Source organism: Cryptomeria japonica, chromosome 5, assembly GCF_030272615.1.
Source record: "Cryptomeria japonica chromosome 5, Sugi_1.0, whole genome shotgun sequence".
NCBI lineage: Eukaryota > Viridiplantae > Streptophyta > Pinopsida > Cupressales > Cupressaceae > Cryptomeria > Cryptomeria japonica.
This window is the reverse complement of record NC_081409.1, coordinates 78396743-78540921: the sequence shown is the minus strand read 5'-3', so window position 1 is coordinate 78540921 and position 144179 is coordinate 78396743. Positions and strand designations below refer to the sequence as shown.

Sequence of the window (144179 nt, the reverse complement as noted above, 5' to 3'; positions counted from 1 at the left end):
TGATGATTCAGATTTTGAGGAGAACTTTGGACACTTGAATTTGGGGATTCTCACATGTAACCCCGTTCTTGAGTCTTGTATTCCATCTTCTCATATTGATATCACATCACCTATTGTACCTGATAATACAGATAGTGTGACAGTTTTGCCTTCATGTAATTTAGTGCAGCACGATATACATTGTCTTCCAGCTTCAGATTCATGGGATGATTACATGACAGATATTGCAGGTTTGTTTGTGGAATCCTACATTGCAGATTTGGGAGACATCATTGATGACATACATCTTCTCTTTGATGAAGATGATCCTTCTTTGATTGTTGCGAGGGCACACTCTGACCCTCTTGTTCATTCTCTACATGATCATTCTTTCGAGGTTGACATGATTGTGGATACTTATGTACAGCAGTTGGAGGAGGTCTCTTTATTCTTTGAGGAGAGACATGAGTCTTTGGATATTGTTCTACATCCATCTCCACTAGATGTTGGAGTTCCTTTTTCAGCAGTATGGCACAGTTTACCATCTTTGGAAGGGGTATCTTTCAGCATCGACATGGGGACACTTGAGCAGTTTTCAGAGATTCCTTTCATCATGAGTTTTCTTCATACATCTTCCCTTCATGATTGGGGAGACTTCATGGATACACCTTTGGTTTTGTTTCTTCCTAAGGGGAGGAATGTTGTTCGACATTCGTGGAGCAGTTTCTTCATACATCGAGCTTCTATCATTGGTGCAGATTCTTCATTGAGGGATGATCACAGTTTGACTTCTCTTCTTCTCTCATATGGGGGGGACTATTTCCTCACATGGGGTTTTGTTCCTCACATACTTCTTTGAGAGTTCTCTTGTATAGCTTTCATCTCTTTTTTGGGGGAGGGTTTTTTCCCATTGGGTTTTTCTCTCTTTCCCCACTTTGTGAGAGATTTCATTTCATTGGTTTGCATGCATTTGCATTTGTGCATGGGTACCTAACATGGCCTCGTAGCCGGGACCCATCTTGCATTGCTTAGTTGCATTGTAGACTTAAGTGCATTCCCCTAAGTTGCACTTAAGGGGGGGTGTTGGTGTAAATAATTATTCATCATGGATATTATTACACTTACTTAAGTTTACTTAGGATAATGCATTTCATAGTAGTTTGGATATGAGACACTTGGGTGTTTGTGCCACATTGGGATAGTGTGTGTAGGAGAAATTCCACCTCTTAAGGTGTTGATCTTGTTATTACACTATCATATCCACTTATTGTGGAGTGATAATTCCACCTTCGATGGGTGATCCACCTCATGTGGAATATTATATTATTTCTCCTACCTACCCACACCTATTTCCTACCTACCCTTGTTTCTTATTGAGCCACATGTCATATTTGTGTGCTCATACATATCCCTAGCCTTGCCTATATAAGCAGGCTCATCTACATTGTATGTAACAGTGATAATCCAGTTGATTGTTGATCATTTTCTATTGATGAGAATACAGTTTATTCTTGTCCCATATTATGTCTCTATCTTGTACATTTCAATGACTTCTTGATCTTGGCAAAATCCAACAGTTAGTTAATAGTTTAGAAGAAAAATAATTATTTAAATAAGAATTATTTAGTTATAGGAAAATTCGAAGAAGAATATTAGTACTAATTAAATAATTAAAATTATTTAATCAGTTTAGGAAAAAAATGTTAGTGAAAAGTGTCATTGAAGACTTAGGACAATTTTCAATGTCTACATTTCGTCCCTCTTTGAGACAATGCGATTTTGAGCATTGTTTCAAAGAAAATTTGAGAAATCATGCCCCAGTAGATGACACGATGGAGGTAGGATGCCCTCTCGAGAGATTATTTATGTATGAAAATAAATGAATGATCTCTCAAAAGAAGAGAAGAATGTTAGATGAAAGAAAATATGAAGAAAGAGAAAAATGTTAGTAAGAAGTGAAGAATGTTAATTGATTGTCGAAAAAGGGTTGATTGATATCAAATGAAGAAGTTCTCAATTGATCTTGGAAAATAGAATAGATAGCATGATAATGATAGATTTGATGAACATGTAAAATGATTGACAAGATAGAAGAAATGTTAGCTAGAAGAAATGCAAGTGAGAAGTGAAGAATGATTAGTGTGATGAAATCTTTCTTTCACAAATGCTAATAGTAGGTAAGAACATTTATTTGATATGGAAAAATGGATGCGATGCACCATGACAATGAAGGCCAAGGCGATAATGCAGTTCCTTTGTGTAAGACAGACATGTTCATATACAATCAATGGTTCAAAATTCCTAAGACATACTTGCCCCAGAATGTTATGAAACACTCTGCAAACATAAAATGAAAAATAAGAAAGACCATCAGCCATCCTAGCCACTCTAAATCACTCAGTGACACCATTAAGCAACATAGGAACATGATCAAAGATAAATCAGTGAAAAATAAGATTCACAAGTTCAAACAAGTCAAACAGGCATTCTGATCTTGTTGCCAAAAGTGATAATGTTTATATTTAAAGGATGATCAAGCTGTCTAGTTTCAGGAAATGCAGTACCTCGTCTAAGATAGGACATTGTTTGGTTTTGAGTATACCACACCTTGTATAAGACTCATGATAATGTTGATGAAAATACTGATATTGATATTGATATTGTTTGATTGATAAGACAAGTTCGATCAGTTTGAATGCTCGGTTGATTGAAAAGTTCATCTATTAATGTGTGATTTGTTAAGCATAATATTTAATGTGTTTCTTTTGGAGAACTGTATTAGAATATGTTGACTTCTAATAACATATTCTGATTAGCTATTGGGTGTGTACCTAAATCAGCAAGCAAAGGTATTGAGGCGAAGCTGAGATTGTTTCTAAAGTCTTGAGAGCCCTACCACCGCTTAAAAAATGAAGGCTACCTCTATTAATGAGTTGAGAACTATGGCTAATACATCTATCAATAGAGATACTTTGGTTGGGAAACTATCTACTTTTGAGCTTGAGGAATTTGGATCTTCTGGAGCTGTGAAGATTGAACCTTCTTTTCATGCATCTACATCTACAACCGGTAAGCAAGACTAGAAAGATTTATATGCAAAAGAATTAGAAGATATGAAAAGAGAAGATGATGAGTTTGAGAAACTTGAAGCACTATTTTCTAGAAGAGTACCGAAAGGACTAGTAGGAAGTCAGTATGAAGGAAAATAACCTTTTAAATGTTTTGCATGTAATAAGATTGGTCATTTTGCATCTAGATGTCCTGAAAGAAATTCAAGATTTGAAGAAAGAGTTAAAAGATCATTTAAACCTAACTCTGGATATCAAAACAAGTATAGATTCAAGAAAAACAAAGACAAATCATGCTACATAGATTCAAATGATTTGTCTTTGTTTTTCTTGAATCTATACTTGTTCTGATATCCAGAGTTAGGTTTAAATGATCTTTTAACTCTTTCTTCAAATCTTGAATTTCTTTCAGGACATCTAGATGCAAAATGACCAATCTTATTAAACCTAACTCTAGATATCAGAACAAGTATAGATTCAAGAAAAACAAAGACAATTCAAGTATAGGTTCAAGAAAAGCAAAGACAAATCATTTGAATCTATGTAGCATGATTTGTCTTTGTTTTTCTTGAATCAGAAAAAGTATAGATTTAAGAAAAACAAAGACAAATCATGCTACATAGATTCAAATGATTTGTCTTTGTTTTTCTTGAATCTATACTTGAATTGTCTTTGTTTTTCTTGAATCTATACTTGTTCTGATATCCAGAGTTAGGTTTAATAAGATTGGTCATTTTGCATCTAGATGTCTTGAAAGAAATTCAAGATTTGAAGAAAGAGTTAAAAGATCATTTAAACCTAACTCTGGATATCAGAACAAGTATAGATTCAAGAAAAACAAAGACAATTCAAGTATAGATTCAAGAAAAACAAAGACAAATCATTTGAATCTATGTAGCATGATTTGTCTTTGTTTTTCTTGAATCTATACTTGTTATGATATCCAGAGTTAGGTTTAAATGATCTTTTAACTCTTTCTTCAAATCTTGAATTTCTTTCAGAACATCTAGATGCAAAATGACCAATCTTATTACATACAAAACATTTAAAAGGTTATTTTCCTTCATACTTACTTCTTATCAGTCCTTTCGGTACTCTTCTAGAAAATAGTGCAAAGTTATTGGGTGTGTACCTAAGTCAGCAAGCAAAGGTATTGAGGTGAAGCTGAGATTGTTTCTAAAGTCTTGAGAGCCCTACCACCGCTTACAAACTGAAGGCTACTTCTATTAATGAGTTCAGAACTATGGCTAATACATCTATCAATAGAGATACTTTGGTTGGGAAACTATCTGCTTTTGAGCTTGAGGAAATTGGATCTTTTGGAGCTATGAAGATTGAACCTTCTTTTCATGCATCTACATCTACAACTGGTAAGCAAGACTAGAAAGATTTATATGCAAAAGAATTAGAAGATATGAAAAGAGAAGATGATGAGTTTGAGAAACTTGAAGCACTATTTTCTAGAAGAGTACCGAAAGGGCCAGTAGGATTTTATTTATCCATTTGTCATATTCTTTACCTTACTACACATTGGGGACAAATTATTGCTAAAGTCTTGAAAAATCCCTAAAAATCAAATAAAGTCCTAAAATAATCGAAAAACATTGTAAAATGTCATGACAATTGTAATTGGAAAACATCAAAATCTCAAAAACAATTATTTTATTTTCATTTCGTTAATAAAATGTCCCCTTTGTGGATAGAGGGAAGACAAAGGCCATTTATTATGGAGACAAAGAAGATTCAAGTCCAAGGGCTATCACACAATGGGATAAGGGACTGGATATGAAAATGTTAAGCAATGAAATGGCATGAAGGACATGTCAAGAGGTTTTTGAAACCATGTTTTCTTGCAATTAATTTCCTTATGTCAGATCAAGATCAAGGGATGGAAAAGAGTGTATGGATAGTCATAGGATAGGGATAGGACAAGGAAGATCAAGAATGGATAAGGGATATGGACTGAAGGGTATGATAGGATAAAGTATAGTGACAGAAGGTTGCAATAAGCTAAGGAATATGAATGAAAGGTTATAATAAGCCATTGGATAAAGACCAAAAGCTATGATAGACTGAAATCTGTGAACATGATGTATGATGTTCATGAAGATCCTCAACCTTGTCAAGATCAAAGGTGGAAAAGGGAATATGGACATGAGGGATGATAGGATAATGAAACCTGCCCCCAACTATGGAATGCAAGAAGCTCATAGATTACACATGATGCATGTTTGCCAAGTTTTGATCACAGTACTTTCCCAAGGTGCTTGTTTGCTAGGTTTTCACCAGAGGACGAAATATTTTTCTTTTTTTTTCATTGTTTGTTTCTTTTTTTCTTTCTTTCTTTCTTTTTTTTTTTTTTTCTTTTTTTTCTTTTTTTTCTTTTTTTGACTTTTTAGCAAAAAATGGACACATGATAAGGGATGGAATAAGGACTCAGGCATATTGTTGTTTTGACAATAGCCTTAAAAATGGATCATGACCTTTAAAAGTATTCTCAAAGATGCTGGCGAGATAATGACATGGATATGCAATGAAACTAAGGTAAGTGTTTATGCAAAAGACTGGATTAGAGGGACGGAATGCTGAAAAATATGAATTGGATAATGGATAGGATATTGGAAGAATTGGGATTGAGTAGATGGAAATGTTGGCAAGATCAGCAGTGGCACACATCTGGAGGGTTGGTGGACTGATGGAGGAAAAGGTAATTTTGGATATTGAGATTTTGATGGAGGAAAGGATAGGGATTTCAACACATAAGGACCCAAAATAGATGAAGGAGGTGATGGAGGAATATATTTGAAATGTTTGGATGGAGTAATAGAAATTTTGTATGCCAATCTGGAATTTTTCAATTAACTATTGTGCTTCAAGGAGCTACTTGGGAATCCACGTTGTTTTGGTTTTTTCATGCTTTTGTGGTTCCTTGGAATGCATTGCTTGCATAAGGCATTTAGGAATCCATATAGATTTGAACTTTACTTCATGATAAATTTGCCTTTATGGCTTTTTGGACATTTATTTTTCTTTTTTTATCATATGTTACTTCATTTTGGCATGTCGATTAGATTGGACATGTTGATCCTTGAATGCATGTGGAATGATGGACTTATGAATTTTATGCTTGGCATATAAATTTCTTAAAGGGGGAAAGGAATGTATGGATGGATGGAAGGTGGTCGAGGATGTGTACCTTTGTTTACCTTGAATAGGGGATGAAGGGATATAAGGACCTAAAATGGATGGAAGGGATGAAGGGAAATGTGTATGTTTGGATTTTGATAGAGGGATACCAACATCTTCAGGAATGTCACTGAAGCGATGACCATTAAGATTTTCTTTAACATGGAGGGGTTCTTTCTTGAGAAGGTCTACCCCTTTTCCTTTATACATATTTTGACTTGTAATATACTTCGTGCTTTCAAAGGAAGACACAAGTCCATTATGAGGTGGATATGATGTGAAAGAAATAATAAGATCATGAAGTGAGTCAGACTAGACCAAATTGGAAGAATCCATTATGCATGTACAGGATTCATGAATATCTTGCACCAAAATGGTAGAATCATGAGGGGGATTAGAATCACCAAGGGGATTAAGATCATGAGGGGATTAGGATCAAAGACAGGCTCTTCATGAGATAGAATGGAAGGATTAATGGGATCATCAAAATAAATGAGATCTTGGAGTGTATAGGGAGGACTGGGACATGGATATGGAGGAATGATAGCATCTTGTGGTGGGAGTGAAGCCAAAAGGATAGTTTGATCTTGATAAGGAGGGAGATCATTAGATTCCTCTTTAAAGGTACTCTTCTCTTGAATTTCAATGGGATCATTAGGAATGACAGAAGGGATATCTTGATCTTTCTTAAGGAGTGGAATTTCAGTAGGATTTGAAAAGGTGTCATGTTCTTGGATAGAATGGACAGGAATAGGGAGATCATCATTGTTAGGATAACCAGTGGAAAACTGAGAGGGGGGGGTGAATTAGTTGTCAACATATTATAAAATTTTAAGCACACAAAACCTTTTATTGGAATGCATAAACCAAATACCAGAATAGAAGATATAACAATTAAGCACAAACATAAATCATAGAACAATTACCAACCATCCATAACACATAACAATGAGATTTGTACATGGAAACCTTGGTAAAGGGAAAAACCACGGTGGGAAGCCTACCCACAGTTAGATAATACTTCTACAGTAAAGTATGTGATTAAAATAAGAGGTGCCTCCACATGCAAGAAGACACACTTCCTAGAGTGCACTGCTCATCACAAAAATAGCCTCACTAACTACAAAGAAATCCAAACTACAATCTGGAAAGATGAGTGAAATGCAAGAATAGCATCTCCTATGCCTGAGTAGAGTTCTAGTCAAGCTCAATACCAGAGGTCTTAAACCTCTTACACAAACCCAATTCGATCACCTATGATCAACCAGAACCTCTTGTAGCGTCCTAAAATTGTGACACTTGCAATTTCGACTGCATTTCGGTCTTCACGATGGCGACGCAACACGCAACCTGAATGGAGACCCCAAAACTTGCTCACGACACTGAAAACTGCATTTTTCAAGCACCATTGGCCTGAACCTCCTTGCACCCCGCTGTCTCGGAGGTGGGACCAGAGCGCCCAGCGCCCTGGTCCCTGGGTCCTATTTTGGGCCTGGTTTCCTAAGTGATATCGGGTCTTTTTGATTGCAATTTGGAAATATACTTCCCTGGTCGGCCTAAGGTCAGGAAAATCAGTTTATCAGCCCTAATTGACAAGTATATAAACTACATTTTTCTCTCTCATTTGGTAAGAGGGATGAGAAGGACATATGTGAAAAGCGTGGAAACTATACTCAAGCATTCAAGCATTCAAGCAATTGATCATTCCAAGTCTCCATTCAAGGCTAAGTGTTGCATTCAAGTCAAGGATTCAACCATTGAAGAGGAGATCACTTATTACATGCTACATACTACAACATACAACATCTAAACCTTTGCACATAAGGATACAAACATCCTTAGAACAAGGTATTAGTACTTGTTTTACATTACAGTCATTTACATTTACAGCACTTGCTCATTTCTTGGTTAATTCCAAAACTGGGGTTTGACCTAAAGGCAAACCCCTAATCCCTAACCCCCCAATCGTCTTCGCTTTTCTGTGTGTAGGTTGCAGGTACGCGGCTGAGATTGAAGATTTGGAATCCTTGTGCAGAGACGAACAGATCCCCCTTTGTTTCGCGGATTTTTCGGAGGACCGTGGCGCCGGGCGCCATCATCCCGACAACTTTTGCTCAAATTTGCAGGACAGCGCCGTATCGACATTCTACTGCTAATTCCAGGTCCGTAGCTTCATCCTATAACCTAAACTCAGTTTATAAGCGAATCTTTATGACTTTCTATGCATCCTTAGCTTAATTTCCTTAATCAACATTCTTTACAAAAGAGGGTAGCTTTGCTTTCCAAACCCTTGAAATTCATTTAGCATCCAATCTTACATTGTGTGGGATTGAATCTTATGAGTTTCAACCCCTCTTTTGAATGTAAAGTCTTCCTCCTAAGTGAAAACCCATCGAATCCTAGTGAACCTCCCTTCTCTCTCCTCGGAGTTAGAAGAGGGGAGACCAACTAGGGTTCGACCGCGATTTTCCGCTTTACATTTTGGTGAACCTGACGTGAACATCCTTTCTGATTTTTCATGCTTAGATCTAAAAATTGATTCCTTGATTACATTTCCATGTTTGATCTTTTGCAAAATTTTAGAGGTGATTGCATAAAAACCCTAAATTTTCTTTTTGAACATTGAACTTGCGAAATGTTTAATTATTAATGCTTGCTTCAGATCTGCTTTTCTATTATAAATTATCAATTCATATCTGTACTTTAATTTTGAAAATTAAGTGGTTAAATGTCAAAACCCTAATTTTTGAATCCCTCTTAATTCAACCTTTGTTTGACAATTTGACCAATCAAAACATCTCCAAATCAGCTGTAACTTTGGATTCCGCAATAAAATCACAATATCTTTCATCCCTGAAAATTTGGAAAAAAGTTGCGAGGACCGTGTTGCACTCCGAGCGCCATCGTCCCCGACATTTTTTCCAAAATTTCGGGAGCGAGATCTTGCTATATTTTCCTGCTAAAATCCAGAATTTTGGCTGATTTTGTCAATTATAACACTTTCAAAATTACAGTCAAAGTTGGTCTTGTGATTGCTTGGTTTAAGGCTCCTAATCATTCAAAAATTGTTGAAATTGAAATTTTGTGTCAAAATTGTGTTCTTACTGTCCTAAATCTGAAAATTGTGTTTGCATTCATTCAAAATTTCAGTGCTTTATTCAAATTCTTGCATTCTGTGACTTTTGAAATTAAGTGCTTAATTACAACAACCTTGATTTCCGCTTTCAAAATTGAATTTTGCGTGAAATTGAATCAATTTTTAAATTTCAAAACTTGCACTGCTTTTGACATTCCCTCTAAAATCATAAAATTCAAAATTTCAGTTTCCCTCTCTTTTTCAAAATTCAAATTTTGCATTTTTCGACAATCTTGATAGGGTTCAATTTTGAGATTGCAACTTTAATTTGGCCTATCTACAGATCGTAAAATCCCTCAATTTTTTCAGATTAGCTCTAAAATCATCATACCTTTCATCCCTGCAAATTTCGAAAAAAGTTGCAAGGACCGTGTTGCACTCCGAGCGCCACGGTCCCGAACATTTTTTCCGAAATTTCGGGAGACTGTTGTGATTGCATTTAACAGCTTAAATCTAGAAGATTGGCTGTTTTTACTGAAAATTGCTACCTCTAAATTCAAAATTTTCTCTCTCTCTAGTGCATGAGTTTTACAACAACAAGCCCTACTTACACTATTCCCGTTAGACGAAGCCGTAGAATTAAGTCCTTCCGAGGTTTAACTACTGAGGAGATGGAACCTAATTTGAGTAGTCTTTTTAACGAGGACATGGGTAATTCCTCTAATCCTCCGAATGATGAAGAAGCTCTCCATGAAGTTTCCGTTGAACAACTTTCCAAATTGGATAACCAATTTGACGATTTTCACCAATGGATGTCTCATGAGTATCCCGATAGTCAAGCTCTTCCTTTAATTGAGGGTCTAAAACGCATGCTTCAAAGTGATAAGAATGGAATTGATATTTTGCGTGGTATTTCACACATTGTGGATTTGAATGTGATGCCTATGAAGAGTTGTGCTGAATCTTTAGGTTATACACAGCCTCCTACACAAGTCAATCATTCTATTCCTTTGACCACTTCTATTTCTAACATACCTACCTTTACATCAAACATAATGGCTACCTCTATACAAGACATTCCTCCTGTGATCACTAGTCATGGGGGCAATCCTCCTTCTTCAAGTAACCCTATTCCTTCATTCAATCCGACTTCTTCATTCATTCCTTCAATAAGTGTTCCTATTACATCTTCACAAATGAACATGATGCAAGGGGGCAATTCATTTAACCATTCCATTCCTCCTTGTAGTGTTCCTCCTATCCAATCATCCCCTATGGTTGACTATCATAGGGTCCCACCACCTTACTCTTTACCTTCTTTCAATAAGATAACACCTCCATATCAATCTAACACACCTAATATGAACTCTTCGACTGAAGCTACCATTAATAATCTTGCACAAACTGTCTCTTCTTTACAGCAACAAATTGCCTCTATGAATCAATCTAAGTTTAGTGTGCCCACATTTGATGTTGCGAGTCCACTTTCTCTTGACATTGTTCGAGCTATTCCTCCTAAACATGTTGAAATCCCGCATTTGGAGCTTTATAATGGTAAAGGAGATCCTCTAACACATGTTAAGACTTTTCAAACAATTTGTACTGATTTTGCTTATGACCAAAGGTTGCTTGCAAAACTATTCACCAGAACATTAAGAGACAAAGCCCTACAATGGTATTTCTCGTTGCCTTCTTATTCTATTACTTCTTTCGAACAACTTGCAAATGCTTTCATTCAACAATTTCAAAACAATATAAGTCCTAAAGTTACTTTGATTGATTTAATGCATTGTAAACAAGGTGTTAAAGAAAAAGTGACTGATTTCATTGGTAGATATAAGCATTTGTATGCTCAAATTTCTTTTCCAGTGCCTGATAATGATATTCAAAGAATTTTTATTTCTAATTTGCAAAAAGATATTCGAGACAAACTTCTGTTTTCTGAGTTTACTTCTTTCCAACAGTTGTGTGCCACTTTGCACAATTATCAACTGACTGTGAGTCAAATGGAACAATCACATCCTATGGCTCCGAGTGATAAGGGTGATAGCAGTCAACAACCATTTGGGAAGTTTAAACCGAACAGAGATTCCATCAAATTCAATGAAAACATCATCAACAACAATGTGAATGCAGCATCAGGTGTGCCTCCTATTTCTAAATTTTTCAGGAAAGAAAGAAAGTATACTCCTTTGAATGAATCATTGCATGATATTATGAATAAGTTATTGGGACAAAATGTGATTACTCTTCCTCCTATACGACAAATTGATCCTGCAAAGATTACTTCACCTTATTTTGATCACAAATCTTTTTGTCACTTTCATCGTCAGCCTGGGCATGATACTGAAAAATGTTTTTCTTTAAAGGGTAAAATTCAAGATTTGATTGATAATAATACTATTTTTGTTTCTGGAGTGAATGATAAAGGCAACACATCTGTAGCTCCTCCTAACCAAAATCTTTAGATTTTTACTGATCCATTACCTTCTCATACCTCTCATACCTCTAATGCGATTGAGGCTAATGATTCCTCTTTCTCATCTGATGGTCTTGTGTCTATGACTCCGAATGTGATTAACTTTGTAGAGCAGCAAGAAATCCCTAAAGAACCTTCCATCACATTTGATTCTAGTGAAACCATTAGAGCACCTGATGGTCCTTTATACATAGTTGCAAAAGTCAAAAATACACCTTGCCGTGGAGTGCTTATTGATCCTTCGTGCATGGTTAATGTTATTACTGAAGAATTTATTTTTACTTTGCAATTGAATCAAGTGATCTATGACAAAACAGATGTGATTGTGAAACTATTTGATGCATTTTCTTCTCCTGCAATTGGTTCTATTACATTGCCTATTGAGGTCCATAATAAATCTCTTGATGTGAACTTTGCCATTATTCCATCTTCCGAACAATTTTGTGTGAAGCTTGGCTATCCTTGGCTATCTTCCATGAAAGCTATTGCTTCTCCTATTCATAAGTGTTTAAAATTTCCCCATAATGGTGAAGTTGTTACTGTCAATCATAGTCTCTTTAAACCAGCTGAAAGAACTTCTAGTGTTCCTATAGACTACTTTTGGCCTAAACAATTCCAATCTCTTCCTCCGCGAAGTGATCATCTTTTTAAATCTTATCAAAAGTGGAAAACAGATATGATCTTATCTCTAAGTGAACCTAGAACACCTAAACTTGACATTCCTATCATTCTTGAGAAGGAAATTCTTCCTTTGAAAGACAAAACTAATGTCTTTCCCCAAGAAGATTCCCAACCCGTCCCCATGGATGTGACTATGTCTATGCCTAATAAATCTTCTAAAAGTAGACCTATACCTCCTCATCATGATGGACTTGGTCTTCTTCCTAAACCAAAAATTCTTCCTTTATATGGAGCAGTTCCTCCTCCTGCCTTTTATAGAGAGAAGAGACCTTCTTCTTCTCCTATTATCCAGCCTAAGAGACCACAACCTAAACATCCAAGTGATAAGGATGAGAACATTCCTCCTCCTCTATCTTCTACACTTCCTACTAAGACTAGACGTAATCGTTCTGCACGGGAACACCGACGAAAGCGTCGTCTTAGGGCTCAAGCAGCTGCTTCTCAAACTTCACAATCTCCAAAAACACCTTCAACAAGCATTATTCCATTTTCTCCTCAGCCGGATATTGAGCCTAAATCTCCTAAACATAAGATGCATGATGGTCTTGATCCTGTGCGAGTTAAAGATCCTATTTTTATAAATCTTGATGATGATATAGATGAAAATGTTATGCATGATGAAAATGTTACTCCTCTTGCTTCTGATAGCGAATATGAACTTGTTGATGTTGATAACCATTTATCTAATGAATTTTCTAAAGCACTTATCCTAGCTCCTAGACAAGAACAATGTGGCTTGGAACATGAACATAGCCCTTGTTTGGATCTTGTGATAGCTCCATCTGCTGTGTTGGATGTTCCTCCTCTAGCGTGTTCCCTGCCTTCCCGAAACATTGATCAACAAGATCGGGGGGTAGATGACGTGCTAGACTAGTTACATTAGCATGGCAGATTCTCTCCCCCTCTCTTTTGTTACTTCTTCTATATGTTATTCTCATTCTTCTATTTGTTGTCCTTAGTGTTGTCTACTTGAGGACGATGCAAAGCATTGAGATCTCTCGGTCTCTCTCATGTTGACTCAAAAGACACATGTGTTCCCTTCTTCTAGGTGACCTTCCTTGATTGGGGAATGAAGAACAATTATGCATACATACATATGATATATACATGACTTATCATACAGCATACTGACCCCGAGGAAAGCGAAGTCACCTCGTGCTTTGTGTTTTGTGTCTATTATCCTTGGGTTTATCTCACACTTGGGGGCTAAATCTTTGCGATAACGTGCTCCTTTTGCTTTCTCATTTCTTATGTGTATCACTACGTTAAAACAATCACCCCCGTTGAGGCGTGTGCGATCGCTTTAACGTAGGGGGGCATACACCCTGTCTATCCTTTCAAAGATACTTGAAAATTTCTTGGCAAACTTAGCTTTGTCTTGAAAATTTTTGATATCTTTCTTGCATGACTCATAGTGAGGGAACCTTACTACTGACAGTCATGGTTCTTCCTCGTGATCTTCCCTTTTACTTTGTCAATCGAAGTCGTAAGATCCTTAGTCCACTGGGGGCTCGGTGTATCTTGCCTCCTTGACGTGGTGAAAGTCTTTCAATGTTGTTTCCTTGTACTTTACCGGAAGTATGAGCATACATACTCCCGCTAAAGTGGGGGCTAAATGTAGCGTCCTAAAATTGCGACACTTGCAATTTCGACTGCATTTCTATCTTCACGATGGCGACGCAACACGCAACCTGAATGGAGACCCCAAAACTTGCTCATGACACTGAAAACTGCATTTTTCAAGCACCATTGGCCTGAACCTCCTTGCACCCCGCTGTCCCGGAGGTGGGACCAGAGCGCCCAGCGCCCTGGTCCCTCAGGACCATGGCGCCCAGCGCCCTGGTCCCTGGGTCCTATTTTGGGCCCGGTTTCCTAAGTGATATCGGGTCTTTTTGATTGCAATTTGGAAATATACTTCCCTGGTCGGCCTAAGGTCGGGAAAATCAGTCTATCAGCCCTAATTGACAAGTATATAAACTACATTTTTCTCTCTCATTTGGTAAGAGGGATGAGAAGGACATATGTGAAAAGCGTGGAAACTATACTCAAGCATTCAAGCATTCAAGCAATTGATCATTCCAAGTCTCCATTCAAGGCTAAGTGTTGCATTCAAGTCAAGGATTCAACCATTGAAGAGGAGATCACTTATTACATGCTACATACTACAACATACAACATCTAAACCTTTGCACATAAGGATACAAACATCCTTAGAACAAGGTATTAGTACTTGTTTTACATTACAGTCATTTACATTTACAGCACTTGCTCATTTCTTGGTTAATTCCAAAACCGGGGTTTGACCTAAAGGCAAACCCCTAATCCCTAACCCCCCAATCGTCTTCGCTTTTCTGTGTGTAGGTTGCAGGTACGCGGCTGAGATTGAAGATTTGGAATCCTTGTGCAGAGACGAACAGATCCCCCTTTGTTTCGCGGATTTTTCGGAGGACCGTGGCGCCGGGCGCCATCGTCCTGACAACTTTTGCTCAAATTTGCAGGACAGTGCCGTATCGACATTCTACTGCTAATTCCAGGTCCGCAGCTTCATCCTATAACCTAAACTCAGTTTATAAGCGAATCTTTATGACTTTCTATGCATCCTTAGCTTAATTTCCTTAATCAACATTCTTTACAAAAGAGGGTAGCTTTGCTTTCCAAACCCTTGAAATTCATTTAGCATCCAATCTTACATTGTGTGGGATTGAATCTTATGAGTTTCAACCCCTCTTTTGAATGTAAAGTCTTCCTCCTAAGTGAAAACCCATCGAATCCTAGCGAACCTCCCTTCTCTCTCCTCGGAGTTAGAAGAGGGGAGACCAACTAGGGTTCGACCGCGATTTTCCGCTTTACACCTCTGCATATAATTACAACTTTATTCGCACACAGATAATCCCATAACCCACACATGATCTACAAATAGATCTTACATCATATTTATACCAACCTAGGACCTAAGCAATTAGGTCGAACACCTAAAAGATAATATAATAAATCCATTAAATAATACCACAAACCAATGATAAACCAAGTCAGCCTAAGACCAAAACAACATAATCCAAACAATAAATCCAACCGGTGATGCATCGAGAACATCAAACAACACGTTACATAAATCGGTCCATAACCTTGCAAAAAATCATTGGACCCAAAATAGGTCTCCATAAGGCAAATGAAACACCATGATCAAGTGGAACGCAAACATGATAACCATCAACATCCTGATAACCTTCTAGAAGCCGCACTAACACCACTTATCAGATTCAACAAAAGATCTTCAACAAAGCGCTACTTGTAAAACCCTTACCAGTGACCAAAAGGCTTACTAGAACATATGATATCATCTAGATCATCAAATCCCAAACCAACTAAATGTGATATGCATCAAGAACACATGATTAACCAATCCAAACCAATTCCAATAGCCTGAACAAACTGGAGACAAATCTCCTAATCGACATCATAATCCAACCACTTTATCAGAAGCCGATAGACAAAAAAATAGCTAGTGTTGACATCAATGACAAATATCAATGCAACACATAATCAATTCCTATGAATTGCCAACAATCTCCCCCTTTGGCATTGATGGCAACACTATATTGAAAAATATGCAAGTGCTAAGAATTGCCAAACAAGTGTCGCCCAATGGAATACATTCAACAAACTCCCCAAGATGATATGACAATGAAGTTTTGAACAAAAAACCAAACTCCCCCTGTGAATGATATATCTATTAAGCTTTGTTTTTCACATATATCTCTCCCCCTTTGAAATCAAAGCTAGAAATCTGACATAAACATCAAAGAAAAGTCAAAAAACCTTTGCGCCACACAAATGACTACTCCCCCTGAGTAGTATCACCAACACATAAATCTAGAATAAATGATAGCACTGATAAATGCATATCGGGTTGATGCTAATCAACATCACTCAAGTCTCTACCTAAGGGGAAAAGACCACCAATCTGTCTCTGAAGTACTCAAATGATTCATTAGGCAAAGGTTTAGTGAAGATATCTATAATCTACTCTTTAGTGTTCACATAAACCAGTCTGACTTCATTTGCTTCCACCTTCTCCTTCATAAAATTATACTTGATAGAAATGTGCTTTGTCTTAGAATGAAATACCGAACTCTTTGACATGTCAATAGCAACAAAGTTATCATAGTGAATAACTACCAGTTCATTACAATCAACCCTTATGTCCTTCAACATTTTCTTCATCCATAGAACTTGTGTACAGTTAGTAGCAGCAACAACATACTTAGCTTTAGTAGTAGATAAAGAAGTACATGAATGTTTCTTGCTGATCCATGAAACAAGTTTCTTTCCAAGAAAGAAAGCTCCATCAAATGTGCTCTTTTAGTCATCAACATCTCCAACCCAGTTAGCATCTGTATATGCAAATAGTGTAAAGTCATCATTTTTAGGATACCACAAACTATACTCAGTTGTTCCTTGCAAATACCTGAAAAATCCTTTTCACCGCACTTTGATGATTCTCTCTAGGATCACTCTGATATCTTGATACAATAAAAACTACATTCATTATATCCATTCTAGTCTGAGACAGATATAAAAAACCTCCAATCATAGATTTATAGCTTGTAGGATTTACTAGATCTAATACATCTTTCTTTGACAATTTCTCACTTGTAACCATAGGAGTACCAACCGGTTTGGAATTTTCCATACCAAATTTCTTCAACAACTCTCTAGCATACTTACTTTGACAGATGAAAATACCTTTATCATTTTGATTAATCTACAAACCTAATAATTTTTTTATCTCCCCAATCATAGACATCTTAAATTCATTCTTCATATTATCAGAGAATTCCATACATAACTCATCCTCACCTCCAAACATGATATCATAAACAAATACTTAAATAATCAATATGTCAGCATTACCTTTAGTGAAACCAAGCTTCAAAAGATATTTGTCTAATCTAGCATACCAAGCTCTAGGAGCTTGTTTCAATCTATATAAAGCTTTCCTTAACCTACAAACCATGTTTTTTTCATCTGAAAGTGAAAATCCGTCAGGTTTCTCTTGATATAAACATCCTCTTCAAGATCTCCATTCAAAAATTAACATTTAACATCCATCTAATAAACCTTGTATTTCTTATGGGCAGCATAAGCATGAAATAGTCGCATAGCTTCAATCCTAGCTACTAGAGCAAAAGTCTCATCATAATCAATTCCTACATTCTGAGAATATCCTTTACATACCAATCTAGCCTTATTTCTCACAAATTGTCCATCATCATTCAATTTATTCCTAACAACCCATTTAGTTCCAATAACATTCTTATTTTTACGTCGGGGAACTAAAGTCCATGTGTTGTTCTTTTCTATCTGATCTAATTCCTCTTTCATAGCTCTCATCCAACATTCATCTTTACAAGCTTTAATAACTGATGCCTGTTCAACTTGAGAAATTAAGCATACCTTATCAGCTGCCAATCTTCTTCTTGTCATTACTCCTTTGTTCTTGTCACCAATGATCTGATCTTCTAAATGATTTAGTCTTACATACCGAGGAGTCTTCTCACTTTTTGTTTCTCTTCTTTGATCTTCAGTTACTGTTGAATTTTCTGATATTGTCGGGGTAACTGGTTCAACATTTTGTTTCAGTACAGGTGCTACTAGTTTAGTTATGATCATCTCCACTTCCCGTTCTCTCTCATAAGTTCTTATTTGACCTTTGTACAACTCATCCACCTTGACATTAGCACTCTCCACAATTCTTTGCAATATTTTGTTATAACATCTATATGCTTTTCTTTCATTAGAATAACCAAGAAATATCCCTTCGTCACATCTAGGATCAAACTTTCCAATGGAATCATCTTTTTTGATATAGCGTTTACTACCAAAGATTTTGAAATACTTAACTGAAGGTGTATGACCAAACCATAACTCATAAGGTGTCTTACTGGTGTCTCCTTTGATATGAACTTTGTTGAATGTGTATACCGTCACGCTCACAGCTTCTCTCCAATAGATATGAGGCAAATTAGCTTCCATCATCATAGTTATAGCTGCATCCAAGATAGTTATGTTCTTTCTTTCCACAACACCATTTCGCTGAGGTGTCTGAGGTTCAGACAACTGTCTCCTTATCCCATGCTTCTCACAATAACTGTTAAATTCATCAGATATGAATTCACCACCTTTATCTAACCTTAAGCATTTAATCTTCAACCCTGTCTCTATCTCAACTTTAGCTTTAAAGATTTTAAACTTTTCAAAAGCTTCAGATTTTTCCCTTAGAAAAGTAACCCACATCATTCTAGAATAGTCATCAATGATTAGTATAAAATATCTATCACCTTGAAAAATTTTAATTCTAGTAGGACCACACAAATTAGTATGAATAAGATCAAGAACATCATTAGATTTGTCTTGTATACTCTTAAAATAAATTCTGGCCTATTTTCCCATTTGATATTCCTTACATACTAGATTGTAGGGCTTCACAATCTTAGGCATATCTCTAACAACCTTAGTTGAACTGATATTTACAATGCAATCAAAATTCACATGACACAACCTCTTATGCCATAGCCAACTCTCATCAATTTGTGCACTCAAACATGTCTTCTCATAGAAGTTCAAATGAAAGATGTTACCTTTAGTTTGTGTACCGGTTGCAATCTCCAATCCAGATCTGTTAATGATTTTGCATTTTCCATCCTTGAACTGTAATTGAAATCCCTTATCCATCAACTTTCCTACACTCAAAATATTATGCCTTAAACCTTCAAAATAATAAACATATTAGTGTTATGCTTACCATCCAATGATATAGTTCCTCTTCCTCTAATCATACATGCTTTGTCATCTCCAAATCTAACCAGACCACCATGAAATTATTGCAAAGATAAAAACTTAATTTTATCTGGACAGTCATATGATGTGAAAATCCACTAACTATCACCCATTCATCCAAGGGCTTTTTCCTCATTTTGAATAACAAGTTCTGAAGCATCTTCCTTAATAGCCAGAATAACCCATTCCTTTCCACTACCGGATCCACTAGCCGAATCTTGTGCTGGTTCATCATCAGGATCTGTCATACCTTCCTCATCTGTATTGTAACATGATTTGATTTTGTTTCTCTTGTACTTATGATTGTTCTGATAATCATGGTTAGGCCTAAAAGATCTTCTAGCTTTCTCTTCAAATCTTGAATTCCTCTTAGGACATCTAGATTTAAAATGACCTATCTTATTACATGCAAAATATTTAAAAGGTGATTTTTCTTCATATTTACTTCCTATCGGACCTTTAGGTACTCTTCTAGCAAATAGGGCTTCAAGTTGTTCAAAATCTTCATCTTCTTTCTTCATTTCCTCCAATTCCTTCGCATATAAATCTTTCCAATCACTCTTGCCGATTGATGATGTAGGTGCATGAAAAGCATATTCAGTCTTCATAGCTACTTGAGAACCAACTTCTTCGAGCTCAAAAGTAGATAATTTTCCAACCAAAGTATCCCTGTTAATAGAAGTGTTAGCCATTGTTCTCAGCTCATTAATTGCAGTATTCATCATCTTGTAAGTCGGTGGAAAACCTCTCAATACTTTAAAAACAATCTCATCTTCGCTCAGAGATCTACCACAACACTGAACTCCCATAACAATTTCATTAACTCTTTCCATAAAACCAATAATCCTTTCATCTTCTTCCATCTTCAGGTTCTCATACCTCACCTGGTAACCATCAAGTTTAACAATTTTAATAGTAGGGTAACCTTCATTTAGAGCCTCCAACTTATCCCATATAGCCTTTGTAGATGATTGGTAAGCTAATCCCATAATTTTCTGATCACAAAGTGCACTCAAGAGTGCTTTTCTTTCTCTACAATCATTTTAAATGCCCTTATCCAAGTTTGCTAGAGGATGATTGCTAGATGCTAGATTATGAGGAGTATAGCCTTTCTCTATGATCTCTCAAATTTCTTTCCTAATACATCTTAAATGGGTCTCCATCTGAATCTTCCATACCTTGGAATTTGTTGAGTCAAGCTTAGGGGTTTCTCTACAGAAAATAAATGCAGTTGAACTGTTATATGTCATAGGATCTTCCTCAAGCGGTTAAGCTTCTGCAAAGAGGACCAGGCTCTGATACCAATTATTATGATAACTGGTGGACAACTGAGAGGGGGGGTGAACCCATTGTCAACAGATTATAAAACTTTATGCACAAAACCGTTTACTGGAATGCATAAACCAAATACCAAAATAGTAGATATAATAATTAAGCACAAACATAAATCATAGGACAATTACCAACCATCCATAACACAACACTAAGATTTGTATGTGGAAAACTCGGTAAATGGAAAAACCACAGTGGGAAGCCTACCCATAGTCAAATAATACTTCTGCAATAAGTATGTGATTACAATAAGAGGGGCTTGCACATATAGGAATGCACACAGGCTAGAGCGCACTACTCATCATAAAAGGAGCCTCACTCACTACAAAGAAATCCATACTACAATCTAGAAAGATGAGTGAACTGGAAGAATAACATCTCCTATGCCTGAGTACAGTTCCAGTTAAGCTCAATACCGAAGGTCTTAAACCTCTTACACAAATCCAATTAGAGCACTTATGATCGACCAAAACCTCTGCATATGATTACAACTTTATTCGCACACAGATAATCTCATAACCCACACATGATCTACAAAGAGATCTTACATCATATTTATACCAACCCAGGACCTACACAATTAGGTTGGCCACCTAAAAGATAATACAATAACTCCATTACATAATCCCGCAAACCAATGATAAACCAAGTCGTCCTAAGACTGAAAAAACATAATACAAACAATAAATCCAACCGGTGACACATCAGGAGCATCAAGCAACACGTTATATAAATCGGTCCATAACCTAGAAGAAAAGCACTAGACCCAAAATAGGTCACCATAAGCCAAATGAAACACCACGATCAATTGGAATATAAACATGATAACCATCAGCATCGTGATAACCTTCAAGAAGCTGCACCAACACCTCTTATCGGATTCAACAAAAGATCTTCAACAAAGCGTTGCTGGTAAAACCATTACTAGTGACCAAAAGGCTTACTAGAACATATGATAGCATCTAGATCATCAAATATCGAACCAACTGAATGTGATATGCTTCAGGAACACATGAATAACCAATCCAAACCAATTCCAACAGTCGAAACAAACCAAAGACAAATATCCTAATCGACATCAAAACAAGTATTGTTGACATCAATGACAAACATCAATGCAACACATAATCAATTCCTCCAAATTTCCAACAATCATGAGTATCTAGGAAGATGGGATTCTGGTCAACAATTGGATGGAATGATAAGGTTTTAGGATCTTTCAGATCTTGATTTGTTTTAGGGATCATTTGTTTGTGCACTAGATTATCCTCTTGACATGGGGGATTTTAGCAAGGAATCAATGCTTTGACATGAGGGAGATAAACTTTGAAATTGGTCCTCTGCAATAGGTTAGATGGTAAATTAAGCACATCATGTCATTGGTTCTAGAATTTCTGAATAGTATAAGGTATTAGTACAATTCCAGACAACCCTTGGGAGGATGCATTATTTGATTTATCGTTTGATGAGGATGATATGGGAGGTTCTTGCAAGTTTTTAAAAGGTGTAGGAATAGATGCCACTGGAGAGTCAATTTTCTTATGGGGGGATGAGCCATTGCTAGACATAGGTGAATGATTTTGATCTTTCTTAGAAAAATCACGTAGGACTCTCTTTAAGAGATTTGTAATAGAGCCACCTTTTCTTGGAGACACATTTGAATCCTTGCAAGGTTTTGACATGATTGGGTTTGGATTTTTGACTTGTTTGAATGTGATTTAGTTTTGGTTTGATGTTACGTTTTAAGTTTGGATTGGATGTTGGTCGAATTGGTCTGACATGTTTAAAATTTGTCTTGGTGTGAGTTGCAACTTTTATTTTTGAATTGGTGGTTGTAGTTGTTGATACTGACTTGTTGAATGATATTGTTGTTGTTGATATTCCACAACTGGTTGAATGAACTATTGAGATTGTGTATTTGGTTGAGCATATTGTTGAAATTGCGTCATTAATTGTGTTGGTTGGATATGTCGGACCATTGGTTATGCTGGTTGGGTATGTTGAACTATTGGTTGTGCTGGTTTGATATGTCAGACCATTGGTTGTTGTTGTTGGATGATTGGTTGTTGCTGGATAGTTGGTTGTTGTTCCAAAATTTGATTGAACAAAGTTTGATCAAATGAGGTCTAATTTGGAAGTTGGTTGAAATTTGTGATTCTTGTTTGAAATTGTTTCATCATGTCTATTTGTGCAAGGAGGGCCAGTATGTCTGATTTTTCAATGAGAGCTTTTACATCAATGGGCTCAATATTTGGATTTGCACCTTGAAATTTTTGAAATAGTTTGGATGTTTAGGACTTGATCTTCTCAATGTTTTTGACTTTTTGTTCCAAGATCTTTGTTTCTTGAGCTAGTTTCTCTTCTAGTTTTCGTATTTGGATAACTGTTTCATCACAAAATGTTTGACTGATATTGCCTTGTTGGGTTTGATAGAATTGTGTTTTCCTTGGATTAAAACTTGATTGTATTGTGTTATTCGTTGGACAAATCATTGATTGATGTGTCAAACTTAGTTGCATCATAGGAGGTTGGAACCTTGTTTCAATAGACATGTCACTATGCAATGTTTTTAGAATTTTATAATTTTGAGAATGACAATGATATGCAACTAATAGATTTTGCAAATGAAACCTAAGAGGACAATTCCACTTATGTTTTTTACTTTTGAATTTTTGGAATGACAAGAGTATGCAACTAAATGAAACCTAGATGATTGACAATGCAACTTATGTTTTTGGTCTTTTGGATTTTTGAAATGATGATGGTGTGCAACTAAATGAAATCTTAAAAGAAAACAAGAATGCAATCTATGTTTTTGGATTTTTCAAGATTTGGACAAACCTTTGCAATGCAAACCTAAAGATGCAACCTTGGGAAATTGAAATGAAGTCAAGACCTTAACTGACAAAAGGAAAAAGGACAAAAGGACCAATGATGATAGGACAAATGACAATGTCTCACCTATACACTTGGATACTAAGCTAGGTTTGACAAAATAATGTTGATAAGAGGATAAAATATTGCGAAAGGTCAAGACTCCTTAACAATGACTTAGGGTTTGATCTAAAGTTTTGATTTTTTTGAAGTTTGACAAACCTAATTTTGAGACTGTTATGCACAAGGACAATGACAATGACCTAGACTTAGGGAATGAACCCAAGATATGGCATAAAGATGACCTCAAGATATGAAATGACCAAAGGGTGATATGATCTAAGGATGTAAATGCAACCTTGTGTTATGATTTTGACCAAAGTTGATTATGATGTTATGATATGATATGACCTAAGGATGTGAACTTAGGGATATTAAATTCAAAATGTATGACAATGTCAACCTAAGACAAAACCTAGGGTTCAAACTATGCAATAATAAAGCTAATGTGATATAGATATACAAGGACTGATGACTTTGGAATATACAAAAATGGAACCTAGGAAAAGACCTAATTTTTGGGGTAATGATAATGCAATGAAGTCTTAGGAAAATGACTCTAAACCTAAGTGCAAATGAATTGCGACAATGCAATGGACTAAATATGAAAGGCAATGTGAATGTCTTAAGACCTAGGTTTGAACTATGCAAGAGCTAACCCTAGGTGACATGAATTTTAAAACAAGGATATCCAATGTTTTGACAAGTCATGTATATGAAATCTTCATAAATGTTGGATGAGTATTACTTTGAAATGTTTAGGAACAATTTTGACTCTTTTTTGAATCTTGTATGGACACTTGTTTGTTTTGAGAACCAAAGTTGATTATGACTGCTCTTTGAAGGTTGTTTTGTTTGCCAATGTTTGATATGTTGATTATGTCCTTTGTTTGTGATTCACTTTTTGACAAGCATAAAAGACAAGATGTTTCTTTAAATTTGAAAGAAGACACTCATGCTCATTCAACAACAAATCCTAAGGCTGGCAAGGACAATATTTGTTGAATCCCCTAGCAATAAAATACCACATTCAACCAGATAGTTAGAAGCTTGGTAGCACTGAATCCACTCCACGACACTCACTTCTATGGGCATACCAAGCTTCAAATTTTTGGGTCATCACTTCCCAAGAAATTTACTATCTCTAATTGAGGGGCACATGAGGGGTATCTTCTGTATGAACGTATCATAATTCCTGAGTCAACAAATAGAAGGTTTAAGGTCTATAAGCACAATGGGTTGTATTCAAGGCATTCATTTGAGTGGCCATAATCAAAAACATTTTCCAATCCGTTAAAGGAGGCCTCCTAGCCTACAGAGGTTACACTCTACAGGTTTTTACATGCCACACGAGTACTAAGGAAGACATAACATCATTATGGAAGCATGTAATACTCGTTGCTTGCAACTTTTGTCATAAACACATTTGTTTATAGTGCCTCAAAAGAGCTTGGTTTTAGCCCATTGCCACTTGGGTCGTTCCCTCTCACCTGACCTTATGGGCTTCTCTGGAGGCAGACCCTCTAAAGGTTAAAACATGCATAACATCTAAGAGAAGACATGACAAACACTAGTTCTTTAACCTTTAGAAATAAAAATATGCTCTACACTAAGGTAAATAGTCTTGCTTCAAAATTTGCATGAGATGAGTTCATTGATCCATTTACATCCTAGTTAAGACAAGATGAGGTTAATTCCATCTTAATTTCAAAAGGATTTGATCAATTTAAACCACGATAAAATGTAATTTTTTGTTCATTTTAAACCCTTTTCATGCATGAAATGTGAAATTTGTTGTTGTTCGTTGATCCAAATCCTAATTAACACTAAGTGAGAATTGTAGGATTCATTCAAACCTCCTAATTAAACTATATGCAGATTTTTTATTCATTTTAAACCCTTTGCATCCATTAAATGTAAAATTTGTTGTTGTTCTTTGATCCAAATCCTATTTAAGACTATGTGAGAATTGTAGCATTCATTCAAACCTCCTAATTAAACTATATCAAGAATCTTTGTTCATTGCATGTTAATAAATTATGCACAAATCATTGTTTAAACTCCATAAAGCCTACATGAAACAATAGATCCTCACATAAAACCTGGATGCAACAACAAATTAGTTCAAAAAACTTGCATGCAACAATGGATTAGTGCAAAAAACCTGCATGCAATAATGGATTAGTGTACAAAACCTATATGCAACAATATATTAGTGTAAAAAAATTTGCATGGAAACATATATCAACATTTAAAACCTCCATGCAAATGGATTCATAGCATTGTTAGATTTTGCATGTTCACATTGGGTTCAATAGAAAATGTACATAGGAAATCATGAACAAGATTCATAACGCATAAAAGCCAACCACAAAGCTAAAATGTTATGAAATATAATCCTAATACATTCAATGAAGGAATGAAAGACAAAATTTCAAAACAAAAGCACAAACCACATGCAAATATATCTCATTGACCTCCATTGTCCTTCTTTCTCCTTCAAATTTGATGTGGATGTCACATACAAATGCAAGTGAAAAATGAAAGCAAGTTGATGACAAAATAATAGCAAATTGGACATCATAAGGATACTCGAAGCGTGGTTGTTGAAAACGAGTAATGAGAGCTCAATTTATAGAAAAAATGAGATTGATTGGATGGCTAAGATTTATTTGAGATTGAAAGTAATCAACGGATGAGATTAAATGAGATGACTTGTTAAGTGAGGATAAAAAAGGAAATTGCATTTCCAATGTTGAGGAAGAAATAGAAACAAAAAGAGTTAAGTGAAAATGAATATTAGAAATATTCATTTTCAACAAAATATGCCAAAATAAAGAGAGGAAAAGACTAGTTGTGAATTAGCAATTTGAAGAGATAAGGAAGATATAAATTAGAAGGCGAAAGAGATAAGTGGGGTCATAAATAAAGAAATAAATTTATTTAATTAGATCAATTTGGAGAAGGGGATTAAATAATAATCATGGAAGAATAATTAGCTTAGAATAAAGGGATTAAATAACCAAGCAAATTATTTAATCGAAGAGGAATAGTTAGGATTAGTCAATTAAGATCAAGATTAATTGATTAGAAAGAGATAATAATGAATATTAATTAAATAATGAAGACTATTTAGTTAATAGTTTAGAAGAACAATAATTATTTAATTAAGAATTATTTAGTTATAGGAAAATTACAAGAAGAATATTAGTACTAATTAAATAATTAAAATTATTTAATCAATTAAGGCGAAAAAGGTTAGTGAAAAGTATCATCGGAGACTTAGGACAATTTTTCAGTGTCTACACACATATTTAAAACCGACAATTTTCTTACCATATCGATATTTATAAATATGGAAAGATACCTTTGACATAAAATACTATATATTATAGAAAGAAATAAATCTAATCTTTTAGATATTTTTTTTGGTTTATTTTGGTTGAATGCTAAGGATAGTGTTTGATTTGATATAAATATAAAAATATATTTTTAACATAAATGTAAATCAAATTGATATCACATCGTCTAGTTATTCTTAATCATAATAAATAATATCATTATATAAATTAGTGAACTATCAACAATAGGGAAAGAAATTATGTAGGGGTGGACACAACTAGAAGTTCAAAATAGAAACTACAAATTTTTTTTCCAAAAATCAATAGAAACATATCAATTCACTTGCAATTTTCATTTAAAAATAAACAACAATTACTAATTATACTTTTAAAATAAGTTAATAAGACTAAAATATAATTTTAAATGCAATCTTTTTTTTGCATGCAAAATATTTCATATTCTAAAATTAAACTAAATCCTAATTTATTTTATTTTTATGTAGGTCATCCACAAATTCATTTTTGCTACCTAATATAGGAGCACATGAACCTTTTTTCCTAAGAGTTGAGTAAGGCATATCTATTTTGCCAAATTCACTCAAGACATGATCCCAACCTCATCCCTTTTACATGTTAGGGCCTTGCACTCAGCAATACTTGATCCTCTGTGGGGTCATAAAGAACCTTTCAACTTCACCAATAGACCAAATGGCCAATTAATTAAGTGATATGTAATGAAAATAATAGTGTACATTGATTAATGGAAGAAATCAAATTCTATGAAATAGCCATGTGATTAATCAACCAGTTTGAGATAGCAATATTGTGATTAACTAACCAATGCAAGAATATAAACAATAAATTTAAAAAATAATTACATCTAATTAAAAATCAATACAATTAAATCAGATGTAATATGTCTTAGAAAATCAATTTTTTGTAAATGTACCCTATGTTGGGTTCACCAAAAATGATATGTCTATAATTGGGCTCCCAACCTATGTAAGAAAACTATGATCTCAATTGTCTACACATGACCATTGGGAACATAAATAGATTAAAATACAATTATACTCTGACACCTAGACACTTGAGATCTATGTTCCTTTTGAAGTTTGTAATGGAATTGATATGAATGTATGTTTGATCTAGTTTAATGATAGAAAAATGATGAATTTCACCAATAAGAACAAAGTACTTGAAATATAAAGAAAACAAAGTAGATCAAATAAAGAAATAAGACATAGAAAGAAACTTTGATTTGCAACTTGAGGCTGAAAGTTCCATACTAGTGTGTTGTGCACCCCAATTTGAGGGTGTGTGTGATGATAAAAAAGGAGCGAAATTGTAGTCATTAGGTCATATAGGTCGGTCTTCCGAAAATATAGCCAAAAAATAGTAGACATGGTGTACTAGGCATCCTATTCCAATTGTTTCAACCAATTCAAAAGTCATTCCAACCTATGATAGTCTATTGTGTGCTCGTATAACACTTTCACTATCAAATCTAAACTAGCATGCATGAAAATTGTGGAAGAGGGATTCTATTGTATAAGGGATTTCCTAATTCAAACCTCGTGTTGTTCTCAACTCCACAATAGCTAATGGTGATGTAAAAGAGAGTTGTACTAAGGGGGATAGAGGTTGAACAATAATGAAAATGTTTGAATTGATTAATATTACCTAAAATATGAAACCCTTGGAATGATGTCTCACACAAGGGTTGATTCTCCTTAGAAGATGTTAATGCATACTTTCACCTTAGAGACACACATTGTGATTGATCATGATTGTTGTAACAAAGTTATATGCTTGAATTCATTGTTTCTTGATTGTAGATCTATGCTTAGTTGACCCAAGTATACTTGATTGAATTAAAATTATGTGTGTTAGAGTTTTAAATGAGATATGGAGTTATATTTATATGAAGTTACACATTTTTTAAAATTTTATTTTTGAGGGAAGAACAACATCAGAGGGAAAATTCCTACTATTTACAAACCTGACATTTATATTTCAAAGTATAAGGCCAAACTGTTTTGACAAGGAAACTGGGCACACTAGCCCTAACATTTTGGGCCAATGTTACTTCCATAGATTGGATTTTATAGATCACACACACATCCTACTATTCTAAGGGGTAGGTTTTGATTGTTAGTGTTTATCTGATTTCAAAGAAACGTATCGCTAACCAAGAGATGAAACAAACCAAAAACTATAGATCGCCCCACCTTTATTGTCCCCCAAGAATGGGGGGAGGCAATAGAGTATAGTTGGCATTTAGTTTAGTTTAGTCTAGCCCCATTGAAGCCCCCTAATATAGAAAGTCCCCTCCCCAACTATTATTAAGTAGTTGTAGATCTAACCCAACTCCCTTACTTCTTTGAGTTTGCATGCCTAGTATTCCTATTGTTGGAGATCTAGTCAAATATGTAGAGATAAGAGAGTCAGGCTCACGGATCATGAAAAATTTAATTAATAGAGGAATGCACCAAATATGTGGAAATAGACTTGAAAATAAGCACAATTAGGCATAAATTAGGTATAGACTAGATAGAATCACAAAAGAAGGTCCAAACTAAGTTTGAAATTGTAAAAGGATACAATTTAAGATGCTACAAGTGCTTAACATGTTTCAAATCTCACATTTTAGCACAAGAAGAGAGGGCATTGACGAGCTTCATGGAGGAGAATCTAGACCTATTATCTACATTTAGTGGAATATGTTTTAAGCTTTTTAATGAATTCATTTAGCCTAATCCTACAATCAATGTATTTCTTGAGCTTGTGCATGATTGTACATTTGGCATGCACGTCTACCAAGGAAATTGTTGACCTTCTTGAATAACTTGTCTTCGTTACCTTGGTTGGTTGTGGAGTGCACTATGTTTAGAAATCAATAGGATCTATTTTATTAATTACAAGTATGTATTTTGGTATGGGTGCTCTTTGAGAACTACTTATTAAAAATTTTAATGATAAGATTTTGAATAGTAAAGATTATAATAATTATATAACATATATTCACAAGATAAAATATGATATATTAATTAATAAATTTTAATCGTTGAAGAATAGGCCATTGTATTTATTATTAATAAAATCTTGACACAATATTAGCTCTCTCTCTCTCTCTCTCTCTCTCTCTCTCTCTCTCTCTCTCTCTCTCTCTCTCTCTCTCTCTCTCTCTCTCAATTAGAAAACTGATAATATAATAAATATTTCTTTGTACTTTCTAATTTGTTTCCATCATTCAAGTTAATATTTATCTCTTATTTTGGTAAAAAAATCATGAAAGACTTGGTTAACATCTATATGAACATATCATACAAATTAATCTTAGATAATATCATATTAAGTGAATCATATTTGATTAATTATTATTTTGATTTGTTTATGAGTTAATTGGCTATCAAAACATTGTCTCATTTATAGTATGTGTAATTGGATATTGGTAAGATGAACTTAGGTGAAGGATATTCCAAGATTTTGGTCTAGTATATACCTTTTAAGTGTTATATCATGTTAATGGATTGGAAATTAAGAATGGTGAGTTTTCTTTGGCAAATTAGACTATGTATAGGTCCATGATAGGAGGCCTATTATACTTAATTGCATCTAGTCCAGACATTACTGATGTGGTATGTTTGGTTGAAAGGTTTCAAGATAAACCAAAAGGAAATCATGTGAAGGTAATCAAGAGGATATTTAGATATTTAGAAGGTACTCAAGACCATGAATTGTGAAATCAAAAGACTAATGACTTTTCCCTAAGTGCATACGCTAATGCTAATTGGTTTGGTTGTGTTGACGATAGATGAAGCAAAATTGGTAGAGATTTCTTTTTGGGAAATTGATTGGTTTCTTGGCTCAGTAAGAAGCAAGACTCAATATCATTATCTACAATAGAAGAAGAACATATTACTGCAGCATCCTGTTGCACTCAAATATTATGGCTAAAAAGGACCTTGAAAAATGTCAAGGTAATATAAGATGAGACCATTCCTATTTCATGTAATAACACCGTTCTATCAATATTTCAAACTAAATGGTAATGAATCAAGAACTAATCACATATATATCTAGTATCACTTCCTAAGGTAGAAGGTGGTGAAATTAGAGTATGTACCTACAAAGGATTAAATTGTTGACATCTTTACGAACATTATTTCAAAGTATACATTTGGATATCTCATATAAATTAGGGTTTTTGACCCCTCCTTATAACTAGATGCAAAAATGATGCATCTATCCATGGGGAGTAATTCAATTCTTATATTTATTACTAGTTTGATGGAGACTACAACTTAGTGGGATTTGGTAAATGGTTATCTCTAACAAGGGGAATCTTGTATGATTGTTGAAAATTTATTGGAACACCACTTTCCCTTTATATTTGATGTCAGAGGGGGAGACAAAGATGGACTATCTGGTATAAGGTGTTGCAATCAATGACAAAAGGGGAGATTGTTTTATATTATTGTCACTTATGTCAACACATGGTTGATTGTTGGTCATTGATGTTAGTATAGGTTAGTAGACCGAGTATCATGAGGGCATATAAAGATGAGGATTAGAAGCATTAAGATGAGGATTGGACATATTAAGATGAGGATTAGGAGTATTAAGATGAGAATTATAAGTATTAATAAGAAGATCAAAAACATTAAGATGAGTACTAGAATTACTAAGATCATATGCATTAAGATGGGAATTAAAAGAGGATCAAAACCATTAAGATGAAGATTAGAAGTATTAATATGAGGATGAAAAATATGATTATGAATTGGATATGATATTGAGCATTCTCTAAATTATTGTCTTTATTATTAATAAAATTTTGACACAATATTAGCTCTCTCTCTCTCTCTCTCTCTCTCTCTCTCAATTAGAAAATTGATAATATAATAATATTTCTTTGTACTTTCTAATTTGTTTCCATCATTCAAGTTAATATTTATCTTTTATTTTGGTAACAAAATCATGAAATACTTGGTTAACATCTATATTCATATTATACAAGTCAATCTTAGATAATATCATATTACGTGAATCATATTTGATTAATTATTATTTTAATTTATTTATGAGTTAATTGGCTATCAAAACATTGTCTCATTTATAGTATGTGTAATTGGATATTGGTAAGATGAACTTAGGTGGAGGATATTCCAAGATTTTGGTCTAGTATATACCTTTTAAATGTTATATCATGTTAATGGATTGGAAATTAAGAATGATGAGTTTTCTTTGGCAAATTAGACTATGTATAGGTCCATGATAGGAGGCCTATTATACTTAATTGCATCTAGTCCAGACAGTACTGATGTGGTATGTTTGGTTGAAAGGTTTCAAGATAAACCTAAAGGAAATCATGTGAAGGTAATCAAGAGGATATTTAGATATTTAGAAGGTACTCAAGACCATGAATTGTGAAATCAAAAGACTAACAACTTTTCCCTTAGTGCATATGCTAATGCTAATTGGTCTGGTTGTGTTGATGATAGATAAAGCAAACTTGGTAGAGATTTCTTTTTGGGAAACTGATTGGTTTCTTGGCTTAGTAAGAAGCAAGACTTGATATCATTATCTACAATAGAAGAAGAACATATTACTGTAGCATCCTATTGCACTCAAATATTATGGATAAAGAGGACCTTGAAAAATGTCAAGGTAATATAAGATGAGACCATTCCTATTTCATGTGATAACACCATTCTATCAATATTTCAAACAATATGGTAATGAATCAATAAGTAATCACATATATATCTAGTATCACTTCCTAAGGTAGAAGGTTGTAGATAAGGTGGTGAAATTAGAGTATGTACCTACAAAAGATTAAATTGTTGATATCTTTACAAACATTCTTTCAAAGTATACATTTGGACATCTCATATAAGTTAGGGGTTTTCACCCCTCCTTATAACTAGATGCAAAAATGATGCATCTATCCATGGGGAGTAATTCAATTCTTATATTTATTACTGGTTTGATGGAGACTACAAGTTAGGGGGATTTGGTAAATGGTTATTACTAATAAGGGGAAGCTTGTATGATTGTTGAAAATTTATGGGAACACCACTTTCCCTTTATCTTTGATGTTAGAGGGGGAGACAAAGATGGACTATTTGGTATAAGGTGTTGCAATCAATGACAAAAGGAGAGATTGTTCCATATTATTGTCACTTATGTCAACACATGGTTGATTATTGGTCATTGATGTTAGTATAGGTTAGTAGACCGAGTATCATGATGACATATAAAGATGAGGATTAGGAGTATTCAGATGAGAATTATAAATATTAATAAGAGGATCAAAAGCATTAAGATGAGTATTAGAATTACTAAGATCATATGCATTAAGATGGGAATTAAAAGAGGATCAAAACCATTAAGATGAAGATTAGAAGTATTAATATGAGGATTAAAACTATGATTATGAATTGGATATGATATTGAGAATTCTCTAAATTATTGTTATATCTCTCTCACTTCTCCTAATTGAGGAATTGATGTTATCAAGAATCTTTGAGCTTTTATTCTAGTTGAAAGAATGAGAATGTCAGAAGTTGTAGAAGAAACTGTCTAGGAGAATGCTCTACATTTCTCCATGATTGAAAATATGCACTTGCAGTTTGGATATTAGCTTCCATGTGCTATGAATGATGCACATCTTTCCTTTTTTAGAATACAAATATTATTGTATATGTCTTTGGTAATTATAATATATACACAGTGTGGGTGTATGTATGGATCTATTCAGGAATTGCTCTATATTTCTCTAAATTTATGTTTTTGTTCTTGGAGCTTGGTGGGTATGCTTATGTTGTCTGGGAAATGTCTCATTTCAAGTTTAAAGTATTGAATGGTACCAAAGTTATGATTGTCAACATTCTATATCAATACTTGCCTAACTAGGAATGAAGAACTTTGTTTGTACTTGCTAGCATTGGCCTAATTTTTTATGACAATATGAAAGGAATGCATGGGAATATGAGTGAATGCTCATGGAACATCTTTGTGTGGTTTACATTTCAATTATGGATCTTTAGGGTTGACTGTTATGATGTTATACATTTTATCTACATGCTTCCTTCTTATCGACTTGGAGTGTTCTGCACCAATGCTTGGATGGATGTGCTTTCTTGAGAATATGTAATAAATATTTTTGGTATTTTTTATCGTCTATATAGGACAACAATGGGTTTCTTTTCTCCATGGAGGTGTTTGGGCTGACCTAATGTGCATTTCATGCTTTTCATCTCTAGCCAACTTGGAGAAGCATTATTAAAGGTTATGGAGTATATATTAAAGATAAATTGTTTGAGAGATATGTAGAGGTGAAAATTCAAGGTTGATTATCAATGGCATGCTAGAGGTAGTGAGCCAAAGTCTACACTATTTACATAAGTGACTTCAATCTACCAGAGGTAGTGAGCTAAAGGTACCTAATGTGGTCAAGCATGTTAGGATTAATGATAGTCCCAAAGATACTGAGAGGGGGGGTGAATGAGTATCTAACTAGTTGACAGATTCTTTAACCTTATTAGGTATTTTGCATTCCAAAATAGTGTACCGATAAATAAGAATTAATGCAGTAAATAGGAACAATAAAGACAACATAGAAAACACACCATAACACAAGATGTTTAATGAGGAAACCTGGTGTGGGAAAAACCTCGGTGGGATTTTTGACCCATAATATTCACTCACTGGCCAATGAATAAATATTACTTACAATGAGGGGCTTGCACATGCAGGAAGGCCAACTACCTAAAGCTCATTGCTTAATCACAAGATAGAAGTCTCACTAACTTACAAAATGGATTATGAAAATCCAATATAATGTACTACTTCAAATCAGGATCAACTATGCCAGGTTCAGTACTGGCTTAAGCTTATACTATAACCATAAACCTTATACAAAATATGCCCTTATTATTCGCTCATTCCTATCTCATCTCCTATTCCATCCTATATATGAAAATGATTTACAAGATCTCATACATATATGAGTCTATTACAATATTCCATGTCGGCTTTACAAAAATATATTTACAATTAAATATGATAAACAAAAGTTTATTCCTATCACTTGGGGTGCCGGTATGCATTGTAGCCACTGTCGGTGTCTTTACCAGATGAATGTTGGGTGGTTGCCAGAAGGTTGCTAGTAGGTTGCCGATAGGTTGCCATCAATGACAACACCATCATTTCTCACTAGAGTGTAGAATGCCAACAATCTCTCCCTTTGGCATTGATGGCAACACTCATGAGAAAAATCGAAAAACTATTTCCAAAAAGTGAAGTCCAAAAAATTTACCAAAAAGATGTGCTCCCACTGAGTAGATGATCTTCTCTGAATATTCATTTTTCTCTATTACTACTCCCCCTTTGACATCAATGACAAAGGTTGTCAAAAATTGTCAAATGAGTGCAAAATTTCACCTTAAGGTTTGTAATCGGTTGGTTACAATCTGAAATATATCAGCCAAAACCAAATTTAAACTCTGCATGAATCTGTTGCTATCATTCATGGTTGCCTCAATTCATTGGATTGTGCCTGTGAGATGATGCATATGATCCTCCGGTGATCTTTCTTCTTGAATTAATTCCTTAGAGATCTCATTTATCAGAGATAAGGTTATCTAGTTTATGACTAAGTTTATACTTTAGTTCTCTGGCATTTTCTTTGATCCTTGCTTTTTCCTTCTCAAATTTCTCCAACTTTTCCTCAAATCTTGCTATTTCTTGCTCAATAACTGATATAGGTTCGGATGAACCAATGATGTTATCAGCTATATCATCTATTTCCTTTCGTTCTCTTCTTATTTCTTTCTCAATGTCCTTGGTCAACAGATGTGGCTTGCATGTTTCTCTATATAGTTCCTTATACTCCAAAATTGTTGTATTTAGTGTCGGTTAAAGTGTGTTGATATTCTCAGTGCACTTCTTTATTGTTTCCTCAAATAACTTTCCCTTTTCTTTTTCCATTTTCTCTTTGAATGTATCCTCATTTACCTTATCCACTGTTATTACATTTCCAACAATAAATTTAGACAATGTGTCTAACTGTCCTAAAGAATCCTTTACATAATCTACATTGCATTTTGGTGCAATCATCTTAAGAATAGGTATTGTATCATCAATTGCCTTGTAGGCCAATGCATTACAGTCAGTTATCTTCTTAATTGAGTCCAGAAGTACCTCTATCACATTAGTAGGTCTGAATTCAGATGTCTGACCAACTACCTTTATTATTTCACTACTTCCAGTGTTAGTAACCAATTTGCTTGTATCAACCGCTGGTGGATTAGTCTGAGTTTCCATTTCTATTAGCAATGGTTTGGGTTTCTTAGTGATTACTGGTTTTTCTATCTCAACATGTACCTGTGCCTCTACCGGTTGCTCTCTCAGTTTCTCTGTGTTATCTGCTGCTTGTATCTCTGTCTCTGTCAGTTTCTCAGTGTTAGCATCCATATTACCAGTATTCATTCCATTGTCCAAAGGTTTCTCTGTATGCTCTCTTTGCATTTGAACATCAACATTTTTTGTCAGTTGCTCAACAATGTTTCCACTGCTAGCAATATCATCCTGTACCTCTATGTTGTCCTTAACCACAATAATGTTTACTTCCTGAGTATCAACATTCATGGTGTATAATTTCTGATTCAGGGTTAGTGTCATCATGTGTTATGTCCACATTTTCAGTAGTCAGTGTAGTATCAGCATGTACTGGTGTAGTATCCAAGGGTGGTGGTAAGTTGTCAGTTATTTTGATGTTTGGTATTCCACCAACTTTATATTTCCCTTTGTCCTTGTCCTTTTGATAGACTTTGAATGTTTTCTTGGGTCATTTTAATTCTTCCTATTTTTCCTTTTCTACAAAAAAGATATCCCATTTGTTAGCTGTTTCCTCTGCAATTTCATTTACTCTACCAGCCATTAAGCTCACTTGCCGATGACCGCTTGCAAAAACTGATCTATTAGCTTCACAAATTAATTCATCAATCTCCTCTTTCGAGTTAACTGGATGTACAGCTAAAAGTTTTTCAAGCTTAAGTTTCTTATCCAACTCCATTACTGCAATCCTCTTTGCATCTAACCTTCTATATAGATCATTTGGTAAATCATTTACAACTTCAATTAGCACTTTCTTATAGATGTCCAGATGTAGAATAATGTTATTTTCAATACTTTCCTTTTCTGCATTAGTGAATGTGTTATACAACGTGCTCAAATTAGCCAAGTTGTTGTCATTAGTGATTTCATTTAGTAAGTTATCCAAAGGTGGTCTCACCTATTTTTGTTTCCTCTTGGGTGTCAACTTCTTTGCTGGTTGTCTTACCGCTTGTTGCTTCTTTCTCAGAGTTCTTGTTTTCTTGGGTGGAGGAGAGGGTACCAGTGAAGGTTTTCTCTTGCTATCAACTCTCTTAAACTCAGTAGGTATCTCACTGTCAGATGATGTGCCAACCGGTGAGATACGTGCCTCCGGTTGCAATCCTTCTAGTTCACTTTCCTTTATTCCAGTAAGGTTCATAACATTTTCTTTTATTTCCTTTACTTGTTTTGATGCACTCCTTATGTACTTTTCTCATTTCTTCCTTTGTTTCAGTGTTTGTACACCACTCTCAATTGTTTCAACACTACCAAACACTTTTTCTATTGGTTCTCTAGGTGCTTCTAATAGGGCTTTAGCATAAGTCTCAATAATATTTACATTAGCCTCATACCCCATTTCAGTTACCCATACAGTTCTAGGAAGAATTGCTTCCATCCATATTTCATCTTTCTTAATCACAAAGCAGATTTCCTTTTCATATTTATCTACTATGCTTTGTGGCAATCTCTCTCTATTTTTCATTTTTGTTTGGAAAGCTTTGAAATATTCGGTTATATTATTTTCCTTAGCTGTACCCATGTTGGTGAAGGCTTCTTGCAATTGTTTGCCTACCAGTACGTCATATCCAAAGTCTTTCTGTCCAATACTGGGGATTTCTTTTGAGAAATACAACATAAGGCATACCAAAAAATTACCAAAACAAAATGTCCCTTTCTTGTCTCCTTTTATGTTTTTCAAGTTATCTACAAGTTCATCTTTCACCCATTCACACACATCTATTTTTGCATTATTATTTACCATATCATAAGCACTTTTAATGAAAAGACTAGAAACCGAGTTAAGTCAGTTTGTATGTGTGGTCTTATAGCCTAAAATCATACTTATGAATCTCACATTGATATCCTTGATGTCATTTACTCTTAGAGATCTACTATCAGATGTCACTCTAGTTAAGGTCATGACTGTGTTGTTAGGTACCTTCTTTGTCTTGTCTGGTTTGCTGCCAGTAGAGGGTAAACCCGTCACTGCCCTAATTGCTTGCCAGGTGAATTTGCAGACTGAATCTAGCCAAAGAAATTCTCCATGTGCCCTACTTAGGACAATTCTCACTACCTCCTCTGGAAATTCAGGGATGTTCAAGATTTCTACAAAACCTAAGGTCTCAATAACCTTGTGCTCGGGTTTGACATTTCCATTTGCATCACAAATCATGGTATTAAAAATCTTTAATATTCCCATAGAACCTAATTCTTCAATATTACAATGAATATAAATTCTAGGGTCTTCAACATAAGCTACACCTTTAGGAATTTTTGAGAATACACCTATGGAGTCATCTTGCTTAGTTATCTTGGGAATAATTTTGAAAACAGGCCTAGGGCATTTTACAATTTCCACAATAGTAGGGTTTGCAATAAATTCGGGAGCAGAAGATGAAGCCATTTGAAAAATACCTTAATCTGCCTGATATTGTTTGAGTGCTTCAAAGAAATCGCTTCACTTCTTCACCTTGAATGCCTTCGCTCAGATTTTCATGCTCTCTGCTAGTTTGAATTCTCGGTGATTCAAAAATGAAGGAAAATCGATGATTTATAATAAAATTTCATTCAACAACTACAATAAATGCTCATCGATTAAGTGAAACTTAACACATCTGTCGGTAAAGAAGAAATCTATCTTCTCACCATCTATCGAGAGTAATCTGCATGATATTCAACTTGTTGCAATACCCCCAAAGGGTTACTTCTCAGTTGGATGAAGAACCTCCTGCCAGTGGAGTAATACTCTATTCTATGTCTGACAAAATAGTCTCATCAACATTCTAATCTATCTTTCTAATCCATTGTTTTGAAAATTCTTGCTTTACCTCATCAACCTTTTCTTTGCCTTTCAAACTGGATCCTTTATTATTTGCCAGTGAAGTCTTACTTCTACAAAATTTTGTAATATGTCCAATCTTGTCACAAGCATAACAAGTCGCATTATTCTTCTGAATAGCCTTTCCATAACCTATGCCAGTTTGTATTCTGCATTGATTAGATAAGTGTTCAAATCTTCCACAAACATAACATCTCACATTCATTCTGCAGTTTTCTGAATTGTGACCAACTTTGTTGCATTTGGAACATTGACTAGTGGGTGCATTAATGTTCAAAATGTTTCTAGATCTACACTGATTTGCTCTATGACCATACTTGTTACAGTTAAAGCATTTCCCATTAAATTTGTAAGCATTAGGTTGTCTTACCGGTTTACCGTGATCCTGATTATTTGCAATACTAGAACTTTCACCAACTTCAAATCCAAGTCCATTAGTATCTCCATTAGGTTTTTGACTTTTCAGCATATCATCAAGTTCTTTTGAACTTTTCTTGAATTTCTCTTTATGTTGATTTGTAGTAGCCAACTCATTTTCCAGAATTCCCATCTATCTCATAGGTTCAGTTTTATCATGTTGCATGTGAATCAGACCTATCTTTAACATATCATTTTCATGACTGACTCTTATATTTTCATTTCCAACATCATTGAGTCTCCTACACAAGTCATCTTCATTCTTTTTCCTGTCTTCAATGTCTTTACAAAATCTCATTGTCATATCTTGCATTTCATTCTTCATAGCCATGTTTTCCTGCCTCAACTTGTTCACAAGCTCATTAAGAGTTTCCTTTTCATCATTATCATTCTGCATCTTCTCATGAAGTTCTTTTCTTTTATTTCTAGCAATAGTAAGATTCTCTTGAAGTCCTTGAATGAATTCCTGTGTAGTCCTCAGATCATCTTCAAGTTTGATATTCTTCAACTTCTCTAAATCATAGTCTACAAGAGCTCCTTCCAATTGCTTTCTTAAGTTCTCCATCTGTACTAGTGTCAGAATCTTCCTCAAGTTGTTAGGATTTTGAAAATAGAGGACCATGCTCTAATACCAATTTTTAGGATTAATGATAGTCCCAAATATACTGAGAAGGGGGGGTGAATCAGTATCTAACCGAGTGACATATTCTTTAACCTTATTAAGTATTTTGCATTCCAAAACAGTGTACCAGTAAATAAGAATTAATGCAGTAAACAAGAACAATAAAGACAACATAGAAAACACACCATAACACAAGATGTTTAATGAGGAAACCTGGTGTGGGAAAAACCTCGGTGGGATTTGTGATCCACAATATTCACTCACTGGCCAATGAATAAATATTACTTACAATGAGGGGCTTGCACATGCAGGAAGGCCAATTGCCTAAAGCTCACTGCTTAATCACAAGATAGAAGTCTCACTGACTTACAAAATGGATTATGAAAATCCAATACAATGTACTACTTCAAATCAACATCAACTATGCCAGGTTCAGTACCGGTTTAAGCTCATACTATAACCATAAACCTTATACAAAATCTGCCCTTATTATTCGCTCATTCCTATCTCATCTCCTATTCCATCCTACATATGAAAATGATTTACAAGATCTCATACATATATGAGTCTATTACAATATGCCATGTTAGCTTTAAAAAAAGATATTTACAATTAAATACAATAAACAAAAGTTTATTCATCTCGGCTGGGGTGTCAGTATGCATTGTAGCTGCTGTCGATGAAGTGTCTGCCAGTGTCTGTGCCTATCGGTGTCTTTGCCAGATGAATGTCGGGTGGTTTCTAGAAGGTTGCCAGTGGGTTGCCGGTAGGTTGTCATCAATGACAACACCATCATTTCTCACTAGAGTGTAGAATGCCAACAAAGTAGAGGTGTTGCAATGAGAGTGAATCAATTGTTCATGATATTATGAGGTTGTAGCCTTTTTTGTAAATATTGTGATATATAGAGAGTAGTGAACTTCTTTTGGTTGCAACCATAAAATAACTATATCCAATATGTGTAGCTTCATTGAGTTATAGCTGGTAGAACAACGTTGTAATCTTGACTCTATTCATGTGAGCCTAGATTTTGACAGTAGCTCCAAGTAGCTTTTCTCACCATGGTTTTTCCCTTGTAGCATTTTTCACATATATTTGGTGTTTTCTTGTGTAGCTGTGTTGATTGTTTTATCATTCATTAATATTGATTAGTTTAAATGTTTTAATAAAAAGATGGTGTAGAAAACTTTAAGTTTTAAAGAGATATTGGTCCACCCCCCATCCTCCTCGTCTGAGTATCTATTGTGTTCAACAATTAGAGAATAATACCAAGGCAAAAAAATCATCTTACAAAAATTATTATGTCAAGATCTATAGATCATGGAGACCAAAGTGAAGAAGATAGTGAAAAATGGTAGAAGATTGCAAAAATGTAGGAAGAAGAATTTCATTGGAGGAAGCCAAGTGAAAGAAATGTGAAATAAAATTTCTATGGTAATAGGTGTCAAGTGTCAATCATTTGTGAGGTGAAGAAAATTTGTGAAGCTACTATCAATTATTATTTAAGATAATTTTTTTGTATAAAATAATATCTATTTAGATGGGAAAAGTTAGAAAAAGGAGTAAAGAAAAGATAGAAAGCATAAAGAGATCAACAATGAATATTTATAAATATTATATGAATATGATAAAAAATAACAAAAGGTTAAAAATAATAATATAGATCTAGAAGAAAAATTGAAGTGTTTTAAAAAAAGAAATGAAAGATTTAAAATAAAAAATGAAGAAACTAAAAGAGGAAAATAGTTTATAGATGAAGAAAATCTCAAAATTGAAATAAGAATTAACAGCATGGAATGAATGCCCAAAGTCAAAAACCATTAGTTTGTGATGTTTCATGTGGCACAAAATGTTTGTGTTTGTCACTGGGTAAGTGTGATTTTGCTAAAGTGGTTTGTGATGAACATGTTAATGTCTAAAAATCATCTTAAATATGATAGTGATGAAAAGAACATTGATTTTAAGACCATGATAGGAATGACTTATAAAGGTTAAGGATTAGGCAAGCATGAATAAATAATGAAAAAGACAATTGATCCATTAATGGGTCTAATGTATGAAGGCCTTGATTATATCATAGATAAAGAATATTATGTTATAAGCAATCTAGGTTTAAGAAAATCAATTCAAGAAATGTAGTGCTCACATTGTAGCAAGAAAGAACATATAATGGACAATTGTTGGTTTGTACATCCCTATAGTATTGATGGCTTAAGAAATTATTCCAAAAAAATGTGTTGGAATAAATAATTAGAGAATTGATCTATGATAGGATGTGTGAAAATGGAATGTGCATGAAGTTATAGATCAAATTGGGAAAATATTATAGGTATGTTTAGAAGTTTTTTCAAGAATAAATGTTCATCTGTGAAAAATGATACTAATCGTGAAAGGTTTGAGTGTTTAAAATTGATAACAATTTTTTTGGGTCAAAAGGAATCATTGTCTTGTAAGATGTCTATAGATAGTGATAATGATGAAAATTTAAAGTGATTTAAATATCAATTGGAGATCAAGGTGCATGAAGAGATTGAATTGATATTTTAGAAAAAAGAACATAGAAGATGTTGAATTATTTGTGGATGAAATATAGGGGGAGTGAGCCTTGTCTAGTGTAAAAATTGTCCACTAACCCCATGTCCCCATGCGGCTGCTTAAGTGAAATTTTTGCTTAAAATTAAAACCAGAGTGTTTATTTTTCAAATTTTTAATTAAGAGGAAAGGATAAATTGGAATCTTTTCCTATTTAAGCGGAGCAACAACTGCTTATTGGGAAGATTGACATGTGGCTCTCCAGAAAAATTTCCCTTTTTTATTTGTTTCCAATTTTTTCTCTATAATTTATGCAACCTATTAACATTAAAGATTTCTTTTAATAATGCAATTTAAGATGATTGCTTATTTTATAAGCAGCAAAATTTGACATCCATGGGGCCACCAACTCCACAAATTGATGCTAAAAAAATTGAGTAGCGACTACTAGCCAATATAAGCTAAGCAATCACATGGGGACTTGCCCTAACCCAAGGGTCCCATGAGGGTGCTTAAGCTTCTATTCTTAAGGAAGAGGAGGTCTCGTGAATTTTTTTTTCTGAGCTACAAGATTATTTGGAATCTTTTCCTAAACAAAAGAAGCTTCTACTTTTTATGTCTACTTATTTGAGCAGGTGAATGAGTGGGGCTAGAAATTACACCACCATCTTAGGAATATTGTTTTCTATTTGTCAATTGTTTGAGTTTGATTCTCACAAAAAGAGAAATAAATCCTACCAAAATTCAATTATTTTTCACCAGCTTCCTTAAATTTAGGAGCTTAAATTTTTTAAGTTGAATTGCATACAAAATTCATGGGACCACCAATTAGAGGGGGCTTCTTAAAAAATCTAAGCAACTTTAACTCTATTTTTTAGGAAGCCCCCCTCCATGAGGTCCCAGCCTAAGGGACTTGTTACATCTCGAAGAAGTTGCTATCCTCTACAAAATCCCAAATCAAGGGAAATTCATATCAAAAGAAATGTATAATTTGATGAAGATATTGAAAGTGTTAATTCCCCTACACTATCCCACTTTCTATATTTTTATGAAAAAATATAAATCTACTTATACTAATCATTCAAATCAAGATGTGTTTTGTAGGAAGATGAAAATGCAAGATGAAATATCAAGTAAAAGTGATGATGAGGACAAAAGAAAGATTAGAAACATTCAAGAAATTTACTAAGAAGGCCTTAAGAATTTAGCTAAATATAGTAATGCAAGTTGACACTCCAAGTACATGTGAGAAAGTTGCTATATAATATTTTTTGTAATTATCCTCTTCATATAAACATTAAGTGGGGGATATGGTGAAGGTGAGGTGCTAGAAATAATAATGTTTATTCGACAAGTATTCAAACACTTTCCAATTTAACTAGATAGAACTTTTTACTAAATGTAAACTTCTATTAATTTCTCGATTTTTCCTTTTAGAAGCTTCCTTAGTCATTATCCTCTCCAAATAAACATTATTGAAGTATTAGAGATAATTTTTAATCAAGATATATTAAAAAACATTCTAATTTAATTAGATAGAACTTTCTACCACATACAAACTTCTATTAATTTCTAGATGTTTCCTTTAAGAACTTTCTTAGCTATTACATAGCATCTTCTAGAACTATTTACTAAGTCCATCTATTCAACAATACCTTATGGTGTCTATTCAATAAATTCATGCTTTTCCTTAGATTGTTGATAAATAATTGTTTATTATTAATTTTGAGTAATTTGTGGCATTTTTCTATGAAAACAATAGAGATTTATTTTTAGTAAGGCAGGGGTCCCATGGAGGGGGCTTAAGCTCTATTTTTAAGGAAGAGGTGGTCCCATGAAAAAGATATTTTTTGCTACAAGATTATTTAGAATCTTTTCCTAAAAAATAGAGCCCCTACTTAGGGCAGGTCCCCATGCGGCTGCTTAGCTTATTTTGGCTAGCAACTGCTGCTCAATTTTTTTAGCATTAATTTGTGGAGCTGGTGGCCCCATGAATGTAAAATTTTGCTGCTTATAAAATAAGCAGTCATCTTAAATTGCATTATTAAAAGAAATATTTAATTCTAATTGGTCACATAAATTGTGGAGAAAAAATTGGAAACAAATAAAAAGAGGGAAATTGTTTTGGAGAGCCACGTGTCAATCTTCTTAATAAGCAGTTGCTGCTTATTTCCAACCCCCCCTTTTTTTCAAAGCTTATTTTTAAGTTTTAAGTAGCTGCTGCTCCACTTAAATAGGAAAAGATTCCAATTTATCCTTTCCTCTTAATTAAAAATTTGCATGGGAACACTCTGGCTGCTTAATTTTAAGCAGAAATTGCACTTAAGCAGCCGCATGGGGACATGGGGTTATAGGCCTGAAAATTTAAGCTCGTAAAAATGGGGTGGAGCTAGAAATTGTCCCACCAACTTAGGAATATGTTACACCACTAGTCAATCATGTGAATTTTAGAAAAAATAAATTTATTTACCATCAATTTACTTAAATTTAGGAGTTTAAACTCAAGTTAATCAGCACTACAAAGTTCATTGGACCACCAACATCCTTAAATTTAGGAGCTTAAATATTTAAGGTAAGCTGCATTATAGAAGCGTTAGCTTTAAAATATTCCTAAAAAGCCTCAACAACTTCAGCTTTATTTTTAAGGAGGGCCCCCTCCATAAGACTCCAGCCTAAGGTAGGGGTACCATGGAGGGGGCTTAAGCTCTATTTTTATAGAAGAGGTGGTCCCATGGAAAAAAAGTTTTTGGCTACGGGATTATTTGGAATCTTTTCCAAAAAAATAGATCCCTTGTGAAAATGGGGCGGGGCTAGAAATTGCCCCACCAGCTTAGGAATATATTATGTCATTTGTCAATCATATAAATTTTAGAAAGAAAACTAAATTTATTTACCACCAATTTACTTAAATTTAGGAGTTTAAACTTAAGTTCATCTACACTACAAAGTTCATGTCGTCCTTAAATTTAAGAGCTTAAATTTTTAAGTTGAAGTGCAAATCAAAATTCATGGGACAGCCAACTTTAAAATATTTGTAAAAAATATCAGCAATTCCGGCTCTATTTTTTAGGAAGCCCCCTCCATGAGACCCCAGCCTAAATAAACTCTTTCCCAAAGTCTCGTGCTATTGCTGAGTCAACCTTAATTTGTTATTTAATCTGTTATTTATTTCCTACGTGCTTTAGGTCCATCTTTTGTTGTTGTTTTGATGATAGAGAGGAAATGTTGTTGCAAACGCAAAACGCAAATGCATTGCAGGGCAGTGGTTCGCTTTGTAATCTGTGCCTTCTTGGTGGGCTTTACTGCTGCAAAATGTGTTCCTGAGAGGTGTGGTGATTTGAAAGTTAGTTACCCTTTTTGGATCCATAATCAGAATTGTGGAAAGTTTGATCCTGATTTTCATATCGAATGCAAGAAGGATGAAGATACTGGGATGATGGCTCCATTTCTTCCTGCCTGCTATAGGATTAATGGGATCCCTAATACAACAGCTTATTATAGGATTTGGGAGATCGATTATTCCGGGTACATTGTGATTAGTTCGAGTTCTCTTGAAGCCAATTCGTGACTGGTAAGGGAAGAGGCAGAGGCATTCATGGTGTTTCAGCTAAACATGTTCGGGCCTTTCACTATTTCCACTTCCAACAAATTTGTGGTTGTTGGTTGCAACACATTCGGTAGTTTCGCATATAATGACTTGGGGGAAGACCGAGATGTGTGGCAGGATGTGTCTCTCAAAGTGACCCGCTCTACTGTAACTACGGCTGTTGTGAAATTACACTTCAAAATGTCTATAAGTGGATAAAATTCATGGGTGGAAGTTTATCTAACTTTAGCGGCGGTGATGAGAAGAAACGTGGCGCCTCCACCATATTAGACCGTCCAAATGTGGCTTCTCCACCATATTAGACCCGTCCACCTTCACCGTACTCGACAATAAAACAAAAATGGACAATGGAACAAACCTCTTTTGGGGAGAAGGCAGAAAGGCTGATTATGGTCTCCGCCTTAGCTGGCGTATCGGCAATCATAATTGCTCCACGGCTAAAGGAACCGCCTATTATTATTGCTCCATCAATGGAGAATGCCTTCAATCCCCTTCTGAAAAAGGACACGTATGCAGATGCCTTCCTGGATATGAAGGAAATGGTTACTTAAACGGCACAGATTGCACAGGTATGACCTCCGCGCTATTTACCATGGTTTGTCTTTTTTAAGCTTATTTTAGTGGAACTTTCTTTTTAACTTAAATTAAAAAGAATGAATTTAAGAATCTCCAGTCTTCTTGTTGATTAAGCGCATCATGGATATTCAATTATTACGTTTTTTCTTATATAACCATTTTTTTAAGCCTCCTCTTCACATTCTTTGATGATATGCAGACATCGACGAATGTAGTAATAGAAGCTTGAATGCGTGCGTGGAACCATCGAAGGGAGGTGTATGCCATAATTTCGCAGGTTCTTACAATTGTTCATGTGCAAAGGGTTACACTGGAGATGGCTTCATGTGCAAGGCGGAAAGTTCAGATGCTGTCCTTCCTGCAATCGCAGGTAATGAAAGCTTAAATATGCCGTGTGTTTTTTTGCTATTTTAATTGTTTGCCTTAAATATTTAAAAAATAGTTTATATATAACTTTAATTTTATTTCAACGTCTGATCTGGTGAAATACACAGGATCCGTCTCTTCGTTTGTGGTTGTTTCTTTAGCAGCGTCTTTCTTGGTTTGGTGGCTAAAGAAACGCCATTTGAAACTTCTCGAGGCCAAGTATTTTCAACAGCTGCAGCAATACATAGCTTCTAGAGTGGGAGAGAAAGCCTGAGAATGTTTTCTGCCAAAGAATTAGCAAGAGCTACTACTAATTATTCAATTGAAATGGTATCGGGAAGTGGTGGCTTCGGAACTGTATTCGAAGGCATGCTATTAGATGGTACTCCTGTGGCCATTAAAAGGTCCAAGCAATCTTTCAATCTAGAGGATGGCCACGACTTTCTTAATGAAGTCACAATTCTCTCTCAAATCAATCACAGGAACATAGTAAAATTGTTAGGTTGCTGTATCCAGACTAAATTCCCAATGTTGGTATCTGAATTCGTTCCGAATGGAACACTGTTTGAATATTTACACTCCAAGGAAGGGTGTTTCTCTTGGGCATCACGTCTGCAGATTGCAATCGAGACGGGGGAAGCTTTGGCATATTTACATTCTGGAGCATCTCAACCCATTTTCCACCGGGATGTAAAATCGTCTAATATTCTTTTGAATGAGACATTTTCTCCCAAAGTTGCAGACTTCGGAATTTCTCGTCTCATCTCTACTTCCAATAATTCACATCTCACCACTAATATAATGGGCACAAAGGGTTACTTAGATCCTGAATACTTCCAAATGTATCAACTCACCGACAAAAGCGATGCATACAGTTTTGGTGTTATGCTGGTTGAGCTTATAACAGGTTTGGAACCATTGAGTGTAGGAAGGATCGGCGAGGAGTGGAGCTTATCTATCCTTTTTCTTGACAGAATCAACCACAACCGGCTCAGAGAAATACTAGATAGCAATGTAGTGGAGGATGATAACCTGCAACAGATGGAAGATATTGGAAGGCTAGCAAGAGAATGCCTTCATTTGGAAAGGAGAAAAAGACCGTCTATGAAAGAGGTCGTGGAGGAACTTTTGTGGGTAAGTCGTTGCGCAAGAAAGGAAAATTTTCGTGACACTGTAAATTGTGGAGATGCAATATTTGAGCAGACACGCATTCGTAGAGAAGCATTGCAAACTTCATACAAATTCAGGAGTTACACTTTTCCATCTGCAGTTGAGAGTATGTCGGAGGAACCATTCAGTACACTGGTTGAGATGTCGACCGTGCCCAAACGAGTGAGTTCAAAGGAGACTATTTCTAGTCTATTTTAATACAAGACAGTCAATTTCGAATTATAACTGCTAAATTAGCTACCATATTATGCTCTACGGATGCAAGATAAAATATTACAATGCTTGTGCTAGACCATGTACTCAATGATTATGATATATGATGGCATAATTGAATAGAAGAAAATAAAAATATTAACTTGTTTTGTTTAATTTTGTTTTTCATTATTTATAATTTTTGTTTTTAAGTTTAAAATAAAAGATGTTAATAAGATATTGTACATCTCCAAATTATCAGGAGTTATAATACTTATTAATTAACATCATTATAGGTACATAACAAATAAATCAGTTTGAATGAAGTAAAATAAAAAAGTTATAAGCTGAACATTAATTATAATATATTAGTGAGTAAAATCATGCTTTTTTAGCTTATTTATTTCATCAAAGAGTAGGGTTAGGAATAATTAAGATAGAGATATGACTAGAAGGATTAGAATAAACATTGAGTTGATTTTCAATGAGTAACTTATATGAACTTAAGAGGTTATGTAATAATCTCGTATTGAATTTTTTTAATGGACGCTGACCATGAGCCTTTTCAAGGTAAATTTTCCACCTAGCTCATTCATCATGTCACAAGAAATGATGAAGAATTGAAAAGGTTACAAAAAAATGATTTTATAGAGTTATTTTTATTATTTCTTTTTCTCTCATGAATCATTACTTGTTAATTTATTGTCTACTATATGCCTAAATCCAATTATGATTCTTTGCATTCTTTAGCATAAATAGTATCCTTATTGTAATGATATAATTTTTTAATGAAATTTGAAAGTTCATGTCTATTCATTGCAATTATATTTATCAATCTAAAAATGTATTTTCTAAAGTTGACTTTAATATTATTATTTTATCATAAAACAACTATTATATCATAAATTTTGAAATGAGATAGGGGGGTGGGAGAGGTGGATCAAGGGTTTAAGGAGGGAACAATGTAGAAAAGGGAGATTTAGAGGGGTATTTGAAGGATGATGGAGAGAATATAGAATGGGGACCCCATATTTCTATTGTGTTCCTTCATTTTTGTGCTAAAGATTTTGGTGCTACTATAGCATGGATCTTCGTTGTTTGTTTGGGGATAACTATTGATGGTTTCTCAGTGATGGGCTTTTTGGCCACTTTAGCATCATTTGATGCCTCATCAAGGACCTCTTTCATTATTTTTTCTTTGACAATGGTATTTGATGGACTCTACTTTCTAAGTAGTATCTTTGTGTTTGTTGTACCTAGTTTCCTTATTCTAGTTGTATTTTAGTGTGTGGTGTCTAGTGATGTAGATTCTTTGATTGTAGGAGGCTCCCTTTGTATGCCTCTATTCTTTCTATGTCTACTCCTAGTTGGTTTCGAATGGAGGGAGCTATTTTCTCACCTCCTTTGTTCGTATTTCCTTGTTTCTATGCAAGGGTGTGGTGTTTGTTTCTGATCTTTTTTGTAGTTAGGTTTGCAGTACTAACTCCATCTCTAGTATGGTGGTATTTGGAGAATGTTATGGGGATATTTGGTAGCATTGGTCCCTACTACTACTAATAATGGGCCGGATTGCAAGGGGATCTTATGTCCCTACTCCATTTTTTTTTGGGGTAATGTCTTTGTTATGCTTTATTGGGGCTTTTCTTGTTCTAGTTTTCTGGTTTTGGGTGGTAGATCTTTTGGTTGTTGTTGCCCTCTGCTACACCCCTGCATTTGTTTGGGGAAAATTTGATGATGATTCCTACTGTTTTCTCACTGGTTTCTTAGTTTCCTACAAGAGATACTCATGAAGTGGTTGTTCTTTTATTCTTTTAAGTATATTTTAGAAAGATAGCTTTGGATGGATGGTTGTTCATATATAGAAAAAAGATGTAAAAATGCATAGGCTGAATTTTAATGCTACTGGGTTGTGGTCTATTCAGATTGTTGTTTAGGTTATAATGCATAGGGTTAATGTTTACAAGGTTGTTTCAATATTGTTTCAGTCCCTCTGTAGGTTAAATTTTGGGTAACTCTATTGTTCTATCCCTAAAACAACCTTTTTCTAGTTTTTTTTTTGGTTTTCATCTTTGCTTTTTCCTTGGTTTTTAATGGGCTTGATCTCCAATCCTATTTTTTGATAGTTTTTGGTTCAAATTTGTAATGGGTTGGGGCTCTTCCTACTTAATCTAATTAAAAACTATTATATCATAAGCCTACTATCCCCAAAATTAAAACCTTCTACCCATGGCTTTCCACTCATCTTCTTGTCCCTAAAATTTAAACCTACATCTCCTACCCTTAGTGACTAGTAGAAAGAGTTGTCCTAGTAACGAATCTCCTAGAAATGGATCTCTCATGTACAAATTGGTTATGGATATTTCCTACTTCAAGACATCTCCCTCATGGAAAACCCAACCTGCAACCTTCATGGCTAATGCTTCCATTAATTCTCTTCTTAAGGATTTCTTTTCTTTGTAAACCCATAAGGGAATATTCAACCCAACCTAAAAAATGTTTAGACTCTTGTGCCTCCTTTTTTCTAGAGGTTTTTTTGGGCAAAGATTTTCTAGACTAGGTTTCATATTTTGAAAACCTCACTCTTATCAATGAATTTAACTATTGATGGCCATCACATCCTACACTATACTCCTAGATGTCTAAACATTGGAACCTGTTGGTGTTAAGTAAACTAGCCCTTGTGATTGAATTTTTTTCTTATTATTTTCTTTTACAATATGGATATTAAGGATCTTGTTGCATCAATGATATTTTGGAAAGCCATCTCGCATGCTCTATCTCTTCACCCTTGGACTCCCTCCTTCAATCCTCTTGTAGATCCTATTGAGTTTTCCCCTACATAGTTTAGGGTGCCCAACCTCCCTTTCCACTTCTGGTGCATTGTTGCCTATGAATCTATTGGCAAAAAATCTGGCCACTTCATCAAAGTTGACCCTAATTCCAACCTCTTCTCTCATACCTCCTTTGGGAGAATTTTGGTGGATTTGGAGCTCTCCAAACCACCTCCTATTGGGATTTCTCTCAAGGTTTGTGAGTTACAACAAAGATCAATCTTGGACTATGAAGGAATTCCATTTAGTTGTAGATGTTGCTTTGTAATTGGCCACTTGGCCTCTTCCTATCCTTGTGGTTCTTGGATTTTCTCCTCTCCTACCTAGTCGAACGATGTTGAAAGGTGTGATCTCATGGTCTACTTAGTGGATTTAGATTTCACCTCTCCTATTAATTTGACTCATCCTTCTCTTGAGTTGTCCCTAATTCAATAGTTCATGTCTCCTAATCCCCTATGGACCCTACCCTAGCATCCCTTATTTCTATAGTTGGTGTTCTTAATGCCTTGGTGACCCCTACTCCTATTGGTTCCTATTTGTGTACTGTTCATGCTCCTCTATCTTCTTTGATTGCTCATTTGATCATTGTACCTATCCCTTCCATGGTCCTTTATTCTCTCTTTGGATTGTTAGGTTCCCCTTCTAGGTTTGGTAGCTTGACTTTCAGATTCATCTAATATTTTTGAGGCTTCTATCCACATTGCTACCTTTATTTCTCTAGAAAAGTATTCTTCTTGGATTGTTGTATGAAGAAAGAAAAATGGTCATCCTCTTCCATACCAAAAATATTAGATTCTTTTGTTGGGCCCGCTCCTTGATCCTAGGTCTAATTTTCACTAGTTTGTGTTTTTTGTTCTCATTCTAATTTGTAGTTTTATTGTTGAGTTACATGGGTGTAACTTTGTTCCCTTTCAATTTTTGTTATGATGTTCTTTGTTTGATCTATAATAGGTTGATGCCCTTCCCAACTTACTTTAATAAAACTCTATTACATCATAATGTTTATGTTTGTGAAATAAACTCACATACCTATATTTAGAGAAATCTATGTAAAAAACACCAAGCGATATCATTCTTAAAGTGCCTATTTTATTTTGTTTGAGTTATTTTATTCAACTCAAGTCAAAATCTAACCCAAAATATTATCTAAGAGGACTATATCTCAAACCGTATACATAAATGTAATCCTAATTTAAACCTAACCCTAATTGAACCCTAACCATTACTTTAATTGATTTGTAACAATAATTGAACTATAACCCTAATCTTGGGCATATTAAATCTATAATTCAAATATAATATAACTTGAAATATAATTGTAAGTGAACACTTAGCCAAATCTAACTCAAAACATAACCATAAGTGAATCCTATACCTAACCCAACTCAAATTGAATGATAATCCCAACTTTAACTCCAACCCTTATCTAGCACAATTAATAACTATAAGTCTTTGTTGAATTATCATTGTACAATACAAAATTTGATCACTTTATTATTCTAAGAATTCAAATTTTATTAGATTTTCTCCTACAACTTTTGTCCTCTTTCAAATAGCCTAGTGTGAAGAGGCCCATTTTCTAATCGCAACAATATCAAGGCATCTTCCCATAAATATACTTACCAATGAGTACTTCATTTTAGCAAGAGACCTATTCAATGGATCTTTAATATTTAAATTTGTTCCAGTCCCAGAATGCTCTATAAGAGCCCATTAGTAGTAGCAAATTATCCTTTATTAAAAAGATTCTTTCAAAGATCAGAAGTTTCCTTGACAAAAGACACATTTGAGGAGGGAAAGGGCATACTAACCCTGACTCTGGGAATGTCAACCTTCATATCTTCACACCCTTTTGCTGCAAAATAGGATGCAAAGTGTCTGATGGGTAGGACCCACCAACATTTGTGGGCAAAACTACATCATGAGTAAGGAAGGGAGTTTGAATCTCTAGAGAAAGCATACAACCATTTACATGCCAATCCCCAATTGAAGGTAACACCAACTTGGACCTATCTTCGTGGGAGCAGTCCTACAATAAGAGAGAACTTGTCATCATTGCATTAACACTAGGAGATTCTCGCCAACTGCTTGCATAGCTTGTTCTTTTTTAAAAAAAAATTGAGTACCCAAGCTATGCTTAGCATGTGTGTTTCTCCTTCTTTTATAAACATTAAAAAAATATTTTGAGAACCTGTTAAAATGCTTCTAAATTGAAACAAGTCACTTTAAAAACAATTCTCTACAAAAGTATTATAAATGTTGCAATTGAATATTAACCAAATATTGAGACTTGTTGTGGTGGCATGTGTCAACCATTTATAATGTTCTTGAATATCTATACCAAACTTTTTTGACATCTTAAAATTGATACTATTTTAAATTTTAGTTAAATGCTTAATATTATATCAAATTTAAAATAAAATATTTATAAATTTAATTATAGACTTCCTATCAAGTTTATAAAAATATTTTATATAAATTACATTGACTTAATCATTACACCACCTAATACAAATACTAATTTTAGTGAAATTTGAAAGTTCCAATTCTATTTGTCAATCTAGATAAGTCTTTAGAGAAGATAAACGTTAATATTATTATGTTATTACGAAATGACTTCAATATCATAACGTTGTCTATAACGTTGATTTTACAAAATTTGACGCTAATATTATGTTGTTACGAAACGACTTGAATATCATAACGTTTATGTTTGTGAAATAAATTACCTTTGTTCAATACGGGAAACCACAAGTAAACTTCCTATGAAGAAGAGGGTTTGTTTTACTTTTTGCTAAATAAAATCTTTTATAAAGTCTTTTGCTGTTGTCCAGTCAACCATGCATGCAGTCTGTTATATACTTTGCGGAGGCTTTTCATTCATTAACATCTTTTTGTTTGACGTTTGATTAGCCAGTTTTGTTTAAACAGAAATTGTTGTTGCAAACGCAAATGCATTTCGGGGTTGTGGTTCACTTTTTGATTTGTGTATGCTCGGTGGGCTTTACTGCTGCTGCAAAATGTGTTCCTGAAAAGTGTGGTTCGATGAACAACAACGAGAATTGTGGAATGCATGGCAAAAGTTTTCAGATGGAATGAAAGGAGGACAAAGATACTGGGATGATGGCTCTATTTCTTCCTGCTTATTATAATAATAAGGGGATGGTTAGTACAAGATCTTATTATAAGGTTTGGGAGATCAATTATTCTGGGTACATCGTCATCAGTTCGAGTCCTCTTAAAGCCAATTCCTGTCTGGCAAGTGGAGAGGAAGACGCATTCTTAGTGTTTCGGCTAATTGGGCCTTTCACTATATCTATGTACAATAAATTTGTGGTTGTTGGGTGCAACACATCCGGTAGTTTCGCATATGATGGCTTCAGTGTAGAAGCGAGATGTGTCTTTCGAAGTGACCCACTATACTGCAGCTATGGCTATCGTGAAATTACCCTTCCAGATGCTTATATGTATATAAACTTCACGGGTGGTGGTTTATCTAACTTAAGTGGTGATGAGAAGAAATGTGACTTCTCCACCATATTAGAGCCGTCCACCTTCACCGTAGTCGACAATAAAACAAACTTATTTTGGGGAGAAGGCAGGAAGGCTGATTATGGTCTCCGCCTTAACTGGGGTGTAGGCCATCAGAATTGCTCTACGGCTCAAGGAACTACCAATTATTCTTGCTCCGCCAACGCAGAATGTCTTGAATCCCCTTCAGGAAGAGGACATGTATGCAGAATCGCCTTCCTCGATACGAAGGAAATGGCTACATCAACGGCACAGCTTACACAGGTATGAACTCCGCACTATTTCTCATGGTTTGTCCATTTTAAGCCTTTTTGAGTCTGTTTAGGATACTTTCTTTCTAATTTAAATAAAAATAAAATTGAATCAAGAATCTCCAAGCTTTGTGTTAATATATGCATCAGGGATCTTCTTCAATTATTATGTTTTGTCTTGTATAATCATTTATATTCTTAAGTCTCCTCTCCTCATGCTTTGATGATATGCAGATATTAACGAATGCAATATCCAGGGGAGGTGAATGCCATAATTTGGCAGGATCTTATAATTGTTCATGTGCAAAGGGTTACACTCGAGACGGCTTCACAAACGGGTCAAGGTGCCAGGCGGACAGTTCAGATGCTACCCTTCTGCGATCGCAGGTAACGAAAACTTAAATATACTGCGTGTGTTAGTGTTATCTTAATTGTATCAATTAATTTTCAAATAAATGTCTAATAAAAATAATCATCAATTGATAATTAAATTCATAAAATCAAACTCGCTTTAAAACACTTAAATTGCACATGCAATTTAGACATAAGATATACATCATTAATTACAATTATTTAACATAACAATAATATTTAAATTATTGATTTTTGTAAACAAGATATTTATACTTTATTCTTTATAAATTTTAAAATTTTTGAATACAATTATTTAACATAACAATAATATTTAAATTGTTGGTTTGATATATATACATTATTTCTTTTAAATTTTAAACTTTTGACTTCTTTCATGAACACAAATTCTCTACCACTACACCAATTCAAACTGTATTGTATTGATAGACCACCATATTCAACCTTGGAAACAAGGGCTGTCAGGGTGCTCCCTTTCCCGTTCGCCACTTCGCCAGCAGTTTATCGAACGGCTCTGGTCATCCCCATCGGATGGCGAAGACTCGGCAAAATAATTGGGATGACTAGTCAACGAAGTTCTAGAAATTATCCTCGCGGTAAACAAGATTTTGTCAACACGGATTAATATTCCACCCTATATACGAGTTTACCACTACGCGTAATAATTACCACTGTTCAATACGCCAAAGCACAAGTAAACTTTATATTGCGCGACCTTAGAGTCGTATCTTTGCACGCTTTTGAATGAATTTATTTACCTTGTTACATCGTCGGCCTCAATCATACAGCCACATTCATACTTTTCCTCATACTTTGGATAAAATAATTTTTTATCATTAATTTCGACTAATTTGAGGTATTTTTTATTTGTATTAGAAAGAGAATTATTGATTTTAAGGTAGGTAGTAAGATATATCATTGGAGTCTATGTAATTCAAATTTAAGTTTGTATTTTTGTTCATGGTTCTTATGCAGCTACCTGTTCTTTCTAAGAAAATATAATTATTTGGTGTTTTGGTTGACCTTTTCAATAGTATGTACTATGTTTGTTGTTTGTTTTTTTTGTTTTTTTTTTTTCTTTGGGATGATTTTGCAGTTCTATGTATTATTTGATTTTTGATTTGTAAGTTTTTAAATTTTTCTATTAAAATTAAAATTTGTGTCTTTTTTTATTTGTTTACGTTTCAATAAATTCTATAAATTGAATGTTTAATAAACATTTTTTAATATTATTTTTATTTTAGACACAAAAAAAGAGTAATAAATTTATACAAAGATATTTTAGTTTTGAATATATTGAAGAAGATAAAAAATTTAAGAACCTAAATATAATTTAATAGGTTAATCTAAGGGCTTGAAAATTACACTAATTAATTGATAGTGAAGATATGAAATTATAAACAAAGATACATAGCTATTTAAGTTTGATTTTGATTCATCAAAAATAGGATCCCTAATGCTTAGGCAAGATAATTAATAATAGCTTGTGAATATTTGATACTAAAAATGTATTCAATTGTCAGTTAAAGTAAAAAGCACTTTGTATTAACATATGAGAAATGAGTAATGTAACAAAAATGCAATAAAAATGTTGTCAACCCTTCCATACTGGTGCACAATGTAAGCCCCAAATTATCCACCCCATGTAAGGCCTCATCCTCAACCACTTTGGTCCCAAATCCTACTCTAAACCCTTCCCTTCAAGCCTCTAATTCTACCTCAAGCATCCAGAATATACAAGATGGCATTTCTCCTAAGACCTCAAAAGATAAAAAGTTGCTTTTGTTTTTATCAACTAAAGGTTTTTACCATTCTTGACCCTGACCCTTGTTTTGAATCCTTGTCAAGCTTTGAAAATACCTCTACTTCCCACTTTGATTCCCCTGAACCCATTTCTCATCCGAATGCACCTACCTATTCTTTGCCTACAAATTTTAGATCTAATAACTCTTCAAAATATCTTTAAGGGTCTTTTTCAAGAAACCAGCCCAAAAATGATTTCTACTCTAATGGTACAAAGCTCCATAATTTATGAGAGAGAGACAATACATTTGATTCCACTAGTACTCTAGACATGTTGTGATCATACACCATTATAATTTACATCATTACAATTGAGACACATTTTTTTAAGGGATAGAGAAGTTGGAAATAAGAAAGAGAATATTCTTACAATTCACTTTTATGATAAGAAATTGAATATTGGCTGAGACCAACTGAGGAATGGCATCATCTATGTAGGCAAGTGCAAATTTTCCCCTACATAGCCATTTCATCAAGGAATCATCTTAAAGACTAAGAATAGATTGTTTATATTTACATCAATTAATTTTGTTGTTTGTTCTATGTTTGGTACACAACAAATATTTTTTGGATACTACATTAAATAGTTTGGGATATCATTAAAATCTCTAATATGATAATATAGGCATTGAATCAACCTTCTAAGTGTAAAGCAGTATTGAAATCTTACCAGTTAGTGCTTTTTGTTGGTCTAAAGAAGTTGTATATACATTGCAACCTTGTTCAAATCAATCATTACAAAGTCATATGAAAATAAGAATACAATTCTAAAACCAATAGAAAATATTGTTAAATTTACATACAATTAAAATCTTAAAAAAATATATTCATAATCTAATCAAACGAAGTATATTTAGAACTCAATTATAAGAAGGCTATTATAAGCTTCCTCATTCTATAGAAAGCAAGAAGCTCAATAACCATGAAATTATTGGGAATGGAACTAGTGGAAGACCCACCATAAGGACGCAAGAATAGTACTTGGCTATGAGTAAAGAAGAATCTATGATGAGGTGACCCGTATAATCGAACCACACTTTTCAGGATCACATTTTATAGCAGGAGTAAAACCCATCAAACAGACAGAAATTATAAAGCGAACCACCACTCTCAATGCATTTGGGTTCGCAACAACATTTTCTGTTCGGGCAAAACTGGCTCTTAATGCGGACAAGTCTTCAGGATGATTTTACTTAATGAAAACAAATCCCTAGTTTACATAGAATAAATAAAACCATTATTCATAAAAAAACATATATCTCCAAAGATTAATCTACAAGATACCAATATTTCATTAAACCCTATAAACTCGGGAAAACTCTTCTTTGATGTAACGCCAATTTCAACTTTAATCTATGATGGCAGCTGCGTAGAAGGCAGGTATTTTCGGATTGAAAGCAAATGGCTATTTAGTTGAGACATTGGTGGAAGTACATCATTGACTTGGAATATAAACACCAACTATATGACGAATGAGCAGACGTGTAAATATGAAATGAGAAATGTTTGCTGTTGACAGGTTTAATGAAATATCGGTGATATTTACCTTATAGAAAAGTCTAAGTACAACTCCAATGTATCGGAAGTTTAATACTTGAAACGATCATTGTCTTCGATGAATAATGATATTATTTATTTTTTATTATTAGTTAAGTTTGTTTTTTTATTTGTTTACATTTTCAATAAATTAATGTAATTCAATGCTCAACAGATTTTTTTCTGAAATCTACATCAAATTCAGACAAACTTTTTTCTGATGTAATAACAATTTCAACTTTAATCTATGGTGGCAAATTCGTAGAAGGCAATTTTTTTGGTACTGAAAGCAAGCGGCTATGACTTGTGACATTGATGGAAGTTTTTCATTGACTTGGAATTTAAACCCTCATTATATAAAACAAAGAGGAGACTTGTAAAAGTGAAATGAGAAATGTTCTGATATTAACACGGTTTAATGGAAATATCTCCAATGTACCTACCAACTCCAATGTATGGGTAGATTAATCTTTGGAATGATTGGTGTCTTCGATTAATAATTATATTATTTATTTTTTATTATTAGTTATGTTTTATTTTTTTTATTTCTCTATATTTTAATAAATCAATGTAATTGAATACTTAATATATATTTTTTATATTATGTTGAAATATTATTTTAAAAAAAATAGTAAATGTATATAATTGAATGAAGATAAATGTTTAAAAATTGGAATTAAATTCAATGTACAAAATCAAGTGTTTGAAAATTATTTTTCTACTAATTGATAGATAATATTATGGAATTATAGACAAGATATATGACTATTCAACTCTCATTTGAATTACTCAATAATAGGATATCTAATCTTGATGCAAGATAAATAATAATAGCTTATATCTAATTCATAGAGAAAATTTGTTTGATTGTCGTTTTAGGTGAAAAGCATTTTGTGTTATCACATGAATAATGAACAAAGTGATAATAAAAGAAAAACAAAAATTTAGATAAGGTTGTGTATTTGCATAAACAAACACATACAAAATAAAGTACAAAGATAATTCCATAAAAATAATATTTATATTTCTTGATAGCATGGATGATTTGGTGCCATTTAAAAGTAGGAAACACTAGTTCCTCTAGGTATTCAACTATGCATCAAAGTTAAGGAAGTAAATTTCTACAAGCAACTTTAGGAAGAGAAGGTGTGGCTTGCTCCTCAAATGCCATGACAAGTTCTTAAAAATGATATGTTTGCAAAATGTCCATTTTTAAAGTACCAACAAATGAGAGACTAGAGATTAAATAATCTAGATGACCTTTTTAATATAAATGGAAAGATGAATCTCAACTTGAACTAGGATCTTCCATGTGTGTTTAAATTTTTGAATTTCTATTTTGATCAAGGACTTTCCACAAAGTTGGTTGCAAGACAAATTAGTTTGGACATAAATTTGTATCATCCCACTCCACTAAATAGATGAACTAGGAAAATTTCTCAAATAAAAATAATCAAACATGTTTAATAAGAAAAAAATACTTACTATATTTTTAAAATACACACGGATTGAATTGAAGTGTGCAAAATGAAAAACTTGTCCTCCAAACTAAAAGTTAAGCAAGCACATTGTAGTTTTAATTGTTTGAATATAATATCATATTATAGCTTTCTATAAAGTGTTTCCCTGAAGTGTTCTTTTAATTGAGTTCACTCCATTGTTGAAGAGAATCATCTATTTGCAAGAATTCTCATGGTTTTGAATCTAAAAATTTATAAAAAAAAATGTCTAATAAAAAGGATTTTTTGTCTACTATAATGCAACAAAAATATCTAAAGTAGTCATCTCAACCAATACTAAAATCAACTACATGCATTTATTAAATCATAAAAAAAATGATCAATTTGTATTAATTCAAAATGATAATCCACAAAATCTTTATGTAGACAACCAATTGGTAATTATATCCAATAAATCAAACCAAACCCTTTAAAGCATTAAGAATTTGAAGTAGATCATTTTATAGACCATGATATTGAAGGAGGCACCTAACTATACTACAAACAAGACATATGCAAGATTTGAACCTGTGACCTCTCTTACAACAATACAAGTTCTCCACCACTAGACTAACTCACATGTACCATATTATATGTTCAAAACCAAAAATCATCCTAAAACAAAAAAAATATCTCACAACATAATCTCCAAATCCAAACCTTAAACTTTATCTCAAAATATTACAATCCTAAAGGAGGAAAGTGAGCCCTAACATATAATGTCAAAATTGAAACTTGCAAAAAAGAGGACAAAATCTACAAGTTGGAGAAAGGGTGAACCAAGTCAAAGAATATCCATTTATTGGTCATGTAGATGGAGTGCTACATCACAAGGGGTTGTAGAATGGCACTCAATTCTATGAAACAAAGGCTAGTGTAGTTCTTTTTTTCTCCTCCACCACTTCGCCAGTAGTTCATCAAGGTTGGACTTAACTATCACATACTAAGGCTAGGGTCCCATGGAGTGGGGCTTCCTAAAAAATAGAGCTGGCACTGCTGCAATTTTTTAGGAAAATTTTTAAAATACTGGTCCCATGAATTTTGTAGTGTAGTTTTGCTTAAAAGTTTAAGCTCCAAAATTTAAGAAATTTGGTCATCTTATGAACATAATACATTTGTCTTCTATACTATGTACAATGATACAAACAAGTAATAAAAATTATTTTCTCTTCCAAACTATTTTTAATGCAAATCTAAACATAGATATTCTATAAGTAGAGATAACATGCCTAAGTTGATAGAGTAGTTTCTAGCTCCCACCCCATTTTCAGCTGGTAGAGCAGTTTCTAGCCCCACCTGCTTAAATATACAAGTAGAAACTCTTTTTTTAAAAAAATATTTCAAATAATCCATCTTCCTTAAAACCCACCCAAAAAATTTGCCTCCTTGGGTGGCTGTTTCCTTTCACGGTTACTGTTCGCTGTCAATCCCACTTAAATTTCAAAATTTTTAAATGGTTTTCTCTCATAGAGGGTAGGGGAAACTGGAATTGAACAGCTTTCCTTACGTTGAAGGGAACAATTTTTCCTTGCTCATTTTAACCAAGTCTTAGCATAATTGAGGATGAGGATGGTTAAAAAAAATTGGGCAGTCCCTCATGTAGGAGGCAGTTGAAGAATTGGAAACGTTTCTTTCAAGATTATTGTGCAGAAAAAGGTAAAGATGGTTTCAGCTGTGTTGTTTTGTTAGTATTTACTTTTATTTTGCAGAAAAAGGTAAAGATGGTTTCAGCTGTGTTGTTTTGTTAGTATTTACTTTCTTGTGTATTTTCCTAGTCTTTTTAGCATTTGTAACTATTTAAAAAGAATAAAGGGGAGGGAGAAAAAAAGGTGAATGCAGTTTTTAGGTCAATTGGAACATGAATTTTTAGAGGAGATTATTTTTTTATTTTTTATTTATATAAATGTATAAAAATCTAATATAGGAATAGGGATATTTAGTTTTAGAATTACTAACATAAAATGTTGATATTATGTTGAATTTATTTGCTATTGTCTAGAAAATAATGTTTTCAATTTAATGAATGTGTGAATCTATATGGTCTAAAAAAAATATGGTTCAATCCAAAATACCTTGAGTTTTTTCAAGAGCAATATGGACTCAATCTTACTTTGAAAATTGAATTGTGATGTGTGGCAATGATTTGGAAAAATGTGCTTAGCTAAACTTACTCACCTTTGCTTTCTTAATAGCTCAATGTGTCAAGATAGCATGCGTAAGAACATCATTGGAGAGAATGCTTACTTATGTTCTTCTAGGTCAACCCATTGGATGGGCTAGATTAATGATGATGGGGAATACAAAAAGTAAAATTCATCACTAGGCATATGGCCTATATATGCAAATATGATTCTTTTGTCATTTAAAAAATCGAAGTGTGCTTTAGATTTTCTTTTTATTCCCACATCTAGAATATGAATTAATAGTCTGCATTATATATGTTTTAATAACATGACATAGCAAACTGTCACACAAAAGTATGTTCGAATTTGAATATAAAAATAATAAATTTTGAGTGCACTCCGTAAATTTAAATATCATGCCACTCATAAATAAACCATGGCATTCAAATGGTAGTCTTGAGGTTGGGAATGAATGTATGAAACTAAGTGCAAATGAGTGCAATAATGGCAAGTAATGGTGTATAAGAATTTGTGTAAAAATGTTGGTAAGGTAAAGAGGCATCAAGCTATAAGCCAAATATAGCATGACTATGTGACTTGTTAGTATGTTATTGTATTGAGAATTAAGAACATTCTATCAAGGTGGACAAAATTAAATGGAAATACCATGGGTATAAAATTTCATTATTATTTTCCCTCGTCTTTGATGTTCATGTGAATCCATCATAACCATTCATTTCAAAATAAATGAGTATTTTTAGTAAATATGAAAAGCAAATATCTATACACTTATACAAAGAATATATGGTCCATATATAGATTAATTGATCATTTTTGAATTATTTTTTTTGTGTTATTTGGTGTGAAAATCCCATCCAATCCTACAAAAGAACAAAACATATGCAATGAGTAGCTCCCATGTTGCAATCAAAACAACAAAAAATATGAAATAGTATCCTATAACTTAGAACCATTATTCAAGACATAAGTGATCAACTTCCAAGAAAAATTATTCTGATGAGATAAAGTGGGATAGGACCTAAACCCTTACATACTAGCCACATGACATAGAATAGGGGTCTCACAAAGAGTGAGAACACCTAGAATGGAGACTAGCTAACACAAAAAGTTCCAAAACTAACTAAAGACCAACAAAAAAATAACAGAACACTAAACTAGAAAATAACTAACACCAAATAACCAATACCACCCACGGGAGACACAAACCAATGGTATACATGATAGAGGTTTCCACATCTTGCCAATATTGGCAAAATTATTTGACCCTCTTTAAAAAAAAATCTTTTGATCAAACCTTTTCCTAACGAAGTAACAAGGTGAAATATCCCCATAATATATAATGGGAAAACAATAAAATATCCTTAGAATATTTCTGTCATCTGAACACATGCAGCTTGCTTCTTGACAATTATTTTAAGCAATTTCAGATTTGTCGTTGTAGCTCAAAACTTCAAATATAAATATATAGAAATAAATAGAATAGTTGCATTATTTATTATGTAGCGGACTAGGAAGAACAAAAGTTTTGATACAAATTGATTTCTGTGTTTATAAGCACTAGACATTAATATATATTTGGATTTGGAAGGTTGAGACAAAGGACTCCAAGCTGCGGTACCAAACAACAATATATCATATTTAAAGTTCGATACTCAGCACCTTAGCAGTATAATGATGATCTATATCACTGTTTGAAATCGGCTTCAATTCTACAACTATACATACTGTGATGAAAGAAAAGATTCCATCATATTCACTATAAACCTCCAAGAAAGGGACCGATAGTACAGACAGTCCTTCCTTATGCCTGCGACACAAACTGCCACTATTCAAAAAATAAGCTAATGATAAGCTATGATTGTGAGAGCTATCACCGTTCCAAACTTAGGTCTATCATATGAAAAGTAGTGCCGCATAACCCAACTCAATAATAATTCCTCTCGAATTAATATTATTCTATGCCAATATAAATAATTGATGAATGCAAATAACATCAAACCTGCTAGGAACATACCTATTCCACTTCAAAGTAGTACCAAAAGAGTTTCATGATATAGCAGAACTCCTTCCAGCTGAGACACGTCCCTCAGATATGTCTACTCATGATAAACAATTATTATCAAGGAAATTCATACCTTTTACATTGATTGAAGGAGCACTATATAAAAGAGGACATGGTGATTTCTTATGAAGAGTGGTCTATACACATGAAAATAACACATTTCAAACGAAGGCACATGAAGGAATAACAGGGAAACATCACAATAGAGATACTAATACTCAAAAAATCTTACTTTTTAGATTCTGGTGGCCAACAATAAGGCCTGCAAAAAAAAACAAAAAAACACCAAACTATGTGATATCTATCAGAGAATAGAACAACCTACATCCTAAGATGAGATGCCCCTACAACTTGCACAAAATCCATTTGAGAAGTGGGTAATTTGTTTCATTGGACCAATTGACCCTTTGGCTAAAGCATCCAAAGCAAGATTCATTATTACCAAAGTGGATACTTAATTAAATGGGCAGAGGCCAAACTAACTAAGGATTGCATTAACATATACAACAACTAAGTACATCTACCATAATGTAATCACTCAATCTGACTATCCTCTAAGCATAACAAGTGACCAAGGGAAGCATTTTGTAAACAAAATTATCAAGGAGCTCTTGAATACTTTTATGATTAAACATAACTAAAGTATCCCCTATAATTGACAAGATAATGGAGTCAGTGAAGCCTTAAACAAAGCCTTGGGAACCATCCTAACTAAGATATACAATGTGAACAAGATAGACTGGGACATTAAAATACCCACAATAATTTGGGCTTACCAGACTACCTATAAATGGGCCACTACACATTCACCTTTTCAGGTTCTCTATGGCCTAGAAGCTATGTTACCCATCAATTTCACTATTAACAACCTCAAGGCAACACTAATTCTCTGGCTCATAGAAGATAAATCCATCAAAAAAAGGCTAAAAAATATAGAAATATTGGAGGAAGATATATAGATTGTAGAAGTTCACCTCCTAACAGAAAGAAGAAGACAAAAAACCTGACATGACTGGAACCTGACAACAAAACAATTCAAAATTAGAGACATAGTCATTCTCTATGATAGCAAGTTCAAGAAACAAGGTAATCTTAAAGTTTGATGGATCGACCCTTACCAAATCAATGATATTTTAGAATCCAGAGCAATATGGTTAGTGATACTAGAGGGAAAATCCTACAATCCTATGTTAATAGAGCTAGAATCAAACACTATCATCAGGATAATGGACATACGAGTTGACTTGAGGACATGTCAAGGTTTTCTCGAGGGGACGATGTTGAGCAAAAAAATGGGATCTAAACATTAGTCTAGAGAGATAAGGATGTAATCTGGTAATAGAGTTTTAGAATATGCAACCTAGGAAATGGATTAGTCTTTAGGGATATCATCTAAGGGTTGTTTACCTAATAGAAGATATAAGTATAGATAAGATATCTAGCTACCAAGTAATATAATAGAAAGAAAATGTAGGAAGAATAGAAGTATAGTGCCTAAATTATAGAAAGTATCAGTGATAACTTTAAGAAACCCCCCCTCAAAAAATTGTATAAAATCTTTGCGAATATTTATTTATTTCTAAAAATAATAATAATGTTTATTGGCGAATCTTGGAAAACGGTCATTGTATGCATTAATTACTATTGCATTTCTTTTCATTTAAAAATAATCTTTTATAAAAAAGTAAAGGCATGAAAGTTGAAATCATTAACGAGTTTAAGGGTTAGACTATACTTTATTTGGTTTCTACCATTAACTTAAAATAATCTAAAAGCCCTCTTTCTATTTTGTGATATAAAATTTACAAACAATTTGTAATACTCATGGGGCCAGAAATTGCTTTTAGACCATTGGTTTTCATTGAAGTCAACAATTCAAAAGCAATTTCAAACCCCAAGAGCATTACAACTTGTAGGTACATTTTACCTCATGGAATACAATGAAGGTCATTAGATTATATTTTAAATCAATGGTGGAAATAAAATATTGTTGATATAACCCTAAAGTAACTAATAATTATGATATATTATTGGTGAATTAATTTGGATTTCTACAATTAATTATAAAATGTTGACGAATCTGATCCAATCATGTATCAAATATTGTGGTGAATATTTAAGTTAAAAAATTTAATAAAATAAATTCTCTGGCGCTTAAAATAAAATTAAAATAAAAATTTGTTAAAATGTGGTGATTTGGATCACCTTAAAAGTTGAAATTATTAGCCAGATTTGATTCCCAAATTTCAAAAAATAGCCAATTGGCAAATATTAGCCACTAAAGTTTTCACTGAAAAGTATTTAAAGGAGATATTAAGAATGGACTTTTCCTATTGAAATATTAATATAAGAGATTTTATTATCAAGCCCGATACTGTGTATTATGTTTTCTTTCTGTTTGAGTGACTAGATTAGATCTAGAATAAAGAAATTTACCACCTCAATAGGATTGACTAAAGGATTATTAGACTACAAGTAGCATAAATCCTTTGGGAGTAGAACTATGGTTTGTCTCCTTTAGATTTCTTACTAACACCACAGTAGGAAGCTTAACGAGATGGAAATTAATAAGTATGAGAAATGATTACGAGAAAAGCGAAAGTGCAAAAAATGCAAGTTTAACTTCTCTGTTATATTTATCTTTACATATAGGTTATCGAATTCATTTTGAAGAAGTGGGTAAAGAAGAAAAATGGGTACATGTAATGGATGAAGAAATATATGCTATAGAAAATAATTAAACTTGGAAGTTAGTGAATCTTCCACAAGGAAAACATGAGATCAATAGGAGTGAAGTAGGTTTACAAGACACAATTGAATGCACATAGTGATGTACAAAAGCGTAAAGCCCGACTTGTAGCCAAAGGTTATTCACAACAACTTGATGTAGACTACAATGAGATATTTACATTAGTAGCACATTTAGACACCTCAAGGTTAATATTAACCATATTAACTCAAAAAAAGTTGGAAATAGATCAATGGATGTGAAATCAACATTTCTAAATGGTTTATGGAAATATATCAATGGATGCGAAATCAACATTTCTAAATGATTTCTTTAAAGAAGAGGTATGTGTCAAGAAGCCACAAGGATATGAAGTTTTACACCATGACAAAAAAAATTACATTCTCAAGAAAATTGTCTATGGACTCAAAAAAGAACCAATAGCTTGGTATAACATAATTGATAGTTAGCTTTATCAAAATGGTTTTAATAGATGTAGTAGTTAGCCTAAATTGTGCACCAAGATGAATGAGAAAGGTGAGATGATAATTTTTTTATTATATGTTGATGATTTTATATTCACTAGTGAAAAATCAATTGACATGTTCAAATAAGCTGTGAAAATAGAATTTGAGATGACTAATTTGGGTTTTTTGAGGTACCTTCCTAGCATTGAATTAAATTAAAATGAAAAAAAGGTATATTAATTTCATAATCTAAGCATGAAAATGACATTTTGAAGAGGTTTAACTTGATGAATTGCAAAGAATCCCCAAAAATAATTGTGTGAGGTTTGAAATTAAGTAAGGATGAAAAACAATCCAATGAATATCCAACTTTTTATAAAAATATTGTTGATAGTCTTATGTATTTAATAGCAACAAGGTTGGACATAATGTTTGTAGCTAGTCTTATTTCAAGGTTTATGGATCCTCCAAAAGACTCTCATTGGAAAGTAGGAAAATTAATTTTCAGATATGTTAATGGAACAAAGAATTATAGACTCAAGGTCAGGTGATTTCAAGCTGGTAGGATACACTAATAGTCATTGTGTAAGAAGTATTAATGATATGAAGAGTACTTCTAGTTACTTTTTTATTTTGGATCAAGTGTAGTTTCATGGGCTTGAAAAAAAAATCCATTTGTCACTCTTTCATCTATTGAGTTAGAAGATGTAATAGCCACAACAAAATCATGTCAAGCACTTTGGATGAGAATAATATTAAGAGAATTGAGGCATAAACAAAAAGAGGTGACAAAGAACTATTGTGACAACAACTTAGCCATAACACTATCAAAAAATCTATATTTGCATATTGACAAAATATGTATTTTCTTAGGGAGATAATCAATAATGGAGAACTATTCTTAAAACATTACAGGTCTAAAGAACAATTTGCAAATATTTTCAAAAAACCACTAGGGAAGGAAAGCTTTGTGCATAAAAGAGATAGCTTGGGATTAATGGATGGAAATAGTTATGAAATAATCCTAATTACTCCATTTACTCCTCTGCACAAACTCTTCTCCCTCACCCACCATCTCATGTCATCTCCATCTCACTCATACAGGTGAGATTAATTTTTCATATTCATCTCAAGCTAACCGTGTCCTCTCATTCATCATAAACATGATGATTTTGAATGGTTTTTTTATAGCATAGTCTTTATTCTAGATTATGACACATGAAGAAAATTGAAAATTTAATTATAATTAATAATGTTTATATTTTCTTGTTTTGTTGGGCATATATGAATAGAGTAGGGCATTCTTTTCTATAAAGTATGTGAGAATATAGCAGAAGTTTGTATTGTTATAGAAACAATAGGATAGTTGTAAAGAACAAGCGAAAGTATGTTTTTTGTGTGTGTGAAAATGAAAGAGCGGAAACTCTATTTTATAAACCAAACTTGTATTTTTTTAATTTGATATATGAATATTTGTAGCATTTGTAGTAAAGTTTTTGTGTATCTTTGTTATTTCTACCCTCCTTTTTACTTCTATTCTCCTCTACCTCTTCCTTTCAAATCAAAATCTGTCTTCCACCGACAATTGTCAAAATCTAAAAGTTCATTTTGAAAAAGTAACAAAATGGATCTATTTGAAAGAGAAAATGAAGTCAATAGGAGGAAAAACAATTTAGAAGAGAAATCCTTTCATCCGCCTTTACTTGACCTAAATCTCTAATCACCATAACAATATACTCATATTTAGTTTTCCATTCATCACAAACAATCATCCACACTACTGAAAGAAAATAATTTAAAAGAGCACATTGCATCTTTTAGGTAGAGAGATTGGTAGGTTTGTTGATGTGTTTTAATTAGAGGCCAATCTATGTCAAACAATGAATAAGATAGCGATAACAAACACATAATTTCAAGTTCAATGCTAAAAAAATATAACAATGTGAAGCAAAATTACTTATTGATGGGGGGAAAATTTTCAGTTTGGAATCTTCTACTTTGCCATTTTTAAAGGTTCGAGCCAATCCTTCTTTTCAGTAATTAGAACACTTAATTTCAAATTGAATACAAAAAAATTCTAACAATGTGAACAAAAAATACTTATTGATGAAATATTTATGTGGGGAACCTTTTTTGTTTGGAATCTCCTACTTCACCATTTGTTGTCTTTTGTTCAATGTGTTTTGGATCTCCGCACCATGTATATTTTTTTTGAGTTTTACAATGCTCTGTTGTTTGTTTCTCCTTCCTTTTAAAGAATTAAAAATATTATTGTGAGAACCTATTGAAATGCTTCCAAATCAAATAAGTCAATTCAATGAAAATTCTCCACAAAATTATTTGAATTGTTGGAATTGAATATTAACCAAATATTGAGACTTGGTGTGGTGGCATGTGTTGACCATTTATAATTTTCTTAGATATCTATACCAAACTTTATTGACCTCTTAAACTTAAGGTCATTTTAAAATTTAGTTAAATTTTTAGTGTTGTATCAATTTTTTAATAAAATATTTATAAATTTAATTATATACTTCCTATCAAATTTATAAGATCTTTTATATAAATTACAATGACCTAATCATTACACTTCCTTTTGATGGAAATAATTTTTAAAAAATTTCAAAAGTTTCATTTATATTTATCAATCAAGAAAAGTCTTTACAAAAGATGATGCTAATATTATGTTATTAAGAGACGACTTTAATATCATAACATTGTCTTTATAATAAATGGCACTAATATTATGTTATTAAGAAACACTTTGATTTATAATATATTTTATATAAATTACAATGACCTAATCATTACAACTTTTCTTGATGAAAATAGTTTTGTAATAAAATTCAAAAGTTTCAATTATATTTATCAATCTAGAAAAGTCTTTACAAAAGATGATGCTAATATAATGTTTTTAAGAGACAACTTTAATATCATAATATTATCTTTATAATAGATGACGTTTCCATTTATATTTGTCAATCTGAAAAAAGTAAAAAAAAAATAATGACACTAATATTATATTATTAAATAATAACTTTAATATCATAACATTGACTTTAGTAAAAGCTAACGCGAAAATTATGTTATTATGAAACGACTTTAATATCGTAACTTTTATGTTTGTGAAATAAATTAACTTTGTTCAATACGGGAAACCACAGGTAAACTTCCTATGGTGGCAGCTTAGACCCGTCTCTTTGCACATTTTTGAAGGAATTTACTTTACTCACATTCATTGGGTGATTGTGGAAAGGGTAATTCTCGTTTTGAGATTGAATGCAAGGAGGACGAAGATACTCGGATGGTGACGCCATTTCTTCTTGCTTATTTATTTCTCCACAAGTTTATTTATTAAAAACTATTTTCTAAAAATAAATGAATGTTACACATGTATAAGTTTTTGATTTAACCTGTGTAGTTTTCCTTGTTTGAAGTTTTAGATCACATTTTGTTATTATGTTATTATTTTTTTATTGAATTTATTAGATATAAATATTTTTAAATATTAAGATTTTAATTCTTTGTCTATTGTTTAAATTTTAAAGTTTGATAAGTCATAGAAAATTTAAATCATTAATTAACTTAAAAAATTGTGAAAAATTGAGTTTATCAATTTGTATAGAATGATCTCCTAATTCTTCTATAGAAGAGAAGAATCTTATAGTTGCCATATCATAATTGAGTTCTTAAATATGATTTCTTTGACTAGACTACAAATAGTTTTGTAAGGATCTTAATTGTACGAAAACTTAATAACATTCTTCATTGATTTTATTATTGTATTATTATCTTTATATGACTCTCTAATACTTGATTTGAACAAGGTTTCCTAGTTTTTAATTTGTGCATAGAATCCCAACTTAATTCAAATTGTGTCTTTATATACAAGAGATCCAAAATTTATCATAGTATAACTCAAATGAAACAATTAGTTACCAAAATATTATAGTGAAATGGATCCTATAAACTAGATTCTCAAATTTATTTTTCACATGTATGTATAGCCATTGTGAATATTATGTATATTTGTTGAAACTAGATGTGACTCAAAATGCATGATTTAAATAGTTCCTAGTCCATGCACATTTGCATGTGCAATCTCCTTAGCCCAAAAAAAAGCACTAAGTCAGAAGGTTTCAATGCTACTTTCCTTCTATAAGGTTGATTTAATGTCTATATTGTCATAGAGATTTTAATCATCTCCCAAACTTTATAATGGAGTATCCAAAAAATATTTGTTGTGTACCGAAGATAGAACAAACCAAAAAAACTGATTGAAGTAAATTTAAGAAATCCATTCATAGTCTTTAAGATGATTCCTTGATTGGTCTCAACCAATATTCAATTTCTTACTATTGGTTGAATTGAAAGAGTACCCTATTTCTTTTTCCAAACATTTTCATTCCTTAAAAATATGTTCCTCAACCATAATGGTGTATGATCACACCATGTCTAGAGTACTAGGGGAATCAAATGTGTTATCTCTCTCTCATAAACTACTGAAATTTGCACCATTAGAGTAGAAATCATCTTTCAACTGGTTTCTTTAAAACAAATCTTGAAAAATATTTCCAAGAGTAATTAGATCTAAAATCTTTAGGTGGAGAATAGGGAGGTGCATCCAAATGAGAAACAGGGTCAAGAGAATCAAAGTGAGAAGTAGAGGTAGTTTCAAAGCTTAACAAGGAATTGGATCTAGGGTTAGTGTTAAGAATGATAAAATCTTAGGTTGATCAGAAAAAAATGCCTTTTTGTCTTGTGAGGTCTCAAGAGAAATATCAAACAATATATTTTGAGCACTTGGGGTAGAAGTATATGCCCATAGGTAAGGATTATTAGTAGGATTGGGGGCCAAAGTGGTTGACAATGAGGTCATAATCGGGTAGAAACTTTGGGGTTTACATTCGACATTAAGATGAAAGGGTTGACAATAATTTTTTGTGTGTTATTGTTACTTTACCCATTTCTCATATGTTAACACAATGTGCTTTCTACTTTAAGGGACAGTTGAGTATATTTTTTGTATAAAAAATTCACAACCTATCATTAATTATCTTTCCTAAGAATCAAAATGGGGCTTGAATTGCTATGTATCTTTTTTTAATAATTTCTTAAGAGTAATTTACAAGCCCTTAGGTTAACCCATTGATTTATATTTAAGTTCTTAGATTTGTATCTTCTTCATTATATTTAAAACTAAAATATCTTTACATAAATTCATTATTCTTTTTCTGTTTATAACATCAACATTTTTTTAAACAAATTTGTTGAATATTCAATTTACAGTAATTTATTTATATGTAAACAAATAAAAAGAATTACAATTTTTTAAATTAGAAAAATCTAAGAAAAAATACAAATCAATTGAAGAAAAATAGAAATCAAAGAGTAAAATCACTGAGAATGGAACTTGTCAAACATCAAACAAACTATTTGAACAGGTCAAACAAAACATCAGATAATTATACTTTTCTTCGAAGCACCTGCAGTTACATAATAGCCATCAACAAAAATATCTAAACTTAAACCTGAGATACATAGAGTTTGACGATATATCTTCGACTACCTACCTTAAAATCAATTACTCTCTTTTCAACATAAATAAATAAATAAGCCCACTGTTCATAAAAACATAAATCTCCAAAGATTAATCTACAAATGTTATTGATACTTGGCTTTGCTACAATATTCCAATATTTCATTTCAACAAAAGAAATATTCAACGTCATTTCACTGTTACACGTACACAACTTAATCAATGAACAAGCCCACATCAAAACGACCTCTCAGTTATTCAAATGTATACCAAACTCAGGCAAACTCTTCTGTGGTGTAAGGCGCATATTTTCGGACTGAAAGCAAAGTGGCAGTACATCATTGGCTTGGAATGTAAACCCTAACTATATAATGAATGAGTAGACGTGTAAATGGGAAATAAGAAATGTTCTGCTGTTGACAGGGTGTAATGAAATATTGGTGATATTTACCTATAGAAAAGTCAGGCACCAACTCCAACGTATGGGTAGATTAATCTTTGGAAGGATTGTTGTCTTCGATGAATAATTATAGTATTTATTTTTTATTGTTAGTTAAGTTTATTTTCTTTATTTGTCTGCAACAGATTTTTTCCTGATATTATGATGAAATGTTATTAAAAAGAATTAGTAAATGTACACAATACAATGAAGAAGATAAATATTTAAAAACTGAAATATAATTTAATGAAAAATTCAAGTGTTTGAAAATTATTTTTTTATTATTTGATAGTTAAAAATTATGGAATTGTAGACAAGAGATATGACAATTCAAATTTTATTTGAATTATTCAATAATAATAGGATTTCCAGTCTTGATGTAAGATATATTTCATAGAGAAAATTTAGTTGAGTATATTTTTAAGTGTAAAGTATTTTGAGTTATAATATGAAAAATTACTAAAGGAATTATGAGGAATGAGTGAAGCGACATTAACAAGAAGACAAGGTTGTGTATCAGATATAAAGTGAAAAATTATTTTATAAAAAATAAATCTTTATATTTCTTGATAATTTTGATGATTTGGTGCCATTTAAAAGTAGGAAAGAATTGTTCCACTAGGTATTCAACTATGCATCAAGGTGAAAGGACGAAAGTATTTTTTTACAAACAACTTTATGAAGATAAGAGTGGTCTGCTCATTATATTCCATGTCAAGTCCTTAAAAATGACACATTCACAAAAGTTACATTTTTTAAGTTAGAGGGAAGGAATAACTAGAGGTTGAATCATCGAGATAGCTTGTTTATTAGAAATTGAAGGATGAATCTGAACCTAGAACTAGGATTCAATTTTGTAGTTAAGGGAGGAAATGTCCCATGTGTCTTGAATTTTTTTAATTCTTATTTTCAACAAGGCCTTTCCACAATATTTCTTTTAAACTACATTAGAGTGGTCATCAATTTGTATTATACCATTCCACTAAATAGATGAAATAGGGAATTTGCTCCTAACAAAATAATCATAGAAGTGAAATAAGGGAAAATCGCTTGCTAGCTTTTCAAAATGCACTTGAATTGAGTTGAGCCATGTACATAGAAAAACTTTATCCTCTGAAGAAATAGTCAAGAAACCACATTGTATTTTTAATAGTTTGTGTGATGTATAAAAATGGAACCAAGTAGCTAGAACCTAATCCCACTCTTATGTACACACAGTGGAATATGAAAGAGCCTAGGGAGATATCTCACTTTGACTAGTTCTTGTAGGGAGGAGAGAGTCAATTAATATCTCTTAGTGTTTCTATTCCTTTGTTGTAAATGAGGAGTAGATATGCAAAATGATATGCAAAATGAAATGCAACAATCAACTAAACTAGGAGATGAGAAACAAACACACTAAACTGAAAATGCAGATTTTGCACAAAATGAAACTAAGAGATAGAAAGCAGAGTTGGAAAATGAATTCAGAGGTGCACCTGTTGCTGAAACTGATGCAAAATTGGCAGATCCTAATGCGTTGGGTGCCCATGTCCCTCTGTTGACAAAAAACCAATCTTTTGAATCGGAGGTCCCGAGGATCTGATATGTAGATCTGGCACTTGAAATTGCAAAACCTTAGGGACTAGGGTGTCATGCCCTGGTCCTATCCCAAGTTGTCACGCCCCTAACTCTAAGATCTGAGATCAGATTTTGGCTCTGAGACTGTCGCTGTGTCTTCTATCGATCCTGAAATTTGTGTGTCCGTTGGATTCTTGTACATGCACTTGCAACTTGAAAAAGGGTGTCTAGGTGGCTATATAGTTTTTTCCCTTAGTTAAACCCCTTGTTTTGGTGATTTCCACATCCACAAATAGCCGATAATATAATAAAAATGTGTGCAATAATCTTGTGCCTATGCAAGATCCTAAATGAATAATAAAGTAAATCTAGAGTTCTACCCTACATTTTGGAGAGAAAACCCTAAATGAGTGTGAATGTAAATGTAAATGCTTCAAATGAGAATGCTTCAATGGATCTAAAGAATGAATGTAAATCTGAAAATGAGTATTATGAAGCTCATACAAAGACATAAAAATAACATGAAACCATACCAAACCCTAAGGGAGAGGTACAGGGCAATCATTAGTCGGTGACCTCCTATTATTTTTCAATATCTTCAAATCTCTTAAGGGATGTTGAAAATTCTTAATGTTGACTTGATGGATGCTTTATTTGCTATTGTATACTTCATAAAACATGTACTTTCACTGCATCAGAAGCTCCTTCAATTGTTAGATCTTAGATCTTCAAATGAGGAAATAAAGGGTTTATGTAGAAGACCCTAACTTTGTTTTGAGTCATAGGCCGATTTAGAGATGATATTTTTTCCCAATCTATTGGATTTGAATATTAAAATACCACCAAAACATTATCTCAAAATTCAGGGAGAAAAATTTGCTACCATGTTGATACCAACATGGTCCGAACACACGGTCTGACCAACTTTTCACCAAATTTTTGGGGAAGCAAGATATTGTGATTTTATAGAAAATTCCAGGAGTTTGTGGAAATTTATGATATTTTAATATGTGAAATTAGGCCTTGAAGGTTTGAAACAAGACATAATTAGGGTATTTGATGAAATGATTAATTGGAGAAATGAAATAAAAAGGTGCACACTTAGGATAAAGGGTCCAATTTTATGATGTGTAGAGAGATGAAAGAAGGCCTTAAATTAAATTAAATTAATTAATTAAATACTTAAGGGGGAATTGAAACGTAAGATGCCAACACACTAAGGTGGGTGCTAACCTAAGCATGGAATTGTACCACCTAGTTAAGGGTGTAAAATTTACGATGCTACATTTAGCCCCCACTTTAGCAGTCATATGGCACTATGTGCATATACAAGATAAAGTATAGAAAAGTAAACATTTCATGAAAAATGATATATCAATAAGCTGTCAGATGAAGCCCCCAGTGAAATCTGCAGTACACTGTTAGGAATCGCACCATACAAAATCACATGTTAGATAAAATCACAAAATAACCTAATGCTTACTAGGGAAGTGATGAAATTTGCAGATAGCTATATGCCCCCTATTTCAACTTGGTAAGTAGTGAGGTGAAATAGGGTCTCATGTTTATCACAGTGAATTATTCAAAAGAGGTGATGATAAATTCTCATAATGAAGCTTGATACATAATTGAAGTGTATCATGGAACATTTGGTAAGGAAGAGAACTGAATCACAATTCCAACACCACCAATGGTGTAAAAATCGAAGTTCTCTAACTCAAGATATGAGAGATTAAGCAAGAAGTAGAAATTAGGGTTTCGGGAAAGACAAAAGTGCATACCTCATAAATAGTAAAAATGAAACTTTCATTTGTCATTTTCTCACTTTTTGTCTTATTTGCAGTAGAGGATCCCACATAGGACTCACGATGCCTTGAAGACAACCTGAGATGGCTTCCCGAATGGAGATCCTATGCTAGTCTATCCTCTCCGATTAGCCGCCTGATGAGGTGAGTGTACTGACCTAACTTTTTCCTTTCTATTAACTATCTGTTGAGTTGACTTTGACTTTTTGGTATGAGGGAAAAGTCTGATTGCATATGTGCCCCCAGGAGGTGCCATGGCCCCAACTGGGCACCATGGTCCCACTAGGGCACCCTCATCCTTCCATGGCATCCTGGTCTGTGACTAAGGTGACCAAGGGTTAGCATAGGATCAGGCTTTCTGATGCTAAGTTAAATGAGATAATGATATTGATTGTTGATTGGTTTATTTTTATAGAGACTACCTTATATGCAAGTGCACACTGTCGGTCATACATATCAGAATCTACACAGATAGATTCCCTGATTGTCTCAAGATTATAGAGAGTTTCTTAAGACAGTAGGGTTATTGGATATCTATAACATGCCATCCATGAAGTTCCATCCAGCGATGCTTATGGCACTCATGGAGAGATGGGATATAGAAACCTTCACATTTGTCCTACCAATGGAGGAGACAACGGTGACACTTGTGGATGTTTACCACATACTAAGGCTTCTCATTGGAGGACATACAATGAGATATCAGGCAGGTCAAACCTCATCTTATTTTAGGATAGAGTGTAGGTACTGCATTGTGTAGGTCATGCCCAATAAGACTAGAGGATGGATCACGATTTAGTGGTTACTACATCCTACTAGCGACATCTACTCATGATGCTACACATGATAGGCATAGTGGGGATAGCCATATGCCCAGATAGATGAGGAAGTCACATACATGGGGGTCTCACTTATACCATCTGAGCAATGGAGGAGTGGCAGATAGTGTTCTCCTATAACATAAGCATACCCCTCACCAAACCATGGTAGAATGGTGATCTATTGCATTGGAGGATTGTGATCGATAGAATGAGATAAAATGTCATCAAATGGAGACCATACCGACGCATGACAACATGGCCAGGCCAACGTAATAAACTTTGGCTTATACAGATGAACCGCCTCCTCAAGGTGTGCTATAACCACATCGTATTCCCATTCTATTTCGACCGTATTAGGCAATAGTTTGGGCTAGAGAAATGTGTTCCTATTTTTATTTGCCACTCTCGAGTGATGGCAAGGAAAAAAGCCGTTCCTAGGCCTTGTAGTGATGAGATTAAGCTGATACAGTCAGATGGTTCGATCGAGATGTCATGGTCCACTTTAATGATTATGTGGGATCTCATCATAGTTACATCACATGGTGTGACAGGACTTACCCCAGAGCCGTTTTTCCTTTAGACTATCCTAGGGGGAATGCTGGACCATGGAGGCGACCAGCTAGGGAGGATCATGAGACATCTGAGGACCTGAGTTATGGAGATACATTAAATCATGAGGATGAGAGAGAGAGGAGAAGGGTGAACAGTAGGATAGAGATAATGATGAGGAGGGAGGAGAAGATGGAGATATTGGTGGGGAGGAAGGTTAGGCTAGGAATGATGATGAGGATGACCTAGAGGAGAGGGAAGAGGAGGAGGAGGAGAGAGAGAGGAAAGAGGAGAGAGAGGAGGAGGAGATTCCCCATCACTCCGTAGATGAAACCATATCCCTAGATCCACCAGTAGTGTTTTATAGAGGAGAGGAAGCCGATCTCAGAAGACTGACTTTGACCTTACATTGATCATCTCCTACATGACCATTCACTGAAGTGCAGAGACAGTATGAGTATGGAGAGGGCAACGACTCTATATTAGAGATGGCCATGACACACGATCTACATTGGCGGGTAGGAGATCCAAGTATAGGATTTTTATTTAATTCAATTTGTTTATAATTTTTTATTATGATGAACATGTGATTTGACTTCATTCCCTCTTCTACAGTCAGAGTATAGAAGTGGCAGTCCCTTATCCATAAAACCCTATCAAACATCGTCACTAGTTCACGCATACCTAGTTCTTTTCATATCATGCATAGACCTCAGAGGAGTGCTAGATGACATGAGGATCTATTTGACTTAGTTCAAATAGAGCTAGAGATCAGGTGAGAAGAGGGGGATCAACTACAATGCGAGCTAGCAGAGTCCCAGGGAGAGTCAGCCATGTATTGAGGTATAGTCATGGATCAAGACTAGAAGAATTCTTCTAGGAGTCACTCATGGTCTTCATCCCATTATACACTCATGGGACCACCATGACAAGGACCCTAGGGCTCGGGTAGTCACTAGCCATAGATAGTGTATAGTAAATGTGTTTAAAGTTAAGGACAATGTAACTAATGTGATCTAATTAAGAGTATAATTAAACACAACATGATGCATCCTAACTCCAAAATACATAAATAAAATTGCATGATATACTAGCACATAAAATGTAATTCCTAAAAATTTACATAATGAATTCGAGATAACCAAGAATTTAAAGTATGTTTGTTAAGAATGAAGCAATATAGATCAAATGTTAATACTTTTAATACTACATTATTTAATAAAGACATGCTATCATATCATACAATTTTGAAGAAGAAAAGAAAGGAAAAGAAGAGAAAGAAGAAGATTAGGTATAGTATCTACGAAGATGCATAGCATTTACGGGCTCCTTAAGAGGTGTACCTTCCACATCTACTATTTTGTAAGCACCTAACCCGTAGACCTCAGTGATGATAAATGGTCGAAGCCAATTCAACCTAAATTTTCCTCTTTCTTTAGGTGAAGCATTCATGTTACGCTAATTCTCATAGAGCACAAGGTCACCTACTAAGAAGGAATTCTAAATGACCTTATCATTATAACTTTGCTACAAGGATTTATGATATGCTTGAATATGCTCAAGAGCATTTATATGTCATTCATCAAGCATTTCAAGTTGTTGAAGGCATTGTTATAGATAAAAATCATCGTCGTAATACCCTTAAGAGAAATTCTTGGTGAGGGAATCTCTAACTCTAAAGGCATAATAGCATCAATACCATAAACAAGATTGTAGGGGTACCCAGAGTACTCGTAGCTATGCACACACTTGTTTGATAAGCCCAAAGAGCATAAGTCAATAGGGTGTGCCAGTCCTTACCATGTTTGTTTACAATCTTACCAAGAATTTTTTGAAGAATTTTATTAGACGACTTAACTTGGCCATTAGATTGAGGGTAATAGGGTGTAGAAAATCGATGTTTAATATGGTATTTTTTGAGAAATTTCTTCATATATTTGTTCTCAAATGAAGTGTGATTGTCAGAAACCAAAGTGGAAGGAATTCCAAATCGAGCAATAATATTATCTAAGATGAATTGACAAATTACTTCAGTAGTAGTGGATCGAAGTGGAACCACTTCTACTCACTTCGTAAAGTAATCTGTAGCAGTTATAATGAAAGTATGTCATTGAGATGAGGGAGGACAATTTTTTTCAATAAGATCCAAGCCCCACATTGAAAAGGGCCAAGAGGCCACTTGAGACTTAAGTTCTTATGTAGGAGCATGAGTCAAATTGTTGTGTTGTTGACACTGATGGCACTTTTTAACAAATACAAAGGAGTCTTTCTCTATGGTCTGCAAATAATATCCCATTCAAAGTAGTCGTTGAACTAAGGTTTTGCCCCCAAAATGCCCCCCACAAGTACCTGAGTGTGCTTCCTCAAGAGCAATCGGGATCTCTATTTTGTTGAGATAGCGAAGAACCAACCCATTATAACCTCTCCTATAAAAGATCTTAGAAAGGATAATGTATCTTGCAGCTAAGTTGCGGATTCTAGCTCTAGCATTTTTACTTGTAAACTCTGGAAATGAACCGTCTGTCAAAGATGTTAAGATATGCAAGTAACATTCATCAGAATCTATGGTATAGCAATAAGCCACATCATTAGGATTATCAGCAATAGTCGGAGAAGAAAGGTTATGAATAAAAAAATTAAGATCTAATGCTAGATCCTCCAATGATACAAGGGAAGCAACACATGCCAATGCATCAACATGTCGATTATCCTTCCAAGGGATAAGCTCCATGACATAGGAATCAAATTTTTGTAACAAGGATAAGGCCAAATTTTGATATTGTGATAATTTATCTCGTTTAGCCTGATAAACTCTTGTAACTTTTTTAATGATTAATTGAGAGTCACCATAGATATGTATGTGCTTAACATTCAAGGCTAAAGCCACTCTAACACCCACTATAAGGGCTTAATACTTGGCAATTTTATTAGTACATAAGAAATTAAGACAATAAAATAAGGGAATAAGTTTCTTATTAGGAGGAAATATAACAACACCTGCCCCCAAGCTTGTATGACACCTAGAGCCATCAATGTACAACTCCCAACTTTCGTCAGTCTCAATAGGAAGGACAAACTCATCAAGAAAGGATTATTGATTAGGTAGCATAAGAGCTGAAGGAGCATTAGTTAACTGATCAGTCAATGCTTTCCTTTAATTGTTTTTTGAGAAACAAATTTGAGATCAAACTCGGTTAACATCATAACCCACTTCGTTAGACGTCCTAAAAGATCTGTCTTAGAGAAAAGATACTTCAAAGGATTGAATTTGATGATAACATGAACCTCGACATGTATAAATGAATTAAAATTGAAAATAAAAATTATATTGTTATTCAGATAAAATTAAAACTAAAAATAATATTTAAGATTAAAATTAATTATTTCAAATAATTAGATGGTCTATATTGTGTTCCTATAATATAGTTCTTTATGAATAATTTTACATTCCGAATGTATAAATACATTCAACACAATTTCATCTTCAATTTAAAAAAAATTAAAGTGGGCATCCAAAACAAGATCCTCCATTAAATTATAGAGCCTTTTCCAATATGGAAAATTATTGTCTATGTGCAATATTTTTGGCATTTGAAAAAGAGAACTCAAACTATGCAAACACTAAATAAATTTTCATCTTAAAATGTCAATATAACTAAATAGAAAACCACAATATAATCTAGGCAAGCCTCTCTAAGAGCTCATTCCATTATTGAACAAAATTATCTATTTTAAAGAATTTTCATGGTTTTGAGTCTAAATTCTAGAATGCCTAGCAAAAATAAGTTGCCTTATGAAGTGTAACAAAAAATCTAAAGTAGACATCTTGACTAATAAAAAGATCAACCACCGGCATTGATAAAATGTTACGAAAATAAACTATTTGGAAAATCCGAAAATTACCATCCACAAAATCCCTATCCAAACATCCAATTGATAATAGAAATGAATCCTTTTATAATCCATGATATCAGGTAATCTATTTGCAATCTATTTTTGAGTCTACATATGATTTATAGCAATATAAGACTATCCTATATTCTTTGTAAGAGACACCTAATTATTCCACAAACAAGATGTATATACCTCTCAAGCTATTGAACTTTATACCTCTCTTTCAAGAAGATAATTTTTCCACCACTAGACCAATTCAAATGTATCATATTGCTTCTTCAAATCCTAAAATTATCCCAAAACCTAAATTTGATTGACAACATAATCTCCATAATCCAAACCCTAAATTTCATCTCAAAGCGTTAGAATCCTAAAGCAGGAAAGCGAGCCCCAACATGAAACCGCAGAACGGATGCCTGTAGAATTAAGGACACAATCTATAGATGTTAAAAGGGTGAGCCAGGTCAAAGAATGCCCATTTGCTGGTCCTGTAGGTGGAGCGCCACGTCGCAGGGGGTCGTAGAATGGCAGTCAACTCTGCGAAACAAGGGTTGTTGCACTACTCTCTTTTCCCCTCTGCCACTTCGCCAGCTGTTTATCAGAATAATTGGTCAGAATAAACAACGAGGCTGCGTTTTTTCGTTGAAGTTCCAGTACTTATCCTCAAGCTTCAAAAGGATAGATAGGCCACTAGGCGTAATTACCTTTGTTCAACATGGGAAACTACTTCGAATGGTGCCGTCTGAGAGCCGTATATCTGCACGTGTTTGAAGCTGTGCATTTTCATTGTTACGTCGTACGCCTCTTTTATACAGCTCATATTAATACGCTTCCTCAGGCTGTGGATAAAATAATTTCTTATCATTAATTTGGACTAATTTGCGGTATTTTTCTATGAAAACAACAGAGATTTGATTTTACTAAATAAAAATCATCTTGAAGACTTGTCCGCCTTGAGAGGTTCTTTTATAGCAAAGTCTTGTGCTATTGCTGAATCAACGATACAGTCTGTTATTTACGTCCTCTGGGCTTCACATTTGTTAACATCTTTTGTTGTTGTTTTGATGATTGAGTAACCAGTTTTGCTCCAGAAGAAAATGTTGATGCAAACCCAAATGCATTGTGGAATTGTGCTTTGCTTTGTAATTTGTGTCAGTTTGTCGAGGTTTAATTCTTCTGCAAAATGTTTTCCCGAGAAGTGTGGTGATTTCAATGTGAGTTATCCTTTTTGGATTAACAATTCTGATTGTGGATACCCTGGTTTTAATATCACATGCAAGGAGGATGAAGATACTGGAGAGATGGCTCCATTATTTACAGCATATGTAGGAAATTTTGGTCGGAATCATCTTTCAGCTCATGGTTACAAGATTATGGAGATCGATTACAAGGGTCATCTCGTAATAAATGCTTCTTCTATCAGAGCCTATTCTTGTAACACAAGCATCAGTGCGTCAAGCTTATTTCAGCTACCTCTTGGTGGGCCATTCACTATTTCCATGTCCAATAAGTTCGTGGTTATTGGCTGCAAATCGTTCGGTACATATGGCTCTGATTGGGGAGGGGCGAGCTGTATATCTTCCTGTTCCGCTGCCTCTCTAAGTAATTCGCCATATTGCCGCTATGGGTGTTGTGAAGTTACCCTTCAAAATAATTATGTGTGGTTAAATATCACGGGTGGAGGTGCGTATCGCTTGTTCAATTCTACTACGAAGAAGAAAGATAGGAAGTGTGGCTTCTCCACCATATTGGACCCTTCAACATTCACCATAGTAGACAATAAAACAAACCTCTTTTGGGATGATGGTGAGAAGGCTTATTTTGGTCTCCGCCTTAACTGGGGAATCGGGCAAAAGAATTGCTCTGCGGATAGAGCAACTACCGAATATTCTTGCTCCTCCAACGCAGAATGCATCGACTCCCCTACAAGAACAGGGCATGTATGCAAATGTCCCCTTGGATATGAAGGAAATGGTTACGTGAATGGCACACATTGCACAGGTATGATCTCATCACTCTTCTTGATTATAACCATTATTAGTATTATTGTTTCTGCTTTTTAAGATTATTTGACTCTGTTTAGGTAATTTTGTTTTTAATTTAAAGCAAAAGTAAAAATGAAGTCAGGAATCTCAGATTTATATATTCTTTGATGTTATACAGACATTGACGAATGCAGTAATAAAAGCTTGAATGCGTGCGTGGAACCATCAAAGGGTGGTGTATGCCATAATTTGGAAGGCTCGTACAACTGTTCATGTGCAAAGGGTTACACTGGAGATGGCTTCCAAGACAGGTTGAGATGCGACTCGGAAAGCTCAAATCATGGTGCCTTTCCTGCAATCGCAGGTAAAAAAAGATTAATTGTACTCCATGTTTTTGTGTTATTTTCATTGTTTGCCTTAAATATTTAAACGAAAACAGGAATAATATAACTATAATTTTATTTCAATGTCTGGTATGGTAAAATACACAGGATCCGTCTCTTCGTTTGTGGTTGTCTCTTTAGCAGCGTCTCTTTTGATTTGGTGGCTAAAGAAACGCCACTTGAAACTTGTGGAGGCCAAGTATTTTCAACAGCTGCAGCAATACATAACTTCTAGAGTTGGGAGAGAAAGCCTGAGAATGTTTTCTGCCAAAGAATTGGCAAGAGCTTCTAATTATTATTCAAGTGAAATGGTTTTGGGTAGTGGTGGCTTTGGAACTGTATTCAAAGGCATTCTATTGGATGGTACTCTTGTGGCCATTAAAAAGTCCAAGCAAGCTTTCAGTCTAGAGGATGGCCATGACTTTCTTAATGAAGTCGCAATTCTCTCTCAAATCAATCATAGGAACATAGTGAAATTGTTAGGTTGTTGTATCCAAACTAAATTCCCAATGTTGGTATCTGAATTCGTTCCGAATGGAACATTGTTTGAACATTTACAGTCCAAGGAAGAGTGTTTGCCTTGGGCTTCACGTCTGCACATTGCAATCGAGACGGCGGAGGCTTTGGCATATCTACATTCTGGAGCATCTCAACCCATTTTCCACCGGGATGTAAAATCATCTAATATTCTTTTGAATGAGACATTTTCTCCCAAAGTTGCAGACTTCGGGATTTCTCGTCTCATCTCTGCTTCCAATAACACACATCTCACCACTAATATAATGGGCACAAGGGGTTACTTAGATCCTGAGTACTTCCAAACGTATCAACTCACCGACAAAAGTGATGTGTACAGTTTTGGTGTTGTCCTGGTTGAGCTTATAACAGGTCTGAAACCACTGAGTGCAGAAAGGATCAGTGAAGAGTGGAGCTTATCTACCCTTTTTCTTAACAGAATCAACCACAACCGCCTCAGGGAAATCCTAGATAGCAAAGTATTGGAGGAGGAAACCTTGCAACAGATGGAAGATATTGCAAGATTAGCAAGAGAATGCCTTTATTTGGAAAGGAGGAAAAGACCGTCGATGAAAGAGGTCGTGGAGGAACTTTTGTGGGTAAGAGGCGGCGCAAGAAAGAGAAAAGTCCCTAACAGTATAAATTGGGACGGTGCAATATTTGAGCAGACAAGCATTTGTCAAGAAGACTCACAAACGTCATACAAATTCAGGAGCTACACATTTCCATCTGCAATTGAGAGTACATCGGAGGAGCCATTAAATGCACTGATTGAGATGTCCACCCTGCCCAAATGAGTGAGTTGAAAGGAGAGCATTTCTAGGGTGCAAGATTAAATATTATAGTGATTGTGCTAGACTATGTACAATACACTCTGAATAAATGTTTATAGTATACTCTACTGTATATATAAAAGACAAATAAAAGTATTAATTCATTATAAATTAATTTTGTTTTTTATTTATAGTTTTTGTTTAGTTTAGATGTATAAGTTGAAATTATAATAAAATCAATTTTTCATTCTATTTTTTTGAATAGATAGGAGAAAGATTGAAAATAAAATATTTTTATTATTTTAGATGTAATGTATTTTTTTTTAATAAGGTGATAGTCAATTAATTAGTTTTTTTTTATCGTTAATATTTGAAAGTTACCTAATTCATAGAGTTTAGATGATCATAATCAGATTTAATTTTTGAAAGAAAAAAAAAATGATTATAAAAAACAACCTATTTGTAAAAATCCAAAATAATCATTCACAAAATCTCTATGCAAACATCCAATTGATAATTAAATCCATAAAATCAAACCCACTTTAAAACACTCAATGAGACAACCTTGTACTCCTTGGAGAAGACATTAACTATAAAATCAATCTATTTCTAAAAATCCAAAATGATCATCCAAAAAATCCCTATGCAAACATTCCATTGATAGTTAACTTCATAAAATCAAATCCACTTTAAAACACAGGAATAGACACTCATATCTACATATGACTTATATCAATATGAGACCACCTTGTACTCCTTACAAGATATACCTAATTGAAATACAAAGAATACTTTACCCCTTCAGAATTTGAACTGATGATGTGTTCAAAGATAAAAATTTCCACTACAAAACCAACTCAAATATACCATATTACATCTTCAAATTAGAAAAACATCATAAAACAGAAATTTGACATGAAATATGTCTCCAAAATCCAAACCATAAATTTCATCTCAGACTATTAGAATCCTAAAACAGGAAATTTGACCCACAACATGATCTCCAAAATCCAAACCATAAATTTTTTCTCAAAGTATTAGAATCACAGGAAATTTGACCCACCTTATGATTTCCAAAATCCAAACCATAAATTTTATCTCAAAGTATTAGAATCGTTAAGCAGGAAAGCGAGCCATAACATGAAATCCCAGAATTGAAACCTACAGAAAAGAGAACAAAATGTAGAGATTGTAGAAAGGATGAGCAAGGTCAACAAATGTCTATTTATTGGTGGAGCTACCGTGGTGCTCCCTTTTCCCATCCACCACTTCGCCAATAGTTTTTCGGACGACTCTGGCCATCCATATCGGGCGGCGATGACTGGGTAAAATAATTGGGATGACTAGGCAACTAAAACTGCGTTTTTTCTATGAAGTTCTAGAACTTATCCTCGGGCTAAAAGAGAATTTTTGGTACACGGCTCTCGGCGTAATAATTAGCTTTGTTGAATACGGTAAACTAAATAAAATATCTTTGCACGGTTTTGAATGTATTCATTTTCCTTGTTACATCGTTGGTCTCCTTCACACAGCTCATATTCACACTTTTCCTCAGACTCTGGATAAAATACTGATGTCTACAACTTCGGCGCATTCTTGGCAGCGCTTCTCACAGGTCGAGAATCGCTGTCTTTGGAAGATCTCCACATAAAATCGTGTTATCTAAGTTTTTTCTTTCGAAATTTAAAGACAACTGGTTAATTGATATTTTGGATCCAAACGTGAAGAACGAAGAGAACCTGGATGTGATGACTGCTATTTTGATTGATATTAAAAGTGCACACAATTGTGTATTAAGGTTTTAATTTTTGTTTATTATTTAAAATTTAAAATTTAATAGATCATAATGATGATAAATATATAAAGTGTATGTAGAAAGGATGGAATAAGTTAAATATATAAAATAAAGTATAAATGAATAAAGAATTGAAAAAATATACAAATTATAAATCAAATATAATACATAAATGCACTACTTATTATTATATAATTATATTAAGTCATTTTATGGAAATGAAACCAAAATAAAACAAATGGCATGTAGTGACGAGTACTTACCTTTTCAAATCTGAAATAGAAGTAGAGTAGCATAGTCAATCTTCAATTTATTAGTCTTTGTCTTATATAGGCAAGAAACTAATGTTTTAGGATGAATCTTTTTCCATTTGTTTGCAATTATAAGTGTATTTAAAAAAATATTAAACATGATTTCTAATGTTTGTTGGCTCTTTATTTTTTAAATATCAAAATCTAAATTTTTGGTTGACTTGTACAATTTTTTCTTGCCAAAAATGTAATTTTTAATTTGTAAAATTAAAATAGACCAATGATAAAACAGGCTAGATAAAAACTATTCCCATAAAAATCAAGACGAAAGTAGATGCATGTAATGTTTCCTCTCCTATTGAATTATTTTCACACCTAAGACGTCTCCCAACTGAGATGGACAACCTCAAAATTGTCTACCAAACCGATGCAGTTGCAGATGTGTAAGACACATATTCATCTAAAGTTGGATTGCATATAACGTTTCGCTATTTAGAATTTTATATATTTTTTGAATTATTATTACATATGATTATTCGTGTGACGTTCACAAGTTTTTTTGTTGGTCTACTTGTTCTACCTGTACTCCATAATGAGCATTTTAAGAAAACACTTCTAACCTAAGAAACTAATTAAGCTTTCTAATGGTTCATCGTAATAAACAAGCTATTGCTTTAAGTTTATAAGAATTATATATATTTATATCATTATAAATTTCAATTGAGAGAAAACAATTCTAAAGTACGAAAATTAATAAAAATGTTTGAAAGTAAACTTGTAAAAACATATGATTAAAGATTTAACTAAAGTAATGTGTTTAATGTCATAATGAGCATTTCAACGTATTTACATTTAAGATTTTTTCATGATTTTTCATAAGAGAATTTTGATGGTAAATAGATCATGTAAATTTTTATTTATTTAATAGAAACATTTGAAGGTGAATTTATAAAAATATATGATTAAAGATTTAACTAAAGTAATTTTTAGCAGGTTTACATTTAACCCTATTTCATCATTTTTCATAAGAGAATTTTGATGGTAAATAGAGTGTAAATTTTTATTTATTTAATAAAAATGTTTGAAAGTAAATTTGTAAAAAAATATGATTGAGATTTAACTAAAGTAATGTTTTTAACTCATGACAATGGTTATGTTAATATGTTCAAATTTAAGGTTTTTCTATGATTTTTTCATAAGAGAATTTTGATGGTAAATAGGGTCTAAACTCGTTTTAATTTGTTATTGAAGAATAAATAAGATTTAAATTTTATTGTCATGCAATATTTTATAATTCTAAGATGAATTTTTATAAATATGTAAAAATTTATATACTTATTTTATACAATATATATTTTATAATAAAGAATTCAAAATTTATTTCACAACTAATGTTGATTAAAACTTTAAACTTTAATAACAATCAAAAAAATAAACTAAACTTTAATAGTAATGTTCACATCTTTTTACTATTATTTATTATATCATGAGTAAAATAAAACCTCTAAATTTATTAGGTATGGAAAATTAAACTTTAATAGTAACATTTAGATCTTTTTATTATTATTTATTATATCATGAGTAAAATAAAACCTCTAAATTTATTAGGTATGGAAGGTAAATTAGGAAACATTTTGGTCTATTAGTTAGATATGTAACAACTAAAATAAAACCTCTAAATTTTGGAGACAAACGGAGATATAAGTAGAAAGAGGGAGAGATAGATCAATATAGAAAAAGGGTCGATGAAAAGGGAGAGATATAGAGGGTGGAATAAAGAGATAGAGATAGGGATATAATTTATTTGTTTAATTCACATAAAGAAAGATTGATACTCTTCTAATGTCTTCCCTTTGTATTCAATTTTTTTTCATTTTTTAACAAAAAAAATATAAAGAAAGTTTTTATTTATTTATTTATATAATGTAAAATTACTTATAAAATAATATTATACTAATATATTTTTTATTTTTTTATTCCATAATAGTGAGTGAGTGCAATAATCGTCATCACTATAATTCTAACATCATGTATTATATATTTTTCATAATTATATTTATTATTATATATTCTATAATGTATATTATTTGATAAAATCTACTAGTATTAAATAATGATATTATTTTGAATTGATCTATTCAATATTTGAAGAAGTTTGAAAGATGATTTTAGTCATATAACAATTAATATAATTATAGTATGAATTTAATATGTAAAATAGATACATTAATAAATAATAAATATATATACATATTATATATAATATAATAAGAGGAAATGAGAGAGATATACATATGAGAGAGATGTGCATATAGAGGAGAGGTATATATATATATATATATATATAGAGAGAGAGAGAGAGAGAGAGAGAGAGATTGATTTAATATATATCCCTCTCTCTACCTCTCTCTCTTTATCACTTCCTATCCCCAAATTATTTTCTCCCTCTTCTGTCTCTATTTCTCCTTCTCCCTCTTCTTCTCCCCTTCTATCTCTCCCTCTATGTATATATGTCTCTCACCCTTCTATCTTTTCCAAGTTATATCTCTCTCTATCTCTCCTTTCTATTCCTATCTCTCCCTCTTTCTATCCCTATCTCCCCTATCACTCCCTCTTTCTATATCTCTCTACTTCTCTCTCCTCTTTTATTTCTCTCCCTCCCTCTCATGCTCCCTCTATCTATTTTTATCTCTCTATCTCTTTCTTACTCATATATACAAAATCTCTCTATATATTTGTCTCTCTCATATACACATAGTCTCTCTCTATCTCTCTATATATATCATTCCACTCTCCCAATATCTCTCTCTATTACTTGTCTCTACCACCTTCTTATTGTTCACTCTTTCCTTCTCTATTTCTATATCCCTCTCCCTCTATCTATATCTCTTTATATATATATCTTCCTCTATATATATTGAGATCACTCTCTTTTTTCCTCTCTCTCTCTCTACCTCTTCCCATCTCTCCCCGTCCTCATCCTCTCTCTCTCCACATTATCTCTATATCTCTCTTTCTCTTCCCATGTATATATCTCTCCCTCCCTCTCTCTATATCCTCTATTACTCTTTCTCATAATATCTATTTATCTATCTCTACTTCTCTTTGTTTGCTTTTTTGTCTCTCTATCTATCTCTCTATCTCGCTCCCCCTTCTCTCTCTATATATACATTTATATATACCTCTTTCTCTTTATCTCTCGCTCTCTATCTTATTATCTCTATATTTATCTCCCCCTCTCCCTCTATTGTCTATCTATTTCTCTCACTCTATCTTCATCTCTACCTCTATCTTGATCTCTCCCCTTCTATCTCTAAACATGTCTCCCTCTATTTATCCATCTCTCTAGCTATCTCTAGCTCTCCCTCTCCTTCTCCCTACTCCTTTATATCTATATCTATTTTTCTCTTTATATTCATATTTCTTCTTCCCATTTTTTCTCTCTCTATCTCATTTTCTCTTCATCTATATGTACCCCTATATCTCTCCCTCTCTATATATCACTTCCTCCCTCTCCCTCTCTCATTCTCGTCCCTATATATTTATTTCTCCCATCTCTATCGTATCTTGCTCTCCTCTCCATATCCTTCTCCATCTCCATCTCCATTTGCATGTCTCCATGTCTACCTTCCTCTCTATCTTTATCTCATAACCCCTCTCTCCCTATGGAAAACATAATATGAGCATTTTGGTAATGAATCTTGATTATCTTCTCAATTTAGAGGTTTTCTTTTAGTCATGTTTAGATCCTAGTAAGTAGATGTATATTCAATTTTCTAAATGACATGTCAATTGACTTCGCTTATTGCACAAATATATGCAAAAAAAAAAAACGACCAAACTTTGTTGAGATGATGAATTCCATGAAACCCATTTAAGAAGATGATGAAGATGAAGATGATGAGTATGTGGATGAGAATTGAGAGAATCAGAAGGAAATTTGTCTCTCAAAGGTATCTGAAACAAAGAAAATTTTGCTTTCCTTTTGGTTTCATGTCTCAAAGGGATTCTTTCCATGTACTTTTAAGTTTAAGGGAAGATTTTTAATGTTATAATTTGAAATCATTTGCAGCCTGAAATGGGTTTCATTATTCTTCAGGGACAATTTAAGAAGCTGCTCTGTTTGAATATAACCCAAATTAAATTCGATGCATCACTGGTATACTACAGTAATTTATAGTCAACATTAGAGCCGCTTGCTAATAGTGAATCGAAAATGTGGTCATTAGTATTGCAGAGACATTTTTGTAGTCAGTGTTTCGAACTAGCGAGTTGTTACTTTATGAGTAAATGCTGTCTGCGTACTCTTCGAAAGAGAAAAGTATTTACAATGGAGAGATAAAATATGGTACTCTTTTTGTGTGGGTTCATATGTTTTCATGCATACTTTTCTCAATGTTTACCAATTTTTACTCTTAGATCTATCTAGTCTCTGTAAAAATGTCTTAATTTTTTCTTCTTATTTGTGAGCCTTCATTTTTTGAAAATTTGATGGACCATGTTGTGAACATGCAACGACCTATATGCTTTTGCATATTATGTTTCGCTATGATAAATGGTACTTCTTGCAGATTGTAAGTGTGCATTTCACATTTGAAGGTTTTACATTAGAAGCGATATAAATATTTTATTTCAAGTGAAGCACTATCAAAGGTAGATGGAAAAAGCAATGATCAGAGAGCCAAAACTTCTAGGCCCAAGCACTCTGCAACTAATCAGCGTAGACGGAGCAAGATCAATGATAGGTGAGTTATACCTTTGGTGTTCTTCAGTCTTGCATCTCAAATGAATTTACTTCTATTCTCTCTGCAATCATCGATATCAAATGAATTTGCTTCTATTAGTCCTGTAGTCTTCAATCTAAAATGAATTTACTTGTATAATTTGTATACATTCATTTCAAGAAGGTCTTCCCTTTCATCCACAACAATTTCATAAGAAGTTTTGTAGTCCAATTCATCATGCATTTATACTTCAATGTAATATAGGATCTTGCCAAGTCATCATCTTGGTTCATTGCAATTCTAGCCATTGGACCATCTTCTGGTGCTCTCCAATTGATTAGTATTGAAGCATTCAACCTTAAATCATACGAGTCAAATTGCATGCCTAATGTACCTAATCCATTTTATAATAATTGGAGTATAAAATTTATGCTCCATCCCTAGCTTGATTTTCCTTCATTTGCTTTAAGGCATTCTTATGACTAGTGAACCGAACTTTTGCAATTCCTGTTAATGTCCAAGTAGGGTCTTGTTGATGGTTGGTAGCTAGCTTAATTGGATATAATGGAGTTGGGATTCATGTATATATAGAAGAGAAGCTAAAGACTTTTAATGACCATAAACGTAGCTAGAAGGTTATTTTATTAGATAAATTAGTATACAAGATTACTTTATTAGATAAATTAGTATACATCTTTCAGTTAAAAGGAATCCTCTCATTCATTACATAAGTTTTTATTTTATTTTATTTTAAAACTACCTTCACATATCTATGAGACAACAAAATGAATTCTTAGGAACCTAAACAACACTTCAAATATAGGTTTATGCCACTTCTAATTATATGATTTAAAAATATAAATAAAAAGAAATAAACATTCAATTTTCTTTTTAAACCAATATTAAACTTGTAATAGATCTTTAGAAAGGAATTCAAGTAAAGGAATAACACAATCTAAGGAAAATAACAAATAACAATCTAATGTTGAATGAAGTTATAGTTGATATGTAGGTCCTCCTTTTCTTGAAAAGCTAGTTGTGCTGGATAGCACATACCTAGCTCAAAGTGTGATGGATTTAAAATTGATGAGAGTGTTGCTAAATTTATAAATTATTTGGACAAACAAGGGGTGTAAATGTGTTGAAAACATCAAAAGTGGAGGATGAATGAGAGGACTTTTATAGGATTAAATGGAGATACTAGAGGGTCAATATGATGTTGTTGAAATGTGAAGGATTGTGATGCATTAACTAAATTTAGTAAGTAGTTACAAGCATTAGTTACATGGCACAATTATACCTAAGATTCCTTTATTTTGGGGATAGGTAGAGAGAATGTAGCTAAAATGTTGGTAGAAAATGTTAGTTCTGTAGAAATGCAAAACTAGGAACTCTTCACCATTTCCAACTCTATTTTATAGGGGAACAAACAATTAGGATCATCTTCAGTCCTTAAGGAGGCATTGTGATTGATTTTTCCTTTTTGAAATGTGATTAGATATTATTAGATTGAAGATGCATGAACTAGATAAAATGCTAAGAAATTGACAAGATTTAGCCTAAACAACTAGAACTAGAATAGAAAGCCATCATAGATGTACACATTTGAAAAATATGTACAAGAAGAAAACTACTACAAATATCTAAGCCTAAAAATTTTGGTCAAGTGTGGTAGGTACCCTAGACTTGGAGGTGCTTCTATTAACTGAAACTTTAGATTTTTTATTAGAGTGCACTATAGACCATTCTTCTTGAATTTGGCCTAAAAGTGTTGGTCACATTTGAAAATTAGTCACTTTGATGCTTCAATTTTTTACCTCAAATTTATCCTCATTTTGGTTGAAGATGCCTAATTCTAATGCTCAATTGGAAAGATGGGAGTTGTGATTTAAAAGTGATAGGTTTTCAAATGAGGGAGGGGGTTATATTTCTTAGCATAAATTAATATTACATTGTTTAATACTACTCTATAGTTATATAGTCAACATGTTAAAATTGTATTTTAACTCTATAAACTGCTTTGTTGTATAAATTGAATGATCAATAAAGAATAATATTATACATTATGATATTAGAGAAAATTTGTTATATTGTGGTATGTTAAATAGTTATGCTAGCATATACCAGTGATGAAAACTATAATAATTCTTCTTTAATAAAATTTTGATAATGATATTGGATTTCTTAATGTGCCCAGGAAGATGGAATAAAGGTCATCCTATGTGTGGTAACTTGTAATTTGAAAGCTAGTTTTAAGAATATAATAAAAAATGGTAATTAGACCATGTTGGGAATGATAAAGGCATGAGGTATGGTGATTTACATGAGTAAATGGGAGATTATTAGACAAGTCATTGTTTGTAGCTCAAGAATGTCATTACATAACTCATTTGTAGGAGTTTTTGATCTAGTTTGATTATAGACCTTTCCACCTATATTTTTACATTTGTTTGATTCAATGAAATGAAGGACATGAACTTGTGGTAGGTATCGTTAGTGTCATTTTATTTGTTAAATATAATACTTTCTATGTTGTTCGTGGGTTGCCTTTAACCTTTTGCAGCACATAGACAAATGTTCAATTAGCTGAAAAGGTTAACATCATTTATATCACATGTGAAGATAGTCCCTACCATTTTTGAGAGATGACCAAGCATGTGAATGATAATTTAAGTCATGGATCAATTATAGTTTGTTAGATATATTTGTGGAATTTGTGCATTTGTGCAATCTAATTGTATAATTGTTTGAGGCTAAAAACCATTGTGTAGAGGTTCTAAGAATAACTTGATTCTTTGTGGCGATGAGCTAGATAAATTCTTTGTATTTTTTTACACTAATCAAGAAACAATATTTCACTATTGGTGTTATGGGAGACATGTTTTTAAATGCCTATGCACATTTCTTTTAAAAATAGTTTTGGATTTTATGGTTCTCTTGTATGTATTTTGTTTCAGTATAGACAATAGCAAGATTTGTAGAAATTGAAACTATGAATACACTTCAATGAAAAATTATTAGAATCAAATATGCTAGAGAAGAGGGTATTTTATTTTATTTTATTTTCATTCTGTAGATGATTATTTATTTGGAACAAGGATTATTAGAGCAATAATTTCATATAAGAAAAAGTAAGTTGAAATAGTGCTCACTAAGATAAAGGTTTATGTAGGAGTTCCTTGTCCATATGAAATGACAAAGAAAATAGTCATCTCAAACCTATTAAAGAATTTAATTGTAGATTTGCATTGTTGGCTGCATTCAACATCTTGTTAGTTTCTTTTTTTATCATGGCCACACATATTATTTGTGTTGATTGGAATTGTGGAGGTTCTAGTACTTCGTCTCTTCCTTAGGTAAATCTAAATCAAATTATAGTAATTGGGACAATCTTTGCAACACATTGTGATGCCTAATAAGACTCATCTAAGATATCAATTAGATAAAGTGTAAAAAGGTCACTTTAGAGGTTGGTGGCACCAAAGGATGGAGGATTTTCATCATCTCAAGTTAGCTTCTCACTTTGTGATGATGTTTTTCTTGAGTATTTTTTGTATTTTGTTCTTGTTTTCCTTTTTTTAGATTTCTTTATTCATGCTAGAAAAATTGAAGAATGTATGTACTATGAATATTGATTTTGGAGGCAGGTTTAGGATTTGGTGTTGAGGTCATAAAAAAATGATGGAGATCTTTTATAGCTCAATAGGGATTATTATCAATGAATTCAAGACTCTGTGATTCAAGATTTCAAGATTCAGAACTCAAGTATTCTTTTTAAAGATACACTTTTCCAAGGGTCACAAGTTAGATTGATGGAGCCCCACTTAATTCAATATTTGTTTCTAGGAAAAGATCTTCTAAAAAAACTATATTCAAATTATGTAATCAACAAATTTTGTGATGTAATCCTTGAGGGAGGGTACCTTGACAAGTTGAAGTTTATATTTGTAGGAACAATTTAATAAGGGGGTATGTTAGCATAAATTAATATTACATTTCTTAATAACTACTATGTACTTATACGATTGACATGTTATAAATCTACTAACTCTATAAATTACGTCACTATATCAGTTGATTGATTAATAAAGCAATATATTTTGAAATAGTATATATACTTAACTTACACCTTTTTAGTTTTAAATTTTGAACGAGGATGAAATTAGGGAGAAAATGCCTACTCCATATTTTCTTGACCATTAAGTATTAAAATTTGGGCCCAAAACAATTGGACTAAGGTTCTAGGTGCCATAGTCTAGGATGTTTATGATGCGAGACATCATAGTGCTAGCTTTTTGAATCTGTAATGGTGAGGAAATGGGTTTCATTGGTCTAATCATGCAAATTAGGAATCAAACCCATTCACAACAACATCACATTAAGGTGAATAAATCCAATAGGCCCAACTTCAATCCTATTGGAAAGAGTTGGACATGAATGGATTCACCACCTTTTTGTTGAATTATTTCAATTTTATGAGAGAATAATTAAATATGATAATGAGACATAATTATTCTAAATTGAGATTAATCAAAATAAACTAAAAGTTTCATAAAATATATGTAGAGTATAATTATATATTTGAAAATGAGATTGAAAGAGGAGCCTATATGTTTAATTTGGTCTTGGAAATGTTTGAATTGTTGAACTCTACTAGATGTTGAGAGGTTGGGGGGGAATCAAATAGATCAAATTGAATTATTTATTCTATAACATTCATTTGTCACATATGCATGATAGAAATAAAAAATGCATCGACACAAGAACACCAAGATTTTATGTGGAAAACCCAAACTAGGAAAAAACATGGTGAGAATTAAAATCATAATATATGTAAAAAGAAAGATTGTTTACAAGGATTTATGTCATATTCTAGGGAGCTCACTGCTCCAAAATTTTAGGCTAAGGTACGTAACCTTAGGGAAATAAACAAAATAAACTTGCATAATTGAAGATCATTTCTTTAGGGAAAGATACAAAATATTTGTCTAGAAATAATAGAGGTAAAAGATAGAAATGCAAGACAATTTCATCTACCAATATGCAGATAATAGTTCACAACTTAATATTCATCTGATCCAACTTTCATTTCTACTTTGCACCACATTTGGACCTCTGTATTAGCCTCCCATACCACCTTGATTTTATATCAATATTACTCTCACATCACATCCATATCACCTCTACTATTCACACACACTCTATCTTGCATATCTCAATTGATATGTCACTTATATATCAAGTGGATCATCAGTAACCTCTATTAGGTCAATTTATAGATGTAGCATGTATATCCATCATCAAACCCAAAAATTACATGCATAATGCAATAGAGATGTGTGAAGATTCACACCATGTCAATACACCTTTCAATTATCTCAAAAGGGTTCTACATGTAATTAGTTAGACCAAAACATATAAGTCAATTCATACAATTCAAGATCAACTTGGGATCCCTATGCCTAGTTAAGGAAAAAGAGGGAAAAAATTCATAATTTTATATGTTTTATTCCACAAGAACTAGAAATGGAACATGAGGTTGTTAATACTTTCTTTAACTTTCTCACAAAAAACACATATGTTCACTAGTTGAATACCTCTCTCCTGAAGGTTATCAAAAGTTAGAATTTTTTGTGACAAGTAGTCCACCAAATGAAATAGACCTTAGGGATTTTTTTAGATCTCCAAATATTCATCCACTTAAACTAGGAATTCTAGGGAGGAACAAAGATGGTGGATCCCAATATGACCAAGTAGTTACCATCATTATAAGAAGGCCAAACTTCCTGAGAATGGATTCTGTAGAATATCGGGTTGTTTAAAATCTTGAGGAATTCCACAACCACAGTTTAGCTATATGGGTCAAACAACAAAGGGTAAATTATCCAAGAGGGAGGAGAATAAGATGCATCCCAATAATCCTTAACAAAGATTCCAAGTCTACTAATTAAATCCTTTCTAATAGCTGATCATATAAGATAAATTCCAGCATAATAGAAGAGGCCCAAGGATCTTTCCAAAAGAAAATATGTTCACCATTACCAAGTTGCTAGAAAGAACCTTTATTAAAGAGGGATTTTGAATGATATTTTTCCATATATGAGAACCATGAGGCATGGGAACATCCAACATGAAAGCCCTACCATATCCATCTTCTAGATATTTAGTTTTTATTATCATAAACTATTCAGATGAATTTGACATCAAACTTTAGTTGACTCTAGAGAGAAGAGTCAAATTAAATGAATGAGAGCCTCTAATATTGATTCCCCCACCTCTTTATCTAGCTACAAATGTCTGACATTTCTCTATAGCCAACTTCCTACCTATTTTTGAATCTTTTTCCACATTTGCAGTCTCCTTGGAGAATTTTAGGGAGAAACGACTCCCACCAATACATCACTAAGTAGGAAGAGAGGAAGGAACCTACACCAATGGAAAAAAAGGAATATCTACAAGAACCACCATAGGTAGACTATTATCCACATCAACCTACCCCAAGTCTAAGTGGAGGGGACAAAAGGACCCAAGGAAGGAGCAACGACCATAGGATTCCACTCTACCACCTAACCAAGAAGAGGAGACTCGACCTAAGTAAGGCAACTAGAAACCTCAAGATGAACAAGATCAATAATAGTATCCAAGCAAGGGTGATGCACCCAAACCAAATTGACCACAAGGGTCTGAATACAATATTGAACCCTCAAAGAAGCCAATTGAAGAGGTGAATCCAAAGGGTGCAAACAAAACTTCTAAATAACTCTGAGTATGCGACTCTAGAGAAACATGCGTCACATGTGAAGCAACCTACCCAATCCCACCAACAAGAGGGGCAATAGAGGACAAATTCTCCTTTAACACAATCTCAACCAAGGGGGAATAATTTGTACTCATAGAAGGACTTGCAACATTAGGAACTAGAGGAAAAGTAAGAAGGCCCTTCCCTTTCAAGAAGGGAGCAAGACCAATCTTTTGCCAACTCCCTCTTGAACAAGCATCACATAAGTAGCCCACAAAAATATAGAGGTGATAGAAATGAGTTGAGTCCTCAAATTCTAGAGGTTGGGACTAAGGAAGCTCTAAACTAGGCACCACACAAATGAAAAAGAGAGAAAAAAATGGTCTGGCTATATTCTTAGTAACAAAATCAAGAGAAAGAAACTAGTCAAAAGAGTTAGCAATACAAGCAATAATCTCTTCATCCCCTAACTCCATAGAGATCACTGATAGATGAACCCAAGTTGAGATAGAACCCACCAAATGAATAGTAGGATCAAATCTGGGGCGCCACTTGCATAGAAGGAGTTGTTTCTTATCGAGGAAATAGTGACCAGTAGTAAGAATATGGAGTCAGTCTTGTCTCAGAGAGAATGAGAAGTAGAATGGTCCTTTAGGAAGCGTAATAATGGTCACACTTTCTTTAATAGCCTAGTGAGAAGAGTCCCATTTTCTAATGGCAACAATATTAGGGCATCTTCCCATAACTATCCTTACCAAAGAGAGCTTCATTTTAGCAAGAGACCTATAGAAGGAGAGATCTTTAATATTTAAATGTGTTCCAATCCCGAAATGCTCTAATAAGAACCCATTAATAGTAGCAAATTATCCTTTATTAAAAAGATCCTTCCAAAGCCCAGAATGTTCCTTGACAAAAGGCACATTTGAGGAGGGAAAGGGCACACTTACCTTGACTCTAGGAATATTAACCTTCATATCTTCACACCTTTTTCTGCAAAATAGGATGCAAAGTGTCTGATGTGTAGGACCCACCAACATTTGTGGGCCAAACCACATCATGAGTAAGGGAGGGAGTTTGAATCTCTGGAGAAAGCATACAACCATTTACGTGTCAATCCCCAAATGAAGCTAACACCAACTTGGACCTATCTTTGTGGGAGTAGTCCTACAATAGAAGAGAACTTGTCATCATTGCATTAACACTAGGAGATTCTCGTCCACTGCTAGCATAGCTTGTTCATTTTACTTTTTAATTTGAGTACGCAAGCTATGCTTAGCATATGTGTTTCTCCTTCTTTTATAAACATTAAAAAATATTTTGAGAACCTGTTAAAACGCTTCCAAATTTAAACAAGTCACTTTAAAGACAATTCTCTACAAAGGTATTTGAATTGTTACAATTGAATATTAACCAAATATTGAGACTTGATGTGGTAGCATGTGTCAACCATCTATAATGTTCTTGAATATCTATACCAAACTTTTTTAACCTCTTAAAGTTGATGCCATTTTAAATTTTAGTTAAATACTTAATATTATATCATTTTTAAAATAAAATATTAATAAATTTAATTATAGACTTCCTATCAAATTTATAAAATATTTGACTTAATCATTACACCACCTAATACAAATACTAATTTTAATGAGATTTGAAAGTTCCAATTCTATTTGTCAATCTAGATAAGTGTCTACAAAAGCGTTAATATTATTATGTTATTACGAAATGACTTCAATATCATAACGTTGTCTATAACGTTGATTTTACAAAAGGATTGTTTTCTGCCAAAGAATTGGTCAGAGCTTCTAATAATTATTCAATTGGAATGGTATTGGGCGGAACTGTATTCAAAGGGATCTCAATGGGTGGTACTCATGTGGCCATTAAAAAGTCCAAGCAAGCTTTCAATCTAGAGGATGGCCATGACTTTCTTAATGAAGTGACAATTCTCTCTCAAATCAATCACAGGAACATAGTGAAAATATTAGGTTGCTGTATCCAAACTATATTACCAATGCTGGTATCTGAATTCGTTCCGAATGGAACACTGTTTGAACATTTACAGCCCAAGGAAGGGTGTTTGCCTTGGGCTTCACGTCTGCAAATTGCAATAGAGACGGCGGAGGCTTTGGCATATCTACATTCTGGAGCATCTCAACCCATTTTCCACCGTGATGTAAAATCATCTAATATTCTTTTGAATGAGACATTTATTTTCTCCCAAAGTTGCAGATTTCGGGATTTCTCGTCTCATCTCTGCTTCCAACAACACACATCTCACCACTAATATAATGGGCACAAGGGGCTACTTAGATACTGAGTATTTCCAAACTTATCAACTCACCGACAAAAGCGATGTGTACAGTTTTGGTGTTGTTCTTGTTGAGCTTATAACAGGTCTCGAACCACTGAGTGCAGAAAGGATGAGCGAGGAGTGGAGCTTATCTTATCTTTTTCTTGCTAGAATCAACCACAACCGCCTCAGCGAAATTTTAGATAGCAAAATATTGTTGGACGAAAACCTTCAACAGATGGAAGATATTGGAAAGTTAGCAAGAGAATGCCTTCATTTGGAAAGGAGGAAAAGACCGTCGATGAAAGAGGTTGTGGAGGAACTTTTGTGGGTAAGAGGCAACGCAAGAAAGAAAAAACGTCCCTGACGATGCAATATTTGAGCAAACAATCATTTGTCCACAAGAATCACAAACATCAAACAAATTCAGGAGCTACACATTTCCGTCTGCAACTGAGAGTATGTCGGAGGAGCCATTCAGTACAGTGATTGAGATTTCGACCATGCCGGAACGAGTGAGTTGAAACTATAGAATTTCTAGTCTATTTTATTACGAGTGACTTCAAAGTGTAGAATTTCTAGTCTATTTTAATAGACTGGTGAAGTCTATTGGGAATTTTAATACAATACAATTATCTAGGCATTCAAAATTAAATATTATAGGGATTGTGCTAGACTATGGACAAAACATTCTCGATGAATGTTTATGGTATATTCTACTGAATAAATAGAGGAAAATAAAAATATTAATTTGTTATCAATTACTTGTAGTGCTTTTTTATAATTTTCATTTAATTTAGATGAACAAATTGAAATTATTATAATATTAATTTTATTATATTTTTTTAATAGATAACAAAAAGGTCTAAAAATATATGTTTTTAATTTTCTATGTAACAAATATTTCATTTTATAAGACTTAAAATCAATTACTTAATTTTCAATCATCTTTTATACTTGAAGGCTATTTAATTCATGAAGTTTAGATGATCATAAATTGATTTGATTTTTGAAAGAAGAATAAATAATATATCAAATAAGAAACTTAGAATTTACGGTAATTCATGTTCATATTTTTTAGATGGTATGACAAGCTAAGATCTATTGAAGTACCAATTAATTTTAAAATAAATGTCTAATAAAAATAGTCATCAATTGAAAATTAAATCTATAAAATCAAACTTACTTTAAAACACTTAAATTGCACATGCAATTTAGACATAAGATATATATCATTAATTACAATTATTTAACATAACAATAATATTTAAATTATTGATTTTTGTAAACAAGATATTTATACTTTATTCTTTAAAAATTTAAAATTTTTTAATATAATTATTTAACATAACAATAATATTTAAATTTATTGATTTGATATATATATATATATATATTATTTCTTATGAATTTTAAACTTTTGATTTCTTTCATGAATACAAATTCTCTACCACTACACCAATTCAAACTGTATTGATAGACTGTCATATTCAACCTTGGAAACAAGGGTTGTCACGGTGCTGGAACGGCTTTGGTCATCCCCATTGGATGGCGAAGACTCGGCAAAATAATTGGGATGAATTGTCAACGAAGCTTTGTTTTTTCATGAAGTTGTAGAAATTATCCTCGCGGTAAACAAGAATTTTGTGAACGCGGATTAATATTCCACCCTATGTACGAGTTTACAAGTCTGTATGCGTAATAATTACCACTGTTCAATACGCCAAAGCACAAGTAAACTTTATATTGCGCGACCTTAGAGTCGTATCTTTGCACGCTTTTGAATGAATTTATTTACCTTGTTACATCGTCGACCTCAATCATACAGCCACATTCATACTTTTCCTCATACTTTGGATAAAATAATTTTTTATCATTAATTTCGACTAATTTGAGGTATTTTTTATTTGTATTAGAAAGAGAATTATTGATTTTAAGGTACGTAGTAAGATATATCATTAGAGTCTATGTAACTCAAATTTAAGTTTTTATTTTTGTTCATGGTTCTTATGCAGCTACTGTTCTTTTTAAGAAAATATAATTATTTGGTGTTTTGTTTGACCTTTTCAATAGTATGTTTTTTGCTTGGCAATTGTTGTTTTTTTTCTTTGTGATGATTTTGGAGTTTTATGTATTATTTTATTTTTTATTTGTAATTTTTTTAGTTTTTCTATTAAAAATAAAATTTATGTTTTTTTTCATTTGTTTACGTTTCAATAAATTATATAAATTGAATATTTAATAAACATTTTTTAATATTATTTTTATGTTATAAACAAAAAAAGAGTAATAAATTTATACAAAGATATTTTAGTTTTGAATATATTGAAGAAGATAAAAAATTTAAGAACCTAAATATAATTCAATAGGTTAATCTAAGGGCTTGAAAATTACACTAATTAATTGATAGTGAAGATACAAAATTATAAACAAAGATACATAGCTATTTAAGTCTGATTTTGATTCAACAAAAATAGGATCCCTAATGCTTAGGCAAGATAATTAATAATAGCTTGTGATTATTTGATACTAAAAATGTATTGAATTGTCAGTTAAAGTAAAAAGCACTTTTTATTAACATATGAGAAATGAGTAATGTAACAAAAATGCAATAAAAATGTTGTCAACCCTTCCATCCTGGTGCACAATGTAAGCCCCAAATTATCCACCCCATATAAGGCCTCATCCTCAACCACTTTGGTCCCAAATCCTACTTTAAATCCTTCCCTTCAAGCCTCTAATTCTACCTCAGGAATCCAGAATATACAAGATGGCATTTCTCCTAAGACCTCAAAAGACAAAAAGTTGCTTTTGTTTTTATCAACTAAAGGTTTTCACCATTCCTGACCCCGACCCTTGTTTTGAATCCTTGTCAAGATTTAAAAATGCCTCTACTTCCCACTTTGATTCCCTTGAACCTATTTCTCATCTGAATGCACCTACCTGTTCTCTACATATAGATTTTAGATCTAATAACTCTTCGAAATATCTTTAAGGGTCTTTTTCAAGAAACCAACACAAAGATGATTTCTACTCTAATGGTACAAAGCTCCATAATTTATGAGAGAGAGACAATACATTTGATTCCACTAGTACTCTAGACATTTTGTGATCATAAACCATTATAATTTACATCATTACAATTGAGACACGTTTTTTTAAGGGATAGAGAAGTTGGAAATAAGAAATAGAATATTCTTACAATTCCCTTTTATGATAAGAAATTGAATATTGGTTGAGACTAACCAAGGAATGGTGTTGCCTATGCAGACAAAAATTTGCACCTGCCTATAGTGTATTTACAAGGTGGGGCCCATGTAAATACACTATAGGCAGGTGCAAATTTTCCCCTCCATAGCCATTTCGCCAAGGAATCATCTTAAAGACTAAGAATAGATTGTTTATATTTATATCCATTAATTTTGTTGTTTCTTCTATGTTTGGTACACAACAAATATTTTTTGGATACCGCATTAAATAGTTTGGGATATTATTAAAGTCTCTAATATGATAATATAGGCATTAAATCAACCTTCTAGATGTAAAACGGTATTGAAATCTTACCAGTTAATTCTTTTTGTTGAGCTAAAGAAATTGTATATACATTACAACCTTGTTCAAATCAAACATTACAAAGTGATATGAAAATAAGAATACAATTCTAAAACAAAATAGAAAATATTGTTAAATTTACATACAATTAAAATCTTTAAAAAAATATTCATAATCTAATCAAACGAAGCATATTTAGAAATTATAACAAGGCGATTATAAGCTTCCTCATTCTATAGAAAGTAACAAGCTCAATAACCATGAAATTATTGGGCATGGAACTAGTGGAAGATCCAGCATAAGGACGCAAGAATAGTACTTGGCTATGAGTAAAGAAGAATCTATGATGAGGTGACCCGTATAATCGATTTCACAATTTTAAAATTGTAAAAGTTCTGTGTCTTGAGTATAACTTGTTAGATCGGCAGGAACGACCGAAGCCATCATTCCAGTATCTTCATCCCTGGTGCAATTCATGATCTGAATTGTTAATCGAACCACACTTTTCAGGATCACATTTTACAGCAGGAGTAAAACCCACCAAACAGACAGAAATTATAAAGCGAACCACCACTCTCAATGCATTTGGGCTCGCAACAACATTTTCTGTTCGGGCAAAACTGGCAGTTCAATCAGCAAAACCAAAACAAAAATTGTTAACGAATGTAAAGCCCAGAGGAATTAAACGACAGACTGAATGGTTGACTTAGGAATAGCACAAGACTTGCAAAATGCCTAACCTCTTAACGCGGACAAGTCTTCAAGATGATTTTACTTAATGAAAACAAATCCCTAGTTTACATAGAATAAATAAAACTATTATTCATAAAAAAAAACATATATCTCCAAAGATTAATCTACAGATGTTATTGTTGATACTTGAGTTTGCTACAAGATACCAATATTTCATTAAACTCGGGAAAATTCTTCTCTGATGTAACGCCAATTTCAACTTTAATCTATGATGGCAGCTGCGTGGAAGGCAGGTATTTTCGGATTGAAAGCAAATTGATATTTAGTTGAGACATTGGTGGAAGTACATCAGTGACTTGGAATATAAACCCCAACTATATGACGAATGAGCAGACGTGTAAATGTGAAATGAGAAATGTTTGCCCGTTGACAGGGTTTACTGAAATATCAGTGATATTTATCTTATAGAAAAGTCAACTACAACTCCAATTTATCGGAAGTTTAATACTTGAAACGATTATTGTCTTCGATGAATAATGATATTATTTATTTTTTATTATTAGTTAAGTTTGTTTTTTCATTTGTTTACATTTTTAATAAATCAATCTAATTCAATGTTCAACAGATATTTTTCCGATATTATGTTGAAATCTATATCAAACGTAACGCCAATCTCAACTTTAACCTATGGTGGCAACTTCGTAGAAGGCAAATTTTTTGGTACTGAAATCAAGTGGCTATGACTTGTGACATTGATGGAAGTTTTTCAAATTGACTTGGAATTTAAACCCTCACTATATTAAAAATGAAGACACGTGTAAAAGTGAAATGAGAAATGTTCATATTGACAGGGTGATATTTTACCTTAGAGAAAAGTCAAAACTACCAACTCCAATGTATGGGTAGATTAATCTTTGGAATGATTGGTGTCTTCGATTAATAATCATTTTATTTATTTTTTATTATTAGTTATGTTTGTTTCTTTATTTTTCTGTATTTCAATAAATCAATGTAATTGAATATTTAATATATATTTTTATATTATGTTGAAATGTTATTTAAAAAAAATTACTAAATGTATATAATAAAATGAAGATAAATATTTAAAAATTGAAATAAAAATCAACGTACAAAATCAAGTGTTTGACAATTATTTTTCTATTAATTGATAGATAAAATTATGGAATTATAGGCAAGATATATGGCTATTCAACTCTCATTTGAATTACTCAATAATAGGATATCTAATCTTTATGCAAAGATAAATAATAATAGCTTATATATATATATATATATTTCATAGAGAAAATTTGTTTGATTGTCTTTTTAGGTGAAAAGTATTTCGTGTTATCACATGAATAATGATTAAAGTAATTATGAGGAATGAGTAAAGCGAAAATAAAAGCAAAACAAAAATTTAGATAAGGTTGTGTATTTGCAAAAGTAAACACATACAAAATAAAATACAAAGACAATTCCATAAAAATAATGTTTATATTTCTTGATAGCATGGATGATTTGGTGCCATTTAAAAGTAGGAAACAATAGTTCCACTAGGTATTCAACTATGCATCAAGGTTAAAGGAAGTAAATTTATGCAAGCAACTTTATGAAGAGAAAGTATGGCTTACGAGCCTCAAATGTCATGACAAGTGCTTAAAAATGCTATGTTTGCAAAAAGTTCATTTTTAAAGTACCAACAAATGAGAGACTGGAGATTAAATAATATAGATGTCCTTTTTAATATAAATGGAAAGATGCATCTCAACTTGGAACTAGGATCCTCCATGTGCGTTTTGAATTTCTATTTTGATCAAGGACTTTCCATAAAGTTGGTTGCAAGCTAAATTAGTTTGGACATAAATTTGTATCATCCCACTCCACTAAATAGATGGACTAGGAAAATTTATCAAATAAAAATAATCAAACATGTTTAATAAGAAAAAATTACTTACTATGTTTTTAGAATACACTTGAATTAAATTGAAGTGTGTAAATATAAAAATTTGTCCTCCCAACCAAAAGTTAAGCAAGCACATTGTAGTTTTAATTGTTTGAATATAATATCATATTATAGCTTTCTAGGGAGAGTATCCCCAAAGTGTTCTTCAATAAGACACTTTCTTTGGGTGGTGGGGTTAATGATGCCTACGTTACCTTAAGTCTTGAGTTGAATACAACAGAGCCAAGATGAGAATAACATACCTCTTTTGTTTTCCCACTTTTCCCATAGGAAGCATCTAATTAACATAATATTCTTATTGTAACAATATTCAAGAGAGATCAAAGCATAACATTCCCTAAGCAAGCATGGGCGAGCAACGGGAAAACAAAGCGAAAGTGAATTTGATTTCGAGATAGGGAGGGAATCTCTATAACTAGGGGGAGCAAGGTAAGGACTACTCTTGGGACTGCCTAGATTCCCCTGAACCAAGCGGAAAGGACCCAGCTGATGGGGACCCACAAGTAGGCAACAAGCCCATCGATCCTGGTGGAAAAAGTGATGAATCAAATGAGGAAGGCATTCCTAGTCTGGACTCAGTGCAGAGAGATAGTGGAAGGTCTTGGAATTCTCTATTCAGGGTCAAACCAAGTGGAAAGTCCTCACTCCCCCCAGTTCGCAATATCTCAAACCCAGAAAAGGGGAGATTTTCCATTGAAATTCCAGACCCTGTTATTGACCATAACATTAACCTTATGGTAATGACATTGGTAGGAAAATTTCTGGGGCCTAGGTTGAATATTGATATTGTTAGGGCTTTTGCTAAAGGTAAATGGTCGCTGAAAGGACAAGTGGAGGTTACAGCTATGCCAAAAGGGACTTTGTCTTTGGCATTCTCATGCAAGGAAGATATGTCAAGGGTGATTTGTGATGGTCCCTGGTTCATTGGTAAAGCTACGCTAGCTCTACAAAAATGGGCACCTAAGATGGCAGTCAACGAATCCTTTTTTGTCCAGGCACCAGTCTGGGTTAGATTGTCAGGGCTTCCCTTAGAATTTTGGGTGGAAGATGTGTTTAAATGAATTGCTAACTCATTTGGTGAACTCCTCTCTATGGACACCATAACTGCGGCCAGAAGAAGACTTACTTTTGCCAGAATCTGTGTTGGAGTTACACAAGGAACATACATGCCTCTATTTATTGAAATCAACTCTCGACTGGGAAATTGGAACCAACCTTTGGAATATGAAAGCATCCCCTTCTCTTGCTTTCATTATTAAAAAGAGGGACATATAACAAGGAAATGCCCTCTCCAGATAGCCATAGTGAAAGAAAAGAAAGAGAGGATGTTATAGTGGAAAGCTGGAAACCTTATTAAGCAAATAAAGAATAATGAAAAAGAGAGAAGTCTCGAAGAGGACCAAAATATTATTATCCCACACACAATAGAGAAACACATTGACATTAATGAGGATATACCAGATATACCTTTAAATGATAAAGGTAAAATGAACCAAACAGGTAAAGGTGTTAAAGGTCAAAATGATACTAATCAGGGGGATCGAAAGAGTGATAACCTGGAAGAAGGAGAAATACAAGTAGTAATACTGAACAATGAGGAAGCTGATTCGAACCACATTGCAGAAAATACCAAAGGAGCAAGCCTCAACAATGACTTTGAAGAAGCCCAACAGTGCTTGATCCTTGGAAGTATCTCACTTTTAGGATCACAACAATCTATAGATATGGTTCAAGCAACCAACCACCTAGCACCTACGACCTCAGTGCTTAAAGAAAGATAGGTAGATGATGATGTTAGGGACAAGAAGACAGCTACTCAAGAAGAAGATTGCTATACGAATGAAGGAGCAGATAGAAAGAGAGGGAGCAAAAAAGGGCCTAAGGCGAGACCCCAGGCTAACTCAGTCAAAACAAGATACCATAGTATAGCTGACATGGGTTTCATCCTATCTTCTCCAGGAAGGAAAAGAGCAAGCCAGATCAGAGATCAAGAGGCCACCAAGAACATAGGAGATGGTACTCAAATGACCATCCATGAGGTATGTTCCCTACTCAAGAAATGAAAATAATCTCATGGAATATATGTGGACTGAATAACCCACATAAACAGGATGTTCTAAAAAATTAAGTTAGAGATCACAGACCAGACATCATTATTATCCAAGAAACTAAAATGAGTAAAGAGAAAGTTGAAAAAATTAATCTTTTTAAGTATGGTGAAGTTTGCAGGGGAAGCTCAGACGGTGCCTCTGGGGGTATAGCTATTTTTTGGAACCTTAAGCGGGTGTCACGGAAGCTGGTCACGCAAGACAATAATCTACCTTTCATTAGGTTTAATCACATTGGGGATGGTACATCCTTACTTCTGACCAATGTTTATGCCCCTAATAATAGACTTGGCAGAAGCAAATTCTAGAAAAAACTCGAGGCTATTAGGGCCCTTTACAAGGATGATATGTGGATCATTATGGGGGACTTCAATACTCCTCTCCATGATGAGGAGAAGTTTGGAGGTGTCCCCTCTCAATTGGATAGAAAAATGGATCTTTTGAACTTTATCAACAATCAAGGCTTGCATGACATTGATCTCCAGGGTGCCAAGTTTACCTGGTTGAATAGAAGGATGGGGGATGACATTCAAGTCAGACTTGATAGGGCCCTCATCTCTTATGAATGGTTTAACCACTATCAATGCTCCCTCTCAGCTATCTCCCGTATAGGGTCTGACCACTTCCCTGTAATCTTTACTGCAGCTAACACCAATGTTAAAAGAAATTTCCCATCCAGATTTGAAAGAATGTGGCTAGACCACCCTAACATTGTAAAAGTCATTGAGTAGTGGTGGTCTATTGAGGTCAAAGGTACAACTATGTATATAATTGCTAAGAAACTTAGAAATGTAAAGGACAACACCAAGAATTGGAATAAGGAGGTTTTCGGTGACCTATTTGCTGCCAAAACTAAAACTCAGATGGAACTCAAGGAAATGCAGGATAAAATCCAAAGTAGTAGATACAATGAAGTCTCAATCAATGAGGAAAATAAAGATATGATGAATTACCATAGGATTATCAGAAGAGAGGAAGAATTCTGGAAACAAAGATCCATATTCCTTTTGCTAAAATTAGGGGATAGAAACACTAGATTCTTTCATATGACTGCGTTGAAACACAAAGAAGCTAACCAAATATCTAAGTTAAAAAATGGGGAAAATGAAATTAGGAAGGATGAGGAGATTGGGAAGGAAGCCAAGAATTTGTTTACCTCTATGCTCTTGGTGGACCATTGTCTGAATGGTCAATTTCAGAGTACTATCATTGACTTCGTCCCTCCTATCATTAGCAAGGAGCATAACAAGGATCTTGTGGCTATCCCCTTTGAGGAAGAAGTTAGGAAAGTTGTCTTTTCTTTTGATGGGAACAAGGCCCCGGGCCCAGATGGCTTTCCCTTTTTCTTCTTTCAAACTTTTTGGGAGATCCTCAAAGATGATGTGGTCAAAGGTGTGCAGGAGTTCTTTGGAGCTAGAATAATCTTAAAGGAAATTAATGCTACTTCCCTAGTTCTCTTTCCCAAATGCCCGGGTGCAGACTCTATGGATAAGTTCCGACCAATAAGTCTTTGCAATTTCTTCTACAAAATCATCTCAAAGGGGGTTAACTATAGGCTATTAAGGATTCTTCCCCTGATCATTTCACCCCACCAGAGTGGATTTGTTCCTAGAAGAAAAATCCTTGATTCCATCATTGTTATCCATGAAAACATTCTTTCATTGGTGGACTCTAAAAATAAGGATTTCTGATGAAGCTGGACCTATCTAAAGCCTATGACCAGATGGACTGGATTTTTTTGGGCAAGGTGTTGTCTGCTTTTGGTTTTGATGGGAAAGTCATTAATTTGATCGACCAGCTCATCTCTACCCCTTCTTTTTCGGTCATTGTCAATGGAGTGCCTACCACCTTCTTTAAATCTTCTAGAGGCATTCGGAAGGGAGATCATATAGCCCCCATACTCTTCATTATTCTGGTAGAATGTCTGGGTAGATTTATCAACAACTCTAGTTCTGAAGGGCTCATCTGTGGAATTTCGCCTTCCTTAGGCTTTAGAGCTTGCACCCACTAGCAGTTTGTGGATGATACCATTCTAATGGGTAACTCCACCATAAAAGAAGCCTCCAATTTTAAACACCTTCTTAACACCTGCAATATGGCTACGGGTCAAACTATTAACTAGGAGAAAAGTTTTGTTTTCTTCTTCATTACCCCTGAAGATAGAATGAATAGATTGGTTTGGATCATTGGCTGTCAATTGGGTAAGTCTCCTGCTGTATATCTTGGTCTTCCCTTGGGTTTGAAACCTTGGGAGTTGTTTTGGAATTCCCTTATTGATAGATTAAATAGAACTCTGGTAGGATGGAAAGGAACCCTTCTTAGTCAAGCAAGGAAAATCCAACTTTTAAAATCTTCCATCCAGAGCCTTCTAGTTTATGCCTTAAGCCTTTTTAAAATCCCTAGTAAATTTGCTGATGCCATTGAGAAAATCCAGAAAGCTTTCCTATGGTCAGGAGTGGAGGAGAAGAAGAAAATGTCCCTCATTTCTTGGGAAAATGTTTGTAAACCTAAAAATATGGGAGGATTGGAACTCAGGAATATCAAAACTTTGAACAAAACTCTCTTGGCCAAACAAATCTGCAGGACTTATCAAGGAAGAGGGGAATGGAATGAAATTTGGAAGGCTAAATATCTAAGGAATTCTCCCACCATTGAGGAGTTCTTGGATTTAGAAAAGATTCCAAGAGGTTCGTTCAACTAGAATAACATTACTCAGGCTAAAGATATTTCTCTTCTCGACAGCATCTGGACCATTGGTGATGGAAGGAAGGTGAATTTTTGGGATCACGCTTGGATTGGAGGGGCCCCTCTTAATAAGATGACCACTCATACACTCATCCAAAATTGCAAAGAGAAGATAGGCACCAAAGTCGAGGACTATTGGAGAGACCATTCTTTGGTGGATCTCACTTACATTGATCCCAAACTCAAGCAGATTAACTTAATGATCAACCATACAGTCTTAAATTTGGGAAGGAAAGACCAAATGGTGTGGCATGGGACTTCATCTGGGACTTACTCAAACTCTTCTACTATCCTTTTACTGACTCAATCCCAAGTTCCTACTCTATGTTGGGCCAAGGCTTGGCATCATGGGTTGACTCCCAAAATTAATATCTTTCTATGGATCCTCTTGCAAAACAAAATTCTGACTACTGACAACTTGAGAAAGAGGGGCTTCTATTTTTCAAATATCTATTACCTTTTTCTGAATAATTAGGAAGTGGCAAACCATATCTTTTTACACTATCCTTATTCCACTTCTATTTGGGGGATGTTTTTTCAGATGTGGAGACTGAATTGGGTGTTCCAGGAGGAGATGCATGATTGCTTTGGAAGCTGGCATTTCTCCAGCAATAACATTACCATAAGAAATCTTCAAAAGTTCTCCTTTGCCCATATCCTCTGGGGGATATGGAAAGAGAGAAACAATAGAATTTTCAGGAATGAAACTAACACCCCAGATATGGTTTGGTTCAAAATTAAAAACATTTGTGTTGAAAATGTGAGGATCAGGGGAGTGTAGTGTTGTAGCAACAAGGAGGATTTTGATGTTCTCAAAAGATGGAATATCCTTTCCTCTTTGAGTGCTAACATTAACCAAATCAAAAGAAGCCTATGTTGCTGGTCTTTCCCCCCCAATGAGTGGTTCAAGGCAAACTTTGATGGGGTGGCTAAAGGAAACCCAAGCCTGACTGGCTATGGTGGCATGATTCGTAATGGGGCTGGGTTTTGTACATGAGTGGTCACCTATCCTTTAGGCATTCAAACCAATCATTTAGTGGAAGCTATGGGGGCACTTCAAGCTATTAAATTATCCTCCAAGTTAGGGGTTAATTTTCTTTGGTTGGAAGGTGACTCTAAAAACATAATTAAATGCCTTATTGGCAATCATCAACCCTCATGGACCATCAAGAACATCATAGAATCTGCCAGAGATCTGCTAAAGGGTTTTAAGAAATGCCACATCACACATGTCTTCAGAGAGGCTAATCGAAGTGCAGACTAGGCAGCCAACGCAGCAGTACAGAGTGAAACTATAATTACCTAGAATGGCGAAAGGGATCTACTGTGTGCGGCACGTGATATAGTTATTTATGAAAGATTACATAGTAAGCAGGAACAAATTTAGTATCATTTCCCGAAGTGAAAGACAATGTCGTAGCAATAGGCGTTGGCTCTGTAGGTTACCGAGGAGGAAGTACAGTCATCATTGTAGTGTAATCTCGCATGCTTTATGGGAAATTTTAACCCTCCCCAACAATTACATTAGAAAGTTTTGTAGTAATTGAAGTGGCTCTCACAGAGACTCTAGCAAGAAGAAAGTTATTAGTTTGAAGCTTTGGATTGAAATTAAAAGAACCATGAGAGGTAAAAGGAAGAGAATAGAGGTGACTACCATTGAGAAATGGAAGAGTCATCCACAGGTCTGGAGCATCCTCCATGTTGCCGAGATGATGAAATTTATGGAGAAATTGCATGAGAAACGGCCTGACATCACCAAGATTTTTAAGAAGGGCTAGAACGAAGGGACTCTCACCATCAGAAATAGGAAGATTAAAGTGACTGAAACAATGATAGCGAAGGCCACTGGCATTCCAATGGAGGGCATCAAGTTTTAAAGGGATAGAAAAATCTTTGATGCTGTTGTGAAGAAGTTCCCAAAGAATGAGGAGGAAAGGGTTAAGCTGGTGAAGGGTAGCCACACCTACTTTTTGCCTAAGCTAAACAAATTAATTTGGCAAAAGGTTTTACTTTCTATTATGGATTTTATCACGCTTGATGGTAAATATACCAGGGTTTATAGCTACCACTTTGTTCTGCTAAATTATTTTAGGCACAAGGATAAGATTTCTCTTCCCTACTATCTTTTTTTCTCCCTTAATGTGGGGATTAAGGATGCCATTTCCAATCCCCATATTAACCTAGCAATGCATGAAGGCTTGATGGTGATTCTGTATAATCACATCAAGAACAAGACCATTCAGATGAATATTGTAGAGATTTCTGACTCGGATGAAGATTTTGATGAGTCAAAAGAGGAAGAAGGTGATGGCTATGATACGAAAGAAGAGACTGAAGATGACCCCCAAATGGTCAGATCAAGCAGAAGAAAGAAAAATCAGAACAGGGGAGACAAAACAGAGGGTTTGCTAAAAATAAACAGAGAGGGGAGGATGATAGTTGGAATAAGGAGGAGGAAGGGACTGACAATGAAATAGACACCAGAAGCTAGGAGGCTCAAACCCAAGTGAGACTAAAACAGAAAAAGAAGAATTCAAAAGGCAGGGAGGTGGAAGAAAGGTCGCCTCTCAGGTCTGATTTGAAGTAGAAGAGCGTCATGGACGAGGACATGGCAATGAAAGATGATCAAAACACTGAGGACAGAAAGGTTAGTCTAGAGGTCAATCTTAATACCATGGATGTCAAGAACCTGGAAGAGCATCAAGTGGACATAGGCCTTTGCATAAATAATGGGACGAAGAACCTCAAACAAGTGCTCAACTAGATTCAAAAGGAAATCGAGGGTATAAAATTCGAGCAAGCTCATGAAGTTGGGACAAAACTTTATAGGCCCTAGGTTCTGGAAAATTCAACTCCCTCCCAGAATATCTTAGTGAGCTAACCAAGGTGATTGGCAATGCAGAGGAGACTATATATGACAACCATAACAATTTTACTTTCCTGGAAAAGAGAGCAGATGCTACTGATCATAGACTAGATGGTATTGAGAACACACTTAAAAAAATTGGGGAGCAGAGCCACAGGATCTTGAAGGCAGCCTCGACGAGCATAAAAACCCTCATCCACAAGCTAGAGAGCTACCAAGGGGAAAGGCTGCGGAGGGTATTATTGAGGTCAAAGGCGATACCCCTGAGGATAAGGAAATTGGGCTCGAAAGAAGAACCAGAACCAGTACTAAAAGGATGTATAACTAGAACAAAGAAATAGAAGACATCAAGCGGGCTGCGGAAACTATGGATCAGTTGGAGCTGGAAGTGGTGGAGATGCTTCAAAATTTGACCTAAGCCCGGGCTTCTATTGGTCATTTTTGTTTTTTAGTCTGTTCTGATCTTTTACTTGTTGGCATTTTGTACGCCAGCTGTCTTTTCTTTAGTTGTTGTCTTTTGTTTAGTTGTGTGTTAATGCTTATCTTTTGATCTTCCTTTTGTACTGGGTTTCAGTGACCCATCAAAACCTGTTTTCCCTTCATCAAAAATAATATTCAAGAGACAACTATTATGTTTTTGATAAAGATAAACATGTTTTACAGGGACCTGAAACCCACAATTTTACAGACCAAGGCCAGTAGCCAACCAAGCCAGAAAACTAAGCAGAACAAGGGACGAGCCCCACATTGACTGACAACAAAAAACAAAAAAATTGAACTTAAAATCAGGAGCATGCACTCAACTAAGAAAGTGCATCAAATCAATGTTTTTGTCAATAATACTCCTATTAATCTTTTCCAAGTCGTCCGTGATGAATCCAGAGGTTCTCTGGTCCTAGCTCCAACTCTTGGTTCTAGTACACGGGCCCAAACTAATCTTCCCAGCAACAACACTCTGTCCAGCCTCCAAAGCAATCTTTTTCTTCTTTTCACCCATGGGAGGGTCATTGATGATGGTCCTCGATCTATAATCAGTCATCATAAAATTAATCTTTTCCAAACCATTAGTTCTATTATTCATCTCTTATCTACTGATTTCCACTAGATTGTTAAGGTTTTCCTTGATCTCACTCACATCCTCTTCCAACTTCTCAATTATGCGCTCTTGGTTAACCTTCATGGTTTCCACATTCTATGAAATTTTCTAGATCATACTCATGATCATCTTAGACTTGTTGGGCCCAATGGATTCTGTGAAGGTGTCAACAATTCCTTTAATCCCATTTTTTAGGTAACCAATCTCCTTCTCCACCCACTTCCAACATTGCTCCTGACTTCTGGTCACCTCCTATAGCATCACCCTCTCCTCCTTTATCTCACCTTTCTCCTTAATCGCAGTCCCCTGTTTCTCATCATCCACCTTGATAGGGATGTCTAACTTAATCTCATGGTCCAAGGATTTGGACCCACTAGATTTGGTTAGTTTCAATTTCTTTTTGGTGGGAGGCTCCAGGTCTTGCATTTTCCTACTGTTGGATTTAAACTTACTAGCTGCCAACCTTTTGGGATTGGTTTTCCTGCTGCTGTTCCTGGGGTCACCATAAACTCCCCTTCAATTTTTGGTTTATACTCAGGGTCCTCCATATCCTTGATATCCCACTAGTCCATGGCCATACCATTATCATCCTCATCCATTTCTGTATCAAAAACCAACTACACATCAGGGTTAGAAGAGGAAATGTGGGTTTTATCCTTGGGGCAAGGTTTCACTTCTTGGGCCTGGGTGTATTCCATAATAAAAAAGATAATCCCTTCATGAATCATAGGGTTACCCCAATTTTTAGAGTGTTTAACTAAACTATTCTCCAAAGACAAAACCAAATAAAAGGGAATGGAAATCAATCTACCATGCCTAAAATGGTTTAAGATAGTAAAATGATGAGAAAAAATTCTAGCATATCTACCATCCAGGGTGATGTACCTCATGATAAATTTTGTCATATCAGCCCAGAGGGAAATCAAATCTTTCCTGTTATAGCCATCATCCGTCATTTTTGTAACCCTCAGTCTTTCCTTCTCCTTATCATAAAAGGAAGCAATAGCCTCTTCACCCGACTTCCTGTCTCTATAGAATTTTTTTTCTTTCATATCTAGGCCCTTAACCGTGGCGACTAGATTTTCATCAACTTAAAACTCCGCACCAAAGGTAGTCAACACACCCTTATTCCACCCTTTGACAACTCTTTCTGTAACAATGGCTGAATGACCATGTAGTCTTTCCAGAAAAGGAACCATCCCGCCATTAGATATTTCCTCCCAAACCTCCTTGTTCTTCTGTCATTTATCATAGGTTGTGGGTTTAAACCTATTCTTCTCACCTCCCATTCTGAAACTCAAGCAAAATAGATATTCCAAAAAAAACAAGAGGAAATCAAACCATAAACATGGCAAACTAAATGTTCTTACACTTATCAAAGTGGTAATAATTCAAAATACCACCCCAATGGCTCCCATCCCATCATAATTTTTCATCATGAATTTCATTAGAAAGGTCGTAGATCTTGGCATCATTTCTTGCCAGGTCGCATAGGGTTTTCAAGAAAGTTTCCTCTCCAGTCCACCATTTAACTGCCAAGTTGGCCAAATGATCTGTTGATTTGTTTCCTTCCTGGAAAACGTGCAAAATCTTGAAATCCTCCAGGCCTGCTATCATTTCAAGATAGTCTTTGATTAAGTTTGAGATAGTCTAGCTAGACACCATATATCCATTAATGCACTTGACGATATGAAGAGAATCACTCTCCAACCAGACCCGCTTGAACCCCTCCTTGCTTGCCATGAGTAGCCCAATATAGGCAGCACTGGCTTTCACAAAATGGTTAGTCTCGGTGCCCAAAGGGAGCACCACCATAGAGACCAGCAAACCCAAATGGTTCCTCGCTACTCCCCCACAGCTAGTTGGCCTCCTCCATAGCCAGTTGGCCCAGGATTTCCTTTGGCTGTCCCATTGACATTAATTTTGATCCACCCCGAGAGGGGCGTATTCCAAGAAACATTCTCTTTGGTATGTTTGATCTTATAAAAAGGGATAGATATATTTCAGCTTATCTGCCACCGCTCAATAGTATCCCATTCTTCCAGGAGAGACTCAAGAGGAGGATCATCTTTCCTACTAGGACATTAATTAAGAAAATTTCCTTAATAGCATTCCTTATTCTGACAACCACCACAAGAGCATTGGACTCCAAATCTCTGAAGACCCTATTGTTTCATTCCTTCCACAATCCCCAAGCAATATGAGGTAGGGATAAGTTCCATAGGATACCAATTGCATGATTTTCATAAGGGCACTTCCATTGAAACCATAAGTTCTGGATAGAATCAGGGGAGACCCAATTGCAATTCCAAAGCTTGAAAAGGAAGGCCCAGATGTCCCTAGCAAAGGAGCAATGTAAAACCAAATGATCTACATTTTCAGCTTCCTCTTTACATAAAAAGCATATATTAGTGATTGGGATCCCTTATTTACAAAGATTATTAATGGTAGCAATCTTGTTTTGCATGAATAACGAGAATAAGATATTGACTTTAGGAATTAAGAGAATATTTCAAATTCCATCCCAAAATGGGGAGGATAAAAAGACCTGGTGATGATTCTAAAAGCATCTACTACCAGAAACTGTCCCGAGGAAGAGCCATTCCAAATAAGCTCATCTTCCACCAGGGAAGAAGGAATAATGATTAGGTTCAACCAAGAAAACAACAGAGACAGAGAAGCATCCAAGGTTATGAGGTCCACCTAGACACCATTACTAATATAATCCGCAACCCAAGGTTCAATCAGATTAATGCATTTCTCTTTGAATTGTGAATCCCACACCAAATTAGACAAAGGTCCCTCTCCTGTCCACCAATCATCCCAAAACCTAATATTTCTACCATTTCCAAGAACCCATCGGCTTCCCTTAGAAATAATGGAAGAGGATCTAAAGAAGTTATCCCACAAATCAGAAACATAAGTTGGGAGGGAATAATTTTCCAGCATTCTTTGGAAGCCATGAATTTGGTATTTATCCTTAACAATATCAATCCACTCATTGTTTTCTTTTAGACATCTCCATAGTTGCTTCATCATTAAATCTTTATTAAAGTCTCTCAGATGTCTAATATACAGGCCTCCATAATTTCTAGGCAAACAAACCTGATCCCAGGTGACCAAATGAAGCCTACTCTTGGATTCAGAACCCAACCAAAGGAAGCACTTCTGAATACTTTCCATTCTATCAGCAAATTTGACTGAGATTTTAAATAGAATCAGCATAAACAAGGAGATTTTGAAGTGCAACCTTAATTAATTAAATTTTACCCGCTTGGCTTAGCAAAACCCCTTTCTAACCAGCCAGCTTCCATTAAAATCTATCAAAAAAATAGACCATAAAGAGTCTGGGGTAGGTCCCACACAGAAGGGAAAACCCAAATACGAATCAAGGAGGACACCCATCTTACAACCCAGGATATTGGCAATCTTCATTTTTCTATGCTCAGGAGTATTCATGAAGAATATGGAGCTTTTAGATAGACTGACTTTTAGTCCCAATCCTTTCTCATAAGTATCCAAAATAACCTTAATATTATTGGCTTCTTTAATCATACTTTCTCTCATCAGTATCATATCATCAACAAATTACTGGTGGGAGCAAATAGTAGCTTGAGATGATGGTCGCAAACCCCTCAGATTACTCTTCTTGACATATCTCTAAATAATTTTGCTGAAAGCTTCACTCATTAGAATAAAGAGGAACGGGGATAAAGGATCCCCCTGTCTAATGTCCCTTGACGCTGAGAAGAAACCACATGCCGAACCATTGATTAGAACCAAAAACTTGGGAGTGGTAACACACTGATTGACAAGCTGGATGAAATGATTACCAAAACCAAAAGATTGGAGCACTTTAAAGAGAAAATTCCAATTGACTCGATCATATGCTTTGAGGAGATCCAACTTCAACAAGAAGCTCGACTTCTTATTGAAAGACAAGGAATGGATATTCTATGCACAACAATAATAGAATCCAAAATCATTCTACCAGGAACAAAACCATTCTGATGCTTTGAAATCAAAGAGGGCAACAATATTTTAAGCCTACACACAATGATCTTGGTAAAGATTTTATAGATCGAGTTACATAAACTAATGGGTCTGAAGTCTTGAAAGGAATAGGCAACAGGTTTCTTAGGATTCAGGACAAAAAAGGTAGCATTCAGTTCCTTAAGAAGTGATTTGGACCCAAAGAACTCTCTAGTAGCATCCACAACATTTGAACCAATAATCTTCCAAAAAGTGAGATAAAAGAACATAGAGAAGCCATCAAGGCCAAGGAGTTTATTACCCTCAAAGGAAAAAACCACAACTCTAACCTCATCATGGGAAGGGATTCTGGTTAGCTCCTTGTTCATATCATGGGAAACAATGCTTCTAAACTCCCAAAGGATCTCATGTTGAGCATTAACATTAAGGGGACCATCATCCAAAAGAAGAGTGGAGAAATATCTAATGGTTTCTTGATTCAACTCTTCCTTCTTATCAATCTATCCGTGATCCACTAAAATTTTATTGATTATGTTAGAGGCCCTATGCTTAAGGGTATTCATATGAAAAAACTTTGTATTTCTGTCATTGGACTTGAGCCAAAGAGCCCTGGACCTCTGTTTCCAAAATTCCTCGTCCTTAGAAATGATATCATGAATCTTGGTAAGTAACTCAACTACTTTATCCATAACCATAGGGTCATACCCCACAACTTGAATCTGAGATTGAACATCATCTAAATCTTTCTTAAGCTTATCTTTTATCTGAAAAATATTGCCAAAGGAAACTTTATTCCAGAGTTGGATATTGGACTTAATATTGGCTAGCTTCGTAACCTCTCTAAACATCACAGTTCCCTGAATATCAGCATTCCACTAATTAGAAATCTTGTCATGAATATCCGGAGCTAAAAGCCACATCTTCTCAAACCTAAAGGGAAAAGCCTTTCTCCCATTCAAAGGGGATATATTCAGACATATCGGGAAATGGTCAGAACCAAGTCTAGATAACACATTTAATCTTCATGAAGCATTATGAATCCAGTCAGGAGAAATAATACCTCTATCCAGTCTAATTTGGATGAGGTCCTCCCCACTTCTTCTATTAGACCAAGTGAATTTAGCCCCAAGGAGATCAAGGTCTAACAAACCCAGAGAATTGATCATATCCACCAAGTCCTACCTACTATCATCCGAAATCGACATTCCACTATCCTTTTCCATACTAGACAAAGGGGTATTAAAATCCCCTAAAAGAATCCACTTTTCATTTGGGAAAGCCAATCTGGCATTAATGATAGAGGACCACATCAACTTTCTAGCATTTTTCCCATTTGGGACATAAATATTAGAGATGATCCAAGACGAACCATGAGAGAGACTAGTAAATCTAGTCACAATGTGATTGGGTGAGGTAAAGACAACCTTACCCAAGAGCCATCTAGGATTCCACAGAGTAGCAACACCACCTGAAGCCCCATCAACATCAGCACAATGAGTACCACACTCCCCGAAAATGGCCAACTTGATCTTTTCCACTCTACACCTAGGCATTTTGGTTTGTTACACAAGAAAAATATCTGGCTTTTGATCTCTAACCAGGTTGGATAGAAGATCATTCTTGTGGGGATTATTCAATCCCCTAATATCCCAAGAAATGACTTTCATTTGATAAGGTGTGGGGAACCAACCCCATGTCCTGAAGAGTTCTATGGACTCCATCAATAATGGAAGCCTGACTATGCTTATCTCTGCTCATCGCATTGGGAGGCCTCCCCATTGCCCTCAAATTAGATCCACAATCCTCCTTTTTTCTATTTCTGGTCTTAACACCACTAGAAACTGGAGTTAATAAATGAGAAGTTGGGGGATTCCTCTTTTTATGCTTAGATTTTACCTCAATAAACGGATTTGGGTTATCATCCTCCTGGGACACATCATCAATAATTGGTAGGATCCGATAAATTCCCAACTTCAACAAAAAGGTGGATGGAAGGATCCACAACCCTAAGATCCTCCATCACAAACTTGTCCCCTTTATAAATATCCTCGGGCATTTAACTTCCCCCTGCCTCCCCTTCCTCAATCAAGGGTTCCAGGATTGAAGGATTTAGAACTAGACCATCCTGAGCACCTGGGATAATATTCAATCTATCCATACATGGAGAGGGATCCAAAGATGGGGGCACCACCAGATCAACCCCCAATATCTCATTTTTCTTCTTCCAAGCCCTCTTAGGCATAGGCCTGGGTGTAGAGTGGAAAAGATCAAGTTGGTCATTTTTGGAAAAGATCAAGTTGGTTGTTTTCTTTCATGGGTCCCTGGCCCAATGACCAACTTTTTTACAATGAAAGAAAGCAAAGGGAATAGATTCATAATCAACTTTCTGAACCCATCTGCCCAACTTCGAGAAGAGGTCAACCTTCTTTGGAAAATTAGTAGATTGTTTAACATTCACACATATTTTGGCATATTCCAGGCTCCTCTTCGCAGAGGTCATAGGGTCAACTGAAAGAAGTTCACCAAAGCAGGCAACAATCCCAGTACATATTTCTTCACCCCAAAACTCAATAGGCAAACTAGGTAGCTACACCTAAATAGGGGCCTCATTACATTCCCATTCCTTTGGGTTAAAGCCTGGCTCCCATTTCTTTAGAGCCAACAATGATTTGCCTAACATCCAAGGACCACCCGCTAAAACAGATCGAAGGTCCTCCCCATAGGCAAAGGAGAATGAGAAAAAACCATTAGACATAGATACCACATCAATCTGGCCCTTTCCCTTCTATTTACGGGAAACCCAATCCCTAACAGCTTCAATATTAGGTAGAGGGCCAATAAACTTGACAGCTATTATGTTGACACATAAATAAAACTAGAATATTGAGGATTTTATTAGTTATTCATATGCATATACCACTTAAAAGGAATCCTCTCATTGATTAGATAATTTGTTTTTTGATTCTATTCTAATACCTCTTTTACATGTCTCCAAGGGATACACCAAGACCAAAATAAATTCTTAAGTAACTAAAGACCACTTCAAACATAGGTCGGTGCCACTTGTAATGATATGATTTGAAAATTTAAAGAAAAATAAACAAGCATGAAATTTAATATTAAAACCAAAATAAAACTTTAGATTGAGCTCAAGAAAGGAATTCAAATAGAGGAAATAACATAATAAAAAATATATTACCAATAACAATCTAATGTTGAATGATTTTATCCTATGATAGTTTATATCTAGATGCTCCTTACCTTGAAAAGCTAGTTATTTTGGATAGCACATACATAGCTCACAGTGTTATGGACTTAAAATTGATGAGAATGTTTGTAAATTTATAGATTACTGGGAAAGACAATAGATGGTTTAGATGTGATGGAGAGATAAAAAGTGGGGGATGAATGCGAGGATTTACCATGGATAGAAGGGAGAGACCAAAGGGTCAAAATAGAGTTGTTAGAATATGAGGGGATATGATGATTTTACTAAATTTGGTAAGTAGTTACAACCATGAGATATGTAAAGAGATAATAGCTATATAATAATATTATTTAAATATTTTAGCCATGTGTGAGGTATAAAATAGATGTAAATAGTAATCATTTTATTTATTTACATGAGATGACAAGGAAAAGGGGATTTGATGAAATGGAAAAATTTAGGAGAAGGGGATTTGTCTAAATGATGTGTTTGGTCAATTAGGACTAGGTAACTATTTATGTTTCTACATTTTGTGCCTCTTTGATATTACATTCTGACTGAGTGGTTTTGTGTCAAAGAAGAATTAAAGGTAGAATTGGATTGAACTTTTTTGGTAGGCTTCTCTAACAATTTCAGAATGATCATCAAAGCGATACACATTAAAGAGAATTTATTGGAAAAAATAAATCCAATGAGGTCTCTTGAAAAAAAAAAATGATGTTAATTTGATGCAATCAATGATAGAGGGTCTAGAGTGAACAACTACCTAAAATATAATTACCTAACTACAAATGATAATTTGCCAAGATAATTGAAGGTTTTGATATATTAGCTCCAAGCACTAGGGGTGATATGCATTGGCCTCCATTAGATTCCATTTCCTATTTCTAGTGTAACATATATGCCAATTCCAAATAGTTCATGAAGGCTCAAAATTCAATCAAGATGAGTACATACCGATTTGAAAGTTTACTCACCTCATATCTATTGTGGGATGTGTTGCATCATTTTTATAAGGATTAAAGTGATTAAATAAGCTATCTCATTTAGGTTTGGACCTAGAATCTTTGATAGGACAAAATTTTACTCAAGGAATCTCCTAAATAGTTTTTTATTAGCTAGTGCCCCTTTGATATGTTATAGTAGGCCTACCATGCTACTTCTATTTCATTCTATAGAGGAAATTTGTTTGTTGTGGTAGAATACATTCTAGTTTTCTGGTATGCTCCTACATTATCCCCCAAGTGTTATTTGACAAGTGTTCCCCACATGTTGCTAGCTCCAAATAAGATCCAAATCACTATAATTCATTCTCTAAGATCCATGTTCCATCTCCTACTATCTTGTGCTTCCAATTGGAAAAATATTCCTCATATTCCTTGTTTCTATTGTTGTTCTTAACCTAATTATTTGAAATCCATTATATCTACTCTGATCGCAACTATGATAACTGGTCCTAAAGTGATTCTTCTGCATCATCCTCGATGCTCTATACTCCATGAGATTGGTAGAGGTGTTATGTAAGTAGGGGTATGATAAGGTATTTAATTGAATGAAGGTTTCAAGATATGGCACACATACCTTATTTTATTTATATTAGATCATTAGAATAATATATGAAATTAATTATATCAAGAGTTTATTAGGAATTCATTAGGACATACCCTTCCATAGTATTATGGAGAAGAGGTATATATAAATGAAGATGATTATCATTGTAGGAGACATGTGTGAAGTATGATATTATATTTAGGATTTCTTGGAGATATATCATAGAGTAGCATCTTTCTTAAGGACTATTATATGGTGCTACCATACCCTAAGGGTTTAGCATTTCAATATATTTTGGATATTGGGGCATATTGACCTGCATTTATCTATTGTGTTATGTGATATATATCTTCTATAATTTATTATTTTTATTATTAAATGAAAAGTTCATATTAAGATATTTGTGAAATTGAAGATTAGTAATATGTCAATACCTTCCACTAATTCCACTGCATAAGTATTTCCAAACCAAATTTTTGATGGATCTTTCAAGGCCCAAATTTCTTCATGTTTAGCTTGTTATTATGCCTACAAAAAACCCCTACTTTCAAATATGCACCATGACTTCATGTCCAACAATTTAAAAAACTTATGCAGCCTTTAGGTATCTACTTGCTCCTTGTAGATACTATTCATGGCATCCAAATGCTACCTAACCTCCTTGATCATGCTCTCCATATGGCATGCTAACTCTTCTACCTCCACACTCTACTTATCTTTTAAGATGATGAATATGAGTGCTACCATTCCTTTAGGATGTATTCTGATAATACTCTCAAGTGGTGTCTTTTTAGTGCTTTGGTTTACTGAATTGTTGTGTCCAAGAAATTTTTCTTATTGTAGCGTCCTAAAATTGCGACACTTGCAATTTCAATTGCATTTCGGTCTTCACGATGGCGACGCAACACGCAACTTGAATGGAGACCCCAAAACTTGCTCACGACACTGAAAACAACATTTTTCAAGCACCATTGGCCTGAACCTCCTTGCACCCCGCTGTCCCGGAGGTGGGACCAGAGCGCCCAGCGCCCTGGTCCCTCAGGACCAGGGTGCCCAGCGCCCTGGTCCTCCAGGACCATGGCGCCCAGTGCCCTAGTCCCTGGGTCCTATTTTGGGCCCGGTTTCCTAAGTGATATCGGGTCTTTTTGATTGCAATTTGGAAATATATTTCCCTGGTCGGCCTAAGGTCGGGAAAATTAGTCTATCAGCCCTAATTGACAAGTATATAAATGACATTTTCCTCTTTCATTCGACATGATGGAAAAACCGTGGAAATTATACTCAAGCATTCAAGCATTCAAGCATTCAAGCATTCCTTCAAACAATTGATCATTTCAAGTCTCCATTCAAGGCTAAGTGTTGCATTCAAGACAAGGATTCAACCATTGAAGAGGAGATCACACACTACATGCTACAACATACAACATACAACATCTATACCTTCGCACATAAGGATACAAACATCCTTAGAACAAGGTATTAGTACTTGTTTTACAGTCATTTACATTTACAGCTCTTGCTCATTTCTTGGTTAATTCCAAAACCGGGGTTTGACCTAAAGGCAAACCCCTAATCCCTAACCCCCCAATCGTCTTCTCTTTTCTGTGTGTAGGTTGCAAGTACGTGGCTGAGATTGAAGATCTGGAATCCTTGTGCAGAGACGAACTGATCCCCCTTCGTTTCGCGGATTTTTTGGAGGACCGTGGCGCCGGGCGCCATCGTCCCGACAACTTTTTCTCAAATTTGCAGGACAGCGCCGTATCGACATTCTACTGCTAATTCCAGGTCCGCAGCTTCATCCTATAACCTAAACTCAGTTTATAAGCGAATCTTTATGACTTTCTATGCATGCTTAGCTTAATTTCCTTAACAACATTCTTTACAAAAGAGGGTAGCCTTGCTTTCCAAACCCTTGAAATTCATTTAGCATCCAATCTTACATTGTGTGGGATTGAATCTTATGAGTTTCAACCCCTCTTTTGAATGTAAAGTCTTCCCCCTAAGTGAAAACCATCGAATCCTAGCGAACCTCCCTTCTCTCTCCTCGGAGTTAGAAGAGGGGAGACCAACTAGGGTTCGACCGCGATTTTTCCGCTTTACATTTTGGTGAACCCGACGTGAACATCCTTTCTGATTTTTCATGCTTAGATCTGAAAAAATTGATTACATTTCCATGTTTGATCTTTTGCAAAATTTTAGAGGTGATTGCATAAAAACCCTAAATTTTCTTTTTAGTAATTGAACCTGCGAAATGTCTAAATGTTAATGCCTGTTTCAGATCTGCCCTTCTATTACAAATTTTCAATTCATATTTGTGCTTTAATTTTGAAAATTAAGTGGTTAAGTGTCAAAACCCTAATTTTTGAAACCCTCTTAATTCAACCTTTGTTTGACAATTTGACTGATCAAAACATCTCCAAATCAGCTGTAACTTTGGATTCTGCAATAAAATCACAATATCTTTCATCCCTGAAAATTTGGAAAAAAGTTGCGAGGACCGTGTTGCACTCCGAGCGCCATCGTCCCCGACATTTTTTTCAAAATTTCGGGAGCGAGATCTTGCTGTATTTTCCTGCTATAATCCAGAATTTTGGCTGATTTTGTCAATTATAACACTTTCAAAATTACGGTCAAAGTTGGTCTTGTGATTGCTTGGTTTAAGGCTCCTAATCATTCAAAAATTGTTGAAATTGAAATTTTGTGTCAAAATTGTGTTCTTACTGTTATAAATCTGAAAAGTGTGTTTGCATTCATTCGAAATTTCAGTGCTTTATTCAAATTCTTGCATTTTGTGACTTTTGAAATTAAGTGCCTAATTACAACAACTTTGATTTCCGCTTTCAAAATTGAATTCAGCGTGAAATTGAGTCAATTTTTAAATTTCAAAACTTGCACTGCTTTTGACATTCCCTCTAAAATCATAAAGTTCAAAATTTCAGTTTCCCTCTCTTTTTCAAAATTCAAATTTTGCATTTTTCGACAATCTTGATAGGGTTCAATTTTGAGATTGCAACTTTAATTTGGCCTATCTACAGATCGTAAAATCCCTCAATTTTTTCAGATTAGCTCTAAAATCATCATACCTTTCATCCCTGCAAATTTCAAAAAAAGTTGCAAGAACCGTGTTGCACTCCGGGTGCCACGGTCCCGGACATTTTTTCCGAAATTTCGGGAGACTGTTGTGATTGCATTTAACAGCTTAAATCTGGAAGATTGGCTGGTTTTACTGAAAATTGCTACCTCTAAAATCAAAATCTTCTCTCTCTCTCCAGTGCATGAGTTTTACAACAGTAAGCCCTACTTACACTACTCCCGTTAGACGAAGCCGTAGAATTAAGTCTTTCCGAGGTTTAACTACCGAGGAGATGGAACCTAATTTGAGTAGCCTTTTTAACGAGGACATGGGTAATTCCTCTAATCCTCCTAATGATGAAGAAGCTCCCCATGAAGTTTCTGTTGAACAACTTTCCAAATTGGATAACCAATTTGATGATTTTCACCAATGGATGTCTCATGAGTATCCCGATAGTCAAGCTCTTCCTTTAATTGAGGGTCTAAAACGTATGCTTCAAAGTGATAAGAATGGAATTGATGTTTTACGTGGTATCGCACACATTGTGGATTCGAATGTGATGCCTATGAAGAGTTGTGCTGAATCTTTAGGTTATACACAACCTCCTACACAAGTCAATCATTCTATTCCTTTGATGACTCCTATTGCTAGTATACCTACCTTTACATCAAACATCATGGTTACCTCTATACAAGACATTCCTCCTGTGATTACCAGTCATGGGGGCAATCCTCCTTCTTCAATTAACCCTATTCCTTCATTCAATCAGACTTCTTCATTCATTCCTTCAATAAGTGTTCCTATTACATCTTCGCAAATGAACATGATGCAAGGGGGCAATTCATTTAACCATTCCATTCCTCCTGGTAGTGTTCCTCCTATCCAATCATCCCCTATGGTTGACTATCATAGGGTCCCACCACCTTACTCTTTACCTTCTTTCAATAACATCACACCTCCATCTCAATCTAACACATCCAATATGAACTCTTCGACTGAAGCGACCATTAACAATCTTGCACAAACTGTCTCTTCTTTACAGCAACAAATTGCCTCTATGAATCAATCTAAGTTTAGTGTGCCCACATTTGATGTTGCGAGCCCACTTTCTCTTGACATTGTTCGAGCTATCCCTCCTAAACATGTTGAAATCCCGCATTTGGAGCTTTATAATGATAAAGGAGATCCTCTAACACATGTTAAGACTTTTCAAACAATATGTACTGATTTTGCTTATGACCAAAGGTTGCTTGCAAAACTATTCACCAGAACATTAAGAGACAAAGCCCTACAATGGTATTGCTCGTTGCCTTCTTATTCTATTACTTTTTTCGAACAACTTGCAAATGCTTTCATTCAACAATTTCAAAACAATATAAGTCCTAAAGTTACTTTGATTGATTTAATGCATTGTAAACAAGGTGTTAAAGAAAAAGTGACTGATTTCATTGGTAGATATAAGCATTTGTGTGCTCAAATTTCTTTTCTGGTGCCTGATAATGATATTCAAAGAATCTTTATTTCTAATTTGCAAAAAGATATTTGAGACAAACTTCTATTTTCTGAGTTTACTTCTTTCCAACAGTTGTGCGCCACTCTTCACAATTATCAACTGACTGTGAGTCAAATGGAACAATCACATCCTATGGCTCCGAGTGATAAGGGTGATAGCAGTCAACAACCATTTGGGAAGTTTAAACCGAACAGAGATTCCATCAAATTCAATGAAAACATCATCAACAACAATGTGAATGCAGCATCAGGTGTGCCTCCTATTTCTAAATTTTTCAGGAAAGAAAGAAAGTATACTCCTTTGAATGAATCATTGCATGATATTATGAATAAGTTATTGGGACAAAATGTGCTTACTCTTCCTCCTATAAGACAAATTGATCCTGCAAAGATTACTTCACCTTATTTTGATCACAAATCTTTTCGTCACTTTCATCGTCAGCCTGGGCATGATACTGAAAAATGTTTTTCTTTAAAGGGTAAAATTCAAGATTTGATTGATAATAATACTATTTCTGTTTCTGGAGTGAATGATAAAGGCAACACATCTGTAGCTCCTCCTAACCAAAATCTTCAGATTTTTACTGATCCATTACCTTCTCATACCTCTCATACCTCTAATGCGATTGAGGCTAATGATTCCTCTTTCTCATCTGATGGTCTTGTGTCTATAACTCCGAATGTGATTAACTTTGTAGAGCAGCAAGAAAACCCTAAAGAACCTTCCATCACATTTGATTCTAGTGAAACCATTAGGGCACCTGATGGTCCTTTATACGTAGTTGCAAAAGTCAAAAATACACCTTCCCGTGGAGTGCTTATTGATCCTTCATGCATGGTTAATGTTATTACTGAAGAATTTCTTTTTACTTTGCAATTGAATCAAGTAATCTATGACAAAACAGATGTGGTTGTGAAATTATTTGATGCGTTTTCTTCTCCTGCAATTGGTTCTATTACATTGCCTATTGAGGTCCATAATAAATCTCTTGATGTGAACTTTGCTATTATTCCTTCTTCCGAACAATTTCGTGTGAAGCTTGGCTATCCTTGGCTATCTTCCATGAAAGCTATTGCTTCTCCTATTCACAAGTGTTTGAAATTTCCCCACAATGGTGAAGTTGTTACTGTCAATCATAGTCTCTTTAAACCAGCCGAAAGAACCTCTAGTGTTCCTATTGATTACTTTTGGCCTAAACAATTCCAATCTCTTCCTCCGCGAAGTGATCATCTTTTTAAATCTTATCAAAAGTGGAAAACAGATATGATCCTATCTCTAAGTGAACCTAGAACACCTAAACTTGACATTCCTATCATTCTTGAGAAGGAAATTCTTCCTTTGAAAGACAAAACTAATGTCTTTCCCCAAGAAGATTCCCAACCTGTCCCCATGGATGTGACTATGTCTATACCTAATAAACTTCCTAAGAGTAGACCTATACCTCCTCGTCATGATGGACTTGGTCTTCTTCCTAAACCAAATATTCTTCCCTTATATGGAGCAGTTCCTCCTCCTGCCTTTTATAGAGAGAAGAGACCTTCTTCTTCTCCTATTATCCAGCCTAAGAGACCACAACCTAAACATCCAAGTGATAAGGATGAGAACATTCCTCCTCCTCTATCTTCTACACTTCCTACTAAGACTAGACGTAATCGTTCTGCACGGGAACGCCGATGAAAGCGTCGTCTTAGGGCTCAAGCAGCTGCTTCTCAAACTTTACAATCTCCAAAAACACCTTCAACAAGCATTATTCCATTTTCTCCTCAGCCGGATATTGAGCCTAAATTTCCTAAACATAAGATGCATGATGGTCTTGATCCTGTGCGAGTTAAAGATCCTATTTTTATAAATCTTGATGATGATATAGATGAAAATGTTAGTGAATATGAACTAGTTGATGTTGATAACCATTTATCTAATGAATTTTCTAAAGCACTTATCCTAGCTCCTAGACAAGAACAATGTGGCTTGGAACATGAACATAGCCCTTGTTTGGATCTTGTGATAGCTCCATCTACTGTGTTGGATGTTCCTCCTCTAGCGTGTTCCCTGCCTTCCCGAAACATTGATCAGCAAGATCGGGGGGTAGATGACATGCTAGACTAGTTACATTAGCATAGAAGATTCTCTCCCCCTCCCTTTTGTACTTCTTCTATGTGTACTCTCATTCTTCTATTTGTCATCCTTAGTGGGGTCTACTTGAGGACGATGCAAAGCATTGAGATCTCTTTGGTCTCTCTCATGTTGACTCAAAAGACACATGTGTTCCCTTCTTCTAGGTGACCTTCCTTGATTGGGGAATGAAGAACAATTATGCATACATACATATGATATATATACATGAATTATCATACAGCATACTGACCCCGAGGAAAGCGAAGTCACCTCGTGCTTTGTGTTTTCTGTCTATTATCCTTGGGTTTATCTCACACTTGGGGGCTAAATCTTTGCGATAACGTGCTCCTTTTCCTTTCTCATTTCTTATGTGTATCACTACGTTAAAACAATCACCCCCGTTGAGGCGTGTGCGATCGCTTTAACGTAGGGGGGCATACACCCTGTCTATCCTTTCAAAGATACTTGAAAATTTCTTGGCGAACTTAGCTTTGCCTTGAAAATTTTTGGTATTTCTTTTGCATGACTCATAGTGAGGGACCTTACTACTGACAGTCATGGTTCTCCCTCGTGATCTTCCCTTTTACTTTGTCAATCGAAGTCGTAAGATCCTTAGTCCACTGGGGGCTTGGTGTATCTTGCCTCCTTGACGTGGTGAAAGTCTTTCAATATTGTTTCCTTGTACTTTACCGGAAGTATGAGCATACATACTCCCGCTAAAGTGGGGGCTAAATGTAGCGTCCTAAAATTGCGACACTTGCAATTTCAACTGCATTTCGGTCTTCACGATGGCGACGCAACACGCAACCTGAATGGAGACCCCAAAACTTGCTCACGACACTGAAAACTGCATTTTTCAAGCACCATTGGCCTGAACCTCCTTGCACCCCACTGTCCCGGAGGTGGGACCAGAGCGCCCAGCGCCCTGGTCCCTGGGTCCTATTTTGGGCCTGGTTTCCTAAGTGATATCGGGTCTTTTTGATTGCAATTTGGAAATATATTTCCCTGGTCGGCCTAAGGTCGGGAAAATCAGTCTATCAGCCCTAATTGACAAGTATATAAATGACATTTTCCTCTTTCATTCGACATGATGGAAAAACCGTGGAAATTATACTCAAGCATTCAAGCATTCAAGCATTCAAGCATTCCTTCAAACAATTGATCATTTCAAGTCTCCATTCAAGGCTAAGTGTTGCATTCAAGACAAGGATTCAACCATTGAAGAGGAGATCACACACTACATGCTACAATATACAACATACAACATCTATACCTTCGCACATAAGGATACAAACATCCTTAGAACAAGGTATTAGTACTTGTTTTACAGTCATTTACATTTACAGCTCTTGCTCATTTCTTGGTTAATTCCAAAACCGGGGTTTGACCTAAAGGCAAACCCCTAATCCCTAACCCCCCAATCGTCTTCGCTTTTCTGTGTGTAGGTTGCAGGTACGCGGCTGAGATTGAAGATCTGGAATCCTTGTGCAGAGACGAACCGATCCCCCTTCGTTTCGCGGATTTTTTGGAGGACCGTGGCGCCGGGCGCCATCGTCCCGACAACTTTTTCTCAAATTTGCAGGACAGCGCCGTATCGACATTCTACTGCTAATTCCAGGTCCGCAGGTTCATCCTATAACCTAAACTCAGTTTATAAGCGAACTTTATGACTTTCTATGCATGCTTAGCTTAATTTCCTTAACAACATTCTTTACAAAAGAGGGTAGCCTTGCTTTCCAAACCCTTGAAATTCATTTAGCATCCAATCTTACATTGTGTGGGATTGAATCTTATGAGTTTCAACCCCTCTTTTGAATGTAAAGTCTTCCCCCTAAGTGAAAACCATCGAATCCTAGCGAACCTCCCTTCTCTCTCCTCGGAGTTAGAAGAGGGGAGACCAACTAGGGTTCGACCGCGATTTTTCCACTTTACACTTATAGCATATAAATTTCCAACCTTGTCTCCTACCAAATATGTAATTAGGTTTCCTAAGCTTCATTTTATCACATTTTTTTGTATTTCATCTAGGAAAGAAATGTGGAGTTGAATTTGAATTCCATTTGCATATTCTTCCATGGTGCCCTCCTAAAGTATTTGGAAAATTTAGAAACCTAATGTGAAATAATTCTCCTCAATAGCTGATGCAGAGCATCATGAAACAAACCATCCATATATAACTATCACCGATCCTTTAAGTTCTTGTGAGTCCAAAATGCAAAATAAGATAAAATATCTTCCATTTTTTATGACTGAAATATTATCCTAATTGTGACAGTCAACATAAAGGTCTTTTGTTGATCTCTTCCAATAAGTTATGAAGCACATCAAGAGGGGTTTATCTGAATGAAAAAAATAAAATAAATTTCCTTAAAATATTCATAAACATAGAGAGGTCCCCTTACAACAAAGTGAACAAACCAACCTATCAGTGTCCCAAATCTTAATTTGTCTGATTTTCACAATAAAATGAAGACGAACAATAATTAATATATTTTGAAAATGGAAACATTTATCCTATCCCTTTGGTGGACCTTTAGTTAACCTTAATAAAGACCTTCCATAAAATTTATAGAAAGATCCAAAGGTTAAATCCAAACTTATAGCATTTTTTGTAAAACTGGTAACCCTCATTGAGGGTTTTGACAGTTTTTACCAAAACGTGCATAACTTGCTTCAAAGTGATTGAAATTAAATGAAACTAGAGGAAAAACAAATTTAACTCATTCCATTATCATATCCAATATATTTTCAATGGAGACAAAGGATTTTTCATAAAGAAAAACGTGAATGATCAGACTGTAATACCCATAAAATAATGTGGAATGTGTAAAAACTTCAAATGTTATTCATTTCCTTCCTCCATTCATACACACCCCCATTGGATTTGAATAGATGATGGATTTTATAACCTCCACACATCCATATTTCAGTTACAACTACCCAATACCAATTACATCCTTGGTTTGCAACTTTTAGAACATGGTTTGTTGCTTGACAACACTTTACATCATTGACAACTTTCACATTTTCAAAAAAATGACCTTTAAACTTCACTTAGACACCTTGAACACCTTGTCATGGAATCAAAACAACCTTTTACATCATTGTTACCCTTTAATTACTCTTTTACACAAGATTGACCTCCTTGACCATATTAGGACCCAAATACTCAACTTGAGCAACTTGTTATAAATGAGTGACATTGCCTTACAAAATGACTCATCATGCCTTGAATTACATCCAAATGACCTTAAAGACAATCATAGACTCAAAACCTTATGAAATTACTCATGACATGACTATTGACAAGGTGCTCCTGCACCATACTGTCGACCTTAAAAGATTTCCAAGTCTCTTGAAAACTTAGGGAACATCAACCAGCAAGAAAAAAAAAATTAGTGCCTTGGATTAAAATCATCACCTTCATCTTTGTCTTTGCCTCTTCATCTTATCACCATTCTCATACCTCTACTGCAATCAACATCTCCAAAAGGACACAAACTGTCCAACCTCTCAACTACTCCCATCCATGGAGTATCCAATGGCTGCAACTGAAGGTGTTCCTCAGGCATCCACCTCTCCTACTGCACACACACAAACTCATATTTGCTTTGCCTCTCCTAGGATTCCCCTCATTGCCTCTCTCCCTAGTCTCTTGGATACCAACAACAAGGTTATTTCCTAAGCTTTTCCAACACCTTCTCTTCAGTTAGATGGATTAACACCTGCAACCAAACACACTAGCAACACAAAATTTCAAATCTTCTTGGGCTAGGTCTCGGTGTGGATTGCCTCCTTCAGCGCTCTACCCACACACTTAGGATTTTCTAGCTCCAATACCAATTTGATGGTTAGATAAGTTTTTTTTAGATCCTAGGAGTAATAAAACATCAAGTTTGATAGGTTAGACTTTAAAATATTCAATAAATTATAAGTTAGAAATTCAAATTTTTGAATTCTAATGGTTAGTTATTTTTAGGTGGGAAAATGGATTTTAAAGTCTAAACAAGTATATAATGACAAATAACTAATATAGGTCGGTTTGGATGGCTGAAATACACCTTATATATGTTGGACAAAGTGAGAAAAAGTTTCACCAAGATGCCCAAATAGAACTCTCAACCTCACCAACTTGTTCCAACACTTCCTAGTGCCTCTACATACCCTATTCCAGTTTACCCAATAGGATTCACTCACCCTTTCAACCGGATATCTCACAAACCCTTACTTGGGTCCCTAAATAGGCCAATTCCCTAGTAGCCCTAGTCAGCGGGTAATCTAACCTTTACTCAAAATAATCCCAACCAAAATCAGACAAGGTAATGGTTTGGACAGTCATAGTTTGGTTAATCCAATAAGATATGAATTCATGATATTAAAAAGTCTTTGTATTGACCTTAGTAGATTTTTAGAACCCTCTCATAACATTGGCAGGTGCAAGGAAGGGATTTTAATTATCTTACTATGGTTTTGCAGTGAAGTCATATGATTGTCATAAAAGAGGGATTGACTGTCATAATTTTAGTTTCAATACTAAGCTTAGTCATATGGTTAATCACGGTTGTTCATGTGAGAGGTTAAAGTGTCTGAGTTGGTGTTTGGTGTCTATTGAAGATATTGTCTTGTAAGGGTGCTTTTAAGATTGAGAAGAGTCTAGTGAAGAGTGTTAAGCCATTGTTGTGAGATATCCCTAATTGGCATGGATATTTTTCTCAAGTTTGTGTGCATCCTATAAGCCTCTGCATCAATAGCCCATATAGTCTTACGACTCTACAAAATAATAGGTAAACAATATTCATGCCATAATGTATTTTATTAAAAGGGATCATATGCACCATTTTATAGAATTGGTCCACCACTAAGAATATGAAGTCATGTCCTCTCTAAGCCCTTGGAAAACCTAGCACATAATCCATGTTGATATCCTCCCAAGGTCTTTTCAAAACTAGAATAGGTTGATACAAGCCAATATTCTAACTAGTCTCCTTATCCACCTAACAAATTATCCTACACTCTTGAACATAGTTTTAGATTTGAGGCCAGAAATAACTCTCACTCACCAAGGCCACAATTTTATCAATTCTAAAATATCTTGCTAACCCTATAGAATGTTTGTCAATGGTCAAATTCTCTCACATTGAAATCCTCGGAATACATAATTGGCTCCCCTTGAACAACATGTTATCGTGGATGAATTAGTATAGTCACTTACTTTTATCAATTTCCATCAATTCTCTACTTTACTTTGAGGCCTCCACCAAATTGGGGGTAGCTTCATACAAATGCTTCAACTTGAATAATCCCATCCTTGTCGTTGTCATTTACATCATCAAGTTTCTTCTTTTTCTCATTGCATCTACAACTCAATTTAACTTCCCACTTCATTGCTTCAAGAAAAATGAGTAACTTTGCATGAACTCCACCCACCTCATATGCCTCTACTTTGGCTTATCCTAAATATTTAGGCACTATAAGGCTCGGTGATCAACATAATCCTTTGGTAGCAAATAGTATGTCTACTTCTTCAACACTTTTGTTATGGAATACAACTCCTATCCATGTATTGAATACCTTCTTTGGGAATCATTCAACTTAACACTAAAATAATAACTCCATTCTACTAAGGGGTATATGGAGTTGTCTTATTCCTCTAAATCCCATGGTCCTTATAGAACCTATCAAAATATGGCAAGAAAAAATCACTACCGTTGTTAGTCTTTAAATACTTAATCTTTCTACTAGTTTGATCCTCAATAAGAGCCTTAAGCTCCTTAAACTAACTAGAGATTTCAAATTTGCTTCTAGAAAAATAAGCAAATCTCCTTGTACTATAGTCATCAATTTAAATGATACAAAATACACAAATTTTGAAATCAAAGGAACATTAACAAGATCAAAAACATTAGAATATATCAAGTCCAACAACCTAGAAGATTTATGATAACTAGGATTTTATTTACCATGGATGTAGTGTTTGCAGAAATCAAACTCAAGATTACAATCGTCAAGCCCTCAATGAGACATTTATTTTTCAAGGTTTTGAGACCCTTTCTAAAACCTTCTACATTTAATTAAAATCCACCATCTATTGTCTTCAATAACTATATCTTCCACTTTGAGTGGATTCCATAAAATTCCTAAACCTCCACAAGCTCCTTAAGATCCAATAAAATGCCCTCTTTGTTGTTCCTAACTATTTAATTTGTTAATTCTTTTTATTAGTTTTAATTTTGTTTATTGTAATAAGAATGTATTGACTTTAGCACAATCGATTTGGCACTTGATCTAGCACCATTTTTTAGGGTCATTGATGCCCCTAAAATTCCATGTTATAGTTTTCATGTTGCATCTAGGGAAGGAAATACTTCCCTAAGATCTTAGTTTCCTTTGTCTAGAGGCTCTAGCTGCAATTGCCAACTTTGTTTTATTTGATTTTTCTGTTCTTTTCCCTTTTTCTTTGAATTTTTTCTCTTTGATTCTAGATTGACCTTGTTCCAACATTCTTTCTTCTAAGGCCATAGCTTCATAAAATTCTTCTTCTCCCAATTCTTCCATTTTAGGTTCGGGTTCTACATCTTCCTTAATTGACCCAGTCTCTATCATCTTAGATAGCTTTCTCATGCCTTTCTTTGAAGTCTTCTCTAGACCAATATCCACTTTAAAATCTAAAAAGGTATTTTAACTATTGGTATTCATATTAGATTGTGACTAGAGAGTGTCTCTCTCTTTACCTCCTTCCCACCTCTCAATTTCAATTACTGCTACAACTGTTTCTTTTCTTATTGCCTCCTAGTCTTCCTCACATGTGACTTCATTATTGATCTCTTGGGATTTTATGGTATCCTCCCCTAATTTCTTGAATTTCAAGATGTTCACATCTTGTTCTATGTCCCCCTTCTTGTGAGGATTAGATTCATCTCCATCAAAGGATCTACCCTCCCCGAGAGAAATATTTTTTATTCTCTAATCAAGGTCTTCTTCTAGAGCTTTATCTAAAGAGTTTCCTTTCTCTTCACTACAAGGCTATTTTTCTTGGTGCAGTTTTGTTATTTCTATGTATCTTTCCACTTGATTAGCTTTAACTCTAGACCAAAGTTGTAGTTTGTCATGACCTTTGGATTTGTAAATAGGACAGAAAATGAGTCTATCTTCTATTTCCACCTTTTGATTCCAGATACCCAAATCCGTATATGTTTCAATCTCTTGAGGGAGAGGAGGAAATGTCATGAGGCTAAGGCACATTCTATCATAGGTTCCAAACCTTCTATCTTCCATTTTTTTACTTAAATCAGAGTCCCAAGTTTTTCCCCAATCTCCTTTAGAATATCTTCCTCCCAATATTCTAAGGGAAGGTTATAGGGCCAAATCAAAACTAGTCTAGCATCCATCTTATGTTTCCATGGATCAAAGTTTGTAGTCCATACAATCGTGTATATACCATATACATCCAACATGTAGGTTCAATGATTGAAGATTGCCCATCTTTCTTCAATAAATAGATATTCGATGAGAAATTATTCATTAGGTAGATCCCTAATTCGAAGATGGCTTCCCCAATTTCCATCAATCTAGCTTTTCATTTTTCCATAGGGAAGCCATCTCCCTCTCCATTTGATGAACAATCCTACTTCTTTTAATCAATCTACGACTTTATTTATTTGACTTCTTTCCATAAAAAATTGAGATGTTTCTACTAGAGAAAGAAGTTGGGATGTTTTTCTTACCTTTTTGGTTTTTCCGGATTTGACTTGGGTGCAGCAATAGGATGAGCCATTACTTTGTCCTTCACGATTTCTCTTTTCTTTTCAGCTCTCAAAATTTTTATGTCACACCCATTGTTCTCAACCTCTTACGTTGGCCCATTTCTTGCTAAACCTGATCGTACTTAAGCTACTTTCCACTTTCTTGAAATTTTGGGTTTTTCCCAAATTTGAAGTATCTCCATTCCCTCCTATTTGAAAATATCTCCTTCCTTTCCATTCCAAAGAATTTTTGTCCCCAAAAGTTGTATCTGTATGGGAAATGTGATTTCGGCCTACCACGATCCCAACAGACCGTCCTAACATTTCTTCTCACCTTTTTGACATCCCAGGTTTCCACTTGTTGATTAGGCATATATTTGTCGGCCCACCTTCTTCCTTCATACACCCATTCAGGGATGTGTCTGCTTTCTATAGTTTTCTATTGTTGCGCAATAATTCCTTGTTTCTAATGCTCTAAATCCTCCACATCTCCCTAACATCTACCACCAAGATATCTTGCTAGTCTAAGTGCCCTGTCAAAGTTGCTCGCCTTGTCAAAGCACTCACCATCGCCACCATTTTTTCCCTTATGAAATTTCTTGTTTGAATGAGAAGAAGCAGAGAGTTTATTACAATTTGTGGGGTGAGAATGTCATGTAGGAGGCCATCCCAGCAAGGAAATGGCGGCTGAAGATCAACAAACTCAACCAAAGTGGCATCCGCATCTGCTTCAGCAAACAAAAATCCTTCCCCTGTAGTTTGAAGATAAGACTAAGACAACATTGAAGATAGAATGATGTGCTGGAGATGAGATGTCATAAAACAGTCTTTTGTTTTTTCCTGTTTTTTAAAGTTTTTGCCTTGTAATCACTACTATATACGCAGTGAAGAAAACTGTTTTAGTTTTCTGTTATTTTTAGTTTAGATTTTTTTCTTTAGGTTTTGTTTTATCGTTATCGTTGGCAAATAACTATAATCTATAGAACTCTTTAGACTCTTATTGTAATAGCTAAGTTTTTTTTTAATATCAATATTATCAGTTCTAAAAATTATTGTGTTCTTCTTCTTCATCTTTGTTTTTTTCTGTTTTGTAAATTTTTAATCTTTCATTTGATATCAGAGCAAGTTGTAAAAGTTTTGATTGTGCAGGTTGCAGGTTAGAACAACAACTATTTCCAATGGCTAATGAAAAATATTTAACATTTCAGCTTCCATTGTTTACTAGAGAAAACTATGACTATTGGAGTATCAAGATAAAAACCCTACTTTTATCCCAAAATCTCCAGGTATTTGTGGAAGGTGGATACACAGAACCTATTGATCAGAATACATTAAATACATGGACACCACAATAGGAAAATCAGCTGAAAAAAGATAGAAAGAAGGATAACAAAGCTCTTTTCACCATTCAATCTGCCTTGGATGTTTTAATTTTTCCTCGAAGTGCTAGTTTGACAAAATCAAAGGATGCATGGGAGGCTATACAAACTACATACCAAGGTACAGATAAAATCAAATTGGTAAGACTTAAAAATTTTCAAAGAGAATTTGAAAATTTGAGGATGAAAGAATCCAAGTCTACTCATGAATTTATTACAAGGACTCAAGGTATTGTGAATTAGCTTAGGACTCAAGGTGAAACTATAAAAGATCATAAAATTGTAGAAAATTTTTGAGGTCTCTTTCTCCTAAATTTGATCCAGTATTAATTGCTATTGAAGAAAGTAAAGATCTTACTGCTTTCAAAGTTGAAGAATTAAATGGTTATTTGCAGTCTCATGAAGAGCGCATGTAGCATTCTATGAAAAAATTTGTGCAAGCTTTCCAATATTCTATGAATATTGAGGAAAAATCCAAATCTATTCCCTCACATACTCTTAAATTTCAAGGTGAATCTTTTGGTAATAACAAAGGAAGAGGTAGAGGAAGAGGTAGAAGTTGTGTTGATAGAAGGAGTATACAATGCAGATATTGTGAAAGATATGGGCACTATAAATTTGAGTGCAGGAAGAAGAAATCTGACTTGAATAAGTCAAGAGCTAGTTATGCAGAAGAATCTTCTGACTCAAAGAATTCTACATTCTTTGCATGCAATTTGGCAAAAGAACCCCAAGAGGATGTCTGGTTCTTGAACAGCGGTTGCTCAAATCACATGATAGGTAAATCTGATTTCTTTGTCAAATTAGATGATTCAATGAGGAGTATAGTTAAATTTGGAGATGATAAGAAGGTTGATGTAATGGGAAAAGGTACCCTTGCAGTCAAGACTAAGCAAAGAGACACTACAAATATCCATAATACTTTCTTTGTGCCAGAATTTACAACATAGTCTTTTGAGTATAGGACAACTTCTAGAAAAGAACTATAAAGTTCTATTTGAAGATAGTTGCTACAAGATTTTTGATAAATATAATAATCATCATCTTGTAGCAAAGACTTATATGATAAAGAATAGATTATTTCCTCTCAAATTGGTTTCTAGTAAGTTGTATGCACTAAAATCAACCATAGATGATTCATGGTTATGGCATCAACGATATGGCCATCTGAATTTTCAAGGGCTAACTTTGTTTAATAAGAAGAATATGGTGTGAGGTTTTCCTCCAATCAAGGCAAAAGAAGAAGTTTGTTCAGGGTGTGCACTTGGCAAGCATCACCGAGACAGTTTTCTGGTGTGCAAATCTTGGAGAGCCAAATCTCCTCTAGAGCTTATGCATGTTGACATTTGTGGTGATATGCAAGAGCCATCATTTGGTAATAACCTTTATTTTTTGACATTCATTGATGATTAGTCTCGCCACATGGGTTTATTTTTTGAAGCAAAAATCTGAGGTCTTTGCATGCTTCAAGAATTTTAAAGCACTGGCTGAAAAAAAAAGCAGGTATCCTATCAAGATACTCAGAATAAATATAGGGGGAGATTAAAGCTATGAGATTTCCACAATCCATCTTATATTCTTGAATTTTTTTTGGATTCGATTGTGTGTATATTTTTCCCCATCAACGTTTCGAATCACACTTTGTGATTCATCATCAGGATGAAAAGAATTCCAAAGACATGAAAGATCTTTGATGTCTTGGAATTCTTTTCATCCTGATGATGAATCACAGAGTGTGATTCGAAACATTGATGGAGAAAAAAATACACACAATCGAATCCAAAAAAAATTCAAGAATATAGGGGGAGAGTTTACTTCTAATGAGTTTGTTGATTTTTGTGCTAAGAATGGCATTTAGAGATAGTTTACTGCTGCATACACACCTCAACAAAATGGTATTGTTGAAAGAAAGAACCGTACCATTATGGAAATGGCACGAAGCATGTTGCAGACAAAAAATCTTCCAAATAGTTTTTGGGGAGAAGCAGTTGCCACTACAATGTATATTCTCAACCGTAGTCCCACAAAAGCAGTTCAAAATTTGACTCCAAAGGAAGCCTGGAGTGGTCACAAGCCTTCAGTGGCTCATCTTTGCATCTTTGGATGCTTGGCATATGTGCATATTCTAGATCAAAAGCGGAAGAAATCGGATGCCAAATCCCAACTTAGTATCTTTGTGGGATACTCTATTGCAACTTAAAGCTACATATTCTATAATCTTGAGACAAAGCAATGGATAGTTAGTCGGGATGTGATTTTTGATGAAGGGGGAGTATGGCAGTGGAAAGATGATGTGCAGAAAAATCCATCAATAATCATAAACATGGAAGATAACTGTGTTCCTCCTCCTCTCCCCACAAGCTCAAGTGGAAGTTCTAGCTCCAGTTCCAGTCCTCCAAGCTCACCTAGTTTACAAGTATATTATGTTAAAAAACCCTTTTTAAATATATGTTTAAAATAATTTATAGTCAAAATCATTTTTTGTTTCTGGATGTGAAAAAGTTGAGGACCCCTTTCTATGAAAAATAAAATTCTATTTTAATGAAATTTGAAAATTCAAATCTGCTCACTGCATTTCTATTAATCAATCTAAGAAGTCTTTGCAAAAGGTGACTTTTATCGAGTTATCACGGAACGAGACTAATAAGTCTTTGCAAAAGGTGACTTTTAT

The 144179-nt window shown here is 34.2% G+C and overlaps 3 protein-coding genes across 3 annotated transcripts; all 3 read left to right on the top strand.

The window, feature by feature from the left end:
* The first annotated feature begins 47586 nt into the window (after positions 1-47586).
* LOC131032773 (wall-associated receptor kinase-like 22) lies at positions 47587-54551 on the top strand. The gene is made up of 2 exons (XM_057963826.1): positions 47587-48591; positions 54366-54551. The coding sequence occupies exons 1-2, from the start codon at positions 47587-47589 to the stop codon at positions 54549-54551; spliced, it is 1191 nt and encodes a 396-aa protein (XP_057819809.1).
* Positions 54552-83753: 29202 nt separating this feature from the next.
* On the top strand, positions 83754-86133 carry LOC131032794 (wall-associated receptor kinase 3-like). The gene is made up of 3 exons (XM_057963845.2): positions 83754-84453; positions 84616-84801; positions 84929-86133. The coding sequence occupies exons 1-3, from the start codon at positions 83754-83756 to the stop codon at positions 86131-86133; spliced, it is 2091 nt and encodes a 696-aa protein (XP_057819828.2).
* Positions 86134-101443: 15310 nt separating this feature from the next.
* Positions 101444-106173, top strand: LOC131875717 (wall-associated receptor kinase-like 2). Its single transcript, XM_059220345.1, has 3 exons — positions 101444-101789; positions 101851-102249; positions 105974-106173. The coding sequence occupies exons 1-3, from the start codon at positions 101444-101446 to the stop codon at positions 106171-106173; spliced, it is 945 nt and encodes a 314-aa protein (XP_059076328.1).
* The last annotated feature ends 38006 nt before the right edge of the window (positions 106174-144179 follow it).

Excerpts from the sequence above, each read along its gene's own strand:
- LOC131032773 (XM_057963826.1), top strand. The coding sequence starts at position 47,587 with ATGGTATCGGGAAGTGGTGGCTTCGGAACTGTATTCGAAGGCATGCTA. Across the intron at positions 48,592-54,365 it reads TGTCGACCGTGCCCAAACGA|CCAGTTTTGTTTAAACAGAA; the intron begins GTGAGTTCAAAG and ends ACGTTTGATTAG.
- LOC131032794 (XM_057963845.2), top strand. The coding sequence starts at position 83,754 with ATGGCTCCATTATTTACAGCATATGTAGGAAATTTTGGTCGGAATCAT. Across the intron at positions 84,454-84,615 it reads GAATGGCACACATTGCACAG|ACATTGACGAATGCAGTAAT; the intron begins GTATGATCTCAT and ends GATGTTATACAG. Across the intron at positions 84,802-84,928 it reads TGCCTTTCCTGCAATCGCAG|GATCCGTCTCTTCGTTTGTG; the intron begins GTAAAAAAAGAT and ends TAAAATACACAG.
- LOC131875717 (XM_059220345.1), top strand. The coding sequence starts at position 101,444 with ATGGTATTGGGCGGAACTGTATTCAAAGGGATCTCAATGGGTGGTACT. Across the intron at positions 101,790-101,850 it reads ATCTCAACCCATTTTCCACC|ATTTCGGGATTTCTCGTCTC; the intron begins GTGATGTAAAAT and ends CCAAAGTTGCAG. Across the intron at positions 102,250-105,973 it reads GGAACTTTTGTGGGTAAGAG|GATCACATTTTACAGCAGGA; the intron begins GCAACGCAAGAA and ends CACACTTTTCAG.